The sequence below is a fragment of the Nelumbo nucifera genome, chromosome 2 (assembly GCF_055504915.1).
Source record: "Nelumbo nucifera cultivar China Antique chromosome 2, China Antique-T2T, whole genome shotgun sequence".
Lineage (NCBI taxonomy): Eukaryota > Viridiplantae > Streptophyta > Magnoliopsida > Proteales > Nelumbonaceae > Nelumbo > Nelumbo nucifera.
Window position 1 is genome coordinate 69332344 of NC_142650.1, and position 144179 is coordinate 69476522.

At 40.0% G+C, this 144179-nt stretch overlaps 3 protein-coding genes and 1 pseudogene across 5 annotated transcripts in view; all 4 read right to left on the minus strand.

Moving 5' to 3' along the window:
* Positions 1 to 1066: 1066 nt before the first annotated feature.
* LOC148802310 (protein FAR1-RELATED SEQUENCE 5-like) lies at positions 1067 to 3527 on the minus strand (annotated as a pseudogene).
* Positions 3528 to 9700: 6173 nt separating this feature from the next.
* Positions 9701 to 88782, minus strand: LOC104601467 (tRNA-thr(GGU) m(6)t(6)A37 methyltransferase). Of its 2 annotated transcripts, none has more exons than XM_010264810.3 (9): positions 88480 to 88782; positions 88236 to 88357; positions 63552 to 63652; positions 49922 to 50117; positions 49712 to 49804; positions 43517 to 43576; positions 43265 to 43339; positions 30207 to 30287; positions 9701 to 10775 (listed from the first exon to the last, which is right to left on the minus strand). In XM_010264810.3, the coding sequence occupies exons 1-9, from the start codon at positions 88574 to 88576 to the stop codon at positions 10368 to 10370; spliced, it is 1233 nt and encodes a 410-aa protein (XP_010263112.1). In that variant the 5' UTR covers positions 88577 to 88782; the 3' UTR covers positions 9701 to 10367. The 2 variants fall into 2 exon arrangements, with proteins under 2 accessions (XP_010263112.1, XP_088753074.1); XM_088896948.1 differs by having other exon boundaries at positions 10176 to 10775; positions 88236 to 88344; positions 88480 to 88683.
* Positions 88783 to 98183: 9401 nt separating this feature from the next.
* LOC104601468 (myosin-binding protein 7-like) lies at positions 98184 to 104132 on the minus strand. Of its 2 annotated transcripts, none has more exons than XM_010264811.3 (4): positions 103789 to 104132; positions 101961 to 103682; positions 99247 to 99293; positions 98184 to 98695 (listed from the first exon to the last, which is right to left on the minus strand). In XM_010264811.3, exons 2-4 carry the CDS (start codon positions 103383 to 103385, stop codon positions 98593 to 98595), a joined length of 1575 nt encoding a protein of 524 aa, XP_010263113.1. In that variant the 5' UTR covers positions 103386 to 103682; positions 103789 to 104132; the 3' UTR covers positions 98184 to 98592. The 2 variants fall into 2 exon arrangements, with proteins under 2 accessions (XP_010263113.1, XP_010263114.1); XM_010264812.3 differs by having other exon boundaries at positions 101961 to 103432; positions 103789 to 104131.
* A 37439-nt stretch (positions 104133 to 141571) lies between these two features.
* LOC104601469 (large ribosomal subunit protein eL20y) overlaps positions 141572 to 144179 on the minus strand; it is a 4895-nt gene continuing 2287 nt past the window's right edge. The window contains exon 4 of the mRNA XM_010264813.3: positions 141572 to 142162. Within this exon, the coding sequence (XP_010263115.1) occupies positions 141821 to 142162 (342 nt within the window). The 3' untranslated portion in view covers positions 141572 to 141820. The remainder of the gene's footprint in view (positions 142163 to 144179) is intronic.

The following is a 144179-nucleotide window of genomic DNA, read 5'->3' on the forward strand; positions in this document are numbered from 1 at the left end:
ATATAAATACCTCTACATCTATGAACAATTATACAACTCTCTTTATGTTTAAGCATAAAATGAATTCTAACCATTTTGTTGAACTCCATCTATAACCACTATAAAAATACCATAATATCAGCCTAAGTGTTCAAAAAATATTCTAGTAATTGCTCTACATGAGCCGAAATTCAAGTATCAAAGTTTAAATAAAACATCAATTTTCAAGTTTAAACAAAAAATATTTGTTCAAATATATTTGGAGGCTTGTTACTTTCTTCCTTGTGCTCAGCCCCAATAATTGCTCAACCTGAAAACCCAAAGCACTGTTAATACAATGAAAATCATATTACGAATGGAAAAACATGTATTTTGAAATAAATATAAGAGCTGTAAACACTTAGATCCTCACATGCTTTGTATGAGAGTTAGTATGAATAAATTCCCCAAAAACAGTACCAGATAATTGTGCCTATATAAAAAAGTGAATGGAAAACCAAAATATATGAAACCCATAAGAGAGATTAATTAAAACATGTGAATAAAAAATAAATAAATAGTGGTCCTAAATAAAATTGAGACAATGTATAATCACTATTGAAAGAATTGGGCTCTCTATACATGAAATAATTGTGGTTGTACCAAAAAAATCCCCCAAAAAAATGTATAAGACATACCTTAATTACAATTATCCAAAATAGCTAATCAGTGATACAAACATTTTGCAAACCAACGTTCATTGTCATTGGAATTGGACCAATATGTTGAGATGCAAATTCTTGTTCACTTGAATGCTTTTCATTAAACACAAAACCCAATTATAAAGACTAAAGTTGGTATAGAATAAAAACCAAGTGAATAAAAAATGTAATATAATCGGACAACGTCATACCTGAATATGGAGAGCATTTTTTTGATTCTCATTATTTTTTCCAAACTTTGAATCCTATAATATAAGAATTTTACTATCAAAACTAAAAACAAATTCATAATCAAATCTCAGAAATACTTGTCTAGATGAAAATGGCTCCTCAAATTCATAATCAAACTTTGAATCCTATAATATAAAAATTTTACCTTTGTCACTTTTGTCCTCTTCTTTGAGACATTAGTTATATCACCTCCAATTCTAAGTTTCTACATTGTAATAGTTTAATCAATAAAATGCATTCTATTAATGAATTTAAAAATACTTGTATGAGCTGTTGGATAGAACATTCATCATTAGTTTGCTTCTTCTTCCTTTTTGTTCTCTTTGTTATAGCCTTTTTCTAAAGCATTTTTGGGCCTTTTTGAAGAATGCGTATTACACTCACCTTGTGTTTAATTCCTTTGACTACTGTTGATGTGGTTCCTTCATAAATGATATTATTTCCACCAACACCCTTACATAATCCTTTAGGATTTGTAGGATAGCTAATAGTTTCATTGACCTATGCTCTCAAACTCTTTGATGCATATGTCTTCTGAAGACTCCACAACAATTTTATAAACATCCTCATCTTGTGCAACTCTACTTGCTATTTGAGTAAACAAACGATTCAACTCCTTATAAGCGCATTGTTGTTGTTATGTTCTTCTCCAAACTAATGTTAGAGCCACATGAAGCATCAACACCTTTTTTTTTGCATCAATAGTCCATCTTTTTAGTATGTAGCATGAGGGGATCATCCTAATGTGTTTAAGATTGAACACTTTCAAGGCATGCCCACATAAGATCCCTACATATTCAAGGTTTTTGCAACTGCAACTTACTGAATCATTTGTTGAGTCAAAAGCAACTTTGTGTTGTGTTTTGTTCCAAATACATTCACTACATATTTAGTTATTGTTTCAGACACAATATGATCTATGATCTTCACCAATGCTACAATTTAGTTGTTATAGTACTTTAGTACAATATATCTAATTGCACTGACAAAGTTGGAACACTTTGTGTTGTTGAAAATTATGCTTTCAACTCTTCGTACCGCCTGTCAACAACCACTCTCTCAAAATGCCGAAAAAATCTTAACAAATTATGCTTGATGTTAAGATAACTCTTTAAACAACTATTCAAACTCTCACTTCTTTGTGTTGTACTTTTACCAACTGAAAATGTTTGTCTCCCAAACACTTGAGCACATTTATGCCTTTTGCTATATAGTTTTTGCAACTAGTCATTCTTTCGAAGATTGTACTTGGTGATCAAACTTTCCCATGCATTTTCAAACTCATCCACTTCTTCATAATCATATACAAATTTGCTGAATTCCTTAGAAAATGTCCTAAAATTTTCAAATATCCCACTAAGGTGTTTTACGACATTTTGAAACATATCAAAAAATAGTCTTTGATGTGATTGTGATAATATTGAACTGATTGCCTTTGCCATAGCTGCATCATCATCAGTCAAGATAGTCCTTGGCTTTTCTCCACCCATTGTTTTCATAAAAGTCTTAAACAACCATTCAAATGTTTCTGTAGTTTCATCATATAATACTGCAACACTGAAAATGATTTATTGCTTATATTCACACCCACAGAAGTGTGAATGGCTGATTCTCATTGTTTGTTCTATAAATTGTGTCAAAGCACACAACGCCACTAAAATGAGCATAATCTATAATCATTTGTGCATCTACCCAAAATATGTTTGTGACTAATTCAGCTTGGTCTAATTGAATTTCATAGACAAAAGATGAATCTTCAGACCGTCTATCATGGAAATACTGTAAAATATTACCTACCTATCCTTTTTCCATATTCCCACTCCTATATGAACACAAGTAATTCTTCAAATCTATAGAAGTGAATCCAATGTTTTCACGTCCATTGGCTTCTCTGGCCATTGATTCCATAGATGCTTTTGGAGTTATTCTTGAATCATCTATCCTTCTAACATATGCACCTTGTTCCTTGGTAGTTTTTCTTTGAGATCTCAACATATGTGATTTCGTAGGGATTGTAATCAAATGATTATGAGTCTCATTGAAACCAACTACATGATAACAAGAATATTCTCGAAGACTTATCTTCATTTCAGCCTTACAACCACACCTTGTCTCTGGCCTAGGATATATAACATTGGGCTTACGCTTATCTTGTAGGTGCTTCCCCCCTTTAGCACAACAATATTTTCTAAATTTCACTCGTCCAATGAAAGGACAAAGATTTCTATTTGACTTCCGAGCACTAAACCCCACCATTCCAGCATATCTGTTATAAAAATTATAAGCTTCACTTCTGTTTTAAGCACCATTCCAACTTCTGGAGTCCACTCATTAGGAATATGAGAACATCTGTTTTTGAGCCTCTTTTTTATACTTGCATCCAGACTTTGTTGCTCTTCATTTGTAGCCATATCATCAACATATTTTCCCTTATCCAAATCAATAGCCTTACCCATTTCATGTGCCTCAAGTAAAGTAGTAGTGATATGTTCTTTGTCACCAATGGATTGAAAAACCAGGCTATGCATGCTTGCATCCATGATTTGTTGTTCTTTATTTGTAGTTAAATAATCAAAAGTGCATTCTCCCTTGCCCAAGTCAATGGCTTAATCCTTTCATGTACCTCAAATGACCTAGAAGTAGAATGTTCGTTGTCACCTTTGTATTAAAAAATCAGCCTACGAGGACCAATCTCCATAATCTTTGATATAACACAAATAGGATTTACTTTAACAGTTAATATTTAATTTGAAAGAAAGCAAATAACTTCTAAATTAAATTTGTAAGTAAATAGGATTAAAGTTATAAATGCAAGAAGACAATTATAATAATAAGAAAAATTTAAAACTTCACATAAATTAAGGTGAATAGAAGCAATGTTCAATGAGGATTACAAGTTAAGTACCATTAAGACAGTGAGGGTTGGAGATCAAACCTTGAGAGAAGGTTCAATGAAAATTTTCCCACTAATGACTAAAGACACAAGTACTGAACAATGAAGATTGCAGATAAGTATCATTGAAACAATGAAAGGTCAGATTAAGTATTATTAGAGAACGGTGGAAGTTGGAACAAAAGACAAACAGGTGAAAAGCTCCTTTCACATGTTCATCTTATAATTTAGAGGTATTAGGTACAAATACAGTACAAAAAAACCTACTACACAAGTTACATTTATGTTGACATGTAAAACAAAAATCGAGGATTAAATAATTAATAATTATGAAATTTGTTTTTAAAGGAACAAAGTACTATTGACATTAAAGTAAATGTATGAGGTCATGATTGTGGACAACAATATTGAATGCTATGCAAATCCCAAAAAAAACTATAAACGATCAACTATATAAAGTTTCAAATCGGTGGTTAGCCTTCTTAACATAAAACTATGACTGGTGATAGATTCTCTATTCTTTTGAATCTTTTATTGTCTATCTACGTATTAAAATTAACAGAGAAAGGTCAATTAAATCCCTTACCTCGATTGTTTAATTTTCTTGTTTTTTATTTGAATAAAATAGGAAAAAGAAACCCTAACCCTTATTTTTTATTTGTTTTAAAATTTTAATATACTAAAAACAGGGAGGATGTTTGAAACGTCTGTTACTCTAACTCGCACATGTGAAATTTAAGCATGAGAGAGTGCTGAATTGGCACTCTCTGATTTGATGTAGATGAAGGATTGTGTAGGAGATCCAGACTCGAATCGTGCTTTAAATTAGAGAATGATGCGAGCCAGGAGATAAACACTAACTCGCCAAGTAGGGTCAATGTGCCAAACCTAGACCAAGGCCACATGATTTAGATAGACACTGACCAACCAACAACACCTGCTAACTTGGGGATAGGGGACACCATCCTTGTGCCATCTCTGAGTCCTCATAACACCACACCCTAGGTTTACCAGGTATCCAAGGTAACTGTGTGAATTCATTTTTGGTTAATAATGGTAATTGTGCTGTCCTTGCAAACACTTCAACCGAGAACTAAGGTCATAGAGAGCCCCGAAATGTTGAAGGTGCCCATAATGAGGGGGTAGCAAGTGATGTGATGGGGGAAGTAGCAGAAGTAGGGGAAACTAGAGTGGACCCTATAAGGAAAATGAGGGTGGCAGGAGGTAGTGGGAAGGAAGTTGAGGTTCATGGGAGGGTGACTTTGATGAGGAAATATCACTAAGGAAGTGGGCTGAGAAGTTGGGTTTAAAGATCTCTTGTTTAGGTTTGGACAGGGCTCAGAAGATGGAGATGCCTGGAGGGGGGAAAAGTAGGAAAAAGGAAGGTAAGGGAGCTGAAAAAAATAGAGAGGAGGGTGGGAAAAGTGGAAGGAAAGGCTGAAAACAAAAAATATAAGGTAGGGCCAAGTGAAGTGATGGTGAAATGAAGATTATAAGTTGGAATGTTAGAGGTTTGGGGAGGGCTGCTAAGAGAAGGCTCATAAAGGAAGTGTTAAGGAGGGAAAAGCCAGATGTGGTGATGCTCCAAGAGTCAAAGGCACAAGAGATTGATAGAAGGTGGATAAGGAGTGTATGGGGAGGTAGAGACATTGGATGGACCATGGCTTCATCGTGCGGGGGTCTCAGGAGAGATAGTCACTATGTGGAATGAGAATACAATGGAATGTGTGGAGGAATTGATAGGTAGATACTCAGTGTCAATAAAACTGCAGAATATAGATGATAAGTTTAATTGGGTCCTAACAAATGTTTATGGGCCTAATTCACATAGGGATAGAAATGAGATGTCGGAAGAACTAGCAGATGTGAGAGGTTTATGGCAAGACCCGTGGTGTTTAGGGGGGATTTTAATGTGATCAAACATACCGCTGAATCTAATAATCCAAGGCAAAAGGTTACCACCAGCATGAAAAGATTTAATTGCTTTATAGATACATTTGAAGTAAAGGAAATTGAGATTGGTCAACACATATTTTATTGGACTAATTGTCAAGAGAATTCGATGTGCTCAAAGCTGGATAGATTTTTTGTTTCTTGGGATTGGGAGGAACACTAGAATAACATGGTGGGTAGGACACTACCCAAGGTCACCTTAGATCATTGGCCAATATGTACTGGACAAGGGGTAGGCGGGGATGGGCCTATGCCCTTTAGGTTTGAGAACATGTGGTTGACGGTCCCGAAATTTGTATGAAAGATTGAGGAGTGGTGGAAAGAAGATGACTCCCAAGATGTTTGGAAAGGGGTGAGATTCTATAGGAAGCTTCGGAAATTAAAAGGAAAAATCAAGGAATAGAATCATAGTAAATTTGGGAGGATAGAAGAGAGGAAGATGAATGTGGCAAACAAAATTGAAGAAATAAATAAGGAGGAATCTGGCTCATTGAGTGTAGGGGAAAAAGACGAGAGGTTTAATTTAAGAAAAGAGTTGGAAACCACACTCCTTAGAGTAGAAATGACTTGGAGGCAGAAATCAAGAGTGCGGTGGATCAAAGGAGATGGGAACACAAAATATTTTCACATGATTGCGAATGGGAGAAAAATGAAGAATTTGATTTCTATGTTAGAATTGGAGGATCGCAGAATAATTAATCGTGATGAGATTGCTGAGGTCTTGGTGAATCATTTTAAATCAATCTTTAGAAGTCCTCTTTCAGGAAGATGGGAGATGGGAGATGGAAGGAATTGACTGGCCAGCCCTAGAAGATGATGTGAGCAGAAGTTTGGAGAAAAAGATTTGAGGTAGATGAGGTGAAAGCAGCAAGGGGCCTTTATTCAAGAGAGACAAATTTCAGATTAGATACTCATTGCCAATGAATGTGTGAAGGATTTCAAGAAAGCTGGAAGGAAGGGCATTGTGTGCAAACTGGATTTAGAGAAAGCCTATGATTTGGTGGACTGAGAGTTCCTAGTTGAGGCTTTAAGGATGTGTGGGTTTGAAGCAAGATGGTGCAAATGAATTAAAGGGTGCCTACAATCTTCTCACTTCTCTGTATTGGTGAATGGTGCAATCAAGGATTTCTTTGGTGCCCGACGAGGAGTGAGACAAGGGGACCCTTTATCTTCTTTCCTTTTCACCATATTAGCTGAGGATTTTAGTAGATTGATCTCGAAGGTAGAGGATATGGGGGTGTTAAAAGGTTGGAGAGTAGGGAGGGAGAGGGTGGTGTTAACTCATCTACAGTTTGCGGATGACATCATTATTTTTTGCGAGGCTGGAGATGAGGTAGGAGCAAGAAATCTTAGGGTGTTGATTAAATTATTTGAAAAAGTGACAAATATGAGGGTGAATCTTAGTAAGAGTTAGGTGGCAGGGATCAATTTAGCACAAGAAGATGTTAATTTGTGGGCTGAGGAATTAGGATGCTTAAGAAGTGATTGGCCACTCAAGTATTTAGGCCTCCCCCTTGGTGCAAATCCCAAAAGCATAGATTTTTGGAGTTCAGTTGTGAAAAGGTTTGAAAAGAAACTTGCTGCGTGAAAGAGGAATTACATTTCTTTGGGGGTAAGGATTATCCTCATTAAGTCTGCCCTTGCTAACCTTCCAATTTATTACCTCTCGATGTTTAGCATGCCTCAAGTTATGGGGAAGAGACTGGAGAAAATAATGAGGGACTTTTTGTGGGAACCAGAAGAGAAGAAGAGAGATCATCTAGTAAGGTGGGACAATATCTAGGAGGGAAGAGTTTGGAGGCTAGGGGTTAGGAAGGTTGAAGGAAAGGAATGAGGCTCTACTAGGAAAGTGGTTATGGAGGTTCCCACAGGAAGCAGACAGGTCGTGGCACAAGATTATGACTAGTATTCATGGGCTCTCTGTAAATGGTTGGGATGTTAGAATGTCTAGAAGGGTTTCTAGCACTTCTCCTTGGAAAGCGATTCACAAAATCCTACCATTGTTCCTCAATCATGTCAGGTATGATCTCAATTCAGGTAGCAAAGTTAAATTTTGGGAAGATGTATGGGTGGGTGACTATTCTTTAAAGACCTTATTCCCATCAATTTTTGACCTGTCTTGCCTTAAGGGTAATCCGGTTGCTGATTTCCTATCCCCTTCTCCTTCACAATCTGGTTTTGCTTGGAATCTGGGTCTCCGCAAAAATGTGAGAGATTCTGAGTTGGATTTGGTTTCCTCTATTGTTTAGTTGCTTGACGGGGTTTTCATTGGTCCTACCAAACCAGATACTAGAATTTGGATTCCGAATCCCCTTGGAGTGTTCAGTTGTGCGTCATTTTTCAAAACTTTGACCTCTAGTCACCCTGGGGTCTAATTCCCAGTCTGAGAAATCTGGTGTCACCCTGTTCCCCCTAAAGTGGATGCTTTTTGTTGGGAGGTCTCCCATGGTACAATTAACACTTGTGATCTGATGCAGAGGAAGATGCCTGGTTGGTGCCTTTCACCTAATTGGTGTTGTTTGTGTGAATCTAATGGTGAAACTGCTCTTCATATATTTAATTCATGTCCTGTAGCTAACAACATTTGGGATTGGTATTTTTCTCTCTTTGGATGTAGGTGGGATACCCTGGTGAACTTGGGAAGAATGTTTGAAGCCTCCACCTTCCGATGACCAAAAAGAAGAGGAAGAACTTTATGGAAATGCACACGGGTAGAAGTATTGTGGATGTTATGGGAGGAAAGAAATCATAGAATTTGTGAAAGGAAAAAAGGATGCAAGGAATTGATGATAAAAGGGATTATGATAAAAATAATCTCATGGGTGAAAACTATGGACTTATTTTCAGACTTTACTATGGATGACATAATCAGGAACTGGAGGACTGTAGCATCCTTGTCAGCTGCAAAAAAGAAGGTCCTAAGAAGTTGGGATCCTCCTGAATCTAGGTTTCTCAAACTAAACTTTGATAGAAGCAACTTTGGCAACCCGGGTGTGGCTGGAATTGGTGGGGTCATAAGAGATGACAGGGGGACAATAGTGGGGCTGTATTCGGGCCCGATTGGTAGGGGCAACTCCATTACAACTGAATTCAAAGCAGTGGTCTTCGGAAATTGGTGGTAGATGGGGACTCCAAAGTAGTTATAAGCTGGCTAAAGCAAGATGGGAAGACTCCATGGATATTCAGAACTGAGATAAGAAAATTATTTATATTACAAAAGATATACAAATATTATATCAGTGGGCTCCAAGAGCAGCAAATGGATTTGCGGACCAGCTAGCAAAGCAAGGGGCTAATAGGGAACTATGTTTCTGGGCTCAGGTGTAAGAATGTAAAGCAAGTCCTAGGTGGAACCTTAAAGGTTATTGGGGTAGCCGAGGCTACTCATTCTCATTCTCTGTACTAAATCCATTATCTTATTCTTAATAAAATCGCTTTTACTGAAAAAAATGGGTAAGAAAATTTAAACGCTTAAAATTTAAAAATGGATAGGATTCATGAAGCCAGCCCGATATGATTGAATTGATTTCACATTGGTTTCCCAAACAACGCACTCCACAGCATATCCCAGCCATGCATTGGGAACATTCTTCCCTTGATAAGTATGACGAGGCTTGGGTGATGATGAAAAACCACCGAGTAAGCATTGGAATAAATGCTTTTGTAGAAAACTGAACAGATGGTCCAAATGGATGTTGTTTCATAATTTAAGAGGATGTTTGGTACAATGGCATTGTGTTGCATTTTCGATTGACCAATACAAATCTCCCTAACAAATTTGTATTTATTAACCCACAAGCAATGACAGTGCAACGCCACTATATCAAACGCCTCATCAACAATGGCAGAGCCAGCGGAAATGTTTGATATGAATAGCATGACAGATTGTTTTAAGAAAAAATAAACATTTTTTAATTTTGGGAATTGGAAAAACGTTGGAGAGTGATCTTAACATTTCAATTCAATTTTTGAGGGGGCCAATGACCCATTTATTACATTTTTAACCTTGTCTGTTCACACCGTTTGAACAGCCTCTTACAACCTTGCATTGGGAATTTCCCCATGAAATAAAACATAAATTTGGCTTCGGCCAGTGCAAGTCCATGCTCACACTATTTGAACAGCCTCTTGCAATACATTGAAAATATCTCATAAAATAAAACACGAGTTTGGCAAACCTATGCTTACACCGTTTGAACAGCCTCTTGCAACCTTGCATTGGGAATATCTCCCCATAAAATAAAGTACACAAGTATGGAGATAGAAGCTGAACTCATTAAATATGGAAATATTCCCAATGCAAAGCTATAAAAGCTGTTCGAACGGGCTTTGCGGTGACTGAAGCCGAACTCAACCTTTGGGGCTTAATTCAGGGGGTTGGGCCTTTTCTAGGTCGCTGGGAAATCAACAGGTCAATATAAATCACTTTTTACAAAACTGGTTGGCTTGCCATGTCAATCTAGAGATGACCCTTGAGCAGGCATGCTAATTCCCTGAAGAATCATACAGTACTATTCATATTGGTCATTCAGTGATGAATTGATATGAATAGCATAGTCATAATTAACATGGTAAAAGTCCCAAAACCAAACAAAGTTTGTCTCCCCACATCATGTATTTGTAGCAGTTTCAACTATTGTCTTGGGTCCAAGTTTGTCCCTCCATATCATGTAATTGCAACATCTTCGACTATTGTCTTGGGTGTTGGTTGAAGGTGTAACTTTCTCTACTACAGCATTACCACCACAATCGATTATGTAGGAAATATCCAATCCTTCCAATATCAGGTGATAAATCACATTGCTCGAAGAAATTGAACCTTGTTCATTCTCATAACCAAGATCTTCATCCTGGTCTTTCTCGAACTCTGGGTTCATATTGCTCACTGCATGATTTTCCATCTTCAAGAGACAACCGTGAGGTCGCTTTCGTTGAGACAGAGACCTTATATCCCATGAGAGTACCTCCTTGATCAGGCTTTGGAACTCACCAGGTGATTCATAGAGTGATCTCTTCTCCTGAAACAAAAACAAATAGGTTCTTAGGAGATACTATTTATTGTAATCATAACTGGAGTTGTATTCCTAAGGGTGGCCCATCTTAGATAAGATTCTAACTGCTGATTATTATGGATTGAATTCTAACATCACTTGAACTAGATCAAAATCATTTTTGGCAATAAATTAAGCAATTTCTTTTCATTAGGTAAGTAACTGATCAGGCAAAACAACATGAATGTTAAGAAAACTATTGTTAAATCCAAACTCTAAAGACTGGGGAAATCTTGGGTGCCAACATTCTACAATAGGTGCAGCATGCCAGACTTGCCAGTGTTGTAAATGATGGAAACTAGAAGGCTTGGAATGGCCAATTTTGGATTCTTCTTTGAGAAGGGAAACTGGAGAGAAAATTTGATAGGAAAGAGGTAAAGGATGCTATTTTCTCTACTCCTGGCCCTGATGGTTACACCGTGGCCTTTTATCAAGACTGTTAAGAATGGTTAAGCGAGGATTTGATGAAAGTTTTTGAGGAATTGTTTTATAGGGGGATTATCAGCAGGGGTGCTAATGCTACATTCATTGCCTTTATCCCTGAGAAATCAGGAGTTTTCCATCCCAAGGACTTTAGACTGATCAGTTTTGGAGACCAGTCTTTATAAGATTTTAGCTAAAGTACTTTCCTTGCGGTTAAAAAAAGGTTCTCCCTTCAATTATCTCTTAGTTCCAAGGGGCCTTCATTAAGGATAGACAAATCTCGGATCAGATACTTATTGCCAATGAGTGTGTTGAAGCTTTCAAGAGATCTGGGAAGAAGGGTGTGATGTGCAAATTGGACTTGGAGAAAGCATATGATTTTGTAGATTGGGCTTTCTTGCTTGAAGCATTGGTAAACTGTGGTTTTGGTGCAAAGTGGTGAAAATGGATAAAAGGGCGCTTGCAAACTTGCCATTTCTTAGTCTTGGTTAATAGGGTGGTTGGAGCCTTAAGGGGTCTAAAGCAAGGGGATCCCCTCTCCCCCTTTTAATTCACTCTCCTAGCAGAAGTTTTTAGCAAGTTAATCTCAAAAGTTGATGAAGTGGGACTTTTAAAGGGGTGGAAGATAGGGAGAGATAGGGTAGGGTAGTGGTAATCCATTTACAATTTGCAGCTGACATTATCATTTTTTGTGAACATGAAGATGGGTTGGGAGCAAGGAATGTGAGATTGTTGGCGAGTCTTTTTGAGAAAGTTGCAAATTTAAAGGTTAACTTAAAATAAGAGTGTGGTGGCTGGGATCAACTTGGAATCGGAGGAATTAGATTTGTGGGCCAAGGATGTATGTTTAGTGAGTGGCCATTGAGTACTTAGGACTCCCTCTTAGTGCAAATCTGAGATCTTTGAATTTCTGGAATCTAGTGGTGGAGAAGTTGAAAAGAAGTTGGTTGTGTGGAAGAATAACACTCATTAAGTCCACCTTAGCAAACCTCCCTGTTTATTACCTATCTTTGTTTCGCACGTCCCAAGCAATTATTAAAAAATTAGAAAAACTGATGAGGGACTTCTTGTAGGAACCAGGGGGATGCAAAGAAATACCATTTAATAAGATGGGAGATAATGTGCCAAAGGAAGGAGATGAGAGGATTAGGATTAGGGAGACTAAAAGAGAAAAATTCAGCACTTCTTGGAAAATGGCTTTGGAGATTTGCGTGCGAAACATATAAGTTGTGGCACAAGGTAGTGACTAGCATTCATGGGCTCTTAGAGAATGGTTGGGATGCTGGAATTTCGAGTGGGGCTTCCAATGCCTCTCTATAGGAAGCCATTCACAAAGTTCTTACACTTTTCCTTCCTCATACCATGTTTGATCTCAATTCAGGCAATAAAGTTAAATTTTGGGAAGATCTGTGGGTGGGTGAAGCTCCCCTGAAGGAGTCCTTTCCTTCTATTTTTGCCCTTTCCTCTCAAAGGCAAATCGGTTTCAGAATTTTTGACCCACTCACCTTCCCCCTTTGGTTTTGGTTGGCTTGGGGTTGCAAAGGAACGTGAGAGATTAAAAACTGGACCTTGTTTCAAAACTTCTTCAAGTCCTTGATGGGGTTTTCTTTGAACCATGCATCCTTTTGGGACCTTTAGTTGTGCCTCTTTCTTCCACTCTTTAACTTCCTCTTCTCCTTCTCCCTTGCCTTTTCCTTCTAAAGAAATTTGGTGTCGCCCTATTGGGACCTTTAGTTGTCCCCCCAAGTTAGGTGCTTTCTGTTGGGAGGTCTTCTATGGTGTAATTAATACCTGTGATTTATTACAGAGAAAGAGACCAGGATGGTGTCTATCCTCAAATTAGTGTTACTTGTGTGAATCAAGAAGGCTGATATTGATCACCTTTGGCCTGTACTCTAGTTCAATTTCTGTAGGAAAACACAGAGAAAAAGGAAAGACAGAAGAGAGAAGAGAGGAAGAAAAGAAGAGGAGAGACTATTCTGCTGCCCAGATTTGATATTTATAGGTTTCTATCATAAAATAGGTTACAAGGACTACTATACCCCTGCCGACTAAGACACTACTTAACGGAATATAACAGTAACTAATGTAGGCCCAATTAACAAGCCCATGACAAGGCCCAAACAGATATATATATATATATATATATATATATATATATATATATATATATATATATATATTTTGATCAATAACAATTTCATTAATTCACCAAAGAGGTTACATAAGGAAGACAAACACACTTATCTTCCAAGTACAATCAAGAAAACAAAAGAATAGGTAGAGACAAAAAATTACAACTTAGCCCAAAATATTGAATCCCTTTCTGCCCCTTGTTTAGCCAAACCATCAGCTAGAGAATTGGCTGATCTTTTGACCCAGCACATTTTAACTTCCATCTCCCGCACCAGCCACTTAATTTCTTCCTCTGATTACTGTACCTCCATAAACCATTGCTGTCTGCATTCATCTCCTTGGCTTTCTGGACTCCTTCCATAACTGCAAAGATCTCAGCTCTAAGGGAGCCACCCACTCCAATTGGGCCTGAGAACAAGGCAAAAATGACCCCATTCTCATCACTAAAGACACCCCAATCCCTGATTGTCCAGGGTTCCCCCTACTACTCCCATCAAAATTTAATTTCATGAACCCAACAGGTAGAGGTGTCCAAGACAACTCATTACTGATTTGGTCTGTGTGCACTTTACTATTTCACCCCACTTCCTCAACATGTCATCCACTGTGTAACCTGTGAATAGTTCCAAAGATTTCAGCCATTGTACAGCCCTAAAATGAATGATAGCCTTTAGTTCTTCCATCCCTCTCTCAGCCGCTGAGAATATCCTGAAGTTTCTTTCTTCCCATATTGTCCAACATACTGCAGCCCTCAAACCTCTCTACATGGTCCTTCCCCTTTTCCTACGCCACCTGAAGACAGAAGGGGAAAAAAGGCCCTGCAGATCTGATGGAGGGTTCCATCTACACCCAAAGAGGGAAAAAGCCCATTCCCAAATTGACCTCGCAAAATGGCATGATACCAGTAGGTGAAAACCAGTCTCCCCATCCGCTTTACATAGAACACACCAATGGGGTGACAAGCAAGTATTGGGTCGCTTCTTTTGGAGTAGATCACCAGTGTTGAATCTTTCCATATAGGCTTCCCAACAAAAACTACCAACCCTAGGAGGGATTGCTCTACACCAAACCTCATCAACAGGGAAAGGGGGGGTTACAGGACTGGTGGACTGGCTTAGGACTTTGAAACAGGAAGCATAAGAAAAGAAGCCAGTGGGTGTAGGGGTCCAAATTCTAGAGTCCGCCCTTGTGGGGTCTAAGACAACATTATCAAGAAGTTCAAGAAGGCCCTTCTGAGACCCAAATTCCACCCAAGCCCAGAATTGAAAGAGGATGAGGTAATGAAGGATGAAACTGGCTCATTTTTAAGATCAGATAGAGCATACAAAGAGAAAAGCAGATTGTGAATACTGGAAGCAGATTGTGAATGGAGTTACCGGAGTTTGTTCCTTTAGAGGGACATTCCCCACCCAAGTTTGTTCCCATAATTTTATGGACCGGAATTCAGATCATACCTGATATTGGGGGAGAATACTGGAAGCAGATTGTGAATGGCTTTCCAAGGAGAAAAGCTTGTGGTCCTAGCTTTGATTCCAGCATCCCAACCATTGTGCTCCAACCCATGTATACTTGCCACTATTCTAGCCCATAGCTTCTCCTTCTCCAAGGGGAACCTCCACAACCACTTCCCTAGAAGAGCCATATTCCTTCTTCTAACATTCCCGAGCCCCAAACCACCACAAATTTTACTCCTGGACACTACCTCCCAACTGACTCTATGATCCCTCTTCTCCTCTCCCGGCTCCCACAAGAAGTCTCTCATCAACTTCTCCAACCTGTTAGATACCTTCACTAGGATTTTGAACACATATAGGAAGTAGATGGGTAAATTAGCAAGCGTGGCCTTAATCAGTGTAACTCTTCCACCAAGAGAGAGGTAATTCTTTTTCGAAGAGACCTATCATTTTTCAAACCTTTCCACCACCGGGTTCCAAAAGCTCTCCCTCATAGGGTTGTCACCTAATGGTAACCCTAAGTAATTCAATGGCCACCCTAACACTTCACACCCCAACACTTCTGCACTCTCCCTGATCTCTCCCTCCTCCATATTCACTCCACAACTTTTCCCAAAGTTCACCTTCAAGTTAGACATTTGCTCAAATAGTTGTATCACCAACTTCAAGTTCCTAATAAAGCTCACATTGCCACCTCCACAGAATAGAATCGTGTCATCAGTAAACTGTAAGTGAGTGAGGGGTTTCCATCCTCCCGACTCTCCAACCTCTAACGAGACCCCTCGAGTCTGCTCTGTGAATCAATTTCCCCAGGACCTCCGCAATTAGTATGAACAAGAAAGGAGAGAGGGTCTCCTTGTCTTATACCCCTATTGGCCGAAAAGAACTCTACCACTGTCCCATTCACTAGCACTGAATAATGACAATTCCAGACACAGCCCATGATCCAATTGCACCATCTACCACCAAACCCAAATTTGATCAAAACTTTCCTCAAGAATTCCCAGTCCACCAAGTCATAAGCCTTTTCCAAGTCCTACTTACAGACCACTCCTTTTTAGCCTTCTTAAAGTTCTCCACACTCTCATTAGCAATTAAGATTTGATCAGTGATTTGCCTTCCACTCACAAAAGCTCCTTGATTTTGTGCGATGGTGTCTGGCAAAACCTCCTTCAACCTCAATGACAACACCTAGCAATGATCTTGTACAGGCTATTAACCAAGCTAATTGGCCTAAAGTCCTTCGGGTGGGAGGCATCTTTCTTTTTTGGAATCAGAGCTATAAATGTAGAGTTCACACCTAGATTGATAATTCCTCTCCTGAAAAACTCCTCAAACACCAGCAAAAGATCATCTTTCAAAATATCCCAACAGTCCTGATAAAAAGCCATTGTGAACCCATCCGGCCTTGGAGCTTTAGTTCTATCCATAGAAAACATAGCCTCCTTAATCTCTTCCAAATCAAATCTTCTTTCCAACCTTCTCTTGTTCTCCACCCCTACATCTGGCCAATCCAAACCTTCTACCCACACCCTTCTACTTACCGGCCTTCTTAGAATGGATTTAAAGTGCTCCACACAAGCCCCAACTATCTCCTCTTATTGTGTTAACTCAACTCCACCTACTAACAATTTGGAGATAAAGTTCCTCCTCCTTCCATCCGCCAAAGAGTGAAAATACCTAGTGTTTTTGTCTCCCTCCTGCAATCATTTACATCGAGATTTTTGCCTCCAGCTTATTTCCTCCTTGCTGTAAGGCTTAAGTGTCCCTTGTAACTGATGTTAGTGGGACAGTTTCAGCTATTAGTCCTTTCTTTCCTTTTTTTTTTTCTTATTGTTCTTATCCTAGGATATGCCGCCAGGGGCATACTTGTAATTTTGTCTTTTTTATAAAGATTAATATAAATAGAAGACTGGCGACTGCCAATATTGAGTTTGCTTTTCTTTCTATCATCCGTACCTCTCTCTCTCTCTCTCTCAATCACCACAAGCAACAACATGGTATCAGAGCGGAATTTCTGGGCTAGAGAAGACCTACTATCCTAGCATCAACCTTTCTAAAGAGGATTGGACGTGGCTACTTTTGTATCAAAAAGAAAAAAAGACCCTAGTGGCGGCTGGTCTCAGTTTTCTCTGGCGGCTGCACTTACAGAAACCCTAGTGGCGGCTTGTGTTTTCAATCTTCTCTGGTGGCTGTGCTTGCAGAAACCCTAGTAAGTCCTGCGGCTGTACTTCTGCTGAAACCCTAGTGGCCCCAAGCGACAGTTACTGAAAAACCCTAGTTGTGTCTGGCCGTGGGATGGTGCTGGTCTGCTGAAACCCTAATCGAAGGAGGGTGTTGATGGTGCAATGAAACCCTAGCAGGTTCTGATCTAGAGGTGTGGTTTTGTTTCAGTTTATCTCAGTATTCTTTATCCAATGGCGTAGGACTCATGCCTTGATTATATGATTACTAGTTTGAATAATTGGATGGTTAGAGTGGGGGAACCACATTCAGACTGACAGTAATGTTTGTATTGGTGGTGCTGAACCGATGACCGGACTATTTATTGTTCTGTTTGGACGTTGTAGTGACTGATATCTTATTCTCAACAGTAGTTCTTGTGCTCTCGGCAATATTCAATAGTTTGTTGCTCACATTCTAGGAGTAAACCCTGAGTTGCCACATTCCAGTTGTGGCGGCTGTGCTGTTAGGTGGCATTTGGATTGGTTGGTTGTAATATTCAATGGCAAGTCATGAACTGACCTCACCGGGGAACACCCCAACCCGCAGCACAACAGGTATGGGAGGTGAAACCATGGTTTTTTCCATGCCAATTACCCCCTTGAACAATCTGAACTACCTGGAGTGGGCTAAGAGTGTAAAACTCTATGTAACGGCAAGGGGTAAGGCCGGTTACATCAATGGAAGGGTGAAAGAACCCAAGGGTGAGACGGCTGAACATGATAGGTAGGACCAAGAAAACAGTATGGTGATGTCTTGGCTCCTCGCAGCCATGGAACCTGATGTGAAAAAGAATTTTATGTGGGCAGACACCGCCAGTGAGATCTGGGAATAGGCCAGAATTACCTATTCTGAGCAAAGGCATTATGCCAAGATTTACCAACTACAAGCTGAGTCTTCAACATGTAAACAGGGAAACCGTAGCTTGTCCTCATATTATTCAGCTCTTACCTCCATATGGAAGGAGTTGGGCCATTATCAGGCCATAGAGTGGAAGAACGATGATGATGCTAAGGCCTACAAGAAGCTATCTCTCAGCAACGAGTGTTTGCTTTCCCTGTATATGAATCATTAAGGGTGCAGATCCTAGGAAGCAAAGAATTGCCTACAGTACATGAAGTATACTCCCTTGTCCAATCTGAAGAAAGCAGGCGAAGTGTGATGGTTACAGCTGAGGGGGAGCAACAAGTTGCCTTGGCTGTGGTGAATAACAACTCAACAGGGAAGAAAAGTGATCCTAAGAAGGCAGATGATAAAGATAAACTCTTTTGTACCCACTGTAGAAGGTCACGACATGCACGTGACACCTGTTGGGACATCCACGGGAAACCCAAGTGGGGAGCAAAGAATCAAGAACAGAGTAAAGGTCACTTGAAAAGAACGAGTTGCCGGTAGTACCCGGGACCCTCCTAATAAGCCTGACCCCAAGGAGGATATAATGAATTCATTCAGAGAGCATCTGAAATCTTATGGTAGGGCATTGCGGCAATTGGACAGCTCAGTCACTGGTACTCCCTCTACCTCTTTTGCATTTACTTCAGGTAATGTGGCTTCTGCATTCCATGTCACTCCCACAGATTCCCCTTGGATTACTCAGGGGCCTCAAATCACATGACCGGTAAGCCTAACCTATTCCATTCTTATAGCCTTTTGTTAGGAAGGGATAGAGTGAGACTTGCAGATGGTTCCTTTTCTTCCATTGCAGGTCAAGGATCGATATCCCTTCCCCATGGCCTTAACCCGAATTGTGTATTGCATGTCCCTTAACTTCCCATAAATTTGCTTTCAATTAGTAGCATTACAAGTTCTTTAAACTGTAGTGTAACCTTTTTTGCTGACTCATGTGTTTTTCAGGACCTAACTTCTGGGAGGACGATTGGTAGAGGAAGCCTGGTGGACGGTCTCTACATTCTCGACAACAAAGCTGGTCTCTCCGTGTCATCCTCAGAGTCACATAGCCAGTCAAATATGAGTCAAATTTTGTTGTGGCACAGTTGTTTAGGTCATGTTTCTTTCGAAGTAATAAAATGTTTGTTTCTACTTTTATTTAAGTCGTGTTCAGTGTCAGAGTTCATGTGTCAAACGTGTCAGTTGAGTAAACAATGTAGAACAACCTTTCATTCAAGCAATAAAAGATCAAATGTTCCTTTTCATGTTGTGTATTCTGATGTATGGGGGCCTACAAAGGTAATCTCTAAGGGTGGATATAAGTATTTTATTACATTGATTGATGATTACTCTTGCTATACATGGGTAGTCCCTATGCGTAGCAGAGACGAGGTTCCAAAGATAATGAAAGACTTCCAGAGGATGGTGTTTACACAGTTCCATGTTGAAATACAGATCTTCCAATTTGATAATGCGAAGGAATACTTCCATGGGGAGCTAAATGAGTTCTTCGCCTCCCATGGGTCTATTCATAGAAGCTCATGCGCTAGAACACCACAGCAAAATGGGGTTGCAGAAAGAAAAAACAGACACCTCCTTGAGGTAGCCCGTGGGATGATGTTACACATGAATGTCCCAAAAAGGTTTTGGGTGGATGCTATACTTACAACTGCGTATGTCATCAACCGCATGCCCTCCAGAGTATTGAATTACATGGCCCCTCATCAGTTACTGTACCCTCAGTCACCTTTATTTTCCATCCCCATGAGAGTCTTTGGTTGTCGGGCCTTTGTCCATGATTTGTCTCCATCCAGAGGTAAGTTAGACCCTCGGTCCATTCCTTGTGTCTTCTTGGGGTACTCTCAAAAGGGGTATCGGTGTTTTGACCCAGTTAGTCGTAAATATTGTGTCTATGGATGTGTCCTTTTTTGAGTCCAAGCCGTTCTTCCCTCCTCCGGGGGAGAGCCGTAGTGTGGAAGAGGAGAAGCAGGTTCAGGTGTCTCTTCCTTCTATTTCAGACCTCACTCCCTTCCGTGTCTTCCAACGTACTTGTCGGAGAGATCAGCAGCGTGATAGAAATGTGGAGTAGCCAAACACTGAGCAACTGACATCATCAGAATCCCAGGAGGTAAGTCCAACCTCTAACCCTACTCCCACTGTGGACGACCTAGACATCCCTATTGCTCAACGAAAGGGAGTCAGGTCTTGCACTACCAAACACCCCATTACCCACTTTGTTTCCTATGACCACATCTCTCTCTCGTACCGAGCCTTCCTATCGGCAGTTGACTACATCTCTGTTCCCAAGAATGTTGCAGAAGCCTTAAAATGCTCTGAATGGATAGATGCCATGAAGGAGGAGATTGATGCCCTCCACAAAAATCAGACTTGGGAATTGGTGGATCCTCCAGAGGGGAAAGAACCCGTGGGGTGCAAATGGGTGTTCACAGTTTAGCACAAGGCAGATGGAACAGTTGAAAAGTACAAAGCAAGACTAGTAGCCACAGGGTACACACAAGTATATGGAGTTGACTATGATGAGACTTTTGCTCCGATGGCTAAGATGAACTCGATTAGGGTTCTCCTATCCTTAGCTGCTAACTTTGACTGGGAATTGCATCAACTGGACATAAAGAGTGCCTTCCTGAATGGTGACTTGGAAGAAGAGGTATACATGGTTCAACCTCCTGGGTTCTCTGCCAAGGGAAGTGAAAACAAGGTGTGCAAGCTACGAAAGTCTCTCTACGGCTTAAAACAGTCTCCTAGAGCCTGGTTTAGTAAGTTTCACATGGCAATTCAAGAGATGGGGTTCCAACAGTGCCAGTCTGATCATACACTTTTTGTGAAGAGATGTTAGGAGCAGGTTGCCGTATTGATAGTGTATGTAGACGATATCATCATCACAGGGAGTTGGAGTTCAGAGATACAGAAATTGAAACAATTCCTTGCATCCAAATTTGAAGTGACAGATCTAGGACTCCTAAAGTATTTCCTTGGGATTGAAGTTGCCCGTTCAAAAATGGGTATCTTTGTCTCTCAAAGGAAATACACCCTTGATCTATTACGGGATACAGGTAAATTAGGTGCAAGGCCGGCAGACACTCCTATGGATGCGGACCACAAGCTAGGTGACTGTATTGGTGAACCTCTGAAAGATGTAAAGCAGTTCCAAAGGTTAGTGGAAAAGCTGATTTATCTATCCATGACCCATCTAGATATTGCCTATTCAGTTGGAGTTCTGAGCCAGTTTATGCACTATCCTAAGAAGCCACACATGGAGGCAGCAAAGAAAGTCCTTAGATACCTGAAGAAACATCCAGGAACAGGCCTACTATTCAGAAAAAAACAATCACCTAAAGGTGGAAGTCTTTACAGATGCTGATTGGGCAGGAGTCGTGGATGATAGAAAGTCCACTAGTGGGTATTGCACATTTGTGGGAGGAAATCTGGTGACCTAGAAGAGCAAGAAGCGAAGTGTGGTAGCAAGATCAAGTGCAGAAGCTAGAATATAGAGCTATGGCACATGGGGTGGCTGAAGTCCTTTGGCTAAAGAACCTCCTAGGTGAGCTTAGAGTTGTTGTTCATAATCCTATGTCTCTTTACTGTGACAACAAGGCTGCAATAAACATCGCCAGCAGCCCGGTCCTACATGAGAGGACTAAGCATATTGAGGTGGATAAGCACTTAATAAGAGAGAAACTGGAAAAAAGGGAAATTTGTATCTCTTATGTCAACTCCAAGGAACAACTTGCTGATGTCCTCACAAAAGGACTTCCGTGTTCGCGACACAATGAGCTATGTGACAAGCTGGGCATGATAGACATCTTCAGCCCAACTTGAGGGGGAGTGTTGTAAGGCTTAAGTGTCCCTTGTAACTGATGTTAGTGGGACAGTTTCAGCTACTAGTCCTTTCTTTCCTTTTTTTTCTTATTGTTCTTATCCTAGGATATGCCGCCAGGGGCATACTTGTAATTTTGTCTTTTTTATAAAGATTAATATAAATAGAAGATTGGCGGTTGCCAGCACTAAGTTTGCTTTTCTTTCTATCATCTGTATCTCTCTTTCTCTCTCTCTCTCTCTCAATCACCACAAGCAACAACACTCCTTATGCAGGCAATCCTCTAACTGTCTTCTCAAGCCTCTCCTGAGTTACTTATCTTCCTTTCCAAATTCTCCCCTTTCTTCTTTAGAGTCAATGTTTTCAAGTTGGTCCATCAGCATTTTCTTTCTTTCTTCTAACCTTCCAAACTCCAAAAGATTCCACTCCTTGACCTTTGCTTTCACAAATTGTAGTTTATTGGTAAACCCAGGGTGGAGTAACCACATGTTTTCAAATCTAAATGGGGCAGGTCCTCCACTCCTTTCCTCCTTACAAATCACTATGGGCCAATGATCCGAGGTCATCCTTGGGAGAGCTCTAGAAACCAAATTTCCCCAATGTTCTTCCCAATCCAAAGAGAACAAGAATCTATCCAACTTAGAGCAGATGGGACTAGAATGGAGATTTGACCATGTAAATATTTTGTGGGCTAAAGGAATCTCTTTAAGCTCAAAGGCATCCACAAACTTGTTAAACTTCCACATGCTTTTTGTCACCCTCTGATTAATTTTATTGGTTTCCTCCGAGTATCTGATCACATCTAACATCTACCAATTCCTCCCACAACTCCTTTCTCTCTGTAGTCATTTGGTCCATATACATTTGTGAGCACCCATACATAACCATCCTCTTGCTGCTTAAACTTCATGGAAACCGAATACTTCCCAATCAGCTCCTCCAAGCCTTCAACCGCATCCCTCTTCCACATTGTTACAATCCCCCCCGAAGCACCCCACGAAGGAGCAACCACCCAGCTAATCCCCCTGACTTTCCATACACTCCTCGCCCATTATTAAACTCCATTCTCTTGGACTCCTGTAACAGAACAATATCTGGGTCATACCTCCTTATCACCTCTTTTATTGTTGCTCTTTTTCTTGCACTCCCTATTCCCCTTATGTTCCAACTAAGTATCTTCATTTCCACTTCTTTCTTGACTCCCTCTCTACCTACTCACTACTTTCCCCTTTTTCTTCTATCTCTTGTTGCCCTGAACTTCTTATCCCCTTCTACATCTCTTTTCAGTCTCTTTACTTCACTCAGCTTCCTCTTCTTTGTTTTTATCCCCTTCTTCCTCTTCTGTAGACCTTTCAGCACATTCAAATCTTCTAGCCTACACCCCATCTTCCCCACAAATTCTGCTATCATGTCCTCTTTCACCGAATCCTCCACCCCTATCCTTCCTGCACTTTCCCCTCCAACTCTGCTCCCCTGCCCTTCCCTCCTCACCTCTGGTCCCACCTCTCTTCTCTCCTCTCCAACCACCCCCCTCTCCTGTTACTTGCCTCCAGCCATGTTCTCTCCCCACATTCCTCTCCCACTCTACCCTCCTTCCTTTCCTTCCTCTCCACTGACCCCTCCCCTCTTCCTTCCTCCCCAACCCTCCTCCAAATCAAAATTCCTTCAACTTCACTAAACACTCTTTCAATGATTTCCCACACTTTTTCGTTCCTATACCTCCCTTCCCGCTCCTCCCCACAGTCCTTCACTTCCTTCTCCACTACCTCGAACAACCCACCATCTAGCTTGGCTGCATATTCATGGGCTACAGTACATGGCGCCGGGACGGAATCTGGAACCAAAGACAAAGGAGACACATTAGTAGCAAAAACCGAATTCACTTTGTTACCTGGGAATGATGGAAAGGTTGGAAAAGGACTGTTCCCGGCCTCCCTCTCTTGTTCCAGAGGTTGGTAAACGTCTATCTCCCTGAGTTGGTTGGAAAGTACTTCTGTCCTTTAGTCACTCTGGTGATCTCTCCTCTCTACCCCTGAATCACCACTAGGAGGTGAGTTCCTGCTCTGCTTCAGGTTCTCCTGATTTGCCCCTTTTGTTGTACCTTGCACACTCTAGAGTCTTGGAGATGAATTAGTTTGGTTACAACCTTCACCCGGAAATAATCTTGCAATATTCCACCCATCCATGTCACCTCCGGCATAGCCACCTTTGTCGTTTACACTGCCCACGCTGGTACCATCATCTGAGCTTTCGTCCAAATCATCATCTTCCTCACTGCATTGCACCCAACCTTCATCCGCCTCTTCCCTCTCTTCTGCTCTTTCCCTTGCATATCTTGGATTCGGCCTGTCTGAGGAGTGTCGCAGGGGGCTAACCTCCTCACGGTTCCGGCGGGGGACCCACTGAAAGTTCCCCTTTTCCAACTTCTGCTGCTATGAGCGTCGCCCATCCATTCTCGCCATTTGGGACGAAGATAGACCAAGTTCACTGTCTAGTAATGGTCTATGCTGTCTCCTTACCCCGACCCACGTGACAACTTAAGTTATCAAGTGGGTCATTTGAAAAAGGCCTGTGTTCGGTATTAGGCCCGCCCGACCCGCCCGTGTGACCACTTAAGTTGTCACGTGGGCCCTTAAATGAGTGGCCCGGTTCACTTTCCAACCCACTCACGTGACTTTTTAAGTTGTCACGTGGCTCCTTCCAAATTTGTCCCGGTTTAATCTTCAGCCCGCCTGACCCACCCACCACCTTCACCGGCTTGGACCAAGCCATTCTGCTCCCAGAAGCAATCTGCTTCTTTGTCACGTCAGCATAAGATGAAGAGCCCGCCCTAATTTTGTTTAATTCAAACCCATTTGAATTAATTTCCTTAAATAGGTTGCCTATTGTTTGGTTTTCCCTAACCGACATAGTAACCCCAGATTTAACCTTCATCTGCTTCACCTTTTCACTGCCCTCCCTCTTCCCTCCACATGTCCACCACCCTGCCATCTCATCATCTTCAACCTTAGGACCTCCTTCCCACCACGACCGTTCGACTTTTGAAGCCACCCACACCTTGAACCAGGCTTCGTCCGAACAAATATCAAAGAACCTCGGCAAGTTCTCGTGTCTAACACCAGCAACCTGTAACTCCACTGCACTCAGGTTACACCTATCAGCCTTCACTAAAATACCTCCCAGACTCTACACTATATACTCAAGAACAGGGTCCCGCCATAGGTTAAATGGAAGGCCTATTAGCTTCAGCCAAACACATCCATCTTGAACTTCGACTTCATTGCAGATTGGGCTCCAGTTCTGAACCTGTATCAGACCTCCATCCACCACAACTGCTTTGAAGCTTAGTTCCTGGTTGCCTACATCAAGCACGGCTTTCGTCTCCGCAAAAGGGAACAGCATCGCTTCATTCCCAGCACCTATCTCTCCTGCAACTGTACTCAGAACCTTCTTCCAATCTGTCACCCCTTTATCAGCCACTAACACCATTCTTTTCTTCCATTCCTCCTTCCCCACTCCTACCAATATTCTTCGATGAATAGAAGAGCAAGCAACCACCATTTCAGGACTCAAATGGCCTTGCACTTCTACACTCCCAGAGGTACCAATCGATGCTGCCTCCTGAGTTTTTTTTATTCTGGTCTTCAAACTTTTGGCCAGTTGCCTTCCCTCCATCCACTCCCTTCTCTTCCGAAGCTACAAGGTAAGACTGCAGCCACCCCATTATCCATAGATCTCAGCCATAACACTTCAGCCACCCAATTATCCATAGATCTGTACTCTACTTCAGCACTAGTTTTTTACTTTTCCAAGAAACCAGATTGCCTCCAATAAGAGAACAGTACCATGAGGTAGATCTCCTATCATCCACATAACCAACCCAATATGCATTAGTGTACACTTCTATCTTCATATGACCATTATTCTTGAAGAGTATACCTCTGCCTCGACACCTCTTTAAGTAGGCAAGTATCCTTTCAATTGCAAGATGGGATGTTATGGGAGACTACATATATTAACTGACAGTACTGATAACATAAGAAATATTTGGCAGTGTTAAGCAAAGGTAGAAAAGCTTTCCAACCAATCTGTTGGTTTAACTTCCAACTTTCTAGTTTCTTCCAAGAGATCAAGGGCATATTTCCTCTGAGAAATGAAGATACCATGCTTAGATCTAGCTACTTCAATTCCTAGAAAATATCGCAAATCACCCAAATCTCACTTCAAACTCCTTACTAAGTAACTTCTTGAGGGAATTAATCTCATCACTGTAATTGCCTGTTACCATAATATCATCAACATATACAACCAAGAGAGTTAGGGATGAAATAGGGTGTGATCTGATTGAGACTGTATATAGCCAAATTTTTCCAAGGCACGTCTAAACTTGTCAAACCATGCCCTTGGGGACTGTTTCGAACCATACAAAGTCTTCTTAAGTCAGTAGACTTTCTTTCCATTATCTTCATCATAGAAACCAAGGGCAATTGCATATATACTTCTTCCTAGAGATCACCATTCAGAAAAGCATTCTTAATATCCATCTAGAACAACGATGAGATTAATTGGTGCAAAGGTTTGCAGTAAATGACAATAACACTTTGATTGTGTTCATTTTGGCAATTGGTGCAGAGGTTTCTACATAATCAATACCATGAGTCTGTGCATATCTCTTAGCAACCAGTCGGGCTTTGTATCTTTCAATTGAGCCATCTACATTGTACTTCATAGTAAATATCCATTTGCACCCAACCGGTTTCTTCCCTCTTGGTTGATCTAGTAGCTCTCAAGTATCATTTTTGATAAGTGCATCCATCTCTACTTTCATTGCTTCTTTCCACTCAAGTACTTCTAGGGCTTCATGCACTGTTCTAAGAATGGGTATAGCAGCAATGGACACCAAAAAGGATTTGTATGATGGTGAGAGGTGGTCATAAGAAAGAAACTAAGAGATGAAATGGACAGTTGACGAGGTGCAACAGCGTTTTCCTTTGTGTAGTAGTAGATGATCCAAATGATTGGGATGATCCTAAGGCTCCAACTTCACACTCTAATTGAGTTAAGGCGGCTCTGGCTACAGCTAAGGCATCTAGGGATGTAGATTTTGTAGTAGAGGAAGATGCACCATCAGAACTAACATCTACATCGGCACTACCCTTCTTATTCTTGAGTTTTTCTAGGATAAGGTAGGGATGCAACTTCCAACAGGTGTCCCTGGTGTGCTTTGGCTTCTTACAATAATCAGAAACCATCTCCCTCTTGTCTTCCCTCTTTATTTCTTTCTCCTTATTACCAATAGGCTTTGGTTTCACTGCTGCCAAGGCTGATTCCATGGATGGGATTTGTAACATAACCTTCCTTCTACTCTCTTCACTATGTACTAGTGAATAGGCCTGAGATAGAGTGACACTATCCCTAGTAAGTAACTACTGCCTCACAATGTCATATTCTAAATTCAGTCCAGCAAGTAATTCAAACACTATATTGGTTTCAACCAGCTTCCTATATGTTGTTGCATCCTTTTGGCTTTCCCATTCAATGGTCTCCAAGTGATCAATCTCATGCCACAGAGATTTCAGAGTGGAGGAATATACAGATATAGGTTTCTCCTCTCGTTTAAGGTTATTCACTTCACTTTTCAGCTCATAGGTCCTAGGGGCTGTGAGTAGATTTCCTTCATATTCTCCTAAATTTCCTTAGCAGTTTTCACCCATAAGTAATTTCTATTGATGTGAGGCTGCATAGAGTTGCACAACCAAGTCATCACTAGATAGTTTTCCCCCATAAGTAATTTCTATTGTGTCTCCAGTTACATATCCCAGTTTCTCCTTTCCTCCTATGGTCATCATGGCCGATTGAGCCCATTCTAGGTAACCTGTCCCATCAAACTTAACAGTAGTGATCTGAAATGTATTATTAGAATTTTGGTTCCTTCCCAACTGCCTCCATGCAAACCACACCACCAAGATTCATAGATATTCAGAAAAAAGAGGCTGAAAAAGAGTTTGTATAGCAATTCATCCCAACAAAAACAGTTTTGGAATGCCTAGAACCCTAGAGCTGATCTATTCTCAGTAGTTTATAGCAGTCCAGCACAAAAAACAGTTCTGAAATACCCAGAGCCCTAAACTAAATATTTTTCAGTAAAGTCCGTTACTATAACTAGAGATTGTCAAGGAAAAAATTCTGTTGCACCCAAAAAACTGATATTTTTCAGTAAAAAATGGCACCAGTCCTAGAGATAATCAAGAAAGTTCAGCCGTACCAGTCTCCTCCAAGCTGCTGATCTCAAAAAAGATTGATGTCTACTCAGAAAACCCTAGCCGCACCTCCCAGAAGTGCCCAGGTGGAACACTCCAGGTAGAAGGAATCGTGGTAAGGGTGCACACTGGATTAAGGCTTCAAGTCTGCTCTTGGACTTTAGTTTTGATGATGTAATCAGAAACTGGAAGATAATTGCAACTTCATCTTCAAAGAGGAAACTGGTAAAATCATGGGTTCCACCGGAGTAAGGCTGCAACTTGGGCCAGGTTGGCCCGAACCCAACCCGAAAAAATTGGGTTGGGTTGGGTTGGGTTGATGCTCGGGTTAGGGTTAGGGTTGAAATTCATGAACCCGACTTTACTTTGGGTTGGGTTAGGGTTGACCCCTTAGCCAACCCGACCCAACCCAAACCCCATACATGTCATGTATAAATATATGTTATATGTAATATATAACATACATTGATTTGTTTAGATGCATGATATTTGTATAGCCCCCACCACATAGTATCATGTATTTCTTTTAAGATAATCAATTCAATTAATCGTAATAAAAAAGATTAAAACCTTAATAATATTATTTTATGTTTTTTTATGAAAATTTTATTCTTCATCTCCTCTATGTTGTTTGCCGCCCAAGAAAGATCTATCGTAAGCCATAACTCATGATAAACTATGGTTATTTCTAACACTTGTTTTTCTGAATTGTGTACCAAAAAAAAACCGTCAACAAGCAAATACTAATGAAACATAGGATTAACATATGTAGTGAAAGTTGAGTTAAGATCTAAAATCGAGAAATTTATGAGGTTTTAAAGGATGGGAAGAAGGTTGGGTTGGGCCCAACCTGAGCCCAGCCCAACCCGAAATTGACTTCGGGTTGGGTTGGGTTGGGTTAGGGTTAAGGTTGGGTTGGTCGGATTGAAGGTTGGGTTGGGTTAGGGTTAGGGTTGGGATTTAGAACTTAGGGTTGGCCTCAACCCGACCTAACCCGGCCCGACTTGCAGCCCTACGGAGAATGGCTTCCTTAAATTAAATTTTGATGGAAGCAGCTTGGGTAATCTGGGTCCTTTAGGAATATGAGGGGTAATAAGAAATGGTAGTGGAGTTATCTTGGGACTATACTTAGGCCCTCTCAGTCCAGGGGACTCCATAACTGCAGAATGGAATGCTTTGGTGTTTGGAATACAAAAAGCTGTTGAAATAGGAGTTGATAAGCTGATAGTTGAAGGAGATTCAAAAATAGTCATCAGCTGGTTGAAACAGACTGAAAAGGCCCCATGGTACTTTCAAAATGAGATTAAAAAGGTTAGAAGACTATCGACAAATTTGCTAGTGGACTTTCAGTGGGTGCCAAGGTTGGCTAATAGTTTTGCAGATCAACTAGCAAAGCAAGGGGTAACCAGGGTACACCAATTTTGGGCTCAGATGTAATGCTTCAAGATTTACTTCTTGGTTTGCCTGTCTTGTATTGCCTATCTTTGTAATGGGGTAGCCTCTGTATCTTTTCCTCTTTTTAATAAAATTTCTCTTGGTATTGATAAAAAAGCAAAAAACAAATGATCCTACTTGACATAGTGAATGGGTTGACAAAATACCTGGTTGTGTAAAAGAGATGGTGTCAATACCTTATAATACCTGTTTAAACTCCATCTATCATGCACATCCTATAATATGGTAAATTATGTATTTGACACCAAACTCATAGTTAAAACATCAAAATATAGCAACAAGCTAGGAGCTAGGTGAGGCACACTTGAGTTTAGTTGAGGTGCATCCCATGAAATGAATCTCACATATGAGACTAAGTGCACCTTTTTTAAAACATTGATCTCAGATGATTCCATTGAATTGTGCACCACTATCCAAGTATTTTGCATATAGACTGAACAAGTCTGCCTAGTATCTACAACCCTATACAGATTTATTATTGTTACTCAGATAAAAGAAATAACCCTTAAATGATGAAGGCCATAAATGACAAGATTATACATTAGAATTTAGCAGTTTCTAAGCATAAATAAGTAAAGCAAAACGATGAAACAAAGGCATTTGATTTTACTAACAATATCAAACTAAAAACAATGACCCTTCAAGTTTTTTCTCTTTTTTCTTGGTTTTTTTTTTTTTTTTTTTGGTGGGGGGGGGGGGGGGTAAGTTGCAGGGGACTTACAGTTTTCACCCAGCAATTTGCAAGAGTGGATGAGAACTCCTGAGAGAAGCTAACAGACGCTACAGCTAACATATTGTCCACCTGTGTCAAACATATGGTATTAATTCAAGCATATAAAAAGAGTTTAAAATCTGCAAAATGGAAATATGAGGGAACAGATCTACAATTAAATAATTTCAATGTTTTTTTGTAAACATTCTGTCAAATTATTTTATATATTAATATTTTTTGATAGGTAAAACAGATCAAAATAATTTTTATGCCAATATTTTTGGAAATATCACTGAAAACTAAGAATTTTACATTACAAATTTACTATTTTCAGTAGATCAAGACAGATTTCATTTATTGAAAGGAACAAATGAAACAAAGCAAGATCTCTTGCTTTATTGAATAAAGCAAAATTGTGGCTAATTGAATTAAAGAGGTGATCAGAGAAGCAGTGGCCGATAGGGGGGGGGGGGGGTGGCAAACCTTTTTTTTTATCAATAGGGATGGAAAAACCTTAGATGGTGTATGTGCAACCATTGGAGATTCTGGTGCATGGGTGGACCATGACTCCCTAGGGCTTGGCTTGGTATAAATGGATGTATAGTAATAGTATGTATTCAGTTGGCTTGGTTTTCTATTCTCATCAATGGGTCTCCTCATGGCTTCTTTAAGGGTTATAGAAGATTGTGACAAGGATGTCCCCTCTCTCCCCTCTTTTTCACAATTATTGTGGATATCCTGAACCCCTTTTTTCGACTTTAGATAACCACTTGAAATTTGAACCCAGATTCAGGGATTCAAAGTGGTTAGGGAAGAGATACACATTTCTCATCTACTATATGCAGATGAAGAGTTGAAGGTGGAGAGAATCATGGATGCAGGAAGATGGAGGAAAGCTCTAAAGGTAGAAGCTAAGGATTTCCTGTTTGAAAAGTTGAAGATCAAAGGGCTGCCGAGCTTGAAGATTCAAGAGGCAAAGAAGGCTACAACCCTACTGGTGGGCCAAGAAGTGATAGAATGGCTAAAGGATTTTGTGATAACAGCAAGTTCCAAAGGAAAACAAGCTAATTACAGGAACATTGGATCAGAAGGAAGGAGGTATAAGGTGGAATGTAGAAAAAATATCAAGGGATCCTTTATTGCTCTTCAGGAACATTTTGGGGAGGGAAGGAAACAGCTGGTATGGTTCCCTGAAGGAAGAAAGTCTCAAGAGTGGAAGGAAGTTGCAGGGCTGCTCGGTGAGTTCCTTTCTAGGCTAGGAAAGTTTGAAATACAAGCAAAGGAGAAAGAGGTGCCTAAAAGTTACAAGGAGCTAGAAGGGAAGAAGATGAACCTGGTAGTTGCAAAGAAGGGAAAAGAAAACTGCAAACTAATAATAAATGGGGAGAGAGAGGACTCGGAAAGGAAGTTTGTGGTTGAGACCTTGGCCCAACTAAAAGATTGGAGGAAGATTGCAGAGGTGAGAATGAAGTTGAAGTCTCGGCACAAAGTTTCAACTAAGAAGCAGGTGCTTGCACGGTATCAAAGTGGGCTCTGTTAGACAGTTGTATGCCCTTAGCTTCAATCAGAAATACGTACATTATGAATTTATTGTACACATTTGATTCATGTTCCTGTGGTGTATTTCTGTGTAATACCCTTAAACTGAACACTTAATGAGACTTGTGTTAGTTTAGAATGTTCACAGCCATTGGGTAAGTCTGGGGAGATTTATCCTGCCAAGGCTGACACTGGTGTGCCGCCAACTGTTGGGGTGGCTTGTCTCAGCTACCAGGGTGAGACCCGAAGCACATGCAGTGTAGGATTAATAGAACCTTTGAACCGGACCAGATTTCCAGTATTGCCCTGGACCTTGGAGATAGATGGGCAAAACTGGAGAGTTACACCTGACCCCTAGACTCGATTATGATACTACACTTGGTGTCGGATCGGGCTGTCTTTGATGTACCAATCAGTGAGATCCTTAGCGGGGGTCAAAACCTGGGTATGTTGGGACAGTCCGAGGATTCATCTGAGTGGGTGATCATAGTGACAGGATCAGCCCCTTTGTTGGACAAAGGTAATGATCGGGGATGCACTCTCTCTGATGGAAACCAAGACTGCCGGCAGCCGATTTCAATAGTTGAGATTTTGTTTTGCAAAATATATATATATATATATGTTATGGTTTCGAAATGATTTGCAAAAGGTTTTAATTCACGGGATCCATGTAAGCAGAGAGTGCAACACTGTTCCTTGCAGTCGAGGGAGAGGTCATCCCTTGTCGAGCAGTGTTTGATCATTATGGGCTGAGAGGTTAAGTGTAAGACCATTGAGAATAATACCTGATGGGCTAATCTTGTATCTGCCCACAGTCCCTGGGTGTTACAAGGTGGCTTGGCCTAGGGACCACTTAGGGTAAGTGTTGGGCCCATAGAGCCCATAAGATGGGTTTCAGGGGGTGCACTGTCCATAACAGTGTATTCGGCCAGGCCTTGTAACAAAGGTTGGGCTGAACCCACGTGGCTGATGTATAGATCAATGTTTGGGTCCCACGCCATACAAGGAAGCCCAACTAGGCAGTAGTTTGGAAGGCTAAGTGAGTACATAACCTTAAATGGGCCTTAAGCCCATTTCAAACTGGGCTGATTTGATCAGTCAATTAAAGGGGACGAATTCTGAGATGGATCAATTGATAGGATTGGGCCTAGACCCTATCCACTTAGAGAGTCCAAGATCTAAATAAGATTTAGATCTGGAAGCCGCCTAATTAGATTAGGAGATGGCTGATCTGATCTGCAAATAAGATAAGGGTTTTCCCTTATCACTTAAAGGGACTTCTAATCCAAATATAATTTGGATCAGCAGCTCCTAATAGGATTAGGAGCTGATCCCTTTAAATCTATAAAAGGAGGAGGGGGCGGCAGCCTTTAGACATGCAACCTAAGACTGTTGTTTTCAGAGCTGAAATCACAAGAAGAGAGAATTCTGCACCCTGCGAATACTCTCTTGCCGCCTCCTTCCTACAGCCGCCACCTCCAGTAGTTCGATCTCCTACTCTCTCTAGGAGTAATCAAGATTTGATCTTGATACCAATCTTTTGGGAAAAAGATTGATTGGAGCTGTATTCACAAGCCATCCTGTTGATTCTTGCGAAGGGTCAAGTTCTTTTGGAAGAACATTGCTGATTCTGCTCCATCCTGCACTGCACCATCTTCAGTGGGAGCAGATTTTGGATCCTTTCTTTGGCGTGAACACCTCCATTGAGAGATACTGTTTCTCCGTATCAGGTATATCCTCTCGCCTAACCTTTTGGTTCAGATTTGGTTTGGTTTATGGTTCAAGATTGATCCTAGAAGAATATGTTTTTCTAAAATAGGGAATTCGATTCTCGACAAAGATGGGAGAAATTTTTGAAATTCGCCCAATCCATTCTGCAAGACTTGGGCATCCATGTAATGGATATCCCATCCCTTCAGGCTCCTCTTTCAAACTCTGTAGATTAAACATTGAGGATGGTGTTATTGCTCATGTGCTAGGATTTCTATTCACCCCCAGAGGGAAGATGTTTTGCTCAATAGCCTCAGTATGCAATGCTAGATTAGAGGGAGTTTTTGATCATGATCTTCACTTTGTAGCACTTAGCTTAAGTGGTGTCAAACCTGATGAGACACCAAGGAAGGTAGAGGTGGTAACTGATGGAATCTCCTACTCTGTGTGGATGGTGACCTCCATTGATGTGGAGCTGTGGAAGGTAAGTTGCAGGGAGGAAGACGAAGAGACAGAGCTAATCTGGTTACTTGGGGAGCAATGCAAGGCTCATAACATTAATATGGCAAAGCAACAAGTGGAGAATAAGAAAGTTATTGGGCAGTTTGCTAGTTTTGGTAAGCTGGGAAACAGTGTGGGTCAGATTGGCAAGTCCTATGCTGAGGTGGTGACAAATGCTATTAAAGACAATGAACACACGCAAGGTGTTCAAATTTCAAACAGGAAGAGCCCAAGGTCGGCAGAACTCCAAATGGTGGACCTGGGCCGACCTTCTAATTCCAAACTGGTTATAGGGTTGGACTAACCTTTTAGCCAAGTGGGGGCCTCGGGCAGTTTTAAAGTGAATGGCCCAGCTGAATTAAATGGGCCGCTAAAACAGTTTGGTCTGGGTCCAGTTTTAAGTGAAGCGCATGCCACTTTAAAAGGGCACCTGACCAAGTCTTGTGAGGCGATGATGGGTGCTAATAATGGTCCATCATCGTCCCCCTCGATCCAACCTAACAGGTTGGCCTCAGTTAACAGGAACCAGGCGGCAATGACGACCTGGGTTTGGGTTCCAAGCACAGAAAATCAGGTCTTCTTGCTGGAACGATGCAACCCAAAGTTTAGAAGCACCCTAAGATCGATTAGGTGGTGAACTTTAAAGGGGAAAAGAGGTCCAGGTGCGAGAAAAATGGAACCTTTGAGGTAGACGAGTCTACAGAGGAAGACTCGTTCTCAGAATCTGAAACTGAGGACGTTAGCAGTATCGCTAGAATAGATCTGCAAAAGTCAAAGGATTGCTCTTACAAAGGAAGTTTTCACACTGACTTTGAAGGTGATGAGATAGTTTCTTCAAAGGACACCGAGGAGGATGTTTTCCAACCTCTATCTGCCCAGAATACGGCGGTCAGGGTAGCAGTATCTACAGAGGAGGGTCAGGGTACATCTGAACCAAAAACAGCTCCTCTTAGAGCAAGACTAGTCTGGATAGAGGCTCAGAGGTAAAGGAATCTTTCTGGCTACCAAACACAGAGTTAGTGGTTGGGGATACCAGTCAAAGTTGGTTTCAGCTAACAAGATTAAAACGGTGTTGATCGAACATGATGTACTTCTGCAGTTTTCACAAACAGCAGGAGTGGCCTTAGACTCTTTGTCCGCCGCTGGAACTACAGCTTCTTTGAACTTTTCTCCAACATGCCCAGGTATGTCTGTCAAATCAGTTAGTGGTACTAATGTGGAATCTGTACCTGAAACAGGTATCTCAGCTCCTGGACAGGTAGGAACCACCATTGGTGGGGAAGTGGTGCCAGGGGGTAACAGATGTGATGGGACAGGGAGACAGTTGAATTTGAAGGAGAATAGGAGGAATTAGAGAGAATTTGGGTTCAAATTTGTGACCATCTCGAGGCCTATAAGCAAACTGAGGAGTTATTGGGAGGGGAGCCAAGAAGACATGTGATTCAGGAAGATAATAAAATATTAACTAGTTAGTATTTTTTAAAATATTTATTAAAATCAGAAAATGTTTATTAAATTTTATAATAATTCATATTCTACATTTAATATAAAAAATCATAATAAATTTAATAAAATTTATACTAAATCATAATTCATTATAAATTTAGTACTAAAAATCATAATAAATTCATTAAGTTTTATAAGAAATCAGAATTTATCATAATCTTAATACTACAAAAAAGGAGAATCAGTTTATTAAATTTATAGTAAAACATAATGTATTATAACTTCAATATTTAAAAAATCAGAATAAATGTATTTCTATTTACTAGTGTGAAATAAATATATTAGAATTTATAAAAAATCAGAATTAAAAATAAGAAAAGAAAATATCAGATAACCTTGTAAAAACATCAAAATGCATAATAAATCAATAAATTGTCATTTACTAATTTGTTATTGATCTTAGTTTCTTAGCTTTATATAATGGTTGGGAATAAGATAATAGTCTAGAAATATGTATTCATGCTTCTTTTAACATTTTACAAAATATCTTTGCATATTTCCACAAATTTCATAATATTTCCACAATGTCTCTAATTTTTACAATATTTCCCCTCAACATTTCCGACATATGTCCTATATTTTGGTAAGCGACATTTCCATCGACATCGACATTTTAAACCTTGGTCAAGAAAGCTGCAGGAGGAGGAATTAGAAAGGATCTAGGGACAAATTTGTGCCCTTCTTGAGGAATACAAAAATTCAGAAGATTATTTGGAAGGAAATCCAGCAAGGATGGAGGAATCAAAATAGATCAGAGTCCAACTTAGTAATTTAGAGCTTAGGAAAAGCCAAAGGAAAAAGAGGAGATCAAAGGTAGAAAGATTGATTTCAGACATAGAGGGAGACATTAAATTCAGTGGAAGGGGGGATTCAGTGGCACTACAGTAATGTGAGGAGGAAATTTAGATGGCTGGTTCGAGGAATGGAAGTTAAAATCATTTAGGTAAAAAGATCAGCTAATTCTTTTGCTGATAGGTTAGCTAAACAAGGGGTGGAGAGGGAGTCAATGTTTTGGGCACAACTGTAATTTTATTCTTCTCTTCCTTTCTCTTTCTCTTTTTTCTTTCTTTTTTTTTTTCCTTTCTTGGGGCTCAAACTGTATTTGGAAGATAAGAAAGGTTCTCTTCCTAATTGTAATTTTTATTGAAATTACATAATGAATTGTGTTATTGATAAAAAAAAAAAAGAGAAGGAAGGTTCCTAAGTAGGGGTCATTATCACCTGGGGGTTGCCATCGTTTGTAGTGTCCATGAAAATTATCAGTTGGAATGTGAGAGGATTAGACAGTGCAAGGAAGAGAAGGACAATTAAGGACTTTTTTAGAACAAGATTGACAGGAAATGGGCTAGGGGTGTTTGGAAATCTAGAGGGATAAGATGGGTATCTCTATTCCTTCTTGGGGGGCCTCAGGGAGAATTGTCACTTTTTGGAGAGAGAATGTTGTAGAAGCAATGGAAGAACTAATAGGGAATTTCTCAGTGTCTATTAAATTTAGAACAATGGATGGATTCACTTGGGTGTTAGCAAATGTGTATGGCCAAAACGATTACAGAGAATGAAGCTTTGAAAAGAATTATTAGTGATACAAGGACTTTGGGAGGGTCCTTGGTGCTTGGGTGGGGATTTTAATGTAATCCATTTCACTAATGAGCCCAACAATCCTCAACGGACTCTCACAACTAGCATTATGAAGTTCAATGATTTATTAATAGTTGTGGGTTGAAGGAGCTCCATCTTTTGCATGCTCACTTTACGTGGTCCAATTTCCAAGAATCCCCATCATGTTCTAAGTTAGATTTTTATTTACCAAGAGTTGGGAAAATCACTAGAGAGATCTGTTAGCCAAAGCTTTACCCAAAGTGACCTTAGACCATTGTCCCATTGCACTTGTCACAGTGTTTTAAAAGCACAAAGTGCAAAAAAAAGCGCAAGAGCCAATTTGCGCTTGAGGCACAAGGCGAGGTGTGCGCCTTTTTGAAGCAAGGAAAAAAATACAAAAAAAAATTAAAATATAAAAAATGTAAAAAAATGCCAAAAAAATAAGAAAAAATGCAAGAAATATAATAAGCATAATGTTAATAAAAGTATAAACTTAACTTTTAAAATAAATATTTTAAAAAACCTATTATCTAAAATTAAAATACATAAACATAACATGTAAAGTGTATTCAAATGAAAATTTGAAAATAAAAGCAAACATATAAAGCATTTTCAAGCATGTAAAACCCACAATTTCTTTTTTTCCTCAATTGCAATACTTCAAGCAGCTAATGTGATGTAAAACATATTGCATTTTTTATTATATGAGTCACCTTTGTACCACACCCCTCGAAGCGCCCAAATAAGTTCATGTTAGGATCTTCAATTCTTATTTCTCACATAAAAAATAATGATTTTATAACTTTAATTGCCTTTTAAGAAGATATTTTATTGAAATGAATGAATAAACAACATTAGCAAATAAGGGGCTCTTAAAAGGTAATTAAAGTTATAAAATCATTATTTTTTATGTGCGAAATAAGAATTTAAGACCCTAACATGGACTAGTTCGGGCTTCCTTCAAGGAGCGTGATCGGGGTTCCGAAGGTACCTAGGCACACCAGGCATGCACCTAGGACACGAGTGAGGTGCAAACCCTAAAATGTGCCTCACCTGTGCCTAGGCATGCCTTTTAAATCACCGACTTGTCTAGGAATTCTTTAGGTGTGGTCCTCGACCTTTTAGATTTGAGAATATGTGGTTGACTCACTCGGATTTTTGGAAGAAAGTAGAAGAATGGTGGGTAAGTTCTCAATTTCAGTATGTTTGAAGGAGGCAAATGGGGACTGGTTATGCGGTGTAACAAACGTTTATGGGCCAAATTCAAAAGGGGAAAGGATCGAGTTCTGGAAGGAGGTGGAAAGGCTAAGAGGGTTCGGGGGGGGGGGGGGGAGCGAGGGCTTGGTGTATAGGTGGGATTTCAATGTGGTAAGAAGAAGGGGAGAGATGGAAAGGGGGTAGGAACACGAGGATAAGAGTGGGGATGAGAAGGTTCGAGGGAGGTCATAAGCAGGTGTGAAATTATTGACCCACCTTTGTGGGGGGGGGGGGAAATTCACATGGTTAAACGGACAAGTGCCAGCAATTCTTAGAAGATTGGATAGATTCTTGTTTTTAGGGGATTGGGTGGAGTTGTCAACAGACCCAGAGCAGAACACAAAATTCTGGGATGAAGAATGGATGCTTTGACCCTACCCCAAGGGCCCTTTATATAGAAAGTGAAAGTTACAAAAATAACAAAGAGGCCCTTCTAGGGCAACACAATTTAGAGAATTTACAAGGAGGCCCTTGCAGGGCTGAAGTGAAAATAATAATAGAAAACAATACAATAAGGACTACAATAAAATGGTACATCAAGGAGTTTCTTCACAGGAGTATGTGGGTTAGGTGGTGCAAGAGGTGTTCATAGAAAGCATGTCGGATCATAGACTTGTTATGTTGAGAAGTTTTGTTGCTGTAAACAGGGTAAAGCCCTTCAGATTTGAGAATGTTTGGTTACATGAACCATACTTCTTGGCATGGGTAGAAGAAAAGTGGAGAAATATGCAAGTGGAGGGTTTAGCCAGCCACAAGCTGGTGAGAAAACTGCAACTTTTGAAAGAAGAGTTGAGAATTAGAAGGTCAGAGGTGTTGGGGGCAAAGGAGTGCAAAAGAAAAGGAGGTTTTGGAAGGAATAGCAAGGCTGGATAGGCTAGAAGAAGGGGCTTTAATGAGGGAGGCACAATTGGAGAGGGAAGGTTTGAGGGGAGAATTGGAAAGAATTATTTTGAAGGAAGAAGTAAGATGGAGGCAGAAGTCGACGGATATTTGGTTAAGAGAGGGGGACAGGAATTCAGTATATTTCCATGCTTTTGCAAGTGCCAGAAGGAGGAGAAATCCTATTACGAGAATTGAGATAGGGGAGGACATGGAGGACACTTGAGAAGGGATCCAAAGTAAGGTTATGGCTTTTTATAAGGACCTATCCAGGGAGAGGGGCTGGAAATGGGTGGCTCTAGGAAGCTTGGAGCCTAAAAAGTTGAGCGACTTTGCTGTTAACAGGCTAGAAAGAGATAAAGATTGAAGTTAGAGAAGCTCTAAAAAAAGATAAATGGGGATAAAGCCCCAGGGCCAGATGCTTTACATTCAATCTTGTCAAGGCTGGCTGGAGTTTTTTGGAAGAGGATTTCTTTCAAATGATCAAGGAATTCTGTGGCAAAAAAGAAATTGACAGGAGAATCAATGCCACTTTCCTTCCTTACACTGATTCAAAAGAGAGATGGAGCAGTGAACATAAAAGATTTCAGGCCAATAAGCCTGATTAACAGCCCTTACAAACTTTTGGCTAAGGCGTTGTCCAGAAGGTTGAGGGGAGTGATCTATGAGGTGGTGGGAGAAACCCAAATGACTTTCGTTGAAGGGAGGCAAATTCTGGATGGAGTTTTGGTGGCCAGTGAGTGCATTTGTTCCAGGTTAAGGAGTGGGAGACTGTGGGAGACCGGGGCTGGTGTGTAAAAATTGACATTGAGAAGGCCTACACCCATGTGGAGTGGTGTTTCTTGGAAGAGATGCAAAGGCTCATGGGGTTTGGGGAGAAATGGAGAATATGGATGTTTGCTTGTATATCCTCTGTATCATTTTCTTTACTTCGCAATGGGATCTCTTCGGAGTTCTTTTCATGCCTCCAGAGGGCTTCGACAAGAGGCCCCAATTTCCCCACAGCTGTTTGTGTTAGTGATGGAAGTGCTAAATCTGCTAATGGTCAAGGCTTCCTAGCAGTGTTGGGTTGAAGGCTTCAAAGTGGGTGATGAGGGTCCTTGTATTTCTCATCTTCAATATGCTGACGACACTCATTTTCTTGGATGCTTCAGTGGACCAGATGCTGAACCTTAGGGCTATTCTGGCTAACCTTGAGATGCTCACAGGACTGAAAGTGAATCTAGCTAAAAGCTCTTTGTTTGGGGTGGAGGAAATAGGGAGGGAGGAGCTAGAGCAGTTTGCTACGGTGTTTGAGTGTCAGGGAAACTGCCATTTTTGTATCTGGGTCTTCCAATAGGGTCTAAAACTTCTGCAGCAGTTTTAGTTAGGAGTGTTCTCTCCAGCCTACTGACTTATTACCTCTCTTGACTCAAGATTCCAGCAAAGGCGGCAGAAAAAATTGAGAAGTTACAGAGGGATTTTTTTGTGGGAAGGAGAAGGGGGTAAAGAAATACCGACTTATTTCGATTGGCATGATATGTCTGAAAAACAAAGATTTAGATTTGCATGCATGAAACTTGTGGGTATTGCTAAAGTATGGTGGAGAACTCTTGAGCAACAACTAGAAAATAGAGGTGAATATTCTATTACCACATGGGTAGAGATGAAGAGGTATTTGCAAGAAAAGTGAGTTCCACAATATTTCCATGATGATTTATATGTGGAGTTGACTAATCTCAAGCAAGGTATGCTATCTATAGTTCAATATATGCATAAGTTTGATGAATTATATAATAGATGTGACATTACAGAAAGTGAAAGGCACAAATTAGTCTGTTTTACAAATGGACTAAAGGATGATATCAAGAATGAATTGTCTACAATTCAGATTTATGACTTAGATCATGCCTTTCAATTGGCTCTCAAGATAGAGAAGAAGCAGCTGGTTACAACAAAGAATTTGAAGCCAATGAAAAGAAAGTACAAAGTTGAAGATAAAGAAGATGATTTCTTACATGTCGATGCCCATCCTCGAGCTAAAGTTGTGAATGAAGAATTTCAACCAATAGAAATTGTAAACTTTGAAGATCAAAAGGGTGCGGGCTAAGAAAAGATTAGAATTGTTAAGGAAGGAACTTCCAACACCCATGGTCAACTTGAGGTTAATGATCAAGAAGAGATAGAAGTGGAGAAAGTTGAAGAAATTCAGGTGCATGATGAAAATGTGTTGGTTGTAGTAGATGATAGCAAGGAAGTAAGTCATGACTTTGCCTTACAAGTTCAACTAGAACCAATTCAAGAATTACAAGTTAACATGGTGCAAGTCCCACCAACATCAATAATGGCAGAAGTTCAAGAGTTTGATGAAGAACCAAGGGGAGCTGAACACATAGAGATGGAGATTTCTCAACTAGAGATTGAAGGAAAAGTTCCAAATTCTGCAGTTGAGATTTTGGATATGAAAGTTCATAGTGATAAGCAAGGGGAAGATTCACCACAAGGTAGGCTGATTGGTCATGTAAGTGGTCAAGAAGCTAATGTTATTGATTATTTAACAATGAAAGTCATGGAAGGCAGTATTTCAGACATGCATTGCTTTCAACGTCCATTTATAGCTATGTGTGTGACATCTACTCTACAGACTACAGTCCACGTATGTTGAAGTAGCTATGGGAATTATTACTCCTTTTGTCATTGAGGTACATCAAATTTCCATCCTCAAGTTCTCCAAAACTCGAGGACAAGTTTTTTTGAACCAGGAGAGAACAATGCAGGAGATGAAGAATCAAAACATCCCAAGAGAGGTGTAATAAAATCTCTCCTGCTGGTTTTGCAAAACAAATTGGACAACAATTAGGGTTGATCAAAACATCCCTAATCTCATTCACACAACAGAGATGGCGGTAAATCCTAATAGGACAATGGGATTACTGCTTTTAGTGAGGTTAAAGATAAATTAACCTGAAATACAGAATTCAACCCTTATTAGAAAAGGTTGATCCAATAAATGCTCTAATACCATGTTAATCTACCAGTTCGAACAAGAAAGAGAGCAAAAGCATTCAGGGGTGTCAAGAATAGTGAACCCCCACTCCAAAGAACCTCTTTTATATTAAAGAACATGTACAATTACAAGAATGTCCACACAGGCTGAAATAGAAAAAAGGAATAAAGAATACAAGTAATATAATGTACAACATGGACTATACTAATAAGATACATCAACATCACATGTAGTTCATCAAAGATGGTATCAGAGCAGTAGGTCACAGGGGCATGGTGTTCTTTGGGAATCATCTACAATGCTCTGAGCTCGATTTCTATACGAGTGGTTGAGGGGTATTGGCTGCGGGTGTAGGGGAGCACACCCTTAATCAAGGATGATTTAAATGTTTTTTTTTTTTTAATATGATCAGAGATCCATCTGGAAAGGAAAATATTTTCCCATATTTTTTTCTACTGAATAGAGTTTTCTAATTACAGAGGACAACAGAAAGAAGTTGTGTGTTTGGGATTGATTGGTTGTGATCCACAACATATTTTTCTACTGTTAAATTTTGGTTTCACAGTTTTTGGTGGAATATTTGGTGAATTTTTTTATCTGTCTACATATAGCCTCCTTTTCAGTTTTTTGCCTTCTAGGGGTTGTTTTTGTTTATTCTTTGGCTGCGCATTTTCTGGGCCTGGTTTCTTTGATATTGGGACTTGGGAGTTGATCAAAGATTGCTCAAGACTTCTCTTCTTCATAGTATAGTGCTACTTCATAGTATGATGACGATGCTGCACAGAATGAGAATCAGGATTGAGTGTTTTGAGTTCTTGTCAGGAAAGAATCCAGACTTTGAGATTGTTAGAATGTAGTTGTTAGGCCATGGTGACATTCCTCCTATTGATGAAGTATATTCTAAACTATGGCTTGTGGGCCCAACTGAATCATCTTGTGGTATTTTTTCTATTAAAATAAAAAAAAAATCCATGATATAAATTTTACTTTCCAGAATGTCAAAAAAAATTGTTATTATGTTTGCATTAAGGATATTTTACACATATCATGCATGCAAAATTACACATATAACAAAATAAAGAGGAAATACCGTTACCCACTTCGGTACTGTTGCTTCTTGCACACTGTCACAGTATGGTAGATAAGGTTTGATATCAAGCACAGGCTGTTGATCAAAACAAGCAAAACAATAGGAAAAATGTAAACAATATAAGCACATATTTGTAGCAGAAGTTCAAACTGTATATAAATTTGTTTTGTTTGAAGCTACAAGAGTAGAATTCTCATAGTGATTAAATACAGGTTGAAAGATACAAAGCATTAGCAGTAATTGGAAACTTACCGTTCCATCTACCAGATCTACACCAGAAAGTAGAACCATATGTCCTTGCACTGCTTCCACCTGGATCAACAAAAAAGGTAGGTATGTACCATACTACCATGTAGTATTCAGTCGCATTTGGCACTCCTTATTTTTAGGACTTATGTCCTTTTTGCAGTTAAAATGCCCCTATGAACAATGAGTGTTTAACTGCAAAAAGGCGATAAGTCCTTAAAATAAGGAATGGCACATGCAGCCTTAATTTCAATGTTAAACCTTTTCTGATAGCATATTTCATCACAACATGTAGAGAACTTATGAATATTCAAGCAAAAAAGAAGCACCTTTTATTCATAAAAAAGGGGGCATTTTTTATGAACTAGTTAATAAGGAACTTATGTTACTTTGAAACTTCCCCACCTGTGGGTTTCATGAAACTAAATGTTAGCGTAGGGGTATTTCTGTCTTTATACCTTGATTGATGTTGCTGATCTGTAATGTTGTGTTGAAACATGTGCTCTTAACTTAAGTAAGGGCACATAGGTCTTTTCAGTCATGTTTTAATAATAATATAAATACTTACTGGCCAACTGGGAGAAGATAGGTTGACTCTTTCAGTTCGAACCAGAATTCTCTCATCTCTTTCTCTCTTTCTTTATCACTTTTTCTTCTTCTACATAGCTGAACTCAGTCAGGCCGAACTCTAAGGCAGACCTGAATTATAACATGGTATCAGAGCTAGGTTAAATCTGCCTAGATTTCTGCTTGCCTAGGGTTCATTCTCTGCGCACCCTATCTAGGGTTTTCCTCTTTTTTTTTCTGTGTTCGGTTGGAGATAAGGGAAAAGGCTGAAAAGGAGTGATCGCCCTCTTCCCTTGGGGGTCTCTATGCCTCCAGTCAGGTCGTATGTGGTCGGTTGCTGTGATTTCTGAGATCGCCCTCTCCTAGTAGAGGAAGAATAGAGGGCCGAACTGTGTGAGCAGTGGCCGTTGTGTGTGAAGCGGCTGTTGTGTGTGGACTGCTCTCCTGCTCACATGGGTGTTACTTCAGCGATAAGGTAAGAGATTTCAGTGCATGATATCTGTTATGGATTAAATAGGAGGTGTGTTTCAGACCATTTGCTAGGGTTTCGGCCAGTAAGGGCTAGGGTTTATGCTGGTTTCTTTGTGCATTTTGAAGGAAGAGATATGATCATATAGTGGTGAGATTTCAGGTAGTTGTAGGAGTAGGGTTTGTGGTGTGAGCACACTTTTCAGCAACAACAAGTGCTGAAATCAGTGTGAAAGGTGTGATCTAGGGTTTGTGGTGTAAAGAGCACACATTCCAGCAACAATTAGTGCTGCAATCAGTGTGACAGGTGTGACCTAGTGGTGTGTAGTGTGCAGATCTCAGTGATAATAGAATTCAGCAAGTGTGCAGAATTGGTGATAACATAATGGGAGACAATAATGATTATAAACCTAGTGTGATGGTGCCTACAGACTACCTGAATGTTCAGATGACCTCCATTAAGTTAAATGGAGAGAATTATGTGCCTTGGGCTAAATCTGTTGAAGTCTTTCTGAAGGCAAAGAAGAAGGTAAAACACATCAGAGAGGAGAAACCCTCCTCTGACTCTCACGAGTATGAAGACTGGGAGCAAGAGGACGCTCAGATCATCACATGGTTGTGGAACAGTATGGAACCCAGGATTAGTGTGAACTTCATGTTCCTTGATACTGCCAAAGATGTGTGGGACCATGCGAATAAATTGTATTCGGGGCAAGACAATACAACCAGAGTTTATCAGCTTTATCAAGAATACTTTAATCTGCAACAGGGCAATCAGAGTCTTGAGGAGTACTATGCCAACATGAGGAACATACGTAATGAGTTGAATGTCTATCATCCTCTCACTTCTGATGTCAAGATTCAGCAACAACAGAGAGAGCAGCTTGATGTGACTAGATTTTTGGTGGGACTAAAGTCTGAATATGAACCAGTACGGGCTCAGATATTAGGGGGATCAGCTCTTCCGTCCCTAGAAGAGATATTTGCTCGACTTCGGAGGATTTCTATCAAATCTACTGAGAACTCTAATATCTCAGATAGATCTGCCTTTGCTGCATCGAGAGGTCGTGGTGGTAGAGGTGGAGCTCGGGGAGCTCAGTCTGGCCGTGGTGGTGGTGGTAGTGGTTTTGCATATGGCCGAAGTGGCAATGGTGGGTCAACTCATAATCGTGGTGGTGGTCGTACTGGGAGCAGAGATTCAGGGGGAGCCCGTGGTAGAGGACGTAGCTCAGGCCCGAGGAAGTGCACTCATTGTGGTATGGATGGACATACCATCAACTATTGTTATGATCTACATGGTCCTCTCTCAACCTGGGCCAATCATGCCGCGACTGGTGACTCAAGACAGGAGAATCATTCATCTGACCAGTTGCCTCCTACATCCACAGATGGTCCCATGAAGGAGATGGTGAGTGTTCCCCGTGATGAATATGAGAGGTTTATCCAATCACAGCAGAACACGGCGACTTTTGCTCACTTTGGTATGGCTTGTCCGGCATCTACACCCAATCCCTAGATCATTTTTAGAGCCTCCGATCACATGACTGGAACTCCAGGTGTGTTTGCCTCCTTATCTCATTGCTCAACATCACAATCTGTCACCCTTGCTAATGGTTCCACATCCTCAATTTGTGGTGTTGGTAATGTTGACCTAGATCCTGTATCCCTCTCATCAGTTCTGTATGTTCCTAAATTGCCTTTTAACCTTATGTCTGTTAGTAAGCTGACCAAATCACTTAACTGCTCCATTACCTTTTATCCTTCTCTGTGTGTCTTTCAGGATCTCAAGATAGGGATGAAGATTGGTGGAGGGCATGAAGCAGGTGGACTGTATTATCTTGACGGTGGTGGTGGTAGACCTTTTATCCTTCTTGTGCTTCTTTCTTCAAGTCCATCTCTCAACTTTCTACTCATCAACCCTTTCCGTCAAAAGAAATTTGGTGTAGGCCAGTTCCCCCAAAAAATATGGCATGGGAAAGTAAACACTTTAGATAACCTACAGAAGAGAAGACCTTTCCTCTGTATTTCTCCTAATTGGTGTATCCTCTGTAGAGCTCACGATGAGGATTGTTACCATCTATTTAAATCTTGTCCCTTTTCTGCAGACCTTTGGGCTTGGCTACTTTCGTTGTTTGGGGGTAGTTGGAGTCTACCAGCAAAAGTTCACATGCTCTTCAACCATTCTACCTTTTATTGGCCTACAAAAATAGGGAGAATTATGTGGAGATGTGCTCGTGCTGCCTTGACTTGGACTCTTTGGGAGGAAAGGAATCTCAGAATCTTTCAAGATAAGGAAAGAAACAGCCAAGATTTGAAAGATTGTGTGTTAAATAGGGCAATACATTGGCTGAAGACCTTGGAAATCTTTCATCAATTCTCCTTTAATGATCTTTGGAGAAATTGGTCAGCAGTAGCGAGGTGTTCATCTCTAAAGGACAAATCAATTACAAGTTGGTCTCCTCCATCCGAAGGCTCACTAAAGTTGAACTTTGATGGAAGCAGCATGGGTAATCCAGGTTTATCCGGAATGGGGGGTGCTTTGAGAAATGTGAAGGGGGAGATTTTGTTGCTTTACTCAGGTCCCTTGGGATTTGGGAACTCCATCAGGGCAGAACTTTTAGCTGCTGTACAAGGGGTGCAATTTGCAAACCAGCTGGGGGTACAACAACTAATAATCGAGGGGGATTCCAAAGTGGTGGTGGGTTGGTTGAAAAATTCTGAAGAGGCTATGTGGCGATACAAGAATGAAATGAAGAAATTTAGTTGGTTGACAAGGAATATGTTGGTCACTGTACAGTGGGTGGGGAGATCAGCAAATACTTTGTCAGATATGTTAGCTAAGCAAGGGGTAAATAGGGAAGAATTATTTTGGGCTCAGTTGTGATTCTTGTTTTTCTTTCCTAGTTTACTTGTAAGATTCAAGGAGGGGCTGCAGCTCGTGCCTCTCGCTGGGATGATGTATGAACTCACTCTAAATTTGCTTCTGAATCAATAAATTTATTATTATTCATAAAAAAAAAAATGGTACTCTGTCCTTTTTTGGGAGGATACTTGGGTTGGAGAGGCTCCATTGAAGGACCTCTTCTCTTCTATGTTCTCTGTTTCAAGGTACAAAAAGGAGTCTGTGTCAAAGTTTTGTTCCTTTATGAATAATCCATTAACACCAAATTGGGACTTTGGGTTTCGTAGAGGTCTAAGGGAAGAGGAAATTGTGTCCCTAACAAATCTGCTAAGCCTACTTGATACAGTGTGTTTAGACCCTTTTGAACCCAATAAACGGATCTGGACACCCAAGCCAAATGGATCCTTCTCTTGCGCTTCTTTTTTTAAATCCATTACTCAATCTACCCCCATTCAGCCTTTCCCTTTTAAGGAAATCTGGTGTAGGCCTGTTCCCCCTTAGGTTATGTCTTTTTGCTGGGAAGTGCATTATGGGAAAATCAACACCTTAGACATTCTACAAAAGAGAAGACCTTATCTCTGTCTCTCACCTTCTTGGTGTATCCTTTGCAAGTCACATGGTGAGGACTGTAACCATCTACTAATATCCTATTCATTTACTGCAGAGTTATGGGAGTGGCTCTTCTCATTGTTTGGGTGCAGGTTGGTTAGGCCAGTGGATGCAAGTTTGATCTTTGATCCTGCTTTCTTCCCTTGGCGGCACAGAAGAGGAAGAATTATGTGGAGGTGTGCAAGAGCAGCACTGATCTGGTCCGTGTGGGAAGAAAGGAATACCAGAACTTTCTAAGAGAATGAGAGAAACCTAGAAGAGATGAAGGACTGCATTCTAAATAAGGTGATCCTATGGCTAAAATCACTGGACCTATTCCATCAATTATCATTTAATGATATTTGGAGGAATTGGTTAGCAGTGGCTAATTGTTCATCTAGAAAGACTAAAGTGAGTTTGACTTGGGAACCCCCTCCTGAAAGCTTTTTGAAGCTGAACTTCGATGGAAGTAGTCTTGGTAATCCAGGTCCGTCAGCGGTGGGAGGGGTACTGAGGAATGAGGCTGGGAATGTGGTTCTTATTTACTCTACTAGGGCGGAACTTGCAGCTGCTATCCAGGGAGTACAGCTAGCTATGCAGAGAGGTGTGGAACAACTGATAATAGAAGGGGACTCCAAGGTGGTAGTGGGATGGCTACAAAACCCGGACTCTATAGTGTGGTGTTTTAAGAATGAAATTAAAAAAGTCAACTGCCTGACAAGGAGCTTGACAGTGAGAATACAATGGGTGGGGAGATCAGCAAACTCTATGGCTGATGGTCTTGCAAAGCAAGGGGTAAACAGGGAAAGCTTATATTGGGCTCAATTGTAGATTGAATCTGTTTTCTTTTTGTCTTTCTTCCTGCTGTTAGGAGAGGACGCAGTTCGTGCCTCTCCATGGGAAGCTTGTAACTGCACTAATTCTCTATAATGAAACTTATCTTATTACTTATCAAAAAAAAAAAAAAGATGACCATTTAGAAAGTGATGATATCTTAGTTTCTGTAAGTGATAGCCCAAAAAGTGCTTCTCTTTTGGCATACAAGGAGAGATCAAAGCAGGTTTTGTTCACTTCTTGAAATTATTTATGCCTTTTTTATTGGAAACAATTACTTTTATTAAACTTTCGTTAAAGCAGCATAAGGAACATACAATGTCAATCACTCACAGCATGAGTTTTGGCCAAGGTATATAACACAGCCCAAAAAAGGTTCTCCCTAAGGGTCCCCTGCTTTGCCAAAGTATGAGCCAAAACCATTGGCTGACCTCCTTGTCCAATTGAAGGGTACTCCAGCTCCTCTTGCTAAGCAACCCATTGATCTAATATCTTTACCTGTAGAAATATAAATTCGTGGGGATACAGGAAACTATGAACCATTTAAAAACTGCAGTCCATTCAGTTTGTTCATGTAAAGTCTTGCCATTTGGGCTGTTCAACCAGTTTTGAGGATACAGAAGAAGTCATCTTGAGATGTTTATAATTCCTATATAAAGGATTCCAATAAGAGAATCTGACTGTTGACTGCCAAAGGCTTTTAACCATTTTCTTCTCAAAACATGGTCCATTTGGTGGGTACTAGCAGATCTTCTAATGAAAGCTTACGGAAATTTAAATATGCCCATATATTTGTGTTCACATCCAAGATGTATTAGTGCATGCATGTAATTTATCCTTACCTTTGCAACTGTAAGCCCAATTGGGCATGGTCGATGTGGAGATCTTGTTGCGAAGACCCCCATCCTGCCACCTTTCAGTCTTGGCACTCTCACCTATCCAAGTTAAACACTTTCAGCAACCTTTTTGTAGAATTCTTAAGAATATAAGAAAAAGATATCAGGCATCCTAAACCCTAACTAATCTATTAGAAAAAGTAGCAAACTGCATACTTTTGCTTTGAACTTTGACTTAGCTGGTTCGTTCCACAGCTTTTCCAAATCCGTATTTAAATGGAAAACATAAAGAATCCAGCAATGAGAGTATTCTCCTAGGCCTTCAAGTGCTGCTGGAGGAAACTGACCTGAATCAAATGCCAAGCATGCTCTAGCAAGAGGTACAAGCAAAGGTTGCCTTGGTGTCCCATTTCTGCATAATAAGAGGCAAAGGTAGTTTTCAGAACCTTTAATATAAATGTACATATTCCATGTCTGCAATCTATGTGAAAAAAATGAAAGGATATGTGGAATTAGGAAATGATGAGTGTTCCAGGTGATGAGTATCAACAGTTAGTCTAGGCTACCTCTCAGCAGAATACAGCTACCCTTGCCCACTCAGGTATGGCTTGTCTAGCATCCAAGTTCTCTCATTGGATTATTGACTCTAAAGTTTTTGATCATATGATAGGGACTCCAGGTGTGTTTTCTTCTCTTTCTTAGTCTTCTACATCACAAACTGTTACTCTCATTAATGGCTCCACATCTTCTATCTGTGGTATTGGTAATGTTGACATAGATTCATTATCCTTATTTTCAGTTTTGTATATTCCCAAATTCCCTTTCAACCTTATGTTTGATAGTAAATTGACCAAGTCTCTTAATCGCTCTATCACCTTTTACCCTTCTTTATGTGTCAGGATCCCAAAAAGGGGATGAAGATTGGTGGAGGGCATAAAGCTGGTGGACTGTATTATCTTGATCGTGGTGGTTCCTCAACAACTCTTCAGTCGTCCCTTTCTCCTCTCTAGTGGCACTACATGCTTGGTCATCCATCTCTTAAGTCACTTAAATTGTTCTATCATTGGGTCATCTTTCTACTTTGAAATGTTAGTTGTGTCAGTATGGGAAACACCATCGTGTTCCCTTTAATCCTAGGGTTGATAGTCATATATTGAGTCCCTTTTCTATGGTCCATCCGAACATTTGGGTCCAAATAAAATAGTGTCATACAATGGTTACAAGTATTTGTAACTTTTGTTGATGATTATTCAAGGATGACATGGCTTTATCTTATGAAAGAAAAGAGTGAATTGTTTTCTATTTTCCAAAGGTTTCATGTTGAAATTCACACTCAATTTGGTATGCACAATAATGGCCAGGAATTTTTTTTATACACCGTTTCAGCAATAATTGGAAAAACATGGCATTATCCAACAAACCTCATGTATTTACACCCCTCAGAAAAATGGGGTGGCTGAGAGAGAGAACCGCCATCTCTTAGAGACTACTAGGTCCCTTTTGCACCATATGAATGTACCCAAATATTTTTGGCAGTGACACACGCCTAGGCGTACAAGAGAAGCACATTTCTGGGTAAGCGCCCCGCCCAGATCCTAGGTGCAGCCCTTTCAAAAGGTGCACGCCTAGTGCGCTTTGTGCCTTAGCCCAAACGTGGGCCTTTTGAAACTTTGACGCTTTTTTGCTATTTTGTGTCTAGCGGCTAGGCTAGGGCTCCGCTCCCGGACCCCCGTGCCATGCCCCTCAAGGCAAGCCCAAACAAGTCCACGTTAGGTCTTAAATAAAATTTCTTCTTAAAAAAGCAATTAAAACCATAAAATCATTACCTTTTGTGTGAGAACTAAGAATTTAAGACCTAATGTGGACTTATTTGGGCTTGCCTCGAGGGGTGTGGTACAAAGGTGGCTCGTAGAATCAGGAATGTAATATGTTTTACATCACATTAGCTACTTAAAGCAATGCAATCGAGAAATAAAGAGAGTGCAGGTTTTATATGCTTGAAAATGTTTTATATATTTGATTTTATTTTTAAATTCTCATTGAATATGCTTTACATGTTATATTTATGTATTTTAATATTAGATAATAGGTTTTTTAAAACATTTATTTTAAAATTAAAGTTTATATTTTTATTAATATTATGTTTAATATTTTTTATTTTTACATTTTTTTAATTTGTTTTGGCATATTTTGAATTTTTAGCCCTTTTTTTATTTTTGTGCCTTGCTTAAAAAGGCATGCGCCTCGCCTTGCGCCTTTTTTGAGTTTTGCGCTTTTAAAACACGGGTTTTTTGGAGTGTTGTGCTTACATCTTGCCTCCTTATTAATCGGATGCCTATGTCTATCCTTGAAGGTCATTCTCCCTTCTCTATTTTGTTCCCCACTTTATCTCCTTTCCCTCTCACTCCTAGGGTTTTTGGATGTGTTTTGTTCATAATCTTGGATTTGGAATGGAGAAATTAGATGCACGATCTTCTAAGAAAAGAGGAAAGTGCGTATGGAATGCAATAAGAGCAGCTACAGTATGGACTATATAGGAGGAAAGAAACCTAAGAACCTTTTCAAGAAAAAGCAAAACAAAGGAGGAAGTTATTGAAGCCATAAAACTCATAATTGCACATTGGGTGAAGACCATGGAGATATTCAGAAACTACTCCACGAATGAGATACTAAGAAATTGGGCTGAAGTAGCACAAACAGATGTACCCAAGGTACTTGTAAGCATGGAATGGAAGCCACCAGCACTGAACAAACTAAAACTGAACTTTGATGGGAGTTCTCTTGGCAACCCAGGAAGGGCAGGCATTGGGGGTGTGTTTAGAAATCATCTGGGTGTGGTGGTGGCACTCTACTCAGGACCAATAAGTTTTGGTGACTCAATACATGTTGAGTCTCTAGCCCTACTTCAATGTCTAAAGATGGCTGAGCAGATAGGAACAACAGACTTAGAAATAGGAGATTCGCTATTGGTCATCTCTTGGGCCAAAAACATCACATCAGTACTTTGGAAGCTCAAATTTATCTTCAGAGAAATTGGCACACTTGCAAGGAAGCTCAACTCTCAGTTTGGTTGGGTCAAACGGGATGCAAATGGGATGGCAGATACCCTAGCAAAACAGGGGGCAAATAGATCTTCATTGTTCTGGGCAGAATTGTAACTAATTGCTGGAGATTGTAGTTTATTCCTCTGCAATCTTTATCTATTGTAACTTAATTTCTCTGTTATTAATGAAAGTTTTTTGCTGACAGAGAAAAGGAAGTATGTTGGGTGCCAAACCAACTAAAACATCCATGGAACCAAATGTCAAATTGAGTAGTGATGCAAGTGAGGAGTTTGAAGATCCTGGAAGGTACGGGAGGTTGATGGATAAGTTGAATTATTTGACCATTACTTGGCTAGATATATCGCTTGCAATTAGTGTGGTAAGTCGGTTTATGTAGAATCCTCATGTTCCACATTGAGATGCAGCTCTAAGGATTGCACGGTACATGAAGGGAGCTCTAGGTTTTGGCTTGTTATACAAGAGTAGTGTAAGTCTTAAGATAGAAGGCTACACAGATATTGATTGGGCTGGTTCAATATCTAATAGGAGGTTCATTATAGGGTATTGTACCTTCCATGGCACACACTACATGTGAACTAGTATGGTTGAGGAATCTCTTACAGGAGATGGGATACACTTATAATACCCATATGAAGCTGTATTGTGACAACCAAGCTGCAGTCCACATTTATTCTAATCCAGTTTTCCATGAGAGAACAAAACATATAAAAGTTGATTGTCACTTTGTGAGAGAAAAAGATGCTTAGTGGAGTGATAAGTATTGCATATGTAAACACAGGAAGTCAATGGGCAGCCTTGTTCACCAAAGGGTTGGGTCAGGGAAGAGTGAATTACATGTGCAACAAGCTGGGACTATATGACATATGTAAACACAGGAAGTCAATGGGCAGCCTTGTTCACCAAAGGGTTGGGTCAGGGAAGAGTGAATTACATGTGCAACAAGCTGGGACTATATGACATATACTCACCAGCTTGAGGGGGAGTGTTAGAATCGGCTGTGGGGTTAGTTTGGTTATTTTGTTTTATGTTAAGAGTGTGGTGTAATGTCTTTTATATTCTAGTTTAAGTGTTGTGCCCCATACTTAATTAGGGACATAACTGTCTTTGTGATTTTAATTAGAAACCTATAAATAATATCTGGCCAACTAGAGACAGGATTATTCTCTCTAGTTCGCACCAGTCTTTCTCTCCTACTTCTCTTCTCTTCTCTTCTTTCTCTCTTCTCTCTTTATCCTCTGCTCTTCTCTGTTATTCTAGGACTGAAACCAGTACATATCTGAACTAAAACACCAACAAATTACAACCATAACCCTACCATAAACAAATGCATAAAGTTTTAGAAAATGTCCAGATTTAGCACGTTGGCTCCTGCACTAGAAACGCAAACAAGAAGCCCCAAAATCTTAAATAGGACAAGAACTCAAATAAAAAATAAGAGAAGAAAAAAAGAAACAGACCTTTCAAAAATCAGACCAGGCAAGGGTCAAACCATCACAATCCATCCCAAGGCCTCAACCATAACATGGATCACAAAAACCACAACTTTTCATGCAAACAAGCCACCCTGGTGGACTTCATCCCAACCTCTCAAGAACCAAATAAAGATCAAGAGGAGCAGTTGAAGTTACAGCACTTAAGCAAGGTGGAGGAACAAGTATCCGATTACAGTACTGATTCAAGCAAGTCTTTTAACAGCATGGATTGCCTCCCTGGCTGTTGGAAAGTGAAGCAGTTGGTGGAGTTTTATGATGATGTGGTGACTGCGAATATAAGAAAAGATACCAGTGCCTCTTGGGGAAAGGGAAGAAGGAGCGGGGGGGGAGAGAATTATTGGGTTAAATCCCATTGTTTTATTTGGATTATATTTTCTCAGCTTGGGTAGGAGTGGGTGCCAGCCCAGGCCTCTTTTGGCGTTTTTCCATGTTGGTGGTGGCTTCTTTAGATCTTGGTTAGGTTTTGTTTTTTTTTATGCTTTAGCATCAATTCTTGGTTAACTTCTGGATGAGCCTTCTTAATTGTATATCCTCCTATCAATTGGTAACTTGGAAGGTCGGGAGATAGCACTGACCTTTTTTTTGATGAATAATAATAAGTTTATTGATTCATAAGCAAATTAGAGTGAGTTCATACATCATCCCAACGAGAGGCGCGAGCTGCAGCCCCTCCTTGAAACTTACAAGTAAACTAGGAAAGAAAAACAAGAATCACAACTGAGCCCAAAATAATTCTTCCCTATTTACCCCTTGCTTAGCTAACACATCTGACAAGGTATTTGCTGATCTCCCCACCCACTGTACAGTGACCAACATATTCCTTGTCAACCAACTAAATTTCTTCATTTCATTCTTGTATCGCCACATAGCCTCTTCAGAATTTTTCAACCAACCCACCACCACTTTGGAATCCCCCTCGATTATTAGTTGTTGTACCCCCAGCTAGTTTGCAAATTGCACCCCTTGTACAGCAGCTAAAAGTTCTGCCCTGATGGAGTTCCCAAATCCCAAGGGACCTGAGTAAAGCAACAAAATCTCCCCCTTCGCATTTCTCAAAGCACCCCCCATTCCGGATAAACCTGGATTACCCATGCTGCTTCCATCAAAGTTCAACTTTAGTGAGCCTTCGGATGGAGGAGACCAACTTGTAATTGATTTGTCCTTTAGAGATGAACACCTCGCTACTGCTGACCAATTTCTCCAAAGGTCATTAAAGGAGAATTGATGAAAGATTTCCAAGGTCTTCAGCCAATGTATTGCCCTATTTAACACACAGTCTTTCAAATCTTGGCTGTTTCTTTCCTTATCTTGAAAGATTCTGAGATTCCTTTCCTCCCAAAGAGTCCAAGTCAAGGCAGCACGAGCACATCTCCACATAATTCTCCCTATTTTTGTAGGCCAATAAAAGGTAGAATGGTTGAAGAGCATGTGAACTTCTGCTGGTAGACTCCAACTACCCCCAAACAACGAAAGTAGCCAAACCCAAAGGTCTGCAAAAAAGGGACAAGATACTAATAAATGGAAACAATCCTCACCGTGAACTCTACAGAGGATACACCAATTAGGAGAAATACAGAGAAAAGGTCTTCTCTTTTGTAGGTTGTCTAAAGTGTTTACTTTCCCATGGAAAACTTCCCAACAAAAAGCCATAATTTTTGGGGGGACTGGCTTACACCAAATTTCTTTTGACGGAAAGGGATGGTGAGTAGGAAGTTGAGAGATAGACTTGAAAAAAGAAGCACAAGTGAAGGTTCCATTGGGTCTAGGAGTCCAAACCCTCTTATCTGGCTTGGAGGGATCCAAACAAACCGAATTGAGACACCCAAGCAACAAAGAAAGAGACTCAATTTCAGCATCCCTAAGTCCTCTACGAAACCCAAAATCCCAAGTAGGATCTAAGGGTGTCCCAAAGGTGAGACAAATTTTCAGACCACCTCTTTTTTGTACAAAGAAATAGAAAAAAGCAAAGGGAACAAATCCTTTAACGGTGAGTCTCCTACCCAAATATCCTCCCAAAAAAGGATAGAGTTGCCAGAACAAACTTCATACCAGATCAAATTGAGGAATTGAGGAAGGGTGTTGTGAATAGCCTTCCAAGGTGCTGCTAGGTTAGCTTGCCTCGATACACCAGCATCCCATCCATTCTCTAACCTCCCATGAATGCTTCCCACCACCTCATGCTACAGTCTCTCTCTTTCCAAAGGCCATCTCCACAACCATTTCCCTAATAGAGCTTGATTCTTTCTAGTTACTCTCCCAATTCCCAAACCCCCCTCTTCTTTACTTCTGCAGACAATTTCCCAACTAACCAAATGATCCTTTCTCTCTTGTCCCGGCTCCCATAAGAAGTCTCTCATCAACTTCTCCAGCTTCCTAGCTTCCCTGACTGGTATCCTAAAGACAGACAAATAATAGGTGGGTAAGTTAGCCAAGGTAGGTCTTATTAGGGTAATTCTTCCTCCTAAAGAGATATAGTTCCTCTTCAATGAGACTAATCTCTTCTCCAACTTTTCTAACACTGGGGTCCAAAATCTACTCTCCCTAGGATTTGCCCCTAAAGGAAGCCCTAAATATGGCATAGGCCAAGCAGAGGTGGAACACTCAAAACACTCTGCAATAGCCTTGACCTCCCCTACCTCCAAATTTATACCTGCTACGCAACTCTTTTCCAGATTTATTCTCAAATTAGAGACACTTTCAAATCCTTTTATTAGCTCCTTTAGGTTTGCTACCTTTTCACTAAGACCTCCTTCACAAAAAAATCATTAGGTCGTCTGCAAACTGAAGGTGGGTGACGGGGACTTGGTGTCTCCCTATTCTCCAACCCCTAATGGCATCTTCGCTGTCAGCCTTAGTAATGATCCTACTAATCACATCAGCTACTAAGGTAAAAAGAAGGGTGAAAGTGGATCCCCTTGCCTGACACCCCTGCAAGCTGGAAAAAAATCCTTCACCGTACCATTTACTAGAATAGAGTAGTGACAAGTACTGATACACCCAAAGATCCAACTACACCACTTGTCCCCAAATCCACCATTTCGCATAACCTCTAATAGAAACTCCCAGTCCACCAAATCATAGGCCTTCTCAAGATCCAATTTACAAATGAATCCTTTCCAACTAGACCTTTTCATTTCCTCCACACACTCATTCGCAATTAGAATCTGATATGTTATTTGTCGCCCTTGAATGAAAGCCCCCTGAGTTTCACTAATGATGGTAGGGAGGACTGTTTTGATCCTCAATGAGAGCACTTTAGGCAGAATTTTATAGATGCTTGTCACCAGACTAATAGGCCTATAATCTTTTGGGTGGTTGGCATCATTCTTCTTAGCTATCAAGGCCAAAAAGGTGGCATTAATTCCAGGGCTTATAGTGTGATTGTCCGCAAATTCCTTAAAGACTTCAGCTAGATCCTCTTTCAACACCTCCCAACAGTCTTGATAAAAACCCATTGTAAAGCCATCTGGACCCGGACCTTGGATCTATCCATTAGAAAGACAGCTTTCTTAATCTCTTCTTCCTCAAAATCCCTTTCCAGCCACTTTGCCACTCCGTCATCAATTCTTGGCCAATCCACCCTTTCCATGACTGCTCTCTCACTCAAAGGTCTTCTATAAATCGATTTGAAGTGGTCCACAAATTTTCTGGCTATGTCATCCTGGTTGGTAATTACCTCATCTCCTATCTCTAGCTTGGTCACAAGATTCTTTCTTCATCTCCCATTTGCCAAATCATGGAAGAATCTAGTGTTCCCATCGCCTTCCTTAATCCACTTGTGTCTACATTTTTGTCTAAAACTGATTTCTTCCCTCAATAACACCTCTTCCAAATCCTTTTTCAATTGTCTCCTTAACACTCTGTCCTCCTCGGTCAGCCCATTTTAAGATTCCTTTACATCCAAGTTCTCTATGCGAGAAATTAGGCACAGTTTTTGCTCCTCAATTCTACCAAACTGATCTCTATTCCACTCTTTTATTTTGGCTCTCAACCTTTTTAATTTCTTATGGAACTTGATCCCCTTCCATCTTACCCCCCTCTCCTCCTCACCTCACCATTCCTTCACTTTTTTCACAAAATCTGGATGGGTGAGCCACACATTTTCGAATTTAAAAGGTTTGGGTCCTATAGAAAATGACTCAGTACCTATTTGGATAGGACAGTGATCGGAGGTGACCCTGGGTAACGCTCTAGCAACCAAGTTTTGCAAACTATTCTCCTAGACAAGGTTAAATAAGAATCTGTCCAGCTTCGAACACAAAGGAGTTGCCTGAAGGTTGGACCAAGTGTAACTGGCTTGCAGCAGAGGTATTTCCTTCAGTTCACATTCTTCAATAAAACCATTAAATTTCCTCATGCTTGTTGAAATTACCTGTTGGGGATTGCTGGTTTCATCAGAGAATCTAATGACATTAAAATCCCTGCCCAGGCACCAAGGACCATACCATAGCCCCTTGATTGCATATAGTTTCTCCCACATCTCATTCCTCTCTCTATAGGAATTAGGGCCATAAACATTGGTTAAGACCCATACACACCCATTCTCTACATTCTTACACTTAATGGAAACTGAGAATCTGCCTATCAATTCTTCCACTACTTCCACCACATCCTCCCTGCACAGTGTTACGATCCCCCCCGAGGCTCCCCAAGAAGGAGACGAGCTCCAACCTAAACCTCTAGACCTCCAAAAACTCCTCACCCATCTCCCATCTAAATCCATCATTTTGGATTCTTGTAACAGCACAATATCGGGTTTTTCCCTTTGGAGTAGGTCTTTGATCACCCTTTTCTTTCTTGCACTCCCTAATCCTCTTACATTCTAGCTAATAATTTTCTTCGAGACAAAATAGCAAAAACACCCATGAAAAGGCCATAATCTCCTCATTTTAGGCCCTTCCTCCTATCTCCTCTACCACTAAATTCTAAATCTCCCTCAATGTCTGGGATTATCCTTTCGACTTCAGATCTTTTTTTCTTATTTGTTCCTCTTCCCCCCCCCCCCTTCCCAATTTCTCCATCCTTTCCAGCCAATGTTTGAGAAAGAATTTTACCCTTCTCACACTTATTTTGGCTACAACATCTTTCTACGAGTCCTTCCTTTTTATTTTGTTCCTCCATCATTGTACAGATCATCTCCCAAATTCTATCCGCCTCCCCCTTACTACTTCCTTCCAACACCCTCTCTCCTCCTTCCACTATCACCCTCTCTCTTGCATCAGAAACTCCTGGATGGGAAGCTGGGATATCTGTCACAGGCATAGCAAACAAGTCGGTACTTAAAAACAGAATTGACACCCATACCTGAAAGAACGGGGGTAGGACTAGAATCACTGGAAATGACTTGCTGACAGTCGGCAAATGGTTTTAAAGTCGTTCCCCTTTTTGGACAAGGTTGTGAAGTAGACATGGTGAAAGAATCACTTCCTGACGACCTACCCACTTGGAATACCTTTCTCTGTGTTTCTAACACTGGAGTACCCGCATCCATCCTCACAGCCGATTCTTGTCCCTCTCCACCAACATCCTATAATTCATTAGACTCAGGGTCAGCTCCCTCGACGAAGGGAGGAGGAGTTTTCACAGCTTTAGAACCAATTTCTTCACCAATCCTAGTCTTTCTGCCACCTGCCTCTTCAGTCTCTTCCTCTAAAAACAACTCTGTATACAAACTTTCTGTTTCAAGAAGATCCTTGTTGCTTTTCGAAGACAAACTTCCCAGACTTGGCGTTTCGTCTCTATCAGAATTGTCATTGCTGTTTTGTTCACTCAACCAATCTTCAAGCCCTGTTCCGTTCTCATCACTGGGCTTCAGGTATCTCGGGTTGCGCCTATCTGGTGAGAGACGGTTCGCCAGGTTGGAAGGGACCCACTGTAGAGAGCCTCGAGACTGCGAGTCTTCAGACTTTTTTGCGCCTGATTTGTTCGGTCGAGAGGAAGGGTTCGGGGTTGAAGAAGATAGACGCTTTATCTCGTTTATCAACTCATCCCTCCTCCCAGTCACGTGTTTACTTAACGTGACCCTCGGCCCATCTGTCTTATAATGGGCCTTGGGATCCACTCGATTGGGCCCTTCTTTTCGTCCCACGTGACCACTTAAAGAGTCATGCCTCCCTGTTTTAATGGTCAAACCAGCAACCTTCCCTGTCTGAAATTGCTGGTTCAGCCTTCTCCCTTTCAACACTAGAAGCTTTTTGTCTTTTTCCCCTGACACCACCTGCGCAAATGATCTGCCCTTTGTCATAACCTCTTCTTGCTTTCTCCAGGTTTGACCTTCCAACTGCCCCAAAACTTTTTGACTTCCCAGAATTTGTTGGCCCTTTTTAGTGAAACATCCCTTCCCATTAGAATTACCCAATCTCACAAGGCCACGTAGTGCTTCTTCTTCCTCCTCCCCTCCTACCAAACGAGCCTCCTTCCACAGCCCTGCTTCAATGGAAGAAGCTAACCACATAGAGACAAAGCTCCCCTCTGTTCGTACCTCTACCTTTCGTGGAATTTCTTCTGGCTTCACACCACTTAGCAGGATTGCTATTGAATAGAGGTCGCCCCAGAAAGCACCTTTCAAGATTCCTCCACACAACACAGCTATAGACTCTGCTATTTCTTGTTTCCATAGATGGAATGGCAAGCCTATTACACGCACCTCTGTTCGTACCTCTACCTTTCGTGGAATTTCTTGTCATAACCTCTTCTTGCTTTCTCCAGGTTTGACCTTCCAACTGCCCCAAAACTTTTTGACTTCCCAGAATTTGTTGGCCCTTTTTAGTGAAACATCCCTTCCCATTAGAATTACCCAATCTCACAAGGCCACGTAGTGCTTCTTCTTCCTCCTCCCCTCCTACCAAACGAGCCTCCTTCCACAGCCCTGCTTCAATGGAAGAAGCTAACCACATAGAGACAAAGCTCCCCTCTGTTCGTACCTCTACCTTTCGTGGAATTTCTTCTGGCTTCACACCACTTAGCAGGATTGCTATTGAATAGAGGTCGCCCCAGAAAGCACCTTTCAAGATTCCTCCACACAACACAGCTATAGACTCTGCTATTTCTTGTTTCCATAGATGGAATGGCAAGCCTATTACACGCACCACCACACCATCTTCAACAAAAAAATCCTTGGAGTTGGATGTTGGATTCCATTTGAAGACTGTGAATGATCTGAACTCAGCCTGAACATTGATAGCTAATATTTCCAAATCATTTTCTAATGGATCTAGGATGGCTTTACAGTTATCGAAGGGGGTTACTATGAAAACACTCTTCAACTTCAACCTGGTTGCCAGTAAGTCAGCTACCCTCCTCCAATCATTAACCTTTTCCTTGGCTTGTATCACAAACTTACTATCCCACTCCTCTCTCTCTAGACCTCCCACCATTCTGCAAAGGCCTTTTGTTTTTGCCATGACCACTGGCCCTTGTTGTATCCTGTTGTTACTGAGATAAGCCTTCTCCTCCCTTATGGAGGCTTTTTTCTCATTTGCTACTCTTTGAGCTAAGAACTCTTTGAGCAACCAGTCAACTTCCCCCCAGCCTTAGTTCTGTTTTCCTGCTGGTAGACACACCAGTTGCCTTTGTCCCTTACCAAAAAATTCAGCCAAAGCTATGAAGAACCCCTTTCTATTCCTCTTACATTCAATCACATATCTTCTCCCTTCTAGTGTACTAAAATCCTGCCAGTTTATCTGCTTACCTTTTGAACAGGCTCCAGCTATGAACTTTCTTAGCCACTCGATCACTTCTAGTCCTTCCAGCAATATTGTACCCTTTTTCGCTTCCCTTACCTTCAGGCTTACCTTCCCCTTGATTCTCATCTCTTCGAACAGGAGATTTTTTGCTTCTATCTTCAAGGATCTCCTCCACTGACCTTTCTGGCTTTGCTTTTCTTAAAAACTTCTCGCTTGAAACTCCACACACCCTCATCCTCCAAAACGCCCCTTCAGATTCAGGACCTGCATGTGTCTCACTTTCCTTGACCACAGCCTCCCTCTTATCCAACTGATAGTACACGTGTCCCGTTGCGTCCTTTTCCACTCCAAAAGAGCCCACCTTCAATAACTGTGGGACCACCCTTAAAACAGAATCGATAATCAGAGGCCTTACTTAAATCATAACTCTTCCCTCCCCCCAAAATCTAATGTCATTGGGACCCCCTTCACCATTCTCAAAACAAAAAACTTTGCCTGAAATACCAAAAATGACCATCTTCAACCTTTGAGTCTCCCTTATTGAAGTAACTGTTCATCTTTCCACTTGACTCAGCTATCTCCCTAAACTTCGTTTGTAGTAACAGAGACTCAACCCACCTCTGTGTATAAGAACCTTCAATAACCAATCTCAACTCGCAGCTCTCTCCAGCATATCGAAGGGTCAAAAACGAAGGAACCAAATGAATCTCACACACCTTGACCAAGATACAAGCCGCCGAGAGGTTTCTCCAGGAAGTCGTTCTACGATCAACAAATCTGAAACTCCCACAAGCATCTCCCACTGCTTTGAACATTTGAAAACTCTAAGCATGCAATGGAATGCCGTAGAAGTTGATCCAAACCAAACTCGATGAATCGAAATCTGACTGTTCCAACTAAAGGGCTCCATTTCTCAAGGCTCAGTTCGGGAGAGCAAAACAGATTTTGTTTTCGATCGAAAGTCTCGTTCGCTTCATCAATATTATCAAATATAAACAACAAGCCTGTGTTCAGTTTTCTAACCTGAAAAGATGAGTTTGGTCACCATACTTCAGTCAGCCTAGCTCTTACAAACTCCTCGTTAGGATTAAAATTAACAAAACACTCGACCAAACATCTTTCCAGCAATTTCAAAGACCAAAAACACCGTCATTCGCATTCACAATCACAATTACTTCGTCATGGGAGGGTAGCAGAGCTATTTCGCTACTCCCCATAAGTCTGATGGTTTCTTATGGTGAATACCAGTGGAATTTGATGGTTTCTTATACTTCCCCACTCCCCAGAAGTCTTCTGCATATTTGTTTATACCAATAATACAACTAAAAAAACATGACTAACTTCCTTGGATTGCAAGTTTATTTCCTAAGACTTATTTAAGGGGACAGACCAATCTAATATGGGTTTTGATCTTCTGAATAATTTATCAATTCCAACATTTTATCCAAAACGCTACCTCATGATTTCTTTTGCTTCTATATGTATAACTTCATATCTGTATATAGACTTGATAGAAAAAATTTGGAAATTAATATTGAAAAGAGTCAAACGACAGATAAAAAGGAAATTTACAAGTATTACTAGAACTTCATTAACAAAATACCTGGTAGAGAAGCATGATTGCACAACCGCAATGGGTGTCATGGGATAAAAGGTTCTCTCAAACTTATCAGAGTTATTTTCTGTCAATGCTTTCCTCAAAGCCTACAGTGTCAAAACAAAAAGTATCATTTTATCATATTATATAATAAATTAATAATATGATACATAAACAAGAAATGAATAGTTTCTTGGTACACAAATAATAGTCAAACAATAATAAATTACTTTTCTTAAAAAAAAATAATGGTATAAGGATATGAATTTGAAGATGGCACAATCTAACTCTCTCAAATGTAAACAAGCAAGGCACCAAAATCTTCTTTGAGCATACTAAGGAAATTCGTTGCAGTTGCTAGTTTCCCTTAATCTGAAGACACAGTCCCATCATTGGCTCTATAATATCCTTTTTATCATCATGGACAGTAATGTGTGTCAACAAGCTTAGGGTCTGGCAAGAAGGCAGTCATGAATAGCAATAACCTTTCTGCTAAGAGGTAGAGGAGTACTGCCCTGGTAAGACAGAATATGTGGGAGTGGAAAACCAAGCAAATGCAATATTTTCTAATTGGACTTCTTTTCTTCCTCCTCTTCTTTTCTTGGTCTTCAATGTATAACAAGTAAGAGGTAATCTAAATGTCCCAAGGAAGCTTAAAATTACTTTGAAATGCATGTGGATTTCCCAATCACATCTTATTCAACCAATGCATCAACAACTTCAATGCAACTTCTATGACCTCATATATGGTATTGGTATCTATACTTGGTAGTTCTAAACCACTTAATCTAATCCTCTCATGGCAATTGGACTGGACTATGCCAATAGAGTAACTTGGTTTTGGTATTGAGAAAATTAGAGAGGCTGTTTTTCATGGAAAGATCAAAAGCACCTGAGCCAGATGGCTTTTCTATGGCTTTCTTTCAAGACTGTTGGGAGGTCTTGGGAAAGGATTTGAAAGAGGTGTTCAATGAATTTCATCAGAAAGGGGAGATCTCACTTTTTTTATCAGCAAAACAGCAAAATTTTCATTAATTATGAGAGAAACATGATTACAACAAGTTGTGAAAGGAACCAGCTATAGAAGCTGTCCCAAATCAGTACCACATTTGAGCCCAAAACATGTGTTCTATGTCCCAAATCTGTATTCATTCCTCAAGTGCCATGCCACCCCCTCCCCTTTAACCAGCCACTTAACCACAGTTTTAGAATTTCCCTCAATAATCAGCCTCCTAATACCCAGTTCTTTTGCCTTCTCAACCCCAAAAACTGCAGCCAAAAACTCTGATCTTGCCACATCACCCTGCTCCACAGGGCCAGAGTAAAAAGCAATTATACTCCCCTCTTTATCCCTAATGACTCCCCCAATACCTGAGGGGCCTGGGTTATCCAAACATCTCCCATCAAAATTCAGCTTCTTCCAACCATTTATTGGAGGAGACCAAACTTCAACAGATCTTTGTCTTGTAGTTGAGGATGCAGTGATGGTACCCCAAGCTCTGAAGAAATCTTCAATCTTGAAATTTGAAAGCAGCTCCAAACTTTTTGCCCAATGAGCTACCCTCAATGTTATAGTTTCAACCAAGGCTTCCTTGCTTCGTTCCTTCTCTTCAAATATTCTTGCATTTCTTTCCTCCCACACAGTCCAAATTAGTGCTGCTCTAGTACATCTCCACAAGGTCCTACCCCTCTTTTTTGTACAGCTAATGCTAGTAGGGCTACACAAACCCTCCAACCTATCAGGAGAAGACCAACTGCATCCAAAGAGAGAAGTAAACCAATCCCAAAGATGGCTAATAAACGGGCAAGAGATAAGAAGATGAATTGCAGTCTCACCATTCAACATGCAAAGAACACACTAGTTGGGGGACAAACACCAGTTTGGTCTCTTCCTTTGAAGTAAATCAAACGTATTAATGCTTCCATAAAACACTTCCCAGCAGAAGGCACTAATTTTAGGGGGAATGGGAGAACACAAGACTTCCTTGACTGGGAAAGAATAGGAAGAAGAGGAGGCAACCAGAGAACAAAAGGATTTGCAAGAGAACTGCCCAACAGAATTAGGACCAAGCCACCTTCACACAAGAAAACTGAATTCAACAAGCTCAAAAGATCAGTCATCATAGAAAGTTCAGATTCTCTAAGGTTTCTAGTGAAGCCAAAATTCCAATCCAATCCTGTAGAAAAGTGATGCTGAGTAAGGAAATTGGAAATGGGCCTACCCTTAAACCGGGAAATATCAAAGAGAGAAGGGAATTTAATATCCAAAGGGGTATCCCCAATCCACACATCCTCCCAAAACCTGATTTTTTTACCAGAGCCCAAGTCATACCTAATGTGAAGTGTAGAGAACACTGATGTGGGCCCCACAGCTACGGTCCCACTGTGTTTGTAGGGTAGAAGGTGTTCTAGTCTTCCTAGGGTTAGCTGTTGGTCATTTAGTTGTTTCAGTTGCTATTTATTTCAGTCTTATTTTGCTCTATTATGTTATGTAAAGACTAAGGGCAGATCTGTCATTTCCATGTAATGAGCATAAACTATAAATATTAATTAAAGTGGTGACGGCAGAATATTAAGCTTCTGCTCCTCCTTTCAACTCTTGTGTTCTACTGCTTCTCCTCCCTCTTCCTCCTCTCTTCTCTTTACCTTTCTTCTTATTTTTGAACCTGAAATCCATTAGGGTTCAAGACTGATAACAGTCCTGAACTTCTACTTGGTATTAGAGCTAGGGTTTCTCATGTGAGTCTAGTCCAGCCGACCACATGAGAACCATCTAAGGCTAGAAGCTGAGAAAATAGAGTTCGTTGACTGGTTCTTGGAGATCTCCAGAGGGTTTAGCAGCTGTTTGAAGAATTGCCACAGTTGCAGCGTGGTGGTGATCAGGAAGAATCAGAGAAGGCTAGGGTTCGGGTAACCTTGGAAGGCAGCGAACAACATCCTATTGTAAGTTTTTTATTTTCTGAGAGAAGTAATATCAGAGAAGATAAGTTGGACCTATCTAGCAAGGGCAGCCGAACCACTCTAGGGTTTTATCTTTCTATTCTCTAGGGTTGTCTTAACCCTGTGGCAAACCCTAATAGTTCTCTCCTCAACATTGATCAGTTTTAGGGTTTCATATTAACCCTACTACAAGCCTTATCCGTACGGTACTATCTGGAGTGTACGGCTGAGAATTTGCTTTTAGGACTGATTAAAACCTCAATTCGGCTTCAGCATATCAGATTGTTCTTCAAACTGTTTTTCAGTTTTCCTTTGGGGTTTTCGAACTCTTCTAAGGGGGTGGAAACAGTTTGGACTGTTGCTGTTGTGTGTGGGTATTGGTTTCAGATCAGTTTTATACCTGTTTCGTGCACATCTATTGTGAGTACAGATTGGTTCTATACTGATTTTGTGATTGTGGTTGATAGTCCAAGTGCTGTTTTGACTGTAGTAACCCTAATTTTGAGACTTCTGGTTCTTGACCGAAATAGAGTTTAAGAATCAGGCAGAAGGCAGTTTTGGGAACAGCAGTTATGGTGGTGGTTCCGAGACAGGTTTTCAGATTACAACCGTAAGATTTGATGGATCAAACTATTTGGAATGGGCCCAATCAGCCATGATGGCTGTTGGGGGAAGGGGCAAAGTAGGGTATCTCTTGGGAGATGTGACAGAACCTTCCAAGGGAGACCCTATGTATACCAAGTGGGTCCAAGAAAACTACTTGGTTATGACACGGCTGTGTAATTCTATGCAGCCTCATATCAGCTGAAATTACTTATGGGCAAAGACAGCCAAGGAGATATGAGATGTGATGAAAGAAACTTACTCCCAACCCCTTAATGTTGCCAGAGCATATGAATTGAAATGTGAGGTGAATACCCTTAAACAAGGAGATAAACCGGTTTCGGTCTACTTCTCTACCTTGAAGTCCCTGTGGCATGAGATTGATCACTTAGAGACTCTTGAGTGAGAGAGTCCCAAAGATACTCAGACCCATAGAAAGCACATCAAGACAAACAGAGTGCTTGAGTTTCTGGCAAGACTGAATTCAGAATATGATATTGTAAGGTAGCAGATTTTGACCAGAGATAGTGTGACCCTTTCTCAGGCATACACCTTAGTGCACAGTGAAGAGACCAGGAGAAAAGTCATGATGCAACCTCAATCGCTTACGCCTGCCTTGGTAGCTGTCAAACCCAAAACAGGGGGTGATTCAGAGAGGGACAGAAAGAAGGAAGATAAAAGGGATGTGGTGTGTGAGCATTGTAAGAAACCTAAACACACAAAAAAAAACATGTTGGAAGCTGCATCCACATTTGGTCCCGGCAAAGTTGAGAAACAAAAAGGGTAATGCTCATGTGGCTGTGACTACTAATTCAGCATCCTTGTCTGGTACAAGAGGCACACCCTTAGAGACCTTACCTGCAATTCGGGCTGCTCTAATACAGTTGGAAAAGGAAGTTGGCAGTTCAGCTCAGTCACCGCAGTCATCATCAGCCCCTGCCTCATCGGCCTTTGCACATTCAGGTACTCGAGCCTCAGCCTACCATGCCTCCGCTCCAGGTACTACTGAACCCTGTTGGGTAATAGATTCAGGTGCATCCGACCATATGACTAGCTTGCCATCATTGTTTACTACTAATCACTTATCTTCTGGTAGGGATAAAGTATCTATTGTTGATGGCTCTCTTGTCCCTATTTCTGGCAAGGGTGACATCAAACTGTCGGATACTATCTCCTTGTCTTCTGTCTTGCATGTTCCTAAACTTGATACTAACCTTCTTTCCGTTAGTAGTATTACCAAACATATGAACTACTCAATAACTTTCTTCCCCGACCGATGTGTTTTTCAGGACCTGGAGACGAAGAAGGTGATTGGGACTAGCTGTGAGACAAATGGGATCTATCTGCTCGGGGAGAGTTCTCGTCGGGAAGAGTCAGTGGATAAGAAGTTACTTGTTTCTCAGGTTGTGAGTCCGGTTATGCCAAAGCATAACCGATTGGGTCATTTGTCTTTTCGGTCCTTAAAGAGTCTGTTTCCTACTTTGTTTGAGTCTGTTGAGTCGTCTCAGTAGAAATGTGAAAGTTGTGAGTTTGATAAACATTGTGGAAACTCTTATTCATTGAGTAATAAAAGGAGTAATAGTTCTTTTGATATTGTGCATACTGATGTTTGGGGGCCATATCACATTCCTTCTATGGGTGGGTACAGATATTTTTTGTTATTTGTTGATAACCACACCCGGTTTTCTTGGGTTTATCTTATGCGTTCACAAGATGAGGTTCCTACCCTGACCCAAAACTTCCACCAAATGATCCTAACCCAATTTGATGCCAGGATCAAAGTTCTTAGATCTGATAATGCAAAGGAATACTTTGCTAAGCCATTGGCATCGTACCTTCTTAATCATGGGGTTATCCACCAGAGCACTTGCCCTCATACACCTCAGCAGAATGGGGTTGCAGAAAGGAAGAATAGGCACATCTTGGAGGTGGCTAGAAGTATTATGTTTACCTCCAATGTCCCTATTCGCTTCTGGGGTGATGCTATCCTTACGGCGGTATATCTTATTAATCGGGTTCCTTCCCGGGTTCTTGATATGAAACCTCCTTTTTCACTTCTATACCCCAATGAGGAGTTGTTTACTATTCCCCTCAAAACATTTGGTTGTACCTGTTTTGTTCAGCTTCTCGGTCCCCATCCCTCCAAGTTCGAACCCAAGGCCTCCAAATGCATCTTTCTTGGTTATGCACAAACTCAAAAGGGTTATTGCTGCTATGATCCTGTCTCAAGGAAGAAGTTTGTATCCATGGATGTCACTTTCTTTGAGGAGACACCCTACTATTCTCGGGTCTCTCCTCAGAGGGAGAGTAGTGAGCGTGGAGATTTGGGTCCTTTTCTTCAGGGGGAGTGCAGTGAGGGCAGGGTTAATACTTTTGGGGCTGTTCCTTTACCTATTCCATTGGGTGATGAGGGTTGTAGTAGCGAGGGTGGCCAGGGGGATCGGGAGTTGAGAGTCTATCACAGGCGATGCAGGCAGGTTGATCCCAGTCATTAGCAGTCCCGGCCAGCTCCAGCCTCTTCTACGGCTCCAAGTCCATATATTACAGTCCCAGGGCCCACAGAGACTCCTTCCATTGTTGCTACCTCACCCCCAGCAGATGACCTTGACCTTCCCATTGCCATCCATAAAGGAAAACGGCATTGCACCACATCTACAGCCCACTGCATCTCAGTTTTTGTCCTATGATCGCCTATCTCCCTCCTACAGGTCCTATCTCACTTCCGTTGCTAATGTCCCTATTCCAAGAACAGTGCAAGAAGCCCTATCAGTCCCGGAGTGGAGAGGTGCAATGCAAGTTGAAATGGATGCCCTATTGAAAAATAATACCTGGGAGCTAGTTGACTTGCCCAAAGGAAAGAAACCAGTTGGATGCAAATGGGTATTTACTATGAAGCACAATGTGGATGGTTCCATTGAGAGATACAAAGCTCGGCTAATTGCAAAAGGGTTCACTCAAACTTATGGTATAGATTACTTGGAGACATTTGCCCCGGTAGCCAAGATGGCCACCATTCGGGTTCTATTATCTCTTGCAGCAAGCCACACTTGGCCTTTGTACCAAATGGATGTTAAAAATGTCTTCCTGAATGGGGACTTGCAGGAAGAGGTTTACATGCAGTTGCTTCCTGGATTCTATGATACAAAGGTAGGTAAGAAGGTCTGCCGGCTCAATAAGGCATTGTATGGTTTGAAGCAGTCACCTAGAGCTTGGTTCGACAGATTTAGACTAGCCCTTGGGAAGTTCGGTTATGTACAGGCTCAGTCAGATCATACACTGTTCATCAAGAGGGTGGAGTCCTCTCTGACACTACTTGTAGTATATGTTGATGATATTGTGGTGACAGGAAATGACAACCATGAGATTGAGTCCCTCAAACAGCTCCTTCATCAAGAGTTTGAGGTGAAAGATCTGGGTACACTACGGTATTTTTTGGGTATTGAGGTTGCTAGATCTAAACAAGGGATCTTTGTCTCTCAGAAGAAATATGTTCTAGATCTGTTGGCAGAAACTAGAAAGTTGGGTGTCAAACCTGCGGATACACCCATTGAACAGAACCACAGGATTAGTGCAGAGAGTGGGGAGCTACTTGAAGACAAGGTTATGTTCCAGCAGTTAGTGGAAAAGCTCCTATATCTATGCCTCACTCAACCAAATATCAGTTATGTAGTTAGTGTTGTCAGTCAGTACATGCATTCTCCTAGAACCACGCACCTTCTAGTAGCAGAAAGAATACTAGCATACTTGAAGAGATGCCCGGGTAGAGGTATACTGTTCAAGAACAATGGCCACATGAAGGTAGAGGTCTATACAGATGCCGATTGGGCCGGGAGTGTTGAGGACAGAAGGTCTACCTCTGGATATTGTGCTCTTGTGGAAGGTAACCTAGTCTCTTGGAGGAGTAAGAAACAGAGTGTTGTCTCCCGATCTAGTGCTGAAAAAGAGTACAGGTCAATGGCTAACGGAGTGGCTGAAATTCTTTGGCTGAGATCACTACTTGAGGAGTTGGGTATTGAGTATGAGAAGCCCCTGATGTTGTATTGTGATAATCAAGCGGCTATTAATATAGCACACAACCCGGTGCAGCATGACAGAACTAAACATATTGAAGTTGATCGACACTTTGTACGAGAGAGGGTCTCATCACAAGAAGTGTGTCTCCCGTACATCACCTCCAACATGCAGCTGACAGATATCCTCACCAAAGTTGTACCACGGAAAAAGCTAGAGGCGGATCTATCCAAGTTGGGAATGATAAACATTTATTCCCAACTTGAGGGGGAGTGTAGAGAACACTGATGTGGGCCCCATAGCTACGGTCCCACTGTGTTCGTAGGGTAGAAGGTGTTCTAGTCTTCCTAGGGTTAGCTGTTGGTCATTTAGTTGTTTTAGTTGCTATTTATTTCAGCCTTATTTTGCTCTATTATGTTATGTAAAGACTAAGGGCAGATCTGTCCTTTCCATGTAATGAGCATAACCTATAAATATTAATTAAAGTGGCGGCGGCAGAATATTAAGCTTCTGCTCCTCCTTTCAACTCTTGTGTTCTACTGCTTCTCCTCCCTCTTCCTCCTCTCTTCTCTTTACCTTCTTATTTTCGAACCTGAAATCCATTAGGGTTCAAGACTGATAACAGTCCTGAACTTCTACTTGAAGTAAGAAGGTAGGAAGAAAATCATGGATGGCCTTCCATGGGGCAGCCAAGGTAGCTCTACAAAAACATCCAGCATCCCACCCATTGCTTGATATGCCATGAATACTGGCCACAACCTTGTGCCATAACTTCTCATTTTCATTAGGAAACCTCCATAACCATTTGCTGAGTAAAGCTTGATTCTTCATCTTAATATTACCAATTTCCAACTCACCTTATGTTTTCAAGTTCACCACTTTTTCCCATTTGACCAAGTGGTCCTTCTTTTTTCCCCTAGCTCCCAGAGAAAATCTCTAATAAGTTTTTCAATTTTCCTCACAACCTCCTGTGGCATCCTAAACACTGACATGTAGTACACTAGAAGGTTTGCTAAAGGTAGACTTGATAAGGGTTAGCCTCCACCCCCCCATTGAGATGTAGTTCCTCTTCCACCCAACTAATCTCTTCTCAACCCTTTCCACCACTAGGGCCCAAAAACTAGCTGATCTAGGGTTATCTCCAAGAGGTAAGCCTAAGTATTTCATAGGTCATTCACCTTTCTCACAACCTAAGGAGTCTACCAAGCTCCTCAAAAGTTCCTCATCAATATTGGTTCCAACCATTAAGCTCTTCGACCAGTTAATCCTTAAGTTAGACATTCTCTCAAAAAGCTTCACCACCAACTTCAAATTTTCCACCCCCTCTCTACAATCTCCATCACAAAATATCAGAATATCGTCTGCAAACTGCAAATGGGTGACCAAAATATTATCTCTCCCAACAGACCAACCCCTAAACAATTGCAGGCAATTTTCTCTTGAGATCAGTTTGCTTAGTACTTCAGCTACCAAAGTGAACAGAAAAGGAGAGAGAGGGTCACCTTGTCTAAGTCCCCTAAAGCCCTCAAAGAAATCATACACCGTCCCATCAATAATAATTTAGTAGTGAGTAGACCGCAGTAGGCAACCCTTAATCCATTTACACCACAATCTCTAAATCCACATCTCCTTGTAATATCAATTAAGAAGTTCCAGTCCACCAAATCATAGGCTTTTTTCCAAATCCAATTTGACAGCCACTCCCCTTCTCTTTAATCATTTTTGAGCCTCCATACATTCATCAGCAATAAAAATTTGGTCAATGATCTGCTTGTCCTGCACAAAGGCCCCTTGAGAGTTGAGACTGCGAAATCAGTGGGGGGATCACTTTCTTGATCCTCAAAGACAACACTTCTGCTATAACCTTATAAATGCTTGTGACTAAGCTAATAGGTCTGAAGTCTCCGGACCATATAGCATTTTTCTTCTTTGGAATCAACGCTAAAAAAGTAGAGTTCATCCCCGCATTGATTACCCTCCTTCTATGGAATTCACAGAAGACTCTGAAAAAGATCATCTTTGATTATATCCCAACAATCTTGATAGAACGCCATGGTGAATCCATCAGGCCCAAGGGGCTTTTGATCTATTCATAGAGAAAATTGCTTCCTTGATCTCTTATTCTTCAAACCTTCTCTCCAAAAAATGCATTTGATCCTCCCCAAAGTCTTCACTCTGGCCCTTCAACCAACCACTTTTCATTTAAAGGCATTCTAAAGATAGATCTGAAATGCTCCGAGAAAACCACTACAATCTCTATCTGCTCTGTAACCTCACTCTCCCCCATCATTAGTGAGCTAATCAAGCTCTTCCTTCTCCTTCCATTTGCAATGGCATGGAAAAATTTTGTATTACCATTCCCTTCCTTGATCCACCTCTCCCTTGATTTCTGCTTCCAACTTATTTCCTCTCTTAACAAAGTTTCCCCTAGCTCCTTCTTTAGAGACCATCTCAACTCCCTATCACCTTGATTGCAGAGGTTCTGAGTAGAATGATCACAAAGGTGGATTTGAATGGTTTAATTAGAGGTTGGAGGGTGGGAAGGAATGAGATTGTAGTTACCCATTTGCAATTTGCAGACGACACAATCCTATTTTGTGAAGAAACAAATCTTGAGATCCTTAGGAATCTTAAAGATCTGTAAGATCCTTTGAGAAATTAGGTTGGGAAAAAAGTTGTCTGGTGGGGCTAAACTTGCAAGAAGAGGAAGTCCTTAGTATAGTGGAGGTCTTAGGTTGGGAAGTCAAGAATTGCCCTTTGGAATATCTAGGATTCCCCTTGGGTGGAAACCTTGGAAGCTTGTATTAGAAAGATTCACTAAAAAATTGGCACTTTGGAAGAGGAACTACATTTCTTTGGGTGGAAGGATTATTTTGATCAAAGCCACTTTGGACAATCTCCCCATCTACTTCTTATCTACTTTTCGTATTCCTATTAAAATTGTTGGGCAAATAGAGAAGCTAATGTGGGATTTCTTGTGGGAACTGGGAGACAGAAAGAAAGATCACTTGGTAAAATGGGAACATGTTAGTAGACCTAAAAAGAAGGGTGGGCTGGGGTTAGGTAACATAATCCAAAACAATTTAGCTCTCTAAGGAAAGTGCTTGTGGAGGTTTCCCCTAGAAAGAAACAAGCTCTGGCACAAGGTTATTGAAAGCATACATGGCTGGTTGGATAATGGTTGGGATGCAAAGGTAGCCCCAAATGCAAATCCTTCTGCTCCGTGGAAAGCAATTTCTGAGGTATATCCTTTTTTTTATTAACCTCATCTGGTATGAAGTGGGCAATGGATTAAAAGTATTTTTTGGGAGGACCTTTGGATTGGAATTTAACCATTAAAGGTCCAATTTTCTGAGCTTTATGCACTCTCCAATTACAAATGTGAACCCATTTCTAAGTTTGTGAAATTCCCTACCTCGAGTTTAAATTGGGATTTTGGTTTTAGAAGGGGTCTAAGGGAATTGCAGTGTGAATCTCTCATCCCCCTCTTGGCCAAGCTTAACACTATTTTTTTGGATCGTTATGTAGAGGATAATAGGGTGTGCTTTATCTCTTAAAATGGATTTTTTTTACTTATGCCTCCTTTAATTTCTTAATTCAGCCATCTACCTCGGGGGTGTCATTCCCAGTGAAAGAAGTGTGGAGCAAGCCAATCCATCCCAAAACCCAGGCCCTTTGCTGAGAAGTTTCCTTTGAAAGATTAATACCAATGACATTTTGTAGAAAAGAAGGCCAAATATGTTTTCTTCTCCTCACATGTGTTGTTTTCTTTTGTTACATATAAAAAAGTTATGGATATGCAAAAGAAAGAATGAAAAAGAAAAAAAAAAAAAGAAAGAAAGAAAGATCCTGTGAGGGTTGGTGAGTGTCGAAGCTCCTCTCCTCTAGGAGGGAAAGTGGGGGAGAGGGTTGGTGAAGGATTGGTTGGGACAAGGAAGGAAAACAAAAGAGAAGGAAGAAAAAAAAAAAAAAAACTATTCCCCATGTCTTTTTGTTGTGTCCTTTTGTGCTTTGTATTTGGGAGCATCTATGTTCTCTCCATGGGTGCAAGTGGACTCCTCCTTAGGATGTGGTGAGTCTCTTTGATCCAAACTTCTTGAGACAGCCATATAAAAGAGCGAGGATGATGTGGAAAGCTGTGCAAGCCGCCTTGATATGGACTATTTGGGAAGAAAGAAGTGGGAGGATCTTCAAGGATGAGTAGGATAGAAATGGAACTCTTGGACAGAATAAAAACAAAAGTTGCACATTGGATAAAGACTATGGAGGACTTCCAAATTCTCTCTAAATGATATTTTGAGGAAGTGGCATTGTTGGCTCAAAACAAGGAAAGAGTAATTATGCCGTGGAGACAACCAGCAACCAATTTTGTTAAACTTAATTTTGATAGGAGTTATATAGGAAATTAGACAAGAACTGGGGTGGGAGGGGTCTCTAGAGATTCAGAAGGAAGGTTGTGTTGGCTTTATACTCAGGACCTTTGGATAGTGGTGATGCATTGGCAATAGAGCTATACTTCAGGGATTAAAATTTGCTAAGCAATTCAGTTTTCATAACCTGGAGGTGGCAGGGGACTCATAAGTGGTCATTTCGTGAACAAGTAGTACCCAAATCCCATGGATCTATAGGCACACAATCCAAGAAATAGAAAGTTTAACAAGGGAGATGAATGTTGTTTTTAGATGGGTGACTTGGTGAGAAGAACAAATGGGATGGCGGACACATTGTTGTAATCCCATGGATCTAGACAACAATTATTTTGGGCAAAACTCTAAAGTTGTCTATTGGTGGAGAAGTTTCCACCTTGTTGTAATACCTCAATTGAAGTTAATAGAATCTTTATTTACTGATAAAAATAAAACAAAAAAGTTGATCTTCTCTTTTACCATCAAACACCATCCATCCTGTTGCCATCTGATACATGGTTATTTTAGCTAACCAAAAATTATGGCCTCCTAAACAGAATCCTTCTTCATTCATAACTCAACCATAGTTGTCATGGCAACGGCTGGGAGACAAGACACCAATGGAGGATCACCTCGCTTTAAGTGTCTAGCACTCTAGCACTCTTACCTACCTATGTTTTGTCTGTCTTTAGGATACCAGTTAGGGAAGCTAGGAAGCTGGAGAAGTTGATGAGAGATTTCTTATGGGAGCCGGGACAAGAAAAAAAGGATCACTTGGTTAATTGGAAAATTGTGTGCAGAAGTAAAGAAGAGGGGGTTTGGGACTTGGGAGGGTGACTGGAAAAAATCAAGCTCTGTTAGGGAAATGGTTGTGACGATGGCCATTGGAAAGTGTGAGGTTGTGGCATGAGGTGGTGAGAAGCATTCATGGGAGTTCAGAGAATGGATGGGATGCTGGTGTATCAAGGCAGGCTAACCTGGCAGCACCTTGGAAGGCCATTCACGACACCCTCAATTCCTCAAATTTATTAGGTATGAAGTTTGTTCTGGCAACGCTATTCGTTTTTGGGAGGATATCTAGGTAGGAGACACCCCTTTAAAGGACCTCTTCCCTTTGCTATTTTCTGTTTCTTTGTATAAAAAGGAGGTGGTCTCAAAATTTGTCTCACCACTAGAACACCCTTAGCTCCTAATTGGGATTTTGGGTTTCGTAGAGGACTAAGGGATGATGAAATTGAACCTCTCTCTGTCTTGCTATGTTGTCTTAATCAAGTTTGCTTGGATCCCTCCAAGCCAGATAAAAGAGTGTGGACTCCTAGACCCAATGGAACCTTTACTTGTGCTTCTTTATTCAAGTCCATCTCTCAACATTCTACCCAACAACCCTTTCTGTCAAAGGAAATTTGGTGCAGGCCAGTTCCCCTAAAGATTATGGCGTTTTGTTGGGAAGTATTCCATGGGAAAGTAAACGCTCTAGATAACCTACAAAAGAGAAGACCTTTCCTCTGTATTTCTCCCAAATGGTGTATCCTCTGTAGAGCTCACGGTGAGGATTGTTACCACCTACTAATATCTTGTCCCTTTTCTACAGACCTTTGGGCTTGGCTACTTTTGTTGTTTGGGAGTAGTTGGAGTCTACCAACAGAAGTTCGCATGCTCTTCAACCATTCCGCTTTCTTTTGGCCTACAAAAAGAGGGAGACTTATGTGGAGATGTGCTCGCGCTACCTTGATTTGGACTCTTTGGGAAGAAAGGAATGCTAGAATTTTTCAAGAAAAGTAAAGGAGCAATCAGGAATTGAAAGACTGTGTGTTGAATAGGGCAATACCTTGACTGAAGACTTTGGGAATCTTTCATCAATTCTCTTTTAATGACCTTTGGAGAAATTGGTCAGCAGTAGCGAGGTGTTCACCCCTAAAGGACAAATCAATTACAAGTTGGTCTCCTCCATCTGAAGGCTCATTGAAGCTGAACTTTGATGGAAGTAGCATGGGTAATCCAAGATTATCCAGAATGGGGGGTGCTTTGAGAAATGAGAAGGAAGAGATTCTATTGCTCTACTCAGGTCCCTTAGGAGTTGAGGGTACAGCAACTAATAATTGAAGGGGATTCCAAAGTGGTGGTGGGTTGACTGAAAAATCCTGAAGATGCTATATGGCGCTACAAGAATGAAATGAAGAAATTTAGTTGGTTGACAATGAATATGTTGGTCACTGTACAATGAATGGGGAGATCAGCAAATATTTTGTCAGATGTGTTAACCAAGCAAGGGGTAAATAGGGAAGAATTGTTTTGGGCTCAGTTGTGATTCTTGTATTTCTTTCCTAGTTTACTTGTAAGATTCAAGGAGGGGCTGCAGCTTGCGCCTCTCCCTTGGATGTTGTATGAATTCACAACTCTAAATCAGCTTATGAATTAATAAATTTATTATTATTCATCAAAAAATATATATATTGATTAGCAAAACGTTCAATAAAATTTCATTGAAAACAATAAGGACAAATGACTATTACAAGAATCCCATCAGGAAGTGTGAGGTGCAGCCTCACTCTTTTAAGAAAAAACAGCATAAAAATTACAAATGGACCCAATACAACTATTTTCATAAAGAGACCCTGGAATATTGCTGAAAGAGATCCTTGTGGTAGGAGAATCAAAAGGGAATGGAGTTCATGCAGGCAGGTCAGTGGAGGAGATCCTTGAAGATAGAAGCAAAAGATTTCCTGTTCGAAGAGATGAGAATCAAGGGGAAGGTAAGCCTGAAGGTTAGGGAAGCGAAAAAGGGTACAATATTGTTGGAAGGATTAGAAGTGATCGAGTGGCTAAGAGAGTTCATAGTTGGAGCCTGTTCAAAAGGTAAGCAGATAAACTGGCAGGATTTTAGTACATTAGAAGGGAGAAGATATGTTGTTGAATGTAAGAGGAATAGAAAAGGCTTCTTCATAGCTTTGGCTGAATTTTTTGGTAAGGGACGAAGACAATTGGTGTGTCTACCAGCAGGAAAACAGAGCCAAGGATGGGGGGAAGTTGATTGGTTGCTCAAAGAGTAGCAAATGATAAAAAAGCCTCCATAAGGGAGGAGAAGGCATATCTCAGCAACAGTAGGGTAGAACAAGGGCCAGTGGTCATGGCAAAAACAAAAGGCCAATGCAGAATGGTGGGAGGTCTAGAGAGAGAAGAGTGGGATAGTAAGTTTGTGATACAAGCCAAGGAAAAGGTTAATGATTGGAGGAGGGTAGCTGACTTACTGGCAACCAGGTTGAAGCTGAAGAGTGTTTTCATAGTAACCCCACTGTAAAGCCCTCCTAGATCCAGTAGAGAATGAATTGGAAATATCAGTTATCAATATTCAGGCTGATTTCAGACCATTCACAGTCTTTAAATGGAATCCAACATCCAACTCCAAGGATTTATTTGTCGAAAATGGTGTGGTGGTGCGTGTAATAGGCTTGCCATTTCATCTGTGGAAATAAGAAGTAGCAGAGTCTATAGCAGTATTGTGTGGAGGAATCTTGAAAGGAGCTTTCTGGGGTGATCTTTATTCAATAGCAATCCTGCTAAGTGGTGTGAAGCCAAAAGACATTCCACGAAAGGTAAAGGTACGAACATATGAGAGTTTTGTCTCTGTGTGGCTAGCATCCTCTATTGAAGCAGGGTTGTGGAAGGAGGCTCGTATGGTAGGAGGGGAGAAGGAGGAAGAAGAAGCATTACGTGGACTTGTGAGATTGGTTAATTCAAATGGGAAGGAATGTTTCACTAAAAAGGGCCAACAAATTCTGGGAAGCCAAAAAGCTTTGGGGCAGATGGAAGGTCAAACCTGTAGAAAGCAAGAAAAGGCTATGACAAATGGCAGATCTTTTGCGCAGGTGGTGTCAGGGGAAATAGACAAAAATATACCAGTGTCTAATGGGAGAGGGCTGAACCAGCAACCTCAGACAGGGAGGGTTGCTGGTTCGACCATTAAAACAGGGAGGTGTGACTTGTTAAGAGGTCACATGGGAGGAAAAGACTTAGAAAATGGGCCCAATCGAGTGGAGAGGGACAAGAATCGGCCGTGAGGATGGATGCGGGTACTCCAGTGTCGGAAACACAGAGAAAGGTATTCCAAGTGGGTAGGTCGTCAGAAAGTGATTCTTTCACCATGTCTACTTCACAACCTTGTCCAAAAAGGGGAACGGCTTTAAAACCATTTGCCGACTGTCAGCAAGTCATTTCCAGTGATTCTAGTCCTACCCCCGTTCTTTCAGGTATGGGTGTCAATTCTGTTTTAGGTACTGACTTGTTTGCTATGCCTGTGACAGATATCCCAGCTTCCCATCCAGGAGTTTCTGATGCAAGAGAGAGGGTGATAGTGGAAGGAGGAGAGAGGGTGTTGGAAGGAAGTAGTAAGGGGGAGGCGGATAGAATTTGGGAGATGATCTGTACAATGATGGAGGAACAAAATAAAAAGGAAGGACTCGTAGAAAGATGTTGTAGCCAAAATAAGTGTGAGAAGGGTAAAATTCTTTCTCAAACATTGGCTGGAAAGGATGGAGAAATTGGGAAGGGGGGGGGGGGAAGAGGAACAAATAAGAAAAAAAGATCTGAAGTCGAAAGGATAATCCCAGACATTGAGGGAGATTTAGAATTTAGTGGTAGAGGAGATAGGAGGAAGGGCCTAAAATGAGGAGATTATGGCCTTTTCATGGGTGTTTTTGCTATTTTGTCTCGAAGAAAATTATTAGCTAGAATGTAAGAGGGTTAGGGAGTGCAAGAAAGAGAAGGGTGATCAAAGACCTACTCCAAAGGGAAAAACCCGATATTGTGTTCTTACAAGAATCCAAAATGATGGAATTAGATGGGAGATGGGTGAGGAGTTTTTGGAGGTCTAGAGGTTTAGGTTGGAGCTCGTCTCCTTCTTGGGGAGCCTCGGGGGGGATCGTAACACTGTGCAGGGAGGATGTGGTGGAAGTAGTGGAAGAATTGATAGGCAGATTCTCAGTTTCCATTAAGTGTAAGAATGTAGAGAATGGGTGTGTATGGGTCTTAACCAATGTTTATGGCCCTAATTCCTATAGAGAGAGGAATCAGATGTGGGAGGAACTATATGCAATGAAGGGGCTATGGTATCGTCCTTGGTGCCTGGGCGGGAATTTTAATGTCATTAGATTCTCTGATGAAACCAGTAATCCCCAACAGGTAATTTCAACAAGCATGAGGAAATTTAATGGTTTTATTGAAGAATGTGAACTGAAGGAAATACCTCTGCTGCAAGCCAGTTACACTTGGTCCAACCTTCAGGCAACCCCTTTGTGTTCGAAGCTGGACAGATTCTTATTTAACCTTGTCTAGGAGAATAGTTTGCAAAACTTGGTTGCTAGAGCGTTACCCAGAGTCACCTCCGATCACTGTCCTATCCAGATAGGTACTGAGTCATTTTCTATAGGACCCAAACCTTTTAAATTCTAAAATATGTGGCTCACCCATCCAGATTTTGTGAAAAAAGTTTCATAAGAAATTAAAAAGGTTGAGAGCCAAAATAAAAGAGTGGAATAGAAATCATTTTGGTAGAATTGAAGAGCAAAAATTGTACCTAATCTCTCGAATAGAAAACGTGGATGTAAAGGAACCGCAAATGGGTTGACCGAGGAGGACAGAGTGTTAGGGAGACAATTGAAAAAGTATTTGGAAGAGGTGTTACTGAAGGAAGAAATCAGTTGGAGACAAAAATCTAGACACAAGTGGATTAAGGAAGGCGATGGGAACACTAGATTTTTCCATGATTTGGCAAATGGGAGACGAAGAAAGAATCTTGTGACCAAGCTAGAGATAGGAGAGGAGGTGATTACCAACCAGGATGACATAGCCAGAAAATTTGTGGACCACTTCAAATCGATTTATAGAAGACCTTTGAGTGAGAGACTAGTCGTGGAAGGGGTGGAATGGCCAAGAATTGATGATGGAGTGGCAAAGTGGCTGGAAAGGGATTTCAAGGAAGAAGAGATTAAGAAAGTTGTGTCTTTCTAATGGATAGATCCAAGGCTCCAGATCCAGATGGCTTTACAATGGGTTTTTATCAAGACTGTATGGAGGTGTTGAAAGAGGATTTAGTTGAAGTCTTTAAGGAGTTTGCAAGCAATCACATTATAAGCCCTGGAATTAATGCCACCTTTTTGGCCTTGATACCTAAGAAGAATGATGCCAACTACCCAAAAGATTATAAGCCTATTAGTCTGGTGACAAGCATCTATAAAATTCTGGCTAAAGTGCTCTCGTTGAGGATCAAAACAGTCCTCCCTTCTATCATTAGTGAAACCCAGGGGGCTTTCAATCAAGGGCAACAAATAACAGATCAGATCTTAATTGCGAATGAGTGTGTGGAGGAAATGAAATGGTCTAGGAAGAGAGGTTTCATTTGTAAATTGGTAATTTGGTGGACTGGGAGTTTCTATTAGAGGTTATGTGAAACTGTAGATTTGGGGACAAGTGGTGTAGTTGGATTTTTTGGTGTATCAATACTTGTCACTACTCTATTCTAGTAAATAGTATGGTAAGGGACTTTTTTCCAACTTGCAGGGGTGTCAGGCAAGGGGATCCACTCTCACCCTTCCTTTTTACCTTAGTAGCTGAGGTGATTAGTAGGGTCATTACTAAGGCTGACAGTGAAGATGCCATTAGGGGTTGGAGAATAGAGAGACACCAAGTCCCCGTCACCCACCTTCAATTTGCAGATGACCTAATGATCTTTTGTGAAGGAGGTTTTAGCGAAAAGGTAGCAAACCTAAAGGAGCTAATCAAGGATTTGAAAGTATTTCTAATTTGAGAATAAATTTGGAAAAGAGCTGCATAGCGGGTATAAATTTGGAGATAGGGGAGGTCGAGGCTATCGCGGAGTGTCGAGTGTTCCACCTCTGCTTAGCCTATGTCATACTTAGGGCTTCCTTTAGGGGCAAATCCTAGGGAGAGTAGATTTTGGACCCTAGTGATAGAAAAGTTTGAGAAGAGATTAGCCTCATGGAAGAGAAATTATGTCTCTTTAAGAGGGAGAATTACCCTAATAAGAGCTACCTTGGCTAACTTACCTACCTTTTTTTTTTGTCTGTTTTTAGGATACCAGTTAAGGAAGTTAGGAAACTGGAGAAGTTGATGAGAGATTTCTTATGGGAGCCGGGACAAGAAAAAAATGATCACTTGGTTAATTGGGAAATTGTGTGCAGAAGTAAAGAAGAGGGGGGCCTTGGGACTTGGGAGGGTAACTAGAAAAAATCAAACTATGTTAGGGAAATGGTTGTGGCGATGGCCATTAGAAAGAGAGAGATTGTGGCATGAGGTGGTGGAAAGCATTCATGGGAGGTTAGAGAATGGATGGGATGCTGGTGTATCAAGGCAAGCTAACCTAGTAGCACCTTGGAAGGCCATTCACAACACCCTTCCTCAACTCCTCAATTTTATCAGGTATGAAGTTTGTTCTGGCAACACTGTTCATTTTTGGGAGGATATTTGGGTAAGAGACACACCTTTAAAGGATTTGTTCCATTCGCTATTTTCTGTTTCTTTGTACAAAAAAGAGGTCGTCTCAAAATTTGTCTCACCTATGGGAACACCCTTAGATCCTACTTGGGATTTTGGGTTTCGTAGAGGACTTAGGGATGATGAAATTGAATCTCTTTCTGTCTTGCTTGGTTGTCTTAATCAGGTTTGTTTGGATCCCTCCAAGCCAAATAAGAGGGTATGGACTCCTAGACCCAATGGAACTTTCACTTGTGCTTCTTTCTTCAAGTCCATCTCTCAACTTTCTACTCACCAACCCTTTCCGTCAAAAGAAATTTGGTGCAGGCCAGTTCCCCAAAAAATTATGGTGTTTTGTTGGGAAGTATTCCATGGAAAAATAAACACTCTAGATAACCTACAAAAGAGAAGACCTTTCCTCTGTATTTCTCCTAATTGGTGTATCCTCTATAGAGCTCACGGTGAGGATTGCTACCACCTATTAATATCTTGTCCCTTTTCTGCAGACCTTTGGGCTTGGCTACTTTCGTTGTTTGGGAGTAGTTGGAGTCTACCAGTAGAAGTTCACATGTTCTTCAACCATTCTACCTTTTATTGGCCTACAAAAATAGGGAGAATTATGTGGAGATGTGCTCGTGTTACCTTGATTTGGACTCTTTGGGAAGAAAGGAATGTTAGAATTTTTCAAGAAAAGGAAAGGAGCAGTCAGGAATTGAAAGACTGTGTGTTAAATAGGGCAATACCTTGGCTGAAGACCTTGGTAATCTTTAATCAATTCTCCTTTAATGACTTTTGGAGAAGTTGGTCAGCAGTAGCGAGGTGTTCATCCCTAAAGGATGGGTAATCCAGGATTATCCGGAACGGGGGGGTGCTTTGAGAAATGAGAAGGGAGAGATTTTGTTGCTCTACTCAGGTCCCTTGGGAATTGGTGACTCCATCAGGGCAGAACTTTTAGCTGCTATACAAGGGGTGCAGTTTGCAAACCAGATGGGGGTACAACACCTAACAATCGAGGGGGATTCCAAAGTGGTGGTGGGTTGGTTGAAAAATCCTGAAGAGGCTATGTGGCGTTATAAGAAGGAAATAAAGAAATTTAGTTGGTTGACAAGGAATATGTTGGTCACTGTAAAGTGGATGGGGAGATCAGCAAATACTTTGTCAGATGTGTTAGCTAAGCAAGGGGTAAATAGGGAAGAATTGTTTTGGGCTCAGTTGTGATTCTTGCTTTTCTTTCCTAGTTTACTTGTAAGATTCAAGGAGGGGCTGCAGCTCGCGCCTCTCCTTGGGATGTTGTATGAACTCACTCTAAACTATTTGATAAAGAAAACAAGCTTGAACAAAGTCTGGGTTTCCCTATATAAGAATATAAACTATGTTTACTAAAACCCCTTAATTACATTCCTTAGAGGAAATACCCTTTGATTTTAATTTTATGAAAGAAATATTTTGCAAGGGTTAGACCCAATGACAAGTATAAGCAGGCCCATCAACTTGGGCTCTCAATGGGTTATACCAATGAGTGGGCCCCACAATCAATGGATATGTCATGGGACCCAACCACTATGGGGTTATATATTGGGTATTTATGTATTTTAAACTTGCCTATCTTAATAGTGAGTTCCAATCAATGGGACCCACTATGTTGATTTAATAGTGGCCTTGCTGATAAGTGGGACGCACTATACTAACTGGATAGTGCACATGGCCCAGGCCCACTTTGATATTTTAAACTTAATTATTTTAACAGTGGGCCCTACTAATAAATGGGACCCACTATGGGTATTTGATAGTGGCATGGCCCACTTTAATGTTTTAACCTTGAATAATTTAACAGCTATGTTATTTACATATTAGAATTTTGTAAAACAGCTATATGGTGGGATAATTATGGAGATTGCATGTCAAAGTTAAAGAAATTGGCAATCCATATTCTTAGTTTGACATGGAATTCTAGGGCTTGTGAACAGAATTGGACTACACTTAAGCAAGTAATGTGCCTATTCTTAATTTCTATTATTATTTAGTAGATTGGATTTTATGTTAGGGAGTAGATAAGAATTTATATAATTCTTGATTTTAAATGTTTTTAGATACATTCAAAAAGGAGAAATCATTTGGAAGAAAAGAGGCTGAGAGATTTAGTATTTGTTAAATACAATCACTAACTTCAAATCTGTCATGAGAGCTTGATCCAATTCGCCGATGAGACATGGAGTTAGATGATGATACTGAAAAGGAGGATCATTCCCTTTCTGTTGATTCCACATGGATGGACATGGGAGAGTGCTTTACTAAAGTTGAAGGAATTATAAATAAATGAAGCATGGTAGGTTTCATTTTATTACCTTCATAATTTATAACTTTATGTTTTATTTAAATAATTATAATTTATTTTACCTTTAGGTCCTAGGGATCTACACAAGAGGATAAGAAAAAGGGACAACCTAACTTCAAGATGAAGAAGAGGAAGAACATGTTTCTTCACCAGATGAAGAGCAAGAAGATGAAGACAACATTTAGCTTGATGATGATGATGATGACGATATATTTTGATAGATGATAGCTAAGTTTTTTTTTTTTCACTTTTTGATTACAAAGGAGATTTACTAGGGGCATATGATATATTTATACGGTGCTATTGGCTATCTTTTTGTATACTTTGTATAAGGGAACTAAATAGGATATTATGTTGCCCCAAAGTTGTCTTTTTTGTTGAGCCTTGAGGCCATGAAGATATGAACATAAAGCCATGTAGAGCCCATATTATATGATCATATCAAATAGCAATACAATGAAAGATCTGGTTTTTTTATTGCTCAAATTGAAGTTGAACTTGATCATACTATGGCATTTTTTTTATATTAATCACTACCTGACACCCCTTTACTCTTTTAAGTGAACAGTACAACATCAAATCAACAGCTCTTTTCTTTGATAATAGCGGGATTCGGAACCACACCACCACTGGGGCAATTCATCCAACGGACCAACATTAAATTATGAATTTCAATTATAGTATGAAAGCACTGTAATTTCTAGACTCACTATTACCACTACCTATTTATATTATGTCTATAGGCTGAAAATTAGTACAAAGTCATTTTTTCTATTTTTTGAGAGGTTTAGGTTTTTTTGACAATTTTTAGAAAAATGAGAAAAAAAATCTTAGGATTTACAATACGATTATGATTTTCAGAACATTCACTCTGTCCTTTTTGATGAATGATTGTACATAAAAGGATATTAGTAAGGTAGTATGAACTGGGGTGGTGCCATTTATCATTGTATAAAATCATATTATGTACTGCTTGTACATGACCTATGTAAATTCTGTTTTTAAGCAATAAAATTTCTGTTGCTGATTAAAAATAATAAAATAGACATTATTAAACTAAATTATTCATTTTGTGGATTTATATATGAAATAGTGGTTCAGACTTAAAAGAAGAGCTTGTAGGTTGTAGCATTAGGTTTAGGCAATGAGAAGAGAAGTAGAAGAAGAAGAGCAAGGAGAGAAGAAAAAGGATCCAAACAATCAGAGAAAATAAAATCCAACTTTAGCCCAGCCAACCCATATTTCTAGATTTACTAATGTTGGGTACAAATACTAAAGTGCCCCTAATTAAGTATGGAACACACAACTTAAAGATAAACAAAAAGGGCATTACACTTAATAATAAAAGAGAAAAAGATTATAAAGGGCCTATATAAGTAGGCTACTAACAAAAATTCCTTTGTATTATTATTTTGCAGTGTTTTAAAAGCACAAGGTGCAAAAAAAAACGCAAGGGTCAATTTGCGCCTGAGGCGCAAGCCTTTTTAAGTAAGGCACAAAATTACAAAAATAAAAAAAAAAAGTCAGAAATTTCAAAAAAATGCCAAAATTTAAAAAAAAAATGTAAAAAAAATCAAAAAGTATTAAACATAATGTTCATAAAAAATATAAACTTAAATTTTAAAATAAATGTTTTAAAAAACCTATTATCTAAAATTAAAATACATAAACATAACATGTAAAGCGTATTCAAATGAAAATTTAAAAATACAAACAAACATATAAAGCATTTTCAAGCATATAAAACCCACAATCTCTTTTTTTCTTAATTGCATTGCTTCAAGTAGCTAATGTGATGTAAAACATATTGCATTCTTGATTCTATGAGTCGCCTTTGTACCACACCCCTCGAGGCAAGCCCGAACAAGTCTATGTTAGGGTCCGAAATTCTTATTTCTCACATAAAAAATAATGATTTTATAACTTTCATTGCCTTTTAAGAAGATATTTTATTGCAATGAATGAATGAACAACATTAGCAAATAGGGGGTTCTACTCTGCTCCAGTTCACATACCCCAAAATGTGTCTCACCTATGTGCCTAGGCACGCCTTTTTAAACCACTGTTATTTTGGTATTGGTATTTGTTAGGACTCAATCAACAAAAATGTTAGTATATGCAGTCTGGAACCCTTGAAGGCTTCAAAACCTAACTGATAACCAAGGAAGAACTTAAAATTTTCTCCAATCAATACATATTCTTCTTTTTTTCTTTTGATAAATCACGTATTCTTCTTCTTCTTCCAACCCTTCTTTTCTTCTTTTCTTAGGATAAAAGGAGAAGCATGCTCCTATATTTTCTGATTTTTCTATTCTTTCTTCTTTTTATTCTCATGAATATGTTAGTTCTCTATGTTTTAATGTGAAGTTCATAATTTTTACGAAGACTACACATAATTACTAGTAAAACGTAGTTACTGGTTGTTATGGAACCTAGGGAATTACCCTAGGATTTATAATTTTTATTAAAAAAAAAAATCCATTGCCTAGGTGATGCTAGGCACTCCCTGTTGCCTAGTCTCGCCCTGGTGTCTTGAAAAATATGAACTTAAGTACTTAACTATACAATCAATTTACAGTATCCAAGAAGCTAAACAACTAACTTACACCCTTAATCCACTAATAGTCTAATAAACGTAACTTCACATTAACCCACTAATCCACTAACTACTAGGTAGGTAACGAAAGCAAACAAGAAAAAAGAGATGCAATGAAAACTTGGTTCTCATCTCTAATATGGTGAGTTTAAACTTTTATATAAACACAGACATACAATTTACAGATGAATAAGTCTCTGATAGATTCTCTATAGACTATTATTCTTTACACACCAATCAGAAAGCAAAAAGAGGTAAACAGTGCCTTCTATTGTGAAACACATTTCTTTCATTGAAGATAGAAAACACACCTGTTGAGCCCTAGTTCTGCCCTGCCTCTCGGCGGCACATTTCTCCAATGAAGCCTTCAGAGAAGCCTCAAGCTCTCTAATTCTGCGATTCAAATCTCTCGATTTCCTCCTGAAAAGCAAGACTTGCGATACCAGGAGACAATACAAGGTTTATGCATTATTACTGATGCATAAGGAGCTAATGATAAGACTGAGCTTAACAGACGAAGAAAAGCATTAACCCCAAAAAGGAAAGGGGGGTTACCAGAAATAGTTGCGGAAGCCGAAAACGCTGTAGCTACAATGGCGAATGCAACTCTTAACCATTTCGTATTTTCCGTGACCGCCATGACCGGGGACATCTCAAAACCCTAAGCACAGCTTCGCTCGCTTCTTCTTCAGTTCTTTGTTCGAGACCGCTGCAATTCGTGCAGAGGAAAAACATGGAACGACGGCATCATTGTTTAGAGTTCGATCTTCGTACTTCGAACAGGAGACATGTTTTGTACGCGCTGGAATTGGACCGAGATGTAGTTGGGCTAGGCCCAACTCGGCATATTTGATGCTTAGTCCAAAGGCCAAAGTCCAAACATAATATGGGCTTAATGACAACAATAAGCCGTGCCGAACTCGACACACTTGACGCTATTTTATTCAAATTCACTTTTCAGTCTAGTGGTTGGTCCAGTAAAGGACCGTTTGTAACGGACAAGTCGTTGAATTGAAAAGCTTGTTGCAGTAGGTTCCTTAGTCTCAGTTCGGAAGGAGTACAAATACAAATAGGTAGAGTGTGAAATCTTGTATTTTATATTATTTTGTATGTATTTATATTGTATATAATGGCTGGAAGTAAAGTTGGTTAAATCATTATACTTTTAAAAAAAATATTATTTAATTATTTTACCAACTAAAAGACAAAGTAATAAGGCCAGTTCACTTTTCGGTAAGTTACTTACCCAGGTAACTTGGGTAAGTTTTTCCTGGGAAATACTTACCTGGGTAATTGCATTTACCCATGTTCTTTTATTTCTCATGTAAATAAGAATATGACCATTTTATCCATAAAGACCCCTTATTAAAAGGGGCATTTTTGTCTCATTCAAGTGTTGACAACTTTCCCCCTAGGTGGGAAAGTTATTTACCCACCTACGAGATGGGTGATACTCAGGAAAATAAACTTTCCCTAGTCCCCACATAAATATGAAAAAAGAACATGGGATTTTTGGTCAGTGGGAACCAAATCCTATTGATCAACATTCCCCCCTCTCAAAATCCGAAAAAAGAACGCCCCCTAAGTGTTTCAATTCAGCAACTCCAGTCGTTATGTAATGGCCCTGCCCTTATCTTAAGGTTATGTTTGATTTCATAGAAAATAAAATAAATAAGAAGTTGAGGAAAAGTTCTTAAGGAAGGGTGCAAAACGTGATTTGATGCATACATGCACTTTATATCACTTTTCCTATCAAAGGATAGGAGTTTGCAAAAACCCTAAAAATGAAGGAAAACATGCAACCTTATCCGTTTGTACCTAAACTTTTAAGGTAGTGTCAAGTTAGTACCCGAACTTTACAACGTATCACTGCAGTACTCAAACATTTTAAGTGTCGAAATTACCCCTTTTAAACCCTTATTGATTTAGACCGAGAACCTCTATTAACAACAAACACCAAAGGTCATATTCAAAGTTGCAACGTTCTTTGCCGATGAGTTCATCTTGGAAATCATTACCGGAGAGAAATTACCCTTTTTAAACCCTTATTGGTTTACCCGTAATGTATTCTCTGTCGGCCAGCGGTCCATTTTATCATAAAAGTACAAAGTCTTGTTACTAGAACGAGGGGGCATAGCTATGGAGCCCCAAACCTAATGACCCAAGAAGGGTTCTTGTCCGCACTCGCCCAGGTCAACGTCCACGAATCCCCTGTTCAGACTTTCACTTCTGAAGACGGTGTGCCTAATGCCAAAGGCAGAGTTATTGGGGGAGCAGTGCCATTAACGTCAGCTTCTACAGCCAAGCAGAGGCATAATGCCCCACCAGAGACATATCGATGTAGAGACACAGCGCCAGTGCAGATACAGCACCCAATCATCGGAACAAAATCGGTGGTTCCACACTTCCACCTTTGACAACTCCGGCCAAAGACATAGCGTCGCGGATTTACTGGACTACGCTATTCCCACTATTTAACTAAAAGCCAAGGTTTAACTCCAAGTATGGTCGTTGTCAATTATTGCCCTGCTCAGTTAGATATAAAATCGACAATGATACAATTGGGTCTTCTATTCATCCTATGTCGAAGCTGGTTATGAGTTGTGATGTTACCTGATGGAGCACGAATTGGATTTTCCCTTCTAGAGGATGACTTGGAGTACAAATTGGATGCTCCCTTCCGCCCTCATCAATTGCCCCCCACTCCCGAGCTAAAAGTAGCTCGGTGAAGGGAGTAGATCGCTCCTTTTGGTCCAGAATGACTGATTCGATAAGCTTGTAGTTGTAAGTATCGATCCAATTTGCTTCTCAGGTCGGAAGAGTCCAAATGTTTGCAGCCTTACGCAGGACATCGCCGTCTTCATTATTAGGGCACGAGAGCAAATTCATCCGCTCGATGAGAGGTGGAGTAGGTACCTCGAGGACATTTACTTTATTAGGGATGGAACCTTCAAAGGGTTCTGCAATCCAATCATTACCTCAAGAGTGAAGTTTATCATGGGTCCGTGTGACTCTTTTATCAGGTTGCTCCACCTAGGTAAACTTCGATGCAACGTCCTTAGAGCTGGTTCTCAAAAGAGTAGCCAATGAGTTTGATGTGGAGTTTGAAACCGAGGTGGAGGTCTACTGTGAAGAGATCGACTAAGTTTGTGTCTGTCATGGTGCTGAAAACGAACTAGTCTTTCTTTTGTTCTCTTTCTCGTGTTGAATGCAAACTGTTTTTTATTTTGCCCATGCAAAAGACGTGACTGGGTCTTATGTGGTGCCGAGGTATTTTATCAGCTCGACACCTTAGCCCTTAGGCTCTGGAGTGACTCGCGGTCCACTCTCCTTATCCTTGATTTTGCCCATGTCGAAGAGGCGACTAGGTCTTAGCACGCCTATGCCGAAGAGGCGACTAGGACTTATCTGCCTATGCCGAAGAGGCAATTGGGACTTAGCACACCTATGCTGAAGAGGTGACTAGGACTTATCTACCCATGCCGAAGAGGCGACTGCGTCTTGTATTGTGCCGAGATCTTTTGTCAGCTCGACACCATAGCCCTTAGGCTCAGGAAGTGACTTATAGACCTCTCTCCTTATCCTTGGTCTTGCCCATGCCGAAGAAGCGACCGAGTCTCATGTGGTGCCGATGTCTTTTATTAGCTCGGCACTTTAGCCCTTAAGTTTTGGGAGCGACTCGCAGTCCACTCTCCTTATCCTTATTTAGCTGACGTGGGGCCTAACCTTTCCGCCAAAGCGGGTGGTCATTTTATAGTAACTTCTCATATGACTGCTTCTACGTCATCCCATGGAATTATATTCCTGGATGAGTGCTTGCAAGACTACGGCGTACATGTTTTGCCCCCCCCCCCCTGTGAGGGCATAATGTTGTTGTCGGTGTGAGTCGGAAGTTCGGGGCCACGACTGTGCTGCATCAGCCTCATAATGACGTCGGTTGTCCACTCCTACGAGAAGCCACAGGGAGCTCGACCTTCGGGGCCAGTTGTACTAACTATAGGTCACCAACTCACTCGGGAGCCTTGAGGGGCTCGACCCGCAAGGGCGTTCGCATAGTTCGTAGGCCACTAACTCCCACAGGAGCTGCGAAGGGTTCAATCTGTAGGGGAGACCTCGCAAAGAGGACTAGTGAGGCTTATCCAGGGTAAAATAAAGTTGGCAGATCCGCTTAGTTTGTTGGCCATCAACTTCTTGTGGGAACCATGACTGGCTCGACCTGGGGGGACAGCCTTACTCCGAGGTGCCTGTCACTAGACTGTTGGTTGTTAAGGTCATTCTACTGTTGCCTATTCTGCATCGACATGAATACGTCGAGCTGCTTCCATGCTCACATCTGGAAATTCATGCTTCATCTCATGGAACTGTCCCGCTTCGATCCCAATGGGAACTGCTGATGGCTCTACCGCGGGGAGAGGGGTGTTCACATGCGGTAGCGGGGTATTTATTTGGGGCAATGGGGATGCTATATTTGGCGTGAACTTGTTTGATTGTTACAGGGGAGTTCTTTAGGTTCATCATAGATGTTTTTGCCCCCCAGTAATCGGTATTCGTTTTGGGTGTTGATGCTACTCAAAAGTTCCTTTGAGTTCATAGAAATGGAAATTAGAAAGTGAGATCTTTAATTTCTAAAAGGTGAGATCTTTAGTTTTATGGAAGATGAGGACTTAACCTTTTAGAAGGTGAGAACTTAGCTTCTTGTAGCATTTACCACAGACGACGCCAATTGATGGAGCACGAATTGGATGCTCCCTTCTAGAGGATGACTTGGAGCTTTGCAGTGTGACGAGCTGGTTGTTTTGCAAAAGAGTGAGCTTAGAGAACCTGGGGTAGTTAACCCGATGAGGTCTTTCCAATGCTTAAGTTAGTATTCTTGCGGTAGATTGCAAGCTGAAAATGAGCTAGAGTGCTAGTGTGCAGATGATATTATGCGTACCTTTTTTGTGTCATTTGGGTTGGTGCCTTTATATAGGCTTTGTTTGGCATGGGCTTCACGCACCACATCCGAGATTTCGGGAGGTTGCCTAACCGGTCTGAGATCCCCGGAGGTAACTGCCACGCACATTGACCATCCTACGGAACACTCGGTACATGGGCCAACTTTCGAGAAACTTGGGAGTGTCGGGATATGCATACCAAATTTGTCGGCGAGCACAACTTGCAAGTCGCCTTCTGGACCTCAGTCAGGTCGGCAAGCCCTCGAGGGAGGTCGCTCTTCGTGTCAAGGTCACATCGGCCAGTGACGAGGTGCTACAGGTTGGCCCTAGACGAGGTGCTCCTAACCGACCTAAGTTGTGGTTGAAGTCACTAAGTCGGAGTGAAGACGAACCACGATCTGGGACTCCAAATCATCGCTTAAGTGGTGTCCATGTATCATCCAACTATTCCAAGATGCCATGTGTCACGATGTGACTGGAGGGTCAAATCCGCCCTCATCATTACCTATCAAGAATGGTGGATGATGATGAAAAGCTAGAGGGAAGGAAAGAAGACGAAGTGAGAGGAAATAGGGGTTTGTATTAAATGCTGGATAGAAGTTTTGTCTGAGGCCAAGAAGAATGCAGCCTCAACCAATGGCTATTGTTGTGATTTTTGTTCAACCGATGCATAAGACTGAGAACAGGGGGGTTGGTGTGTGGTGATGGAGGATGGAATGATCTTAGAAAATGGCGAGAAATAGCCAAAAAGAAGAAGATGGTAGACAATCGACCAAATACCACTACCGCGTGGGAAAAACAAAGGTGAGATTCTCTCTCTGGTTTTCCCGCAGGCGCACTCTATCTAATTTTTTTGAGGCTCAGTTTTGATGAAGTACAAATACAAATATGTACAATGCAAATACATACAAAATAATACAAAATAAAAGGTTTCACACTCTACAAATTTGCATTTGTACTCCTTCCAAATTGAGTGGTAGGTACACCAGGGTCTAAACAAGGTGGCAATTGGCGTCATTTATCGGGTTCCCACAGGCCACAAGTGCATCAACGGCGATTGGTGTCATTTATTGGCATAAAATTTGGCAGCACCACCATGCCATGATTTGTAGTGGAGGGGAGGTGATACTCTCTACTGGGCCATTGAAAGTCCACAACTTCTATTATGGTGATGGCGGCGGGGCAACCGTATATTTTGGGGAAATATTAAACTGATTTCAAAAGGGTAAAATGGTCCTCAATTATGCTTAAAGAGTATTTCAGACATATTAAAAATTTTAAGTCGATCACATGTCACCACATGACCGACAACCCAACGGAATACTAATGGTAGGGACCGAATTGATAGTTTCCGAAAGTTTAAATATTGCAGTGACATATTTTAAAGTTTGGGCACTAACTTGACACTATCCTCAAAGTTCAAGGGTATTATTAAAGTGAAATTTTCCCTTTTTTAAGGTAACCAATGGAAATAGAAAGCTGCTTTGTGCTCTTCCTCCTATATTTCTTCTCCACAGAGCTCCACCATTGAGTGGTATCAACAACTACTTTTGCCCTGTTAGCTCTACCTCTTGCAGCATCTAAAATCGATATGAACAACATCAACATATGCTTCAAAACATCTAGTCTATTATCTTTCTTTTTTGTGGAACTACACCATTGGGTTAAGTGCCAGCAAGGCAACAAGCAATGATTTTAGGCTCAGATTGAACATAAAACTACAAAGCTGACCCCATCTCTAGAGATGGCAATTTAATCTGTCCCCATGGGGCCTTGCCCCGATTCGGGTAAGTTTTTTGACCATTGATCGGGGTTCAACGAAACCCAAAACTTTAGGGATTGGGGATGGAGCAGGGATGGTATTTGTCCACCCCGCCCCAACTAGGGCAGGGAATTTGAGTTTGGGGTCGGGGATAAGGTAGGCAAAACCCGACCCCACCCCGCCTCATTACCATTCATACTCTTCTCACCGATTAACTGTTTATTTCATAGATTGTTCAACAAATAAAAACTAAAAATGTTTAGATGACCAGGGTGGACCAAGGAATCTTATCCAACACTGGTTCAACCATTTTGGTCCAGTTTGAATTCGATAGAATTGCCTACAAGCCATGAATGATTAAATAAAAAAGGGAAAATTGCTGAAATCTCCTCTTAAGTTTTTGGTTGTTGCTCAAAACCTCCCCAAAAGTATGGTAATTGAAATCATCTCCCCTAAACTTCCTGACATAGTTGCAAGTAGATCCCCATGGTTAGAATTATCTAAAAAGTGGCATGAAACGTCCAAAATACCTATCAAGTTACTTTTGATCAAAATGTTTATTTTCCAAATTTTCTCTTCATATGAATTGCTAGTCCAAACCCTTCCAACCTCTTTTATGAAATTGATTTTTTTTTCAAATTTGCTTTTCATATCTTGCTCAAAGATAAAGTTTCAATTTAAATTCTCTATTTTTTTTGTTATTTATAAATTTGTATTTTTTTTTAGAAACTTACCTCAATGGTAATTGCATGGGTACTTTGGATATTTTCATGCCTCTTCTTAGGGGATTCTAATAGAAGGGTCTACTTGCAACTATATAAAGTCCAGGGAAGGTGGTTGCAATTGCCAAACTTTAAGAAAAGTTTCAACCACGGCAAAAAACTTAGCAATTTACTCATAATAAAAAAGAGCCATTAACTAAAACATCCCTATAATTTCATGAATTTACTAAAACATACCCTATAGTTTATGTTTTACTAAAACATCCCCAATTTACAATCAATTTACTTAGGGGATGTTCTGTAGTGTGGATGAGAAATTGGTGGGTGTGGACTGGTTCATACCACACCTTGTGGTAGGGACCAATTCACACCACACCATAGTCCATAGTTGTTCTGAACTGTGGACAAACTGTATAGACTGAACTAGTCCACACCCACAGTGGCGTTTTGTAGGTGTGGTGGTCCACACCACACTTTTTGATTCCATGTATCTCATATACATCATGAATGATCTACACAGTTAATCATAAATATCTAATTTTTGCATTTTATATGATAAATATTAAAAAAGACATCAATGAATTAATATTAACCAATAAATATTAATTTTTATAAAAACAATAGTAAATTAATTTAAAAATTAAAAATATATTTTAAATATTTAAAAATATTATTTTATTGATGAAAACATTAAAAACTAAGTGAAATAATTAATATTTTATTGACAAAAATATTTAAAATTAATATTTTATTAAAAATAAAAAAATTTAAAAAATAAGTAAAATAATTACAAACCGGATGAATGCATCAAGAACACAAAAACAAACGATCGGCTATTTAGGATTTAGCATCATTCAACAGCTAAGAGGGAAACGCAATACTATTTGCACAATAAAGAAGGATTGCATCAAGAGAAAAACATAGTACATAGGATTTTCGGATCATAACTAACATTTGTCAAGAACAACACTTGAAACAAAACTGAACAGAGAGAGAGAGAGAGAGAGAGAGAAACTAACATCGTGAGTTTCTTCAAGATGGAACCTTGGAAGCTGGACTGGTGGAGGAGAGTTGCAGTGGTGGAGAGCTTCAGCGGGTGGTGGAGACCTCCAATGGTAAAATGTGAAGTAGAATAGGGTTTCAGGGAGAGTGTGAAAGCAAGGGATCAAAGAAATACCTGTGGATGAGCCCTAACCACGATATTTTGTCGTTGTTGTTAAATTGGGTTGTGAGCCAGCCGAACAGGTGTTCATGCCGTGGACCAAACCAGAATGGTCCCATCCACGACATGAACACCAAACCGAACACTGCCTTAATCAACCTTCCATTAGTTGAAAGTGGAAAATGGCAGTTTTAACCCTAACATCCATTCTAATAAATTTAGAGGGTGTTTGGAATCGTGGGCGTTTATTAAATAAATGCTACCACATAGGTGCCACTTCAACATTTCCCCCATTATGTGAATCTGTTTGCATAGGGACTTGCAAAAGTAGGCTTTGGTTATATGCAAGCCTACCATTGGGGGAAGCTTCATTTTAGCGCTTCTCCCAATAGGTAGGCGTTTATTCACTATTTTGCTGATGTGGTGCCTAAGTGTCAATAAACGAGTTCATTCTTACTTTTCTCGGTTTTCCAAACAAATCAAGTATAAAACATTTAGTAAATAAGTTCATAGTTCAAAACACATACTTAATCAAAAGAAACTGAAAACAAAAATATCATTTTTACTCCTATTAAAACACGTACAACCACTATTTTTCTATATACAACCATGGGTTCATGCCCTTGAACATTTTCCACTTAGTTTAGGTGATCATGTTACTATTTTTAGATGGAAATCAAATAGTTCTTGATGAAAGGTTGATTAAGTAAGGGCCCATTTGACGTGTCTTTTTGAGAAGATCTTCTTGTAGCTCTAACAGTCAAAAGATGCATTGAACTTTTGAGAAGACAGTTTGACATATGCACATCTTTCCATGTGTTTGCCCGCATCTTTTCGAGCGAGATTAAAACGTGAAAAACATGGGAAGCTTCATTTGAAGCTTTCCGAAATCAACCCAAAATGGGCTTCTTGCGTCTTCTCGACGCACCGTCTTTTGGTGGCTAAATCTTTCACGAACCAAACAGGAATAGACCAAAAATCGATCTTCCCACCTTGTAAACTGTCAATAGACTGCACGGAAAGACACGCCAAATGGACCTAAAAAAGGGTGTTTTAATAAAGTGCAAACCATAAGGTAGGTTTTACCGTTTTTATAGGGGGTGTATAAATGACCCCAAAAAAAGAAAAAACAGAACAAACTTTTTGACCGCTGATGGGTTGAGTAAAAAATTAGCCCATTCAGCTACGACGAATCTGACTCTGACCAAGTCTGCCTTAGTCGAAAAAAAAAGGCAAAACCACAATATAATCATAGAAAAGTAGCTGGTATTTATTAAAAAATAATAAAAAAGAAAAATATGGTACTAGGTCACATTTGCAAGTTAGCAGGTGGAATCAATTGTAATCACGCGTGGGCGTGGTGGACCGTGGACCCTCACAATGCAAAATGGATTTCCACTTAATCCGTTAAGCTTTTGAAAAGTCCACTTGTACTGCTGCTGCGTACCCCAAATTTGACATCAGATAGAAGATTTGCTTTTCTTCGTTAACATTTGATGGAGCAAAATTTTGCTACGGCACCCTGTTTTCCTAGGTCTTCAGGGGAGCAATTTTGTATTGTGGTTGGGTAGCGTGGCAAAAGCTTTGTTACAATAACCCAAAGAGCCCCTTGTTCCTCTTCTTCCAACTTCTGCCATACCATGTTAATGTTAAATAAAAACTTTAAATAAAACGTAGAATAACAGAGAAAAGTCAAATCTGCATCAACCGTTATGAAGCTCAAGCTGTGGTTCAATAAGAAGAAATACAAGCGTGATCAAATGGAGAATCATACATGAAGCTGTAATGTACAAGGAGTTGTATCTCACACATGCACACCTCCAGTTATGTCTATAAATGAAGCAAGCAACCCAACCTACACTTTATCCATGCTCTACTGATCAACCCCACAACATATTCGCCAAACCTATAAAGCAGGAATCAAGAACATTGCACATCTAATCAAATTTTCAAATCTGGAGTCGATCAGAATCCAGATGAGAAAGCAATTTCTTAAGTGTACTATTGTAATTGTTGCCCATTTGTGTTGCATAGATGAGCATGGGTCTTGTAGATTTGCCTGGAGATGTAGGCAGTTCAGAGCCCTGTTCACATTGGTGCCCTTGAAAGACATCTAAACTGCTTCATGCGAGGTCCCTTTTCTAGAAGCATCAGCAAGCCCGCTTTGTTCTCTGGCAACCCAAACGTATACCTATTTGCAAAAGTTGAAAGAAACAATTTAGTTTAGCCCCATGCATGCAATGGAACCACCTCTACATTGACCCAGACTTGACCATCAATTGGTATTCCACTTTAAAAGCTTAGTCATGTCCTATGTAACAAGGGCACAAATTTTTCTGAAACTCGGCCCTGCCAGACTGCCTTGTTTACATATCTGACACATACTGACAGAAAAACTGATCTATTTCAGTTCACCAAGTTGCCATGTCAAGCAAATCGCACCAGTTTTGGACACCAAGATATGTCATTTACCTTGTTACTTGGATCAGAACTCAGAAACTAAGCCAAATGGATGATTCTTACCCATCCTAGAATGTGTGTTTTAATGACATAATCATAACATTTCATTGCTGTTCAAGTTTTGGTTCTTGAACAGATGGTTATTGTTATTGGCCTTGTAAAACTTTTGGCTTATGGCTTTCCATGGAATGCCGAAAAACATGCTGCCTGGATTCATGTTTGTCTAGAAGCATGATTTCAAGAAGACAAAACACAAGTCTAACAAAATAATATTCTGCTTACTTGCTTTTACGTGCTTTCCTTCTCCAGAAAACAACGGAGACAACCCACTGAAACCAAAGTTTGAAAAGATAAGAAAATATCCAACATGATGGGAATAACAACAACAACAACAAAAAGAAACGTGAATATGAAATTGAAACATGGGGTTCTTAGTAAGTATAAAATATCAAAAAAAAAAAAAAAAGATTTCACTTATGCAGCAAACATCATGGAAAATAAGGGTACAGACAGGTGATAAGATATCACCCCCAAAGTAACCAACCCGTCATATGGTAAGAAGCTGTTTTGTTCTTTTGGAGTCTATCAAGGTTCAATTAAATGAATTCCTGGATAACTGTGGGGTATAAGTTGCATTTCAACCCCCAATTCTTTCTTCCCTGATGAGAAAACAACCATAGAAACTATATCTGCTTAGTAGGACTATCAATGGAGAAAATCACGGCCTGATTGGACATCTGATCCAATTATCTCGACTCGGATAGTCTAGACATATGGCTGAATTAGACTTGGATGCAGTGAATAGGATCCATTTAATTATTGGATCGAATTTGGATGTAAACCAATATGATCCGATTAAAGTATGAGTCCAATAAAATATAATGTTATAAATGTGTAATATAATGGTCTTATAAGTTTACAGAAACACCACTACAATGCATTTAATACTCATTCAGATTTTTTTTTTTTATCAATAACATCAATTTCATTAAATTAAGAGAATAGAGGGAAAAGAATACAAAGGGAGATAAAATAACTTAGCTCCCCAAAAAAAAACAGAAAGCACAGGGAAAGCAAAGAAAATTAAAAACTAGCCCAAAAAACAGCCTCCCTATTCACTCCTTGCTTGGCCAACCCATCCGCAAATGAGTTGGCACTCCTCTTCACCCAGCTGTACTGAATCTCTATGTCCCTTCCCAGCCATAAGAACTGTTTTTTCTCATTGTTAAAGTTCCACAAACCACTGTCCTAATAATACTCATTCAGATTATTAGGGGTAAACAACCATTTGCTATTACCTTTACAACCCAATCAATTGAAAGTTCAAACCCTAACCTCTTACGAATTACAAACCCTAGAAGGAACAGTTGATTCTTTATGACTGCACAAGTAACACTGAAGAGTTGAGGATTGAAGAAGGTTGTTGAAAGTTCAAATGCTAACCTCTTATGATTTATGAGCCAGAGAAGGTACCATTGATTCTCTGTTACTACTGCAAGGCATGAACAAGTCTGAATACCCTATGCTTGAGAGTTGAGGATAGAAGATTGTTGCTGAGAGAAGACATTAGATATCCGCAATCAAAGGTAAGCCTGGATGATCACATTTTTCTGTCTTTTAAATTTCCATTGGTGTCTTTTTATGTGTAGAGCTGTTTTTTTTCCCAATCTGAAAATAGGGTTTTGGTTCAATTTTTTTGCCTTCAATCTGAAACTAGGGACTGCTTGATGTGCAATGACTTTGGTTCTCTCCTTTGTAAATGTATTAAGCTCCTATCTAATCAAATCCTTAAACACCGTGTTTCTCTCCATCTTTGTCTCCCCTTAAACATTCCATTACGGCATTATTGCATCTTCAATCTCTGCTGCACCCTCCCTTCTCTCCTCAATGCCAACAGCAATGAATTCAGTAACTTCCTCTACCCTTGAATCCACCTCTATTCTACCTTCTAAATAACAGGAATCACCACCTCTATCAAAGTCCTTCATGGTTTGTTGTTATTCCTCTAGTTTTCTTTATCTATCTCCCTTGGTTTCATTCAATGAAAGTAGTTATCTTTCCCTTGCTTTCTTTTTCCTTTGTGTTTTTTTTTTTATTCAGTTTATTTCATGTTCTTACTCAACATTCTCAAGTTGCTGATCTATTTAAGTTTCGTTTATTGAATTTGGATGGAACCCAATAATCTGGCATATCTGACGGATTCAGATTCAATTTGAGAATGCATAGATCCAATCAGATTTCAGATCAAAGTTGGATGTTACATTTCTTTAATTGGATTGAACTCAGAGGAGGTACATGTGATCTGTTTACAGCCACACTGCTGAGAGAGATTTATAAGTCTTGTTGAGGGAAAATATATGATCGAGTTTCTCTGTGCTCTCTGTCTCTTTAGGTTTCCGTTAATCAATTTAAAATGCAACAAGAATTCCTTTCCAATTAACCCCCCAAAAAGACCAAACAGATACACAGAAATATTGACATTAAAATACATCTGGATGATCGCAGTGGGGACTTGGGATTGATCACACCTCCACCCAGGGTTGGAGGTATGTCAAAGGGTTTGGGGGAGGGGGGCTGTCCCCCATTGTGTAGCCCATTTTCTTACCCCCCCCCCCCCCCCCAAAAAAAAAAAAAAAGAATTGTGGTTTTAAAGAAAAGTATCAAAATAGACAGCTTTATGTTCTTCATCTACCATTTTGGACACACACAACATAGTTATTAGCCTTAAATATAATCATCTAAATATGAAATCTTTACTAGGCAAGCAATAACATATGAACTCATGAAAGTGTAACAAATAATGATGAAACCTAGTACCAAAAAAATGGGGATTTCTTAGATATTGGCTTCTTAGAAGAATAAAAGTTACATGCTAGATAAAGAAACAAATTCAATAAAGATAAAAGAATCCATTTCTGAGATATGAAATAAACATGAAATAATATTTGTAGCATGCAAAAGTAGAACCAATTATTGGCAAGGACACCCAAAATTACCTTCAGTACCGACATGAAGGAAAAGCTACTAATGATAGATGGCTTCTTCACAGGTACAACTGCCCTTCTTTCTGATGTCATTTCTTTACAGAAACGTTCAGCAATTTCCCTGATTAATATCATCTGTGCTTTATCGTACATTCCGTGCTTTGACATTTCCCTCTCTGCTTCCCTTTCTGCTTCAAGTGCTTGAACCCGCATGTAGAGATTCTTAAGGTTTGAATCCCCTACATCAGCCCAATATGATGATTCCCTCGGAGTGGTAATGTAATCTTCAGAGATCCCAATGGCAACTTTGGGCTCTGGACCACTATTGTAAGACACTCCATGATGAATAGAATCAATGGTATATATTCTGTCACTCATGTCATCTCCAAGGTCTGATGCATTATCAACCTTTCTCATATTAGAGGAGTCATCTGTATGTAAACAATGCTTCTCACCATACTGTGGAATTTCTGTAGCACCATCCGGTCCTGTTTCCTTTACCAAACCAAAGAATGAATTTGAGCTCTCCACAGACAATCTCCCAGCATGTCTTGGCCGTCTGGGAGATTGACCCACCACTACCTTTTCGAGAATGTTCCTTGTGCCAGAAAATTCCCCATTAATATGACTGCAACTAGGATTTCTTTCCAACTGAGAGATTCTGTACTCCAAATTCTGCAATTCCCGAGCACGGGGGGTTTCATGAATAGAACAAGGGGTTTCACGAAAAGCACGAGGGGTTTCACCAAAAGCATATTTGTCAAGATCTGCTACATCATTTTCATGATCATGATGGCTATGCATCTCATTCAGATTGCATTTCAGAGGAGGGTAGTTACATGGGGGAAATTCAAACTGAGTTTCAGGATTCTCAACCATGCTGTTAGTATGAATACATCCATCATTCCCGCCCTCTACCTCAGCCTCAGTAAGCCCATAACTCAACATCCTGTGTTTGTATGCCTGGACTTCACATGTTAGAGATTGGATGACCTGTTCTCTCTTATACAACAAGTCTTCCAATGCAAGAAGTTCTTGTTGATCATGAGCCATTTTCTCCTCTGCAAATCGTTTGAACTGTCGGGCTTCCATCTGGATCTCAGCCTTTTCCCTTTGCAACCTCAATATCATCGACATGGCCTCATTTGCGGCCGAAGCAGATGCATTTCTCTCTTCTTCCAGCTCAGTGTACAGTTCCTGTATTGTCTGTTGCTGGCTGCTGAGGGCCTCTCGTAGGGCAATGCATTCATTTTCAACTTCAACTCGAGCAACAGATAAGTAGTCCGTTGGAACATTTCGACTACTGGCTTCAAATTCTTCAAACTTCCTTTTCACCGAGCGGTGCCAGGTGCTGCTGATCAATGTGCAACTACAGCCACAGTTACAGCATTTAAGAAAATCTGTAGAATGTGGCAGGACTTCGGTATCCATAAACATTCAAGCATCCAACTGAAAACAACCCAATCCAATCACCAACAGCTCACCTAACAAAGTAACCCAGAAAAAAATAAGACCTTCTCCGGAAACTCAATTTGGATCCCTCCTTAACAGTAACAGAATCTTTTAATGTATTCCCTTCCTCCAACCCAACAAGAAGCTCTCCGCTCAGAAGGAAAATGAAACCCTACCTATCAAGAAAAATTCAAAGCAATAAAACAGTCAACCTATCTATCATTCTCTCCATTATTTTCTCCTCCCCTCTCCCTCCCACCCTTCTTCTGGTCCAATGATTACCTGAAACAGAAACAATGACGAACCCCCGAAGCATTGCGCCATTATCACCAGAGGACAGAAATATCTACCACAAAAAAAAAACAGAGAAATCACATAATTAACTTACCTTGGAAGAACCAAAAGAATCCAAAACCAAAGGATGTGGAATAGAAACTCGGATTGCAGATGATTTCGTATATTTCGGATTTGCAGACCTTCAAACGATCAGACCTCAACGATCCCTCGCTCCTTTCTTGATTGAAACCGCGGAGGGAAATCGCAGGAATGGCGTTTGAGGAGGGTGGGAGAGAGCAAAAAAAAAATGGAGGGTAGAGGAAGGGACCGAATGAAATTTTGAAACCCTAGATTTGTTTGTTTTTGTTTGTTTTTTCTTCCAGAAGAGAGAGAAAGAAGAGCTGGTGTTCGGTTCGGCCCCCGAAAATGTTCTAAATTGGTAGAAACAGAAAGAGAAGGGCTCGGATTTGTTCTGTCTTTTGACTGGTTCGAGTTTGTCGGACTCGGACGCGATATTAACTAAGTTTTATTTCTCTTTCCCCCCTCTTAATAATCAAAATATTTATTATTATTATTATTATTATTATTATTTAAATTTAACCTAAAAGCTTCTTACCTGGCAACGCTTAATTTAACCCTCCCAGGTAATCTTGCCAGGTCATTAAAAATATTTTTCTTAGCAGGGCAACAAAATTTGCTTTTGAAATTTCTAAAATTTACTAGAAAACCATTTTAGATTGTTTTTGATGAAAAAATTATGAAAACAAATTGAATCAAGCTTCGAATTGACGATTGAGCCCAATATATAAGCTCAATTGTTAATTAAGCTGAGATCAATTAACATGAAATTTGGCTCATGAAGCTGCAAGTTTATCTAAGTTTATATATAATATTTATATATATATATATATGTATATATATATATGATAAGAAAATATTTATATGATAATATCAATTAACTTGTCTTTATAAGTTTTTAGTCTTTACTTTTATTTTAATAATAACTTTTTTTTAGATTTTCAAAATTTAGGACAAATTATTGATTTCTCATTTCTTAAATTTATCACTATTTATAACATTGATAGGTGAGAGACTGGGAAATTTAACACAATTCAAGACTAAGTGAGATTTTGTAAAACAAAATAAAAAATAAAAGATTTTGAAATAAGATAAATTACAAGTTTTATATGTAATTATTTTGTCAAAAAGGCAATTTTATAGTTTAAAAGTAACTCGGTTTATATGGGGCGAAGAATCCAAGAGTTGCACAAATGCAATTGTAGTTATCACTCACGTAAATCAGGGGTATTTGTTTATCACTTTATTGACAATTAAAGCTGAAAAGATGACGTGGTGGGTTGGTTATTTGTCGTAGTAACCGAACCGCACCAGAAGTCCGAGTTTTGTCCTTGTTCGGTTTCTTAAAAGTTAAAAAAGACATAATTATAGCTGCCTCAGCTGTAAGGCCCGTAACTAGTGGGGTCAACGGATCGGGTTCGAGTCCAACTATAACCCATATATGTCAGATCCGATATAACAAAAACTTTGAGTCAACCATCTTTTTTTTTTTGCGTGGTGAATATATGAATACGGATACCCGTACCCGACTCGTAAGGTCAAAACTCAAAAGTCATTGTAGAGAAAAACCAGCAACTCGGGATCAATCAGGTTCCGAAAATCTTTGAATAATCAATGGAGTCATGATCATGATAACGGCTGCGATCCTTCCAAGGCGTGAACCGCGGGATCTAACGGCTTGGGGACACGTGAGTAACCTTTACAATTTAGATCAAGGAGGCGCATAATTATTGCACGTGGCTTCTACCCATACGTGTTCGGTACTGTTGATCTGGGATATTCTGAGAGTCACGTAGGACCCACATACAACGCATCGTTTACACTTTACACCACGTAACAATGGGAAATAAATGTGTGGAGGCCATGTGTATGGATAACTAAATGACACGTCATCGTAATAATGATTTTTTTCCTTTACCAGAGAAAATGATTTTTAGTATAACTTTTTTTTTTTTAATTTTGAGTTATCAAAAACTAATAATTTACTAAAAAATTAGAATTAAGCCCACCGAAGATGAAATCTAGTATTTGATAACTCAAAAGAAGAAAAAAAATCTAATTAGGTAAATTAATAAATATTTAGAATCTACATAAAAAATTAGTAAAAAAAATCCTAATTGGGTGAGATAGAAGATTTTGGATCTCCTAAGATGAGTAATAGGGGCTCCAAAATCCAATCAGAAGTGTACACGTCAGCCCTATAATATGCCACCAATTTCTACCGATTAGAAGAACCGTATAGGCTATAGTCATTCCAAACCGCTCATTAGGTTGAGATTAGACCCATGCTCCCTTTGGCAATACACGTCAACCCTATAATATGCCACCTTTGGCCACGTGGCTGTGGCACTAACCTAGATGCCGGAGATGCTGAGCTCAACTCAAGACGAGAATGACTTCAATTGCCAAGTAAGCTAAATACTGGGTAAGACAGCAATACCGGTTTTTGCCACGTGGAAAAATTTATTGCCAATCCGAACCGCCCATCAACTAGGAGACAATTTGAGAATAGCCTTGTGTTCACTATAATTGTACATGTCAACCCTATAAAATGCCACCTTGTATTTGAGGTTTGTCCAAGTGACATTGATTCACTTCTATTGTGTGCTCGCCACATTTGTTCCAATGCTGCAGGTGTCAAGTTCAGCTCATGACAAACAGATGATTTCAATGCTGTACACACCATCTGCTAGTAACAAACAATGCTAGGGATATAATAGATTTGTGCCATTTGTCTTAATTTTGAGAACAAATGGCACAAACCTAATGCTACAGGTGATGCTAATCCATTTCTAGCTGCGACGACCGTCACACTTATTCCAATGTTGCAAGTGTCAAGTTCAACTCATGACAAGTAAATGGTTTCAATGGTGTGTATACTGATCCGCAACCGAATCATTTTGGCCATCGATTTATAGGTCAGTGGTTTAATTGTCTGGTCCGAATCGACAATCCGTCACAATTTAAAAAAAATATAAAAAATAATTGAAACAGAAAATGGACCGCTCATCAGGTTGAACGGTGGATGATTTGACAATCGAGTTTGGGGTGAATTAGAATTGATTGCTGAATGGTTTCCGGGCTGAATGATCTAACCGTTTATATCAACGATAATTCAAAAACCACGTATGCACAATATACTAGTAACAAACAATGCTAAGCATATAATAGATTTGTGCCTTGTCCTCAAGATTTAAGTCATGGTTTTCAAAATCAGATCGGACCGAATCGGATCGGAAAAACTGGGAAATGGTCAGATAATTGATTCCGTTTTTTTTTTAAATCGAATTTTCTTAAAAAATCATTGATTTTAGTCAATAAATTGTTGAACCGGACAACTAACCATTCGAATGATTTTGAATGTTTTATTTTTTTAATTTTTATCAAAACAAATTCAGTTTAAACGATTGGACTGTCCGACCTGATAACTGGACCCCTAATCAAGGTCTTCAGATCGGTTTTAAAAACCATGATTTAAGTGTTGAGAACAAGTGTGCTTAGTGTTGTTTGTTACTAGATATATAGAGTGATCCATTTCTACCATGTGGAAGAAACCTATGACCGATCCAAACTGTACACATGGGGAACTTTTGAGAATGGAGAATGGACACTCCGATAATACATGCCAACCCTATAGTAAGCCACCTTGTATTTGTATTTATGATTTGTCCAAGTGATGCTAATCGACTTCTAATCATGTGGTCATCACACTTATTCCAATGCCAAGTTCAACTAATGACAAACAAATGACATCAACAGTGTGTACACCATCTGCTACGAACAAGCAACGCTAGGCATGTCATAGATTTGTGCCACCAAATGTTGAGGACAAGAGGCATAAGATTTAAATTATAATGTGCCTAGCATTGTTTGTTATTTAGAAACAGATATGAATTGATCTGTTTCTACATATTGAAGAACTCTGGCCAATCCAAACTGTTCATTAAGTTGGAAACTTGATATTGAACACTCTGTGAATACATGCCAACCCTATATAATAAGTGACCTTGTATTTGATGTTTAGTTGTTTGCCACGTTGTGTAATGGGTTATGTAATCAATCATAAGTGAACATGTTTAGACGTGATGCTGCACAAATTCACCAAATGCCTTGTTGGAGGACAGCTCCAACGAACGGGCTGATGAGGTCGGTCCATTGAGCTGTAAGAGGGCTAAAAGATCAGAGTATTTGAGGTGATTAATTCGGACTGGACATTCCGATGTTTAAGTTATCGATGAGAGTATTAATAGCAGAGAGCTTGAGAGGACAAGAGAGTTAATTGTACTAATCATACATACATTGTGAAGGAATGGTGAGATCTTTTTATAGGTGTTGGGGTTCGTGTTTCGTGTCTGAGATATCCGGGAGCGGTGGGTCTTATCAGTCCATTATCTTCGAGGTGCATTCATCCCACGTTGGCGGTGAGTCTGGACTCCTTGAATCGTGTAGGAACCAGGGTCATCTGTGCCAGGTAGGTGACATTCTATCGCTTAACTCGGAACCGATAAACGTGCCACTCCGGATAAGGACAACCCGCCACGTAGGTTGGTGGGTCGGTACCTTGAAAGTCTACTAGCTACTCAAGTCCTTGTCTACCCAAGTTGGGGAGGTTGTGTCGGCCTCCGAGGTGATATATGCCACTCTATCGTGGAACTAGTTGCTAGTCTCTCTCAAGTTGGGATGTAAGCCAGGTGGTCAGTCTAGGCCGTCCCGGCTTCACCCAACTTACTCCACATGGCACCAAAGTGTCATCAAACAATCCGAACTTGCCATGTGGTGTTTCATGATTGGTGGGCCAAATCATCCCTTATCAACATGTGTATGGAATAATGACATATTTGTTGCTCGTGAACATTGGTTATGTATAGCCTGTTTCACACAGTGTGGTGAACAATAGATCAGGGCTTTTGCATAGATCATTTGGTCTGATCTAATTTTTGCCTAAAAAGAAGACATGCATGGCGCTATGTGATACATTGAACTCGGATTTCCTATAACTTTCTCTACCCACAGTACACTGCAGCCACACATATTACAATACAAGGTGAGGATGTACGGCTGCAATTCAAGGCGGATAGAGAATAGTGAACAGGAAATCCGATGATTGATACAATAGTCCATATGAGCTCCATGCAACAGTAAATATCACCTATGGAGAGCCTATACACAGCACAGGCTATCAAACATGGACAGCCAAGGTTTTCACAGATTTAATGACTAGTATCATACCCATCCAATCTCACATTTGAGAGTCTGACCAATCAAACCCCCTGTTTGTGGTTGAATTTTGATGAATTCTCATTGGTTCGTGTACAATTTAACCCAAATCCTAAATTGTGTAGGAGATCAGAAGTATAAAAATTTATGGGAGAGAGAAATGTGAGGCCCTTTTATCCCCAAAACAAGTTTTGGTATAGACAAAATTTATAGATTGTTTGAAAGGAGTACAAATACAAATGTGTAGATACTCTTTCCAAACTGAGCCTAAGGTTCTGTTTGGAAAAAGTACAAATACAAACAAATATGTAGAGTGTAAAACCATTTATTTTATTTTGTATATATTTATATTTATGCTCTTTCCAAACTGAGCCTCAGTTTCTTTCTATTTAGCAACCTGGCTAAAAAACCAAACCCCTGAAAACACACTAAGCACGCAAACTATAAAAATGTGATGATAAATACATTCAAAAGAAATAAGCTCAAGCTACCACAATCACCTCTATCATCATTTCTGTTCAGAATTAACATCTGCGCTCTAGAGCACATCCCAATCGTGTATTGGGAATATCTCCCAATAACAACAATGTTAATGGATAATTTGGTTCACAAGGTTTCAACCAATCTAAAACATTCGCTGAGCTAAAATCCCCTCAAGTTTTCTTTCTTTTTCTTCTGGATAGGTCAAACATATCATGTTATTATCATCACCACCACCATCATCATCAAAGAGAAGATATTATTAAGAAAGCCCACCTTTCTACTTTATTGGGTGTATGGCATCAACAAATTATTAAACTCAGCATTTATTTATTTATGTATATATGTATATATGTATGTAATTATTTTTCCAAATGAATGTAGCCATTCACATATCAGTTCAACTGCAATATAATTGAATCCTTGTTCAGGCTCCTGCTCCTGCCCCACTCAGTTATTATTTTAAGATGATTAATCTCCAGATTTTTGGAAATCATTAGCCATCACTTTCACAGATCAAAACACATTGGTCTAAGCTGTACAAATCAGTAGATTTACCCAACACTGAAGAAGCTCAAGATCAACAGATTTTCAATCAAAGAAAACAAATCAATCTCATAATTTGCACCACTCACTTCATGGAAAAGATCACTGATCTAGGTATAACTTGGGACAAAATACCCTAGAAAAGAGTCCCAATTATTATAAGTGAAGTTAGAATGATTCCATATAGGCATGTATATTCACTCTTTCTTTTTCTTTCTTTTTTTTTTATTTAAAAGAATATTTAGTCTTTCTCTCTTTTTGAGCTTTACCACAAAAAATCATAGCCTTTCTCTCTTTTTGCACATCTACCTTTGAATGAAGCAACTTCCTTGTGAGTCCAGCCATCCTGTAAAGCAAGGCAGTACACTGTATTGATAAATGCCTGTTTGAAGTGGATATGGCACTAGGATACAAATTAATGAAGCTTCTTTAGAGCTGCTTCTTCAAACAAGTCATCTCAGTATGATTCAAACAAGCAAATCCTTGTTTTTTTCTCTCCACTACACCTTTGTTTCTGACTTACAAACAAGATTCAAAGTATTCGTAATATGCAAAACTTAGGTATCAAGTGATTCGAATAGATGATACATGGTTTTAAAAAACGGCCCAGAAATAGAATCGTTTTGGCCATTGGTTTTTGGGTCGATAGTTCGATTGTCCGTTCAAATGGATAGTTCGTTTTGACAACAAAAATTTTAAAAAATAATAATTAAAAATAAAAATGGCCAAAACTGTTGAATGGGTCGATGGATCAACTGCCTGGGTCAATGGGTCACTGACAGTTTCAACAATTTTTGGCCAAAAACTGGATTTGAGGTAAAATGAAACCAATTGCCTAGACGATTCTTAAACTGAACAGTCCGACCATCTGAATCAACAACGGTTCGAAAACTATGGATAATATAGAGATGCAGAAATAATCAAGTTTCAAGTGAACTAGGACATCTCTATTAAGGGTATTAATCTTCAATAATAGCCAGATGTCCTATCTTCTTGTATCTAGCGTATCGGCGACCCTGAAAACTGACGTTATCGATCAATACGTTGTAATATTTTGAAACTTACTTACAAATCAAGTTTTCTATAATGCTTCCATATGAGCTCTCTGCCTCATATAGCCCATGTTTTAAATTTTGTAAAGTTTTATTTAAATTCCAATTTTGAATATAGCCACCAAAATGAAATATACAAAAAATTGGATGTATTTATTTTGAAAAAAAAATCAAAATATAATATCAGAATTAATAATATATTATTTAAAAATTACAAAATAATGCCAAATTTTAACAAATCTGAAGTCCAAAATAGCCAGATATAACTAAACTGGATTCATCAACCATTGCTTGTTTAAATGGATTTGGCACTGGACTACAAATTAGTGAAGCTTCCTTGGAGCTGCTGCTTTAAACAAGTCATCCAACTAAAATCAAACCAACAAATTCTTGCTTCTCTTCCCTCCATAATGCCTTTATTTCTGACTTACAAATGAAACTTTCTATAATGCTTTCATTTAAGGCTTCAAGCTCTCCCTGTCTCATTTGTTTAGATTACAATATTGCTATGGCCCATGGTTTTTAGAGTTTAGTGAAGTTTTATAGTTTTATTTAAAATCCAATTTCAAACAAAGCCACCGAAATGAAACAGGAAATAAAAAATTTTGGTAAAAGTTCACATATACTATCATAATAATTAATAAAAACTAATAATATAATTTAAAAATATAATAGAATAACATCAAGGGAAATTAATGGTTTGCCCCACTTTATAAATTTTTATTGGTCTTTTGGTCTTATTTACCAAACTCATATGATACAGTATCTTCCTTGTATTTTGATAAGTTCTTCTATTTGTCATTATTTTTAATTATACAAACTAAGAAAAATTTATGAGATAAAAGAATTAATAAAAGCCTCTAATATTAAAATCAAACTTCAACAAAAAAAACCCAAAATTCCAAATTAAAAAAAAAGTGATCTAACGTAACTAAAATTCAAAACCTTGATATGACCACACAAACAATCAATGCATGGTTGGGTGAATCCAGTTTAGTTACTTAGGCTGTGTTTGGTTGCAGTGCAACATTTTATTTGCATTAGAATAAATGCATGGGAGTGCAAATGCGGGCACATGTTGTGTTAGAGGGGCTAGCCCGTGGGCCGAGCTTTGGGTTAGGTTGGGCCATGCATCGGGCCAAAACTATTTTAAATATATAAAATATATACAAATAATATATATAGGCTGGGCTACGGGCCATGGGCCACGACTTGCTCGGTCGTGCCGTGCCGTCGTGCCGTGCCAGCCTGACCAGTGGACCTAAAACCCTAGGCCCAATATGGCCCACATGATCTTGTCAGGCCTGGCACCGCTTGCGAATCGTCATGCCAGGCCGGCCATGCCGCCCACAACATAACCCGGTTTACACCTCTAAGTGCAAATATAAAAAATGCAATTTTTTGTTTAATTTTATATTAGATTTTACTTTATTCTTCTTCATGTCTTAATTTATTTCATTTATACTGCAACCAAACAAAATAAGCTAAAATTTGAAACACATATATATTAGATTTACACTCAAATCATTTGCACTGCCATAATTTTGCATCACTTCATATTTATTTGCATTGCAACCAAACACAGCCTTATATATTTAGGAAATGTATTGATGAACTTTGGTGTACCTAATCTTCTTGATGGGACCTACTCAGCAACATGTCTGGATGCTCTAGACATGAAGCAAGCACCTCCAAATCCATTCTAAGCGTACGTCCTTTGGTGTGGATTCCACACCAAACGCTCCTCCTCGTCATCAACCAACATTCCAAAACTTAATGTGAGCGCTCCATGTTTTGATTGCGTAATAGTTCAATAGTACGTGTTGTGGGCCATGTGGTTTGAAATTTCAAATTTCATGGTACCGTAGTGGGGATGTTGATGACTGATATTTCCAACCTCAGCCCTCTGTCTCCATGGAAATATTCCTGTGGTCTGTGGATTAGGCATTTAGGCTGGCGGAGATATTGACCCAGGAATTGGTCATGGGTTTGGGTCCGGTTTTGGACATAAAATCATTTGGCCTAAGTTTGAATTGGATGGTTGGACCATTTGATTCAGCAACTGGTGTTCAAAATGGTTTCGTTTTTGTTCTATTTTCAAAATTAATATTGTAATTTTTTAAAATAAATTTATTTCTCATATTTCAGAACAGACTGCACTTATTTTCAATTGTTGGAATACAGCACGCCACCAAGGTACAGAACGTAACAAGCAGGGGTGGAGCCACCAAGGGAGCCATGACCCCCCTATGGTCCGGAAATCTCCATTTGTAATAGTCTTTTTTGTAAAAATTTCCCCTCCCCTACTCTCTATCCAATGGTTGCCCCCTGTGGGCCCCATTTATATTTATCAATGTTTTTGAACCGTCGTTGACCTGGATGGTCAGACCATTCGGCCTAGAAACCATCCAAACAACCGGTTCCGTTTTACCCCTAATCTGTTCTTAGGTCAAAAACTATTGACTTTGTCAAAAAATTGCAGACCCGGGCGGTCGAACCGTTGACTCGTTTGATCCGGACAGCGGTTCATAGTATAAAGATGCAGATAGAAACATGTTTGAGATCTGTGGAAGAAGAAGAAGAAGAAGAAGATGTTGCATAGAATCTCAGATCTGTATCTGTTGTCGCCGCTTCGCCATCACCATCGCAATTATCGTCGCCGGTGATGTCGAACCATCCTCCCCCTCTTCGTTCTTCTTCCCTCCTTCATTTCCTTTCTCTTATTTTCTTTTTTTTTTCCTTTTTCCTTCATTTTTTTCTTTCTTTTCTTCTTTCTTTTTTTTTTTTTACTTTCTCAGTTGATATCTCTTCTCCACTCCAGTTCTCTTTTCTCAAATCTCATATAAAATATTTGCCCTAACCCTAATATATAAACCGTCTGAATTGTTCGACCTGGACGGTTGAACCACTGACCCAGAAACCGGTACCTAGAACGGTTCCATTTCCAGGTCGGTTTTTAAAACCTTGATATTTATTACCCCCTCTTCCAATCAACTTTAGATTTTGGTCCCCTTGATAAAAATTTCCTAGCTCTACCCCTAGTAACAAGGGTACGGTGTGTTCTACAACTTACAATTTCAAACATACCAATGTGGGGATCGGTAGTTTAGAAGTTATAACTAACAACACTTTTTGACACTAAGCTATCGAATATGGTGCATGTTGTTTGCTAATGACATTGTTTTAATTCATGAAATTCATGAAAGCAATGAATGATTAAATGCAAAATTGCATTTTATGGATAAATACTCTAAAAACAAGCAGTTTAAAAACCACTAATAATTTAGGAGTGCAAATGAAAATGCACTTAAGATTACAAAGCAAGAGGTAGCACAAGTCACTTGAAAGATTTTAGGAATATTTCCAATAGGTGATAAAATCAAAGAAAGTGGATAAAGATGATTTGGCCACATGCATAGAAAACCACCAACAACATATGTAAAAGAAAGTGATTGCAAGTTGAAGGGACTAGAAGGGCTAGAAGAGACTAAAAAGAATATGGCCAAAGTAACCTATTTAAATGATTTAAGTGCCCATAATTTAACAATAGATGATGGCATTAAACAGAGCGCTCGGATCTGCCACCCACAAGTTGTTCTCACATTTCTATCCACACGAGATTACAGTTGCACATTAGGAATATCTCATTTTTCATTTATAGGGAGATGTTCCCAATATACAACAGTGGTGTTCTGTGGGTATGGGTAACAGATTTGGAATGTTAAAGAAAATGGAGAATGGCAAAATAAGATTCATATTATCGATCCCATATGATTGGGGTAAGACCTAGACAATGATAACTGAACATACCCTTAATTGAACCACACTTAGGCTGCATTTGGCCTTCCTTATTTTAAGGACTTATCTCCATTTTGCAGTTAAAATACCCCTATGAATACTGAATTTTTAGGCTCAGTTTGGAAGGAATACAAATACAAATATATATAAAATAATATAATATACAAGATTTTGCACTTTAGATACTTGTGTTTATACTCTTTCCAAATAGAGCTTTAACTACAAAAAGGAAATAAATCATTAAAATAAGAATGCCAAATGCAGTAAGCTAGAATATGGGCAGCAAACTTACAACTTCTTAGATAGTAGAGGGATACAATACAATAAGAGATTCCTATACACTTGGTTAATTATATGACGTCAAAACCGTGACTGAATTATGACGCTAATCTGAGTAGCTTCTCCTGAACATGTGTGCTCAACCATAGGGGTGTTCATGGTTTGTGGGCTTAGTTTTGAAATTGAACCGGTATTATCGGTTCCTGGAAAACTGGTAACCAAAATCAAGTTGAAGTTCATTCGTCGGTTTTTTTGGTTTTTTATATTTATAATATATATTATAAATAAACATAAAATAAAAAACTAGAAATATATATATAATATTATATTTTAAATAATAAATAATATATTATATTATAAATATATAAAATACATATTTATTAATTTATAATATATAAATAATATAAAATATATATTGATTAACCAAAACTGAACCGACTGATTCAATTAATCAAAATTTTCCGTTTGATTTGGTTTTTTGGTTTTTTTTATTACTCTAACCACCACGATTCAATTAACGTAATGTGTCTCAAATACGAAGCCGTCCCCAACAGGGCCAGATCCGAATATCATCCTGACCCAACCCAACCAACTTTTTGGAATTGGGTTGAGGACAACCCGGCCCAAATTGCATCCCTAATGTCAACCGTAGCCTCTACTGTGTTTAACTCTGGCATTTAACTCCATGGATGGAAGCTATGAAATTTTTTAGGCAGGAGGTGGCATTTAGCCCGACAAATCATCCATTTGATGTAACATGGCAGATGAAGAGGGGCTGAGATGTTGGATGAACCTTTCGCCCCACCAATCCACCCGCCAAGTGTAAAGTCATTCTATAAGTGCACGACAATGTTGAGTGATGTTGCTTCTCAACAAATGAGGCCACTTTTTCCCTTTTTTTCTGGTAGAGGTGGGGGAAAGTGGTTCTATATAAAGGTCTGAAATCTGTAGCTGAGAAGACCCAAAACTATCTTTATTCTATTCCCGGGTTTAGTTTTCTTAGGGATGTTTGATTCCCAATGAACAAAGAAGATTTTTTATTTTTAGAAAAGAAGTGATAGTTGCTTTATCTGAAAAAAGAGTGAAAGTGAGCCCCATCCACCAATTTTGTACTTTTCATTCACTTTTTTTTGCATTTTCAGATTGTCTTCCAAGGGAAAAAAAAACTATCATTTCAAAGAAACTTTTGAAATCAGGAAAATTCTGCTATAGGTTTCACCGTTTTCACCCCACTTTCTTAAGCCAACCAAACGTTTGCTTCAAGATTTTATTAAGATTTCTCTCATTCTATCAAAGTTTTTGGACACAACCAAAAGGCAGCCTTATGGAATTTGGACCATAATGGTTAGCTCTTGAAGCATTTAAAAATTATTACCACAATGTCTAATAAACTAGCAATTAAACCCATATGATGAATGGGATTAATTAGAAATTTGGTGGGTTTTGAAATTGGTTTGGGTCCTGGCTGTGGTTCATATTCAGGGGTTGGTTTTAGGTTGGTCTTTAATCTAATCCAATCCATCTCATTTATACCCCTGCTTTATCATATAGAGAGTCAAAAGGGGCTCAAAGAGATATAACAATGGATTTTATTAGAAAAAATCAAGACTTGAGTGGGATTTATTGTGACTTCATATATTTTTAGTAAGGGTAAATTGTTGAAACCTCCCCTAAAGTTTTTGGTTGTTGTTGCTGAAATCTCCTCTAAAGTTTAGAAATTGCAATCACCTCCTTTGAAGTCACAATATCTATGCATTTACTTTAAAAAGAGCACGAAAATGTCCAGTATCTATGCATTTACTTTTAACCAAAATGTTTATTTTCCAAGTTTTCTCTTCACATGAAATGCTACCCCAAACCCTTCCAATTTCTTTTCTGAAATTGATTTACTTTTCAAACTTGCCCTTCATATCAATTGCTCAAGGTAAAGGTGTAACTTTAAATGCTCTTTTTTTGTTGTCCATAAAGCTTGTATTGCATTTTTTCTGTACAAACCAGTCTCAATAGTAATTGCATGGGTATTTTGGACATTGTCATGCCTCTTGTTAGAGGATTCTAACAGAGGGGGTCTACTTGCAGCTGTGTCAAAAAGTATAGGGGAGGTAATTGAACTTACCAAAATTGAAAGGAAGTTTTAGCAATAGTTAGAAACTTCAGGGAAGGATTCAACAATTTACCCTACTAATAATTTAGGTAGAAAAATAAATAACCACAATAATGAAAGAAGAGGGAAATTAATGTGAGCATTGAGGTGAGAGGGCCCTTGGCCACCCTCTTTTCCTCCATATAATATAGATATAGATAGATTCCAAAGCAACTCATGGATAGCTTTACAACTAATTGGACTATGACTCATATGGCCATTTCATGTGGATATAGCATAGGTGACAACAAACTCTTGCTTTTCTTGTTTCCTACCTTTAGAAAAGTATGAAGAGATTGAGAGTCCATGTTCTATGATTCATATAGTCATCTGTTCATGTCATATCTACATTACCTAACAACTAAGGGCTGCTGGCTAGGAAACACCAAAAAAAGGTCATATCAGTGTGGGGTAGTTAAAATTATGCCCTATCTAGCTAGGATGGTTTTTTAGTGCATGAAATGAATAGTTCTCATTTTTTTTTTTCAATGGACATTTTTTTGTATACATGAGTTAAACAATGCAATTATTATACATTCAGTATACTCCCTAATTCTATTAAGAGTTTATATGAAGGATTCATGTGTCAAAGTAGTAAGAAAATAATTTAACAATGGATACGGTATTTAACAAATGGAATGCTGAAATAAGATTCATGTAGAAAACCCCATATAATTGAGATAAGGCTTGAATGGTGATGGTTAAGGACCCAAAAAATAAGTGTCAAGCTCCAACCAAGGTTCAAAGTGTTGATATATATATAGTATTGGTTTTGGGCTAGGTGGCACAATATAAAGAAAGAATCCTGATAAAAGATTAAACCATTTTCTTGAGTGTCGGCATGTTAGACTGAAATGCACTCTTAATCTATGATACTATTCAACTTGGCATAGGCAATACAATAGAAATCCATTCAAATCACCTTTAGTCTTAAAATTTGTGAGTAGCCATCTAGATTTGAAGAACCACAAAGGGGAATGAGTATTCCTTAGACTAAAGAGCTTCTCCTCAAACAAGTGGCATCTTATTTTATCAAGAAAGAGTATTTCAAAAGTGGTTATTTTATCAGGGGTATTTTCGGCCTTAGAGTAGTCAAAGTGTACCATTTTCCAGTTAAAATCAATTATGTGACCTCTAAGGGTTTCTGTGCAAATTATGTAGAAAACTGTGAAGTTTTTTAGGTTGAAGTACAGTTTTTGGGAAGCTGGTGTGAAGACCAGCTGAGAGAGGGGGTGCTTTTGTAAAGAACTGAGAACAGGAGGGCGCCTCCTATTTGCTAAACCCAGTTGGCGCCCATCCTATTGTATTACCATGCTTCCCTCTCCTTAGCAAACCCTAGGGAGCCTTTTTAACCTAATTCTTTCACTTTAGCAAACCCTAGTCGCCCCTAGGTGTTTAATCTCCACCCTCCACCTCTTTTAATCTCAACCACTCATTTTAGGGCTCTCCTTTATAGCTTTTAAACCCTAGGGCGCCACCTATTCTGGTAATCCTCACCATTCAGCCCCTCACCTCCAAATCTCAGCAACTCCCTCCATCCTATATCCCAATCCTTCAATCTAGGGCACCACCTATTCTTTTAATCTTAATCCCTCAACCCTAGATGTTTTAATCTACACCTCCATTTCTAGGTGCCCAAATCTCAGCCCTACATAATATTGGACACCCTCTCATTTTATTTTCAGCCATAGGATCACCCCAAAACCATCTTAGCCATCCATTAGAAACCCTAGGGCATCCCTAACTTTGCTAAGTCCCAGCTACTGCCCCCCATCTTTCTCCCTATTTCCAATTGTGTCCACCATTCTCTATAAAAATGGTCCCAGGGGCCCTAAAGAAGGTGCTGGTCAATTCACCCAGTTAACAAGGCTAAGATTTCTTGACGAGTTCAAGGGTTGTAGAAGGGAAGGACGCCCAGTTCTCGTCAGGAGGGATTTCTGCAGGTTGTTCTACCATTCTGCAGCTACCGCCACTAGATCTGATCAACCATTCCTTTTTTTTTATTTTTCTCTATTTCTTTTCTACTGTTTTTATTTCAACATTTTGTTAGATTTAATTCTTGTTTGTATCTTTGTTTTACAGATCTGAATTTGCCCAGTTCAAGGCTAAGGTGTCTCGAGGGGTTCGAGGGTTGTAGAAAGGACAGGCGTCCGGTTATTGTTAGGAGGGGTTTCTGCAAGCTGTCTGGCCAATCTGCAGCTACTGCCACTAGATTTGATCAACCATTCCTTTTTTTTTTCTCTATTTCTTTTCTACTGTTTTTATTTTAGCATTTTGTTAGATTTAATTCCTGTTTGTTTCTTTGTTTTACAGATCTGAATTCGCCCATTTCAAGGCTAAGGTGTCTCGAGGGGTTCAAGGGTTGTAGAAAGGACAGACGCCCGGTTATTGTCAGGAGGGGTTTCTGCAAGCTGTCTGGCCAATCTACAGCTACCGCCACTGGATATGAATTTCGGATTACTTTTCTTTCTTTTGTTTTGTTTATTTCAATACTCTGTTAATTTCTAAATTTCAATTATTGTCTTGTTTGAATTTTGAACCTTTAATTTTAGTGTTAATAATTTTTATTTTTTTTTTATTTTCTGCAATTTCCAATTGTATTCTCTCTCTCGGATCTAAGAAAATAACGACTTTTCACTCGCTTCCCTGTGGATACGACCCGTTCTCATCACTTTACTACGTTAGTGGTTGTTTGAAAAACTGTAAAAATTATAAATATTTAAACTAGTGTTCCGGAGTGTTTAACGACGTGCTTCCGGACACCACTTCTCCGGATACAATCAGATAAAGATGCACCCAGATGACAAAGAGAATACCTCATTCATCACCGAGCACAACACTTACTGCTACAAAGTGATGCCCTTCGGCCTCAAGAATGCAAGGGCCACCTACCAACGCCTCGTCAACAAGGTGTTTAAAAGTCAGATGGGGAGGAATGTCGAAGCCTACGTGGATGATATGGTGGTGAAGAGCCTGAAAGCTGAAGCACACACCTCGGACCTAGCCGAAACCTTCGACACTTTGCGAATGTTCAACATGAAACTCAACCCCAACAAGTGTGCCTTCGGCATCACCTCGGGCAAGTTTTTGGGCTTCATTGTTACTCAAAGAGACATTGAGGCCAACCCTAAGAAGATACAAGCCATACTAAACATGGCACCCCCTCGGTCGGTGAAGGAGACTTAGAGGCTCACTAGTCGAATGGCTACCCTTAACCGCTTCATGTCAAAGTCGGCCGACCACTGTTTGCCCTTCTTCCATGCCATCAGAAAGTTGAAGGATTTTCAGTGGACAGAAAAATGCAAGCGCGCCTTTGATGAGCTTAAGGCCTACCTTGTCTCACCTCCCCTCCTCACTCGGCCAGCTGCAAAAGAAACCTTGTATATATATCTGTCGGTTGGGGACGAAGCAGTCAACTCAGTTCTAATAAAAGAAGACAACATGCAGAAGTTGATATACTACATCAGTAAGGTTCTCTGCAACACAAAAACCAGGTATCCCGAGGTGTAGAAATTGGCCTTCGTCTACGTTGTCTCGGCTAGAAAGCTCAAGCCGTATTTTCAAGCTCACACTATAGAGGTCCTAACGAACCAACCCCTTAGGGCTGTCCTCACCAAACCCAAGACCTTGGGGCGCTTGACCAAATGGGCCATCGAGCTCTCCAAATTTGACATACAGTATCGACTGAGGCCTACCATCAAAGCACAAGCCCTAGCAGACTTCGTAGCAAAGTGCACCTTTAGCTAGGCCCTCCGCCAAGCCCCCGAAGATGCTGAAGGGGACTGCTCGGCTGATGAGAACCACCCCAAATGGAAACTCTTTGTTGATGGTTCATCCAACGCTAAGGGAAGCGGAGCAAGCCTTATCCTCCTCATCGGTAAGTTTTGACTTCCCGACGTCCAATAACAACGCTGAGTACGAGGCCCTCCTCACTGGCTTGCAGCTTGCCAAGGACCTCGTCTCCCTACATGTCAAAGCCTTCAACGACTCACAATTGGTGGTGAACAAAGTCAACGGCGAGTACGACGCTACAGAGTAAAGCATGTCCAAGTACCTCGCCAAAGTTCATGAGCTAGCCCGTCATTTCTAGCGCTTCTCCCTATAGAAAGTCTCGTGAGCCAAGAACACAGAAGCAAACGCCATTTCTAAGTTGGCAAGCACCTCGAACGCAGCCCTCGGCTGCACTGTCTGTGTGGAGAAGCTACCTCAGCTCTCTATTGAAGAAGCCCAAGTACTTCCAGTAGAGGCCGAACCGTCATAGATGGACCCCATCATCAACTTCTGACCGACAAAGCGACTACCTGACGATAGGAATGAAGCAAGGCAACTCCGATGTCAGGCAACCCACTACACCTTGCTGGAAGTAAAGTTGTACAGAAGGTCATTCACTTTGCCTTACCTCTGAAGCCTCCGTCAGGAGGAGGGCGAGTATGTGTTCCGGAAAATTCATGAAGGCATTTGCAAAACCACCTCGGCGACCGAGCCCTAGCTCAGAAAGCACTAAAGCAGGGGTATTTTTGGCCGACGCTCCAAAAGGATGCAACCGAGTTGGTACGGAGGTGCAACCAATGCCAGAAACATGCCAACTTATGCCATCGGTCGGCCACAACCCTCTCAGCTCTCAACAACCCCTAGCCTTTCGCCAAATGGGGAATGGACCTCCTTAGCCCTTTTCCTCAGGCAACGGGGGCCAGGAAGTACCTCGTCGTCATCATTGACTACTTCACCAAGTAGGTAGAAGCTGAACCCCTGGCTACCATCACAACTCGAGTAATTTAAAGCTTCTTTTGGAAGACCATTATTTGTCGCTTCGCCCTCCCCCACATGCTAGTATCTGACAACGGAAAGCAATTCGACGACGCCAAGTTCCGGGAGTGGTGCGCCTCCCTCGACATCAAGCAGCAGTACACCTCGGTAGGCTACCCCTAAATAAATGGCCTAGCCGAGGTCACCAACAGAACTATACTGGATGGACTGAAGACCAAGCTCGACCGAGATAAGGGCCTATGGGATAAGGAACTAAGTAGTGTACTTTGGGCATATTGGACCACACCTCGGACAACCACGGGAGAAACCTCGTTCGGCCTAACCTACAGTACAAAAGTCATTATCCCAGTAGAAATTGGCAAGCTGACGCTCCGAATTGAAGCGTACGATGAGGTCGATAATAGTGAAGCACTTAGAGTAAACCTAGACTTGCTGGAAGAAGCTCGAGAGCAAGCGCAAGTAATGGTGGCTGCCTATCAACAACGGGTGGTCTGTTACTACAACTCGACAGTAAAAGAGAGGCACTACAAAGAGGGAGACCTCGTCCTCAAGAAAGCCATGGTCCCCGAGCCAGGTGTGGGTAAACTTGGTCCCAACTAGGAAGACCCCTATAGAATCAAGCAAGTCGTTGTCCCCGACACCTTTCGCCTCAAACACCTAAGTAGAAGACCCATCCCTCGGACGTGGAACTCAGAAAACCTCCGGATGTACTACTAGTGAATATATTTTCTGATAGACAAGTGATGAATGAATAAAGCAAAGTTCTTCTTCGGCTTAACGCTTAGCGTGTGTTCTCACTAAGTCCCTAGGTCCCCTTGGCTTCGCGACTGGCCAAAGCGCACAGCCTCCCCTGAGGACTAGGTTCGTGCTAGACCGATGCTAGGGAACATGGCCAGTGGAGAACACCCAAACTTAACACCTCACCAAACAAAAATACACTACGATGGTTGAGGCATCACACACCTCACTACCCGCCTCGATGGCGGATGGCCTCTTGGTCTTATACACTTAGCGCGATTGAGTAAAGGTGTCAACCCTGACTAACTTGGCGGTTTGACTCGGACCGAGACCTTGAACTCCTTGGAGCATCTCCTTGGCCTTGTCTAAGCATCCACTTGGGAGGAAGGGAGCCAGGCAAGCTACACCTCTGCCTCGGCCCCTCCCCCACAACTCAACAGGCCTCCTCGACCTTGCCTAAGTAAACACTTGGAAGGAATTAGGTCAGGTGAGCTACACTTCGGTCGGACGGCTCCACCTCGGCCTCTCCCTTCTAGCTATCTAAGGCGAGAATGTAACGAGCTAGTACGAGCTATCTTTTGTGCCTTGTGGTCTCTTCATTGGGAGGGTCAGGGACCCCTCAGTAAAAAAAAAGAAGAAAGAGAGAACACACTGTACAAAAAATGCTTGTATTTTTATTCATTCAGTTTAAAGCATTTACAAAAAGTTTGCAGCCTTGGTGGTCGATCATATGTACATCAAAAAAGCAAAAACAAATGCATAGTCCACCCCGCTAAGCTTCGCCACCAGCCAGGGGAGGGTACAGTCCTCAGCGCCTTCAGCAACCCCATCAATGAACACGAAAGACCTTTTGGGGAGTCTGGAATCACCTTTAACCCCTCGACGTCGAAGTCGGACATCACTTGTAGGATGACCTTCTTTGTGTCCTCGATGTCGTCCAGGTACGTCACAGATGCATAGTCCACAAGGGCCTTCTGGTACTCGAATGACTGTTTGAAGGCCTCCACTGCCTTAGTCACTTGCTTCTCGGCCTCAGTCGCTCGCTCCTCGACCTGCGTTGCCCAACACTGAGCCTCCGCGACAATGCTATCGAGTCTAGCCCGGTCCTCCTCGGACTTCCTCAATGCCTCTTGCACTTGGTTGAGGCGGGCCTTCGCGGTCTTCAGGTCATCCTCCAGAGTCTTCCGGAGTTGCTGCTCGTCCTTGTGGCAACCACCACCTGGAGCTTCTCGTTGGTCTTCTCCACCCGGTCCAAGCGCTCCAGGGTGAAGCCCATCCGGTCTTCTAGGCCGACGAAGTGGCGACAGACTTGCATCGAGCACCATTGGTAAGAACCACAACAAAGAAATAAAAAAGGAAAGTATAGAAGAAAAGACAAAGATGAAGGTTAAAAGCTTACCTCGGCCAAATGATAATGACCCTCATTGCGGATGGTCTGGAGCTCACTTTGCATCATTTCGATGCGATCCCTCGGTAGGATCGTCCCGCTCACTAGGGCCTTGCCAACCCCCTCCTCAGTGATGGAGTCTCCCTCGTGGATCTTCCACCAGGGGTGAAAGACCTTGGCAAGTTGTCCGACCCCCTTTACTAGCTCCTGTGCTGAAGCAGGGGCAGACAGAAGCTCCTCCGAATGCCCCTTGGTGGGAGGCTTCTTTATTACGGCACCCCCAACAGGATGCTCACTGTGGTCCACCTTCTTCGGCGGCTGCTTTCTTAGGGCCTCCTCAGCGGGCCTCTTCTTACTCGCCTCGGCCACCTCGGCGGGCTTCTTGTTCACCTCGGTCGGCTTCTTGACTCCCTCAGTTGGCCTCTTTCCCTTGCCCCCTCGACCGATGGGGACTTGTTGTTAATTAGCCCCCATGGTGGGGGCAGGCACCCGCTCATCCCTCATGGGCACCCTCTCGGAAGGCCCCTTCTGCATTTACCCTCCTGGCTTTTTGTTGGCCTAGACCTTCTGCTTGGCACGGGCACTCTCCAACAGCAACTTCCAAGCATCCATCGGCACCTCTGCAAACAAAAGAAGACAAGTCAATATCATAAGATGATGATGAAGGGGACGTGTTGAAAGGCTATGAGACCTCTCCTACCAAGGGGGGCAGGGCTGAGCCCCGCGAATACCAAGGGGAACTCCTCCTCCACCAAAGGCTTGGCCTTGACTGTACCTAGCATGAATAGGTGAGCTACATCAGTGGCCTTCTCGTCCTAAAGCGGAGGGGGACACCTCTCCACTGTCGTGCTGGCTTCTCCCCACCTCGACCTAAACGACCAACCTTTGGGGCGAGAGATGTAAAAGAATTTTCCCTTCTAGTTGTGGATAGACGTGGGGTTATCAATGGGTTTCCCCCTCTGTGGTTGAAGGTAGTACATGTTGGCTTTGGAAGAATGCTTCCTCTGCACAAACATGGCAAGGAATAACTTCGGGGTCAACTCCACGTCCCGAAGCTGAGCCCACACCAACATGGCTACTATGGTCCTGATGGAATTGGGGACGAGTTGATTGATTGTGATCCCGTACCACTCTAGCAGCTCCGAGATTAAGGGATGGAGAGGAAACCTAAGGCCAAACTCTAAAAAGTGTTGATAGATACAAATTCTCCCCTCCTCAGGGGTCCACGTCCGGTCACCGATGCTAGGAACCCTAAGCTGGTAGGACCAAGGTATGTGAAACCTCCTAGCTAGGGCTTTCACTTAGTCCACGTTTAGAGTCCCATCGAACTCCGAACGCGGCAGATCAGCCATTGCCACCCCGGGCAGCACTTTCGGCCACCGTCCCCGGGCAGCACTTTCGGCCACCGTCCCCGGGATGGGCTCTGGGATCCGCTCCCCCTCGGCTTGGGGGGACCCCTTTGTTTCCCTCGGCATCACAAATGTGGCACTTTCACAAAGAGGGTCATCGCCTCAGCACCCCTAGAGGCTACCCTCTCCCTCAACACCATCACCTCTCGTTGAAGGGGGACGACAACCAATGGACCTAAGGAAGAAAGGGGGGAAGTAGTCTGAGGAGAGCTCCCTTCTGAACCAACTGGAAGTTCATAGTGCTCAGGACTAGAGTCGGGATGAGACATGGTTCGAAGTGTTACCTAAAGACGAAGAAGAAAAAGAGGAAGACGAGGTGTGTTGAAGAGTTGTTGGTCTGGGAGCAGTGTTCACTTGACAGCAAAGGGTTCCTAAGCACAAATGACAAAGAAAAATTGCAGTTGAGTTCCCTATTTATACAAGAATGGATGGATCAGATCCTATCGGATCCAACGGTCGTGAGCCCCCCACCTTCGTTGACCATCCGTAGTGTGATACTTGGCACTTAGCCTCAGAGAGATGAAACAACGCCGAGCGAACCGACGGTCCCGTTCACCGCAACCCATCGGTTCGGGTGCACAGGTCCGATGGACGCGTGCACCGGTTTGCCCAGAGCACCCGTCCCCCCTACGGAAGGCCCTTCTCACGCTAAACCCATATCGGGCACGACTCCGGTGTGTTAGCCTACGAATCCCAATATCGCACACAGCCTCAAACCATTGTCGTGTGAGTACAAGGCACAAGCTCGGCTCCGCCGGGCCCCCTCTATCTCGGGCTCCCTAGCCAGAGCTGAGGCATCCGCAGTTTTACCCCTCTTCCATGAACTGAGATCAGACCAAAGCAAAACGAGACAAATGCGATGCCACTACAGGGTACATTCCACTGAATAATCCCGATGACACCTACTAATATTGACACTCCCTTTGGCTGAAGCCAGAGCCCCTTCCGAAGCCCCAACTCGGCCACGGGAGTGGGGGCAAGTGATGTAGGCGCATTCGACTGGCCTATACGGGGCTGATGCATGTCGACCAGAGGGCATCAACATAGACCTGCCATGAGGCTGCTCAGGGTTACCTGATGCGGACCAGGTGAACCCAATTGCTAGGTGCCATGTGGCTCTGGTAGAACATCTTGCCAGGCCCTCGTATGGCTCGCATTTGGACCATCTAAGCCTAACTACCCCCCGACAACTTCGACTATAAATGCAAGGCACCTCCCACAAGGTAAGGGATTTGAAACCTTTGTAATCTCTAGTGCTCTCTTCTCTAAGGACTTAGTGCTATCTGAGACCACGTCTGGACCCCTCAGCTCCAGGCTTGCTGCTTACCTTGTGCACATACTAACTTGACCGTCGAAGTCTTCGCCTCGAATTTCCACCCGAGACCTTTGACACCTTTTCCCTTGCAGATCCACTGTCACGAGATCCGTATCTCGTCCCTCTTTGGACGCCCTTCCCAGTACTAGCCCTTGGCCTCTACAGTATCCAAAGGAGAAGTTCGCCTCGGCCTCCAACCCTCGGCCTTGGCTCATCTCCTCCGGACCCTCAAAGCCCTTGGCGCTCCTTCGAAGCTTGGGAGTGAATTTACTTTGTTGCCCTCGGCTATTCTGAGCATCATGTGTGTATATAAAATTATGTAAAGTTTATAACTGAAATTTAACACAATCTCTCTCTCTCTCTCTCTCTCTCTCTATCTATCTATCTATCTATCTATTTATCTATATATCTATCTATATCTCTCTCTCTCTCTCTCTATATATATAAATGGTCTCAAGAATATTTTTGGAATTTTTTACAAACAAAATTTACCCCTCTATATTTAAATTTATTGATAAAAAATGAGGGCAAATAGGGTAATCGATTCTTGATATTAAATGAGTTGAAAATAGGAAAAAAGATATTCAATGCATTCAGTTCTCACTCATTAAATACAACATTTAAGTTATTAACTTGCATTCATGTTCATTGAATCATATATTTAAGTTATTTTTATTTCTTCTAATCATTAATTTCTATTAATTAAATTCATACTTAATAAATTAATAATTCCAATAACATAAAAGCATATACTTTTAAAATCTGCCTAGCAAAAATAGTGTTTTCATCTAAGTGGTGGTAAGAAATTAAATCATTTTAAGTCAAATGGGTTAATCCATGTTTCCACCATTAAATAATAAAATTATAAAATAGATAAAATGAATATATATATATATATATATATATATTATGCATGTATAAGTTGAAAGTAATTAGTTTTTTTTTATTTTTATTTTGTTAAATGTTATTTTAAGCATGATAAGTTAGATGCTGACTAAATCTATATCTGATTTGAATATGACATATCGGACTTTGAATTGGGTTCAGATTCAGAGGTTTGATAATCAGATTGGACGTGAATGTAGCTGACTATTACAACCTACATGTAAGGGTGTCAATGAACCAGTTTTGGACTGGACCCGTCCAGTCCAAAATCAATTTGGGCGGACCAAAAAGACATAGTGGATTGGACCAATCTGATCCACAATATTTATTAGATTGGACTGGACCTGGTCTGTCCGTAATAAATTTATATTGGATTTGGTTGGATTGAGCCAATATCTGGTCCATTGATATAAGATAAGAATATAGGTGTCAATGGGGTTGAAACCAATCTAAATTAAAATGAATTTGAACAAATTGGACGATCCTAACATTGAATTAGACCAACCTAAAATGGTCCAAATTATTCATTGGATTGGATTGGACCTGGTCCATTTGTAACGGACTCACATTGTACTGGATCAACTGGACCAAATCCAGTCCAATCTACACCCCCTACCTACATGTATTTTAATTTTCCAACATATACTTGTGTTTCCAAAACTTAACCCCATAAGTTTCTTAAAATTTCCTTTCCAATACCATTGTGATATCGACACTTGAATTCTGGCTCCACTCTCTAACCGAAATGCTTTTTATTCCACTGGTTATTAATATCACTTGTAAAACAAGAACAACTCTTGTTTTTTATTCCAAACCTGTCCTTGACTGTCTTACAAGGAACATTGAATTAAGCCAACTTGGCATGAAGACCATCATTGAGGAATGTTGGAACCAGAAAAGTTGGTTGAAGAGTGAAGTAGGACTATATGCATGTGTTTAGAGAGGTTAACCAAGTGACAAACTGGCTAGCGAATAGGGATGGCAACAGGTAGAGTACACGTGAAATTTGCCTTTTCCAAATTCCTATCATTGTTATCATTATTCAAAATTCAAATTCAATTACCTTAATTAATGCTCATTAAGCTCACCATAATTGATTCTAGGGTCGGAATAGACCCTATTGTTCCACCTATTTACTTAAACCTATCTTATAGTTTTAATTTTCCTATAATACCCCTTATAGTTTGCAACCTATTTACTTAATCGACTTTTCATTAAGGAGTGTTATTTTGCCATTGGGCCCATGATTGTTTATTTAAAAAATACTTCTAACATTTTTTTGTGTGTAGAAAATAAAATTGGGCAAAAAAATAAGATTGCCAAAAGAATAGTCACTTGTGTCTTATTAAGGGCAAAAATGGTATTTTTATTTTATTAAATTGATTCAAATGGACATTAGGGTCAAAACTATCATTTTCCACTGTCATCTAATGGAAGATCCATTAAGTAAATCCATTGCAAACTATAAGGGGTGTTTTAATAAATGACCCTTGGTTATATATAACATGCCATTTACCCATGATTCTATAACTAACCTTATTTAACACACTATTTGTAACATTAATTAGGTCCATTAATTATATTTATCTCATAATTAGCTCAAGTGATTCCATTTAAGTATGTTTTCTTATATAAAACTAAAATGCTGTTAAAACTCCCCATAACTGACTCTATTTAACACATCATTTACCCATAATTGACTCCATAACTAACATTATTTAACACACCACTTGTAACATTTATCAGGTCCATTAATTATATTTATCTCATAATTAGCTAAATTAATCCCATTTAAGTCCATTTTTCTATATAAAACTAAAATGATGTTAAAAGGATTTGAATACTAGTTGCTTATTTGAAAGCGAAATATTGTAACCACTAGAACACTCCACAATAACTTTCCAAGTTATCATTGATAAGAAAACATATTATATCCATGCATTTTTTTTGTAAGATATATCCATGCATATTAAAGTATAAAAAATTCATTTGTAAATGCTTGTTGTCTCTATAATCTCAATTCTAAATGTTTGTTGTCTCTATAATCTCAATTATCCATTTAAGAGATTTTGTTTATGACTAATTTCATAATAGAATGTATTTTTTCTACTATGGCATATCACCATTGTTCATTAAACTTAGTTTATTTTAAATTGTGTAACCTTTTACATGATCATTAATGAGATTTATAATATCAATTTGTTAAGCTATGCACATATTGGAGAATTTATATTTCCTATTTTTTTATGAAATTAGACTTTACATACTTCATAAACTATTAAAATACATTTTTCTTATTTATAAAATTATTAGAGTTGTAGATTATATATAATTCATATATTTGTAATATATATTTGAATTTCCGTGGCATATCCATGTGTATCTTAATTTTTTCACTGTATCCATGAATATCCTAAGTGTATCCAATACATATCTTTAAATTGCCTCTTCATTTTCTTTTCTTTTCTTTTCTTTTTTTGCATTTTTTTGATACTTTGAACCTTACACCTGATTCTACATCACATAAGCAAAATATGATACCCCTCTTATGTAGAAATGGTGTGGTAGGCTAATGCTAAACATGCCTACAATGGGATACAAGGGGAATGTCAAAACCCAAAGACAAACCGACCCCAAAGGTCAAAACCCATATTAAATATAATTTTGTTTAGGTACCAGGTACCCTAAGGTCAAAATGCAAAACCTATAGGGTTTTGATAAATGGGTCTTATTGAGGATTTTGTGTACATTTATGAGTTAAGTTTATTGATTATTTGCTTAAATAAGTAGTGGAGACCACAACACACTTGTTAGGACTCTTAGGAGTCTTTTAGAGTGCCTTTTTAAGTTCTTTACTAAGGGTCTGTTTGGTTCATAGTCGGAATCGAGATCCTCCAAAATCAGAATCAGAATGGTCCATTCCGATAATCTATTTGGTTCAGAAAGGAATGGGAATGGGAATTAAAATCAACAGGAATGGGATTTCATTCCCAAGGGAGGGGCAGGGAATGACCATTCCCTCAAATGGGGGAATGTCATTCTAGCAGGAATGGGAATGGGATTCCGATTATGCGCAGCAAAACAGTTAGAATCAGAAATAGCCCATTCCGATTTTGATTCTAGACCCCTATTCCCGTGAATCAAACGGGGCCTAAGTTTAAGTAATAATGAGAGGGGGTGTCCAATACTGATTCCTCTCTCATTCTTTTCTCTATTCTTCTTCTTCTTCTTCTTCTTCTTCTCTGAAGAACACTTCCTTTCTTCATCTTTTCTACAGTTTTTTATTTCTGCAGATTTCTACTTGGTAGTAGGGTCGGTTTTGAGCCTTTTATGTGTCCCTATCATGCAGCCATAGATCAACTGACTACATGATGAGTTAGAGAACTTATCGTAGGCCTAAAAAGTGCCCAATTTTTGGATTTTTTTCATGGATATAGAACCCCTTGTGGAAGATCTAGGGTTGAGCACCAAAATCAAGAAGAATTGGAGAGGGGGGAAGAATCCTAATTGCAGTAGGACTCTTCAATTTTGACATGGGAAGGGGCAATCGGGATTTCTTAGATTTCTTGGTGAATTTTGAAGGGGAGGTTTGCTTTAGTGATTTCTGAGGTCTCTATAGGGAGTGGCAACCTTTTCTCTTATTTCTACTTGCTCCCACGGAGACTGAAATCTTGGTGGGAGAAGGTTTTTGAGTACCAAAAGGGGGATTAAGGCCTCTGGAGGAGATAAATTTATTTTTTTCTCACGTATAATTGCTTTTCTAATCTATTCTAAGATTTATGGAGGGTTGGAGCACTAAGTGAAGCTTAAGCATTGACATGGGACTGGGTGGAATAGTCTCCGAAGAATCTTTTGGACATTGATCATTACCACAGTTAAGTTAGATGGTATAAACTATTTAGAGTGGGCACAATAAGCCAATGTGGCTATTGGAGCTCATAGAAAACTAGGACACCGTATTGGGGATGAGAAGAAACCTTATACAAATTCCTCCTGATGGATACAGGAAAATTACGTTATGATGAGTTGGCTGTGTAATTCAGTGTTACCACATATTGGGAAGAGTTTCTTGTGGGTAAATACAACAAAGGATATTTGGGATGAAGTGACCAAGATCTATTCCTAGAAATAGAATGTAGCCAGAACTTATTTATTGAGGAATCAAGTAAGTAATACAAAACAGGGAGATAAGCCTCTTGCTATGTATTTCTCCATGTTGAAAACACTTTGGTAGGAGATAAATCCTTAGAGACTATGGTTTGGGAGAGTACAAAGGATGCAACAACCTATCAGAAGTTGGTAGAGAAGAATAAGGTCTTTGAATTCTTGGCTAAACTGAATCCTAAATTCGATATTGCTAAGCAACATATCCTTTTTAGAGAGAGTGTGACTCTTTCTCAAGCTTATACCTTTGTGTCTGGAGAGGAGAGTAGGAGGAATATCATATAGAGGCAGCTTTGAAGTGACCAGTCGGCTATGGTTAGTACAATTAAACCTGCCAAATAGAGATAGAGGGAGTAGTGAGATCAGGAGGAAGGATAAGAAGGACTTGGTGTATGATTACTACAAGAAGCCTAAGCATACCAGAGACACATGTTGCAAACTCCATCCACATCACATACCAGTCCGGGTCAAAAGCAAGAAGGGAAATGCAAATGTGGCAGATATCGGAGACTCTCTAGGACCTTTTACCCAAGTCGATTTGGAGTCCATTGCAATGGCAACAGTTAGAACTAAATTGGAAAAGTATGGACAACTTATGAGTAAGAAGGACTCGATTGGTTCTAGTTCTTCAAGCAGGTAGTAGAGTGCAGACACTAGCCACACTACTTCCTTTGCTCATTCAAGTAGTTCACATGCTATTGCACATTATGCCTCCACCTCAGGTAAGGAGGGACTTCTCTAGATAGACTCAAGAGCATCTAAGCACATGACCAGTATGTCTACCATTTTTAGTTCTTATTAATTATGTTTTGGTAGAGATAAAATATCTACAATAGATGGTTCTCATGTTTCCATTGCTGGGAAGTGAACAATTAGGGTTACTGATAGGATTACTTTGTCTTCTGTCTTACATGTTTTTAGATTTCATACTAACCTTTTTTTTCTGTAAGTAGCTCGACAAAGAATTTGAATTGCTTAGTGACTTTTCTTCATAATAATTATGTTTTGTAGAACATTGAGTCAAATAGGACAATTAAGAATGGTCTTGAGGTAAATGGAGTCTACCTTGTAGATAAGCTTCCAAGACATCAGGGCCATCATATTAGCGGTAGTAATAGTAGTAGGTCAGAATCAGTGACTCAAATTATCCTTCGGCATAATTATTTAGGTCATCTTTCTTTTAGTTCTTGAAAATGTTTGTTTCCAAAGTTATTTGAGTCTATTCAATCTTTTAGTTTGGAGTGTGAGATTTGTCAATTAGGAAAGTATTATAGACATTCTTTTAAGCTAAGTAATGAAAAAAGTTCTACTTTTGATATTATTCACGCTGATGTATGGGGACTTTATAATATTTATTGTATGGGTGATTATTTGTATTTTCTTTTATTTGTGGATGATCATACTTGGTATTCTTGGACATATTTGATGAAATCTCAAGATGAGATAAATATTTTAGTGCAGTAGTTCTACCAGATGGTTCTCGCACAGTTTGGAGTGAGAATTAAGGTTTTTAGATCAGATAATACTAGAGAATGTTTTGAAAAGGATTTGACTATGTATTTTTTGGAGCATGAGGTGATTCACCAGAGTAGTTATACTTATACACCACGGCATAATGGAATAGCAAAGAGGAAAAATAGACACATTGTGAAGGCGGCAAGGAGTCTTATAGTGTGTTTTGGTTCTTGTTCGGTTTTGGAGGGATGCAATTCTCATAGTTCTTTCACGTATCTTGGGGTTCAAGGTGCCATTCAGCCTTTTATTTCTAATTGAGGAGATATTTCGTGCACCTTTGAGAGTTTTGGGGTGTGTTTGTTTTGTTCACATTCTTAATCTTCATAGTAGGAAGTTGCTCCTAAAGCTAAGAAATGTGCTTTTCTTATTTATTCTCAAAACCAGAAGGGGTACTATTGTTATGATCTAGTGATGGGGAGTAGGTTTGTTACTATAGATGTTACCTTTTTTAAATCTACATTATTTTTCGGGGGTAGTTCTACTCAAGGTGAGTGTTTTGGGGAGGGGGGCAGAGACCTTACAGTTTGTTCCCCTTCCTATTCCTTCATCTGGTCCATTAGTTCCATCTGTTTCTCCACCTCACCTTCATCATTAGTTTCATTTGTTGCTCCACCATCAGCTTCGGTACCACTACTTGACCCACTACAACCTGTTTCGTAGTTCTTTCAGCACCAGTGTAAGAGGGTTGACTCCCAACATGCTCTAGTAGAAAAACTTGTACCACTCTCCATCAATCCATTTGAGATTCTAGATTCGATTAATATAGTTCTAGGTATTTCCCTTAAGTCTATTATTACCTCTAGTCCTATTGTTGATGCTCCTGCAGCTAATACTGATGTTGTTGTAGCTGATCTTGATCTTCCTATTGCACTCCGCAAGGGAAAGAGGAAGTGTACAACCTATTACATTTCACACCATCTCTTATAGTGCCCTTTTACCCTCCTACCATGCCTTCCTTTCTTCACTAGATTCTGTGTATATACCTAGGGATGTTAGTGAGACTCTCTCCAAACCTGAGTGGAGAACAACTATGATAAAAGAAATGGAGGCTTTGCTTAAGAATCATGCATGGGAGATAGTTGAACTTCTTGTATAAAAAGAAACAATTGATTGTAGGTAGTGTTCATTGTGAAGTACAAAGCTAATGGCAGCATTAAGAGGTACAAGGCAAGGTTGATTACAAAAGGGTATACTCAACCCTATGGTATAAATTCTTTAGAGACCATTGCACCAGTGTTTAAGATGAGATTAGTCTAGACTCTTTTGTCTCTAGAAGCTATTTACTTATGGCCACTCTTCCAACTTGATGTTAAAAATGCTTTCCTTAATGGTGATTTACAGGATGAGGTATATATGGATATTCCAACTGGCTTCTATAAGAATGTTGGTGAGAGAAAAGCCTATAGGCTAAAAAAATCATTATATGATTTGAAATAATCACCTAGAACATGGTTCCAACAGGTTTAGGGGAGCATTGATATACATTGGATACACATATTTAGTTAGATCATAATCTCATTGTAAAGAGGAAAAATCACTAGTGTTAATACTGATATATGTGGATGACATGGTTGTTATAAGAAATGATCAGAGGGAGATTGATGGACTTAAAAAGTCACAACAAGAATTTGAGACTATGGATCTAGGAAAGCTGAAACATTTTATGGGGATTGAGGTTGCAAGATTCAAGCATGGGATATTCATCTTTTAAAGGAAGTATGTATTAGACCTACTGTAGGAAACTGGAAGTTAGGAGTTAAACTAGTCGATACTCCTATTGATCCAAACCACATGATTAATACTTTGGATGGTGAGTTGGTTAAAGATGTGAGGGGATATCAAAGGATGGTGGATCAACTATTATATCTATGCATGACACACCCAGATATTTCCTATGTCGCGACTATTGTGTCAGTATATGCATGTTCCTCAAGTTCAGCACTAGGAAACCAATGATAAGATACTTGCAAACTTGAAGAAACATCCAAGCAGAGGTATTTTGTTCTCAGATCATGGGAGTTTGAAGCTGAAATCCTATATAGATGCAGATTGGGCAGGATGTCTAGATGGTAGGAGATCTACATCTAGGGTATGCACCTTTGTAAGAGGAAATCTAGTCTCATGGAAAAACAAAGTATAGTCTGTGGTTGCAAGGTCAAGGCCTAAAGCTGAATATAGATCTATAGCCCATGGTGTCTTAGAATTACTTTGGGTTAGTTCTTTGCTAAGTGAGATTGGGATAGATGCAGAGGAGCCCATGAGGTTGTATTGTGATAATAAAGCTACAATCAATATTGCCCATAATTTAGTTCAGCATGATAGGGCAAAGCACATTGAAGTTGACAGACATTTCATAAGAGAAAAGGTGATAGCCGTTGGAATTTGTCTACCATATATCTCCTTTGAGTTATAGTTGTCCAATGTCTTCACCAAAAGGGTTTAAAAGAACAAACTTGACCATGACCTACAAAAGTTGGGAATGCGTGACATTTACTCCCAACTTGAGGGGGAGTGTGGAAGATTTTGTGTAGATTTATGTGTTAATTTTATTGATTATTTGTTTAGATAGGTAGTGGGGATCACAACACACTTGTTGGGACCCTTAGGAGTCTTTTAGAGTGCCTTTTTTAAGTTCTTTATCGAGTTTTTGTGTTCAGCTGCCATATAAGGGCATACTGGTCATTACCTATTTTTACCTTAAGTATAAATAATAATGAGAGGGGGCAGCCAATACTGATTGCTCTCTTATTTTTTCTCTATTTTTCTTCTTCTTCTTTTTCTTCTTCTTCTTCTTCTTCTCTGGAACACTTTTCCATCTTTTCTATAGGTTTTTTATTTTTGCAGATTTCTACTGATCCTATTACAATTGGGACAAGTTGAATACCCTAAAATTCCCACAAAATTGCCATCCCTTCTAGTGAATGTGGGCCACTCTTCTTCTACATTAACTTCTAGTGTTTGTATTGGAATTTTCGTTATATTTGTTTTTTGGATTCCCAAGGGATGTGCTACTCCTTCTGTTTTACATAAAAAAAAAGATAACTAATAAGTAGGGATTGTGAATGGAGTGGGTTTGGGGAGGATTTTCTAAATTCTAGGCCCTATTTGCCTCTCTAAAACTCCCAGCCCGTACCCTCAAAATACATAAAGGATTGGATTTTCAATATCCAAACCCTCCCTACACATGAAAATGCAAAACCCTCTCTGACCTTACCCTCTTTGCATTTGAGGGTGGGGGCTCAGGTTGGCGGGTTGGGTCTAAAACTTGTGTCTCTAATTTCCTAATATTTATTTTTTGCTGTATAAAGCAATAAACAAGTAAAATAACATGAACAAACATCAAAATGTCTAATTATTTGATTAAAGAATGTAGAAAACACATAAACTATCAATTGTTCTCCACATAAAAGTCAAAATATTATTAAATTCAACACTTAATACATAAGCTTACATTCCTTCAAACAATATACAGGTTGGGAAGAGTTGGGTTGGGTTTAACCTAATACCATACCTTACTCATACCCCTATAGATTATAAAATTTCAAAACCCTTACCAACCCCAAATAGGGTAGAAATTGTCATCCCTTCTAATAAGTCATATTCTTCTATCTATCATTACACTTTAACTGTCATAGTTTTAGAATAGATTGGTTTGGGCCTACATGTGGAATATGGGCTGTCTCAACCACCCAGCCTGACATTTTTCATAGATTGGGCTTCCAGCTTCCATTGAGGCCTTGGGTAGAGACCGGATCTGCTCCTCACACCTGGCGCCTCACAGGCACCTCACACACACATCCTATCATGTATTGAAAACATCTCCAGTACTTATTAATTATTATTCACGGGAGATATTCTCAATGCACGGTGGATGTGCCTATGAGGAGCAGATCCCGTCACCCTTGGCTAACCCAAACATGGTACAATTCTGAACCAACCACATCCGAGCCCCATTGATTCGAGCCTGCCAAGACTTATATATGTCTGTATTTACACATGTATATGTGCAATAATGTGTTTATACTGATTTTACTCAAGACTGATTGCCGAGAGAATATATGGATATGAAAGAAATTAAAACTATTTTTGTTTATAGAAAACAAGAGGGACAGAAGGTTGATAACCAACATTTCAAAGAAAACTTCTGAAATTAAGAAAATCATGTTATAGGTTTCACCTACTTCCTTAGGTTGTATTGCAACCACAGTACCAAACATATGCTTAGACCAACCAAAATTTTGTTTTCAGATTTTAGATATCTCTCTCACACATACACACAGTTGGACAACCAAATGACGACGAAGCTTAATTTATAGAATTTGGAGCATAGTGGTTAGTTGAAGTTTCTGAAACATAAGCAATTCATGCTAACTTTACAACCAATTGGACTATATGACTTAAATGGTCATCTCAATGTGTATCTAGTCTTAGTCTAAAGCAAACTCTTGTTTTTCTTGATTCCCATCTTTAGAAAAGCATAAACAGATTGAACATTCATGTTATATGATTCATATGGTCATCTCCCCTGTTATATATTATAATATAAAAGTGAAGTGGTCGTTGTCACTCATGCCATATCTACATTGCCTAACAAGTAAAGGCTTCTAGGAAACACCAAAAAATATCATATCAATGTGGACTAGGCCTCTCTTTAATTCTCTTGCGTTTTTTTTTTGGCTTCATCTTTAGTTCTCTTTCTTTTTTTTTTGAGGTAAAAAGCACAAAATTCATTTATCTCAGCTCAAAAATATCAGATAGTACAATACAAATAAGAAAGTCCAGACAAACACACCAAGTAGAAATTCTAGGACAAATTACAACAGTTCTGGCTAAAAGATGAGCTGAGGAGATTTACACAAAAGGCTCTTGATGAAACTTCTGGAATCAGCAATAATGGAGCTGATACACCACAGTGGATCTATGGGATCCATTATTAAAAGCTTAGGATCCATTTGGTTTACAGTTGGAAACTGAAACGGAGTTGGAATGGTCTATTCCTCCCACCTGTTTGGTTCTAACAAGAATCGGAATCAATTGGAATGGATTCTCATTCCAAAGGGAAGGGGGATGGAATGACCATTCTAACAGTTGGAATCAGAATCTGATTCCAGGCCTATAAACCAAACAGACCCTTAGTGATATTCAGAGCATTGCCTTCGAGTTCTACATTTTGAAGAGATAACTGTAGGGCAAACCATGGAAGAATGCTTGAGACTCTGCTCTAAAGGTGAACAGCTGGGCAGTGGAACAACCCTTGAGAGAGATGGTGGCCATGGTGGTCAAGGATCAAAATCCCCACCCTCCTGCACTATTGAGACTTGTAGCCCTAGCCCTTTCCTTATTAATTTTAAGAGATTGTGACTGGGGCTGACAGGTGCAAGGGGTACTATGTTCATTCTCTCCTGTCAATTCCTGCGCAATTAGGGGTGTCAATGGATCGGTTTTGGATTGGACCCCATCCAAACCAAAATCAAATTGGACAGATTGGATGGACCAACAAGACATATTGAATTGGACCATCAGTCCAGACTTAATGGTCCAAAGTATTATTGGATTGGATTGGACCTGGTCCATCCAAAATGAATTTATATTAGATTGGGTTGGATACTTGGATTTAGCCAATGTCTGGTCCATCGATACAAGATAAGAATATAGGTGTCAATGGACCAGGTTTCGGTTAGAATCAGATGTATGCATTCCAACACTCTACCAACTAGGGGTGTCAATAGACCGGTTTTGGGTTAGACTCCGTACAAATCAAAATCTATTTGGACAGATTGGATGGACCAATAAGACATATTGAGTTTGGACGGACTGGGCGGACCAATATGACATATTGGATTAGACCTGATCCGTCCATAATGAACTTATATTGAATTGAGCCAATATGGTCCATTTGTAATGGACTCACACTGGACTGGACTGGATTGTACCAAATCCAATCCAATTGACACCCCTACTACCAACATGATCGGACACCACGTATCTCACCATGACACTGAGGAGCCACAATAAAAGTGAAACCTGTCATGTATCTCAGATTGGTGAAGCTTCTCTTCCTAACATCTTCTTCTTCATCTCATCAGCAACAGCTCCGCAATGTCGACATTGGTGCCTATGTTCTTCTTCATACCCCCCCCCCCCATGGTCGCTACCACTACATAGGAGAGTCCGAATTCAACAAGTTTTACGGTTTTGAAGAAATTTTTTAGGCCTTGGACAGGTGAAGTTTCTACCACCTAACAAGGGAAGATATTCGATGCTAATGCTGTGGGATGTACTGTATTAAATACAAGAAAACATGGTTTTTAAAACCGATCCGGAGACCGAACCGGTCAGGGGTCCGGTTACCAGGTCAAATGGTCTGATCATTCAAACTGAACGGGCGGCCCGTTCTAACAAAAAAATAAAAAATGGTCAAAATCGTTTGAACGGTCTGAATAGTTCAAACGGTTCGAACGATTAACCACCCAGGTCAGCGGTTTACTGACCAAAATCAACGGTTTTGAACAAATTTCCGATTTTGGGGAAACCGAAACCGATCACCTGACCGATTCCCAATTTTTCCAGTCCAACCATCCAGTCCGGTCCGCTTTTGAAAACCATGCAAGCAAATATGCATTGAGAGGAAAGCCCTAGCACTAATCTTATTTAAACTTCTACGTTTTATTTCTTAAAAAACGAGGTGTTCATCTTCTGATCATATTTCTTGATATATAGCTAGAAAAATAAAAGGAATTTTAGATAAGTACCTTCCGGTCGGGCTCGTAGACAAGTCATCATCCAAAACACTAGACTTCCATCGTAAGAACTAAGAACTAAAGGCAATGAAACAAGAAACTCAAAGCAAAAATCTTTGGAAGGGTGATGGGGAGCTTCCTGTGTTCAAGAATGCTATTTATTCTGGATTCTGATAGGGGAATATGTCCCTACTTTACTGCCAAAATGAGAAGTCTCTCTTTCAAGCAAAGAGCACAAACTACCAAAATGGAAATAACAGCAAGGCTTCTCTTCACTATAATCATCATTCATGTTTGTAAGAAAGTGTCTGAGATGTTTCGTAGGAGTCTCTTTCTAGAGTGACGGTGGAAGCACAATTCAATGTTGATGAGGGCGATCTGTTTCCAAGCTAATTACAGAGACCAACAAGGGAAAGAACAACGTGGAGGGAGAGAGAGAGAGACGTTTGGAGGTGAAGGATGGTCGAGGCAATTTGTTCAAAAAATCTGGCCTTCCTCGTTAAAAACAAACCCAGAAGAATCTATCCAATGAGTTTTGGGCTGATGTAAGAGAGAGAGAGAGAGAGAACTTGAGCTACGTTTGACAGAATGTCTCAGCGAGAGTTTATTTTTCAAGAAAAACCATTTCTTCCATTGGAGAGAGCGTGTATGTTGTAACAAGAAAACCCAGAACTGTCTCTTGGCGAGTTAAAGCCTTCGACAACTTGTTCCAAGATTCACCGGTTGCAGAGCAACCGGAATTTTTGTTCTACGATCCACCGTTGTCCAAAGTAAGGTTCAAAGTATTGATGGGCCGATATGTATCATGTAGGTGGCTTCCCGATATGCCCCTACAGAGAGTATAGAAGTTTTAAACGGTTCAGTGTGGAGGAGCCTTAAACCAGCCCCTCTGAACTGATTTTGAAAAAATAAAAAAAAAGGCAAAAATTAGTATTGATATCACCCCATACACTCCTACCGGCGTATCGGTGTATCAATATCACCCGATACACCCCTACTAATTGTAAGTTGCCACACCGCAGTATGGATACTCCAGGTACTCCGACCACCAGAGCACCGGAAACCACATAGATGATAGATGGCAGTGTCCCAACATACCAAACATTCCCACAGTGGTCTAGGAGAACCATCAAATTATATGGTGAATTATAACTATAAAAAAGTATTTTAAAAATTTTTAAAAATAACAGTCATGTGATTAAACAGTGTGACAGAAAATTAACAGAAGGTTACTTAAACAATTTCCTTACCAATAGGGATACTTTAAAAAAATTGCCCTAATTAAATTGGTTTTCTGAAAAATTAAGATATAAACGCCACCAATGTTGCGTGTTCAGGTGTGACTGTGTGAGGTGGTGTATAGTTCAAAATAGATTGGTAAATAATGATAAAATTCTAGAGCAGCATTGCATGCCATTAAACTTGCAAATTTCAAAGATGCCGAAGCCTAAGAGTTGCTTCTCCATCATCTAAGTTCAGAACACCAGAGATAAAGCATAGCTCAATAAGAGGAAACAAGGAAAGGTCTCTCCCTAGAATAACAAAATTTCAAAAACTCAAATCCTAATCTCGATCTCTCTAGATCACTCAATTCATCTATCAGCTTCTGAAGATATAATCATTGATAGGAATTACATAAACAAGTTGGGCCTTGATGCCTTGTATGTGGTTTTAAGCTTCCTGGTTGGAGGCCTGACCTTCTTGAACACCAAGGGGAACTTGATCTTGGCATTGTGGAATTGCTTTGTGGACTCTCTCTTGCAGAGGCTAGCTGGAATGGTGGCTGTCTTGATGATCTGGATGCACGGATACCTCACCCTGTGGCGAGAAGCCATCTCATTGTACATCTGTTCAACAGCACCATTAAGAGTAGTGTCACGGTACTCCTTGTACATGTTGTGATAACCAGTTCGGCTTTGATAACGCAACCAAATTCCATAGTTCTTAATCTTGGTTGGGTTCTTCTCAAAAATCTGTAATGAAAACAATGGTCAACACAAGGCCCATCTAAAACCACAAGAAGCAACTAAATGGATTGTTGTATGAAACAGAAAGATTTAGCAAAGAGAAGGAATAATCTAGCAGAATCACTAGCAGTAGCATATAAAAATGTTAATTTGTTTTTTTTCTCAGTTAAAAACCACAAACCCTCTACCATCTCCCTGAAAAACAAAAAATTGCTCTATATCCTCACTAATATCTCTAGTCACAGAGATTGGTGAACAGAAAGAAATAAAACATCAGCAGTCTGAAAAAATAAAGTGCAGCTTTAAATGGCCAAAATGTTAAATGATTGCTAGAAAACAGAATTGCAGCACATTGGATGGTATACACATAATGGGCTGAATCATCTATTTCACTATTTCCCTCTTCATCCTGGATTTTAGGAAATGCAAAATGTTTAATTCTACCATCAGAATTAGAAATTTGGCACAAGTAGCCTAACACTTACTGCACGACATTTATTGCTTGCTATAGATACAGTAGAAATTTATACAAGGATGCAATGCATATTATACCATATAATGTTAAATTATTAATAAATCAATTATGCCCCACATATTACTTTGAATTTTAAGGATCTCTCATCTGAAAGATTAAAGAACTTAAGATTAAAGAACTTCTCAAAGCATCAACTTTGCTAGCCAAGTGCTCACAACACAATATCTACAATATGTATGAAAACCAAGTGCTTTTAATGCACCTGTGCATAATCAAGACAAGAAATGAATACATGAAGACTGATGTCAAGAGAATGGAAGAATTAAGTTGCAAACCTTAGAAGGACCCAAAAATTTATATATTTAGTATTTCTTTTGTTTAGTTACAAATAAGAAAAGCAACTGTGTGGTAACTTCAGGTACATTAGAAGGAAAAGTCACTACAAGAAAAACGGTCAGAGCCAGCAGTCTTTCTGACCGCCACTATAGAGATATCTGAGGCGGCGGACTTTCAAAGACTGCCGCCTACATTCGTTTTAAAAGCTGATGCAGTGGTTATTAGTATCCATTCGGCGGATTTTACTGTGAACCGGAATTAAACCGATCTAACCTTACAACGGACCGGTGTGGAGAAATGCAGGGAGGCAAAAAATTTCTTTCTCCTGCGCAAATTCTCCTTCCTATTCAAAGAGACAGAAGGTTTTCTAATTTCCAGCAGAGAACCTTGCAAAGAATTTTGGAAGAAGACAAGTTATTCTTCACAAGTAAGAAAGTTGGGAAGAAAATCTAGGGTTGTGCAAATTTCTGAATAACCTTTGTTCATCCGTGCAAGAGAAGAGAGAGGGCAACCTCTGTTTGTTCGAGCTAGGGTTTCCCTTTGTGCTTGAGATGAGGGAAATTTCTGGGCGCTATCCAAGCAAACACCAACCTCTGTTTGTTCAAGCAAGAGAAGAGAAGAGAAGGTAACGTTCTTTTAATAGTTTTCATAATCAGCGGCAGTGAACATTTGCAATATAATCTTCAATGTTCTTTGATGGTTGCTAGGAGGCCGAGATATCCGCCTCTATCACCTCAGTCTCATCGAGGACCCTGGATATACTGCTCAAAAGATGGGCTCCACCGTTCTCAATCTAAAATGTGTAGATGCTCAGGTTGTTCCATTAAAGAGTTTTAGTTTAACTTCACGTTTCAAGCTTTAGCTCCCGAATTGAATTGATGGTTTCCCTTTTTGTTTGTCACTTTCCATCAGACAGGGCTAATGGGTAAAATGCTTCTAGAGTTCCAAACTGAGATGAAAAGAAACTGAAATATGCTAAAAGATGAAAAAGAATGAAAATAATTCCAAATCACATCAGAGTTGAGACAATGATGATCTAGCAAGAAGAAATTCTAACACCAATTGGAGGGGTGAAAAGGGTTGTCACTTTCCAAATCTCATGCGTCTCCTTCATTTCCTTTTTCTTCTTCATTGATCTGCTTTATTGCAGGGGTGTTAAAGGGTTGTGGTTGATGTGGTGTTTAAAAGCTGCCTGGAACAAAGTGATGATTT

What these genes read in the sequence shown, in the direction of transcription:
- LOC104601467 (XM_010264810.3), bottom strand. Translation starts at nt 88,576, where the DNA reads ATGTCCCCGGTCATGGCGGTCACGGAAAATACGAAATGGTTAAGAGTT. An exon ending in GCAGAACTAGGGCTCAACAG is followed by an intron (nt 63,653 to 88,235) that starts GTGTGTTTTCTA and finishes TTGACACTGTAG; the next exon opens with GCTTTGAGGAAAGCATTGAC. An exon ending in TAGATCTGGTAGATGGAACG is followed by an intron (nt 43,340 to 43,516) that starts GTAAGTTTCCAA and finishes TTTGATCAACAG; the next exon opens with CCTGTGCTTGATATCAAACC.
- LOC104601468 (XM_010264811.3), bottom strand. Translation starts at nt 103,385, where the DNA reads ATGTTTATGGATACCGAAGTCCTGCCACATTCTACAGATTTTCTTAAA. An exon ending in CCTTCATGTCGGTACTGAAG is followed by an intron (nt 99,294 to 101,960) that starts GTAATTTTGGGT and finishes CTTTGGTTTCAG; the next exon opens with TGGGTTGTCTCCGTTGTTTT. An exon ending in AGGAAAGCACGTAAAAGCAA is followed by an intron (nt 98,696 to 99,246) that starts GTAAGCAGAATA and finishes TTTTGCAAATAG; the next exon opens with GTATACGTTTGGGTTGCCAG.